Source organism: Rhinoderma darwinii, chromosome 11, assembly GCF_050947455.1.
Source record: "Rhinoderma darwinii isolate aRhiDar2 chromosome 11, aRhiDar2.hap1, whole genome shotgun sequence".
Taxonomy (NCBI): Eukaryota; Metazoa; Chordata; class Amphibia; order Anura; family Rhinodermatidae; genus Rhinoderma; species Rhinoderma darwinii.
In genome coordinates, this window is record NC_134697.1 from 40,659,589 (window position 1) to 40,803,767 (window position 144,179).

Sequence of the window (144,179 nt, forward strand, 5' to 3'; positions counted from 1 at the left end):
CGCAGGCGAAGCAGGCAGAGCAAAATCTAACTCAAAATTCCTAACTGAATTTTGAGGCAGATTTTCTGCCTGCAAAAAACTTTGTGTGAAGCCAGCCAAACAAGAGAGGCGTTGTTTACAGAAAAAAAAGTAGATACTTGGTTGTTTTTTAACCCCCATACACCTCTTCAAATGATTGAAAAAAAATGTGAATGCTGAATAGGAGTTAAAAAATATATATACCCACCTTTCAGATTCTTACCTGTCCCATCCTGATGGTTACCTGATCCCCACTTGTCTTTGTTTAAACCACTGCAGCGATGACATCAGAAAGGTCCACATGTCACTGATGCGGCCAATCATTGACTAAGCGGGCACGTGCAGAACACCACATAGTTATTGCAGTGGTGTAAACATACAGAACACTGATGATGAACCATGGAAATACCTGCATGGGAGTGGTGGGCGATCTGCAAGATGGACATTTTATTTTTTGTTATTTTGACAAATAAACCCCATGTTTGGATTTTTTTCAAACTGTTTTATCCTTGTCTATCAGACATATGGTAGAAAATCAATGTTTTGTTTTATTCAAGTTAATATTTCCAAAGTAAGTAAATAGCCCTCATACATTGACCAGTTCTTGGTTTTTGGAGCAATACAGGATAAAAAGGTTGCCCGTTTTGAATAATTCCTTTTTGTTAGAAAGTTCCTGCAACTAAAAGCTGATTACAGGGTGTCTCACCGCTGAGACCCCCAGTGGGCAGCTGTAATCTGTGAGGGAACCCTGCAACAAGTGCCATTAACCCTTTCAGGGTCAATGACCAGGTCTAAATGTAAAGTTTTGGCATACATCCTTTTACACAGTTATAACTTTTGAACTATGTTGCATAACTTAACCATTTTTTTTTAGAGTTTTTCAGCTAACTAAGACTTGTTCACATCTGCGTTGCAGGGTCCTGTCGGGACCTCTGTCACAGATCCAGCAGGGTTTACCGGAGAAAATAGCATAGCACGCTGCGCCATTGCGTCACCCATTGTGTCACCATTGTGACACCCTGACGGAACCTATTAAAGTCAATGGGTTCCGTCGGCAACCGGCGGTTTCCGTTCGTTCCGTTATTCCCTTGTTCATCTCCTCTGCTTGAGCAGAACAATGAATTGACACAACGCAGGTGTGAACATAGCCTTACCTACTATTCCTGCCTGCCTATTCTAACATTAGGGGGCAGAAGTGTCAAAAATATTTTAATATCTTTATACAGTGAAGGAAATAAGTAATTGATCCCTTGCTGATTTTGTAAGTTTGGCCACTGTCAAAGACATGAACAGTCTAGAATTTTTAGGCTAGGTTAATTTTACCAGTGAGAGATAGATTACATTTTAAAAAAAAACAGAAAATCACATTGTCAAAATTATATATATTTATTTGCATTGTTCACAGAGAAATAAGTATTTGATCCCTTTGGCAAACAAGACTTAATACTTGGTGGCAAAAACCCTTGTTGGCAAGCACAGCAGTCAGACGTTTTTTGTAGTTGATGATGAGGTTTGCACACATGTTAGATGGAATTTTGGCCCACTCCTCTTTGCAGATCATCTGTAAATCATTAAGATTTCGAGGCTGTCGCTTGGCAACTCAGATCTTCAGCTCCCTCCATAAGTTTTCGATGGGATTAAGGTCTGGAGACTGGCTAGGCCACTCCATGACCTTAATGTGCTTCTTTTTGAACCACTCCTTTGTTGCCTTGGCTGTATGTTTCGGGTCATTGTCGTGCTGGAAGACCCAGCCACGAGCCATTTTTAATGTCCTGGTGGAGGGAAGGAGGTTGTCACTCAGGATTTGACGGTACATGGCTCCATCCATTCTCCCATTGATGTGGTGAAGTAGTCCTGTGCCCTTAGCAGAGAAACACCCCCAAAACATAATGTTTCCACCTCCATGCTTGACAGTGGGGACGGTGATCTTTGGGTCATAGGCAGCTTTTCTCTTCCTCCAAACACGGCGAGTTGAGTTAATGCCAAAGAGCTCAATTTTAGTCTCATCTGACCACAGCACCTTCTCCCAATCACTCTCAGAATCATCCAGATGTTCATTTGCAAACTTCAGACGGGCCTGTACATGTGCCTTCTTGAGCAGGGGGACCTTGAGGGCACTGCAGGATTTTAATCCATTACGGCGTAATGTGTTACCAATGGTTTTCTTGGTGACTGTGGTCCCAGCTGCCTTGAGATCATTAACAAGTTCCCCCCGTGTAGTTTTCAGCTGAGCTCTCACCTTCCTCAGGATCAAGGATACCCCACGAGGTGAGATTTTGCATGGAGCCCCAGATCGATGTCGATTGACAGTCATTTTGTATGTCTTCCATTTTCTTACTATTGCACCAACAGTTGTCTCCTTCTCACCCAGCGTCTTACTTATGGTTTTGTAGCCCATTCCAGCCTTGTGCAGGTCTATGATCTTGTCCCTGACATCATTAAAAAGCTCTTTGGTCTTGCCCATGTTGTAGAGGTTAGAGTCAGACTGATTAATTGAGTCTGTGGACAGGAGTCTTTTATACAGGTGACCATTTAAGACAGCTGTATTTAATGCAGGCACCAAGTTGATTTGGAGCGTGTAACTGGTCTGGAGGAGGCTGAACTCATAATGGTTGGTAGGGGATCAAATACTTATTTCTCTGTGCACAATGCAAATAAATATACATAATTTTGACTATGTGATTTTCTGTTTTTTTTTAAATATAATCTATCTCTCCCTGGTAAAATTAACCTAGCCTAAAAATTATAGACTGTTCATGTCTTTGACAGTGGGCAAACTTACAAAATCAGCAAGGGATCAAATACTTATTTCCTTCACTGTATGTGTGAACCTTAGGGTATGTTCACACGGCCTATTTACGGACGTAATTCGGGCGTTTTTGCCCCGAATTACGTCTGAAAATAGCGCCTCAATAGCGCTGACAAACATCTGCCCATTGAAAGCAATGGGCAGACGTTTGACTGTTCACACGAGGCGTATATTTACGCGCCGCTGTCAAATGATGGCGCGTAAATAGACGCCCGCGTCAAAGAAGTGACCTGTCACTTCTTTGGCCGTAATTGGAGCCGTTATTCATTGACTTCAATGAATAGCAGCGCCAATTACGTCCGTAATTGACGCGGCGTTCAAGCGCCTGCACATGCCGTTACGGTTGAAATTACGGGGATGTTTTCAGGCTGAAACATCCCCGTAATTTCAGCCGTTACGGACGCCCTCGTGTGAACATACCCTAAAAGTGCTTAATATCTACTGCTATGGACAGGTGTCGCTGGAGCTCACAGAACTGCTTTAACAACAGCCTACAGGGGGGTGGCTGTTCTATTCTAAGCCTTCTGGTTTATGACTTTGCATTCAGCTGTTACAAAAGCAACGTGACAAAACTTGATGTCATTGTATTTCTTTACATACTAAAAAGGAGATTGGGATTCTGTATGTTACCATATGTAGAATGTATATGTGCAAGTATGAGGGTAATGCCTACTCTCATTTTCTTATAAATAAAGATGGATCCGTCCCCTGGGGGCAGAGACTGTTTGAACACTGACGCTGCATGTCACAGTCTCTTTCCGGCCGGAGTCTCTCAGATGCACCAGTGAGAGAGTATTAATTAATTTGGAACTCATAGACAAATGCAGATAATGTCCAAAGTTAACGGACAAAGTAAATTCTGCAGCGACACAAGTAATACAAAGTATATACTTCCTATATACTTTGTAAATGTGTATATATACATACACACACAATAGACTTTTATTTTGCCTTCTCTCAACTAGTCTCCAAACAAACTTTTCAGAGATCACCATGATTTGTTAATTAAGGTGATCACATGCTCAGAAGCCGATCCTATTGGTTCGACTATCACTGAGAAGGTTGCTGGGGAGCCGGGGACACTCACACCACCTGCGTCAGAGAACTCTCCTCAGCGCTATGCCGGCAGAAGCAGAGGACTGTAGACTCACGTCCTGGCTGCACAGGGCATATGCGGCTAGGACGTGAATCTACAGATTGGCGGCATGAGAGGGTTAAAGGAGAAATGAAGCATTAAATAGTTCCCGTTGAAATCAATGAGTTCGTGTAATGCATGGATGTGCTGGGTCCTCCAGAGATAGAGACGGTTTTTCTACACTAGATGAAGGTATTGAGTGGATTTTTGAGAAGCAGTGAACTGGTACAAGGTGGAATTGACAAAATAGTGGTTTGGAAAGGAGTGGCCTGGCGCAAAGAGTGGTCTGTTACACTGATTAGCGTGGGATGGTACAAAGGAAAGCACAGAATGGTTTAGTCTGGCATTGACTAGGTAGCTACTTGTATAAGGCTCTGTTCACACTGCGGTTGGGGCATACATTCAGCATAGATGTTTAAAACGTGCCACTGAACGTATGTGTTAGATGCATGCTTATACAGCTGCATACATCTGCCATTGACTCCCATTGTTAAAAAAACAAAAAGGTATACCCACGTATACCGGCCTAAAGTATGCCAAAAGGACACTGTCTTGCCATAGGTTCGGCTATTCAAGACTATGGGCACATTGGTGTAAACATAACCTAGGAAAGTTGAGTAAAGAACAGTGACGTTTGCTGGTGGTTGGTAGTTATATATTTCACATCATGGGTATACACCATAAAACTATCGTATTTGACTATACAAACGTGTACTTATTCCAGAACAGCATTAACATCTAATACTTTGAAGCCATAGTCATTCATTTCACTTTGTGTTCTATAACCTGTGTCTTATTAGTGCTAAAGGTGCCAAGCCTGGCATGTCGAGCCATGGCCCCCAATACATTCAAACTTTTTATGTACATTTCGTTTGACATATACAAAATAGAATGTGATCATTTAACTTTAGGTCTCCGTAAAGGGGAGTAGAGGATTTTGATCTGTGTATCGGAAAAATGGAGTTTCAACACTACAAAGATATATTATAAAAAAATCATCACAGAATGTTCGACCTTAAAAACAACATGGTGTTAAAATACGGACATTTACATTAAGTTATAAACATTTACAATACTGGAAAATGTTAGACATGCTTTTTGGTTACCATACATGTAGCAAAAGTCTGGTATAAACCAAAGCATTTTTTTATTATTATGTATAGGACTCTAAAATTGGACTGATTTGTCTTTTTAACTAGTATGACTGTACTTCTGGACATATACATACACATTTTACCAAAAAAAAAAATAATGCAGTTGAAAACAGCTGTACTTCCTTGAAGTGTTTGCATTTAAAATAATTAACTTTTTTTTCCATTTGTGATACTGTGATTTTTGAAGTTCCAACTTGCTTGCTGAGAATGTCACGGCTTTTGCAGGTTTTCTATTTTTGAAGCGAAGGCCTCTTGCTGAACCCTTAACTTTTCATTTATCTCAGCCTGCAGAGAGAATGAAAAAGAATTTAGGGAAAAGCTGCCCTCCGCTGTACTTTGTCTTTGTAGGTCTGACATATCCATCTAGCCTTTACATTGAGATTACACTTCACATGCCTTCCTGTTTTACAGACATTACAAAACACCAGACTGCTTTCAAGTGATAACTGTTATCATATTAGCGGACATAATAGGGATAACATTTGTAATAGGGAATATGGATTACTAGATAATATGTTATAGACAAATTTCAAAATCTGGGTAATATCCAAACATTTTTTTAATTGATTGTAAGTTTAAAATTAAGTTTTACCTCTTCTTGTATTCCTTTCATTTCTTGTTTACAGAATTAAAAAAATTGTATTTGCTCTCTCCAGAGCCTACAATCTCCTATTTTTCCATGCTCTTTGTTTTCCTTTATATGGGTCCTGTCCTGCAGATCATTTTATGCTAAAGGGAAAAATTTACACAAGTCGTTCTTGACACAGATTCTCCACCGAAATCTGCGTCAAATCCCTGTTCCATACAACGAAAACATTTTGTCTACACGTTAAAAAAAAATCTGTTGTGGAAATAAGTTGCATGCTACTTATTTTAGATGGAAACGCATAGGATAAGCGCCATTGAATCACACCGCAGTACAACCTTAGGAAATCTGCGGCTGAAATCCAAGGGTCAGCCTTGGATTTTTGCCATGGAAATACATGTAGGATTTTAAGCAAATATGTGAGCCTTAAAAAGGTGATGATTATTTTCTACTGATTCAATTGAGCAAAATGAATCAGTATAATTCCAGTTTAACTTTGCACCATGGCTATGGGCCACCTATATCGTACATAAGTACCTTGGGCTACATTTAGGGGGATGGTGTAGAATAAAAATATAAAAAACAATGCTGCTGGGGTACAATGAGCACTTTCCTGCAGTGCATTAGTAAGGGAATGGCACCTATCACACAGAAATATACTTCACTGGGGAAAAGGAGCCTACTCTACCATTCAGCGCTCCCTTGTATGGTGAAGCGGCGAACTCCAGAGGGCAAGTTGTCAGGCGGCCTGCATTAAGAACTACACGTCTGTGGAGGGAAATGGGGAATGTGTCTTATAAAAACACTAGGGATTGGTGGTGAAGGGGGGGGGGGAGTAAGACGGTAATTTAATTAAACCCTGACTGTCGACCCTACAGCTATTCCGCCGGACTTCATGGAGCAATGGTGGCGAGACTTATTATAAAGCCCCTGCCTTGGGAACCAAGAGAGATTTTTGCTGCCCCTGTTTTACACTATTGGCTTTCTAGGGAACACAGGAAATTACAGGTGGTTAACCAGGCTATAAAACTTTCTGATTAGGATAGGAAATCAACATTATGTCGGTGGAGGTCCGAGTTTTGTTTGGCGTTGCAGTGGCACTGGTGTCAGCGCTGCAGCCTCTTCATTGTTTACATCAGATTTTAGGCTGTTCATACTTGCACATGCCACAATTCTGGTATGTTGTAATTTTAGTATTGAACCATCCTAAAACCCACTGTAAACAATGAAGGGAATGCAGCGCTTGCACCAGTGCCACTGCCACTTCAAACAACTGATTGGTAGCTTGCCGAGAGTCGGAGCCCGTCGATCTACTGATGGCATATACTAAGGATAGGCCATCCCATTTTAAAGCCTGGATAACCCCTTTAAGAAATAATACATTTATGAACAATGGAGTAGGGTCTAACATTTTCAAAACACTTGTGTTGCCCCCATATAGGTAAATATTATAACGCCAGCTTGTTCTCAGACTACACAAATTAAAGTTTTGCCTAAATCCATATTCAAGCTTGCCTCGTTATATATTTTTTTTCTACGATGTTTTCGTAGCAGCATCTTAGGTGTTTTTATAATAGACTTGGAAATGGCGATCTATTTCTTTAGGACAGAGCTGTTCTGCTTTTCCTCCACATAATCTTGGCTGCCTGGATCCACAGAACAGGGATCCACAGATTACAGAACAGGGATAATAAACAGGGACGCTGGACCCACTTAAACCATAGCGCCCAGATCCAATTGCAACCATAGTAACTTCTATATTATGCCTCTGACTGGCACTACTATATTGGCTCTTTAACTGCCACTATTATGTTGGCACTGTGGCTTTAACTATTATATGGCTTCTACACCTGACATCATTATATTGCATTATGGCTGGTGCTATTATTTGGGTATATTTTGAAACTGTAAAATTTTAAATAACCTCACGATTCATTGACTATCTGGAAATATTAATATTTCTGATAGTGAGGGGGGGGGGAATTATTTCCAACAAAACACTCATTTTGTTCTGACTTAAGCCACAAATACTTTTTGGCAAGCAAAGCTGTCTGTTCTAAAGAAAACATAACTACACCCCTTAAGTTCCTATATCTAGAACAAACATAAACTAATCTAGGCTTCAGCTTCACCAAATGTCACAGTCCAGTTTACACACTTCCTTACAATAACTGTAATAAGCTCGCTTATATATCAAAGTCAGTGTTCAAACAAGCTAACAAGTATTTCATGAAATAAATCTGCTTCCTGTAGTGAGAGTACAATATATTTGTGTGCAACATAAAACCACTGTACTATTTATACTCCGTGTTTTAGATGTACTGAGAGAATAGTACATTATCTATAATCTGTTATTACATATTATAGCACTATCTTTTGTGAGGGCATGAAAAGACATGTTCAGCATTTTCTGATTATTAAACCTATTAACTAACTTGAAGTGATCACTGTCCAGTTGAGATATAACCATACCAATAGTAGGAGGAGGGTGCACAGAACCAGTTGCGTCCCCAAAAAAGGTTGGTTATTTCTATGTGGCACTTGAAGGGAGATCATAGGATGGCGCACTTGAGTAGTCCATCGTCCACAAGATAAAGAGAATTGAAGGAGAATCCATTGACCAAAAAAATAACATGTTTTGAGGCCAAATTGGCCCCTTCTTCAGATAAAAGTAACTCATAAATACATACTAAACCACAATCCAAGGAAAGCGTGGGGTTTCCTCTTTGGTGATCTTTGAATTCGTGTGTCATGCACCACCCCCTTAGGCCCCTGTACTAGTCATAATATGGTACAAACATTTTAAGAGGAGTATTCCTTTAATAGCCCCTATAAAGATTGCCAATAGATCACGACACAAAAAAAAACCAAAACATTTATAAAATTATTGAAAGTGTATGAAACAAAAAATGATAGATCATGAAGAACTCTGAAGTTCTAAAATGACTATTTGTATAGAGAACTTTATATAGTTTCAAGCATCCGGATATGAGCTAGGTGTTCCCCTGAGATGTACTTTTCAAATGCATTTTCCAAGGCTAGTCTGTATTTTACAACCATATAAACAGATCCAGATCTAATTTATTTTCCAGACCAAATTGATGTAAGTACTTGTATTTTTAGACTCTATAGCCTGCATCTGCTCTGAATTGTAAGAACATTAATACAGCAATTTCCCATGAAACGCAAACATGGACTTTTTATTTTATTTTTCTTAACTTTTTTTTAGGTAAAGAGTAACATAAATGTTCTATGACTTCTATCTAAAATGCACTTTGTGCTGTTTTTTCACAGATAATAAACCTGCAACCTACTTCATGGGCGAGTATTTCAAATTCCAACATTAACTCTATCTCTCCCATGATTGTTTGATCTGCTTATGGCTAAAACTATTTTACAATATTTGGAAAGGAATCTTACTAAACTCAAATTCCTATAATCCGACACCCAGTGATAACATAAGTCAGTGTTGTGGTATCATTCCATGTTCCATGTTTAGGCCTGTTCCATGTCAGTAACTTCCAATAATTTAGAATATTTCAGCATGTCGGCAGTCCTGAGCATGCTGGATTATCAGAATTATATTGTCAGTCTGAAAACCTGCATTCATTTTAGAGGTACAATTTTTTGGATGCCGTTGTCACTTAGGAGCGACTATAGTATGTAGCATTCATATATTACCAATTATTTATGTAACGTCAACATATTCCACATGCGATCACTTCTTTCTTTCTTGGATGCACACACATATACACAAGGCCAATAAACCGATCAGTAAGTTTTCGGAGTGTTGTATGAAAAAAAGAAAACCCAATGACATAAGAATGCAGAATATATTATAAAAATAATTCTAAAAATAATGCCAGAAAGTGAAATCTTTCCAAAAGACCACTTATTTGAGAAGACCAACCCACTTATCCAGACCGAATTTCCTGTAATAGATTTTCTGTTCTACCATACATTATGCATACTGCCCATCTTCTTTGAGAAGACTACCCCCGTAGAAAACCACTTTTCAATGCAATTTTGGGTGGTTATCTAAAAAACTTTCACTGCATATTGTATTATATGAAGAGGTGAGCAGAAGCCTAGACAGAGGTGCCGCTGTGGATATAGTGTTTTTGGACTTTGCAAAGGCATTTGACACTGTCCCTCATAGATGTCTAATGGGTAAATTAAGGACTACAGGTTTAGAAAATATAGTTTGTAATTGGATTGAGAATTGGTTCAAGGACCGTATCCAGAGAGTTGTGGTCAATGATTCCTACTCTGAATGGTCCCCGGTTATAAATGGTGACCCCAGGGTTCAGTGCTGGGACCACTATTATTCAACTTATTTATTAATGATATAGAGGATGGGATTAATAGCACTATTTATATTTTTGCAGATGACACCAAGCTATGTAATATAGTTCAGTCTATGGAAGATGTTCGTGAATTGCAAGCGGATTTAAAAAAACGGAGTGTTTGGGCATCCAGTTAGCAAATGAAGTTTAATGTAGATAAATGTAAAGTTATGCATCTGGGTACCAACAACCTGCATGCATCATATGTCCTAGGGGGAGCTACACTGGCGGATTCACTTGTTGAGAAGGATCTGGGTGTACTTGTAGATCGTAAACTAAATAACAGCATGCAATGTCAATCAGCTGCTTCAAAGGCCAGCAGGATATTGTTGTGTATTAAAAGAGGCATGGACTCGCGGGATAGGGATGTAATATTACCACTTTACAAAGCATTAGTGAGGCCACATCTAGAATATGCAGTTCAGTTCTGGGCTCCAGTTCATAGAAAGGATGCCCTGGAGTTGGAAAAAATACAAAAAGATGAGCAACGAAGCTAATAAGGGGCATGGAGAATCTAAGATATGAGGAAAGATTAAAAGAATTAAACCTATTTAGCCTTGAAAAAACACGACTAAGGGGGGACATGATTAATTTATATAAATATATTAATGGCACATACAAAAAATATGGTGAAATCCTGTTCCATGTAAAACCCCCTCAAAAAACAAGGGGGCACTCCCTCCGTCTGGAGAAAAAAAGGTTCAACCTGCAGAGGTGACAAGCCTTCTTTACTGTGAGAACTGTGAATCTATGGAATAGTCTACCACAGGATCTGGTCACAGCAGAGACAGTAGATGGCTTTAAAAAAAGGCTTACATAATTTCCTAGAACCAAAAAGTATTAGCTCCTATGTGTAGAAATTTTTACCTTCCCTTTTCCCGTCCCTTGGTTGAACTTGATGGACATGTGTCTTTTTTCAGCCGTACTAACTATGTAACTATGTATCAATTTATGCTATTCTCAATGTACAGTGAAATCTCTCCAAAAGACCACCTCATTAAGAAGACCAACCCTTTATCCAGACCGAATTTCCGGTGACAGATTCACCATATATTATACATACTGCCCATCTTCTTTGAAAAGACCACTCCCCTACAAGACCACTTTTTAATAAAATTTTGGGTGGTCGTTTCAAATAGGTTTCACTGTATTAACTAAAGTTTACCTATATACCTCCAATTGAATTAACAGAAACTTAAAGAGGCTCTGTCACCAGATTATAAGTGCCCTATCTCCTACATAATGTGATCGGCGCTGTAATGTAGATAACAACACTATTTTTTATTTTGAAAAATTAGCAATTTTGAGCAAGTTATGCACAATTTTTGATTTATGCTAATTAATAGACAACTAGACGTGTTTTTACTTTTTTTTTACCAACTGGGCGTTGTAAAGAGAAGTGTATGACGCTGACCAATCAGTGACCAATCAGCGTCATACACTTCTCTCCATATATGAGTTTTGTCCAGAATGTCACTGGTGACCATAAGCTCTCCATGCTAAAATCACCCCATATTTCAGTTTCCAGGGCCCCTATAAGTGTGACAAGAGGGTAACGGCATACTGAGGTTCGCTAGTCATTACAGAATTGACAAGTTTAAGTGGAGTTCAATTTTAAGGGATTACTTTCCATCAAGTTCAACACAAGTTAGTATGGCATTCTTACTTAAGAAGTTTGAAGAAATCACAAAGAGAACGTATACACAAGTTGTCTCATCCTGCATAATGTAAGATCTATTTTTCCATGAGTAAATGCAGGCCTATATATTTACAATTTCTGTAAAGGCCAAAGCAACAAGAAATGACATATGATATTTTATGTGAATTTGTAACAAAGTTATGTTTAGATTCTGCCATCTGTTTTATGTAGAATTTGAATATTTTAAAATGGAGTTAGGGAATAGTTATTTTTATTCTAGAAGGATATAGCATCTAAAATAACCTGAGAGAGAAAGCAGGCGAGTAAAACAGAGGATTATTGGAAATAACAGCCATATTTAATGTCATATTGCATTCCTTTACAGTTGTCTTTCTATTTCAGGAAACTATTAGAATAATGGATTCCATCCACTCACCACCTCCAAAGCTACATTAAAATAAGAACAGCTTGGAAGAGCAGATTCAAAGTACAATTTACTATACCGAACGTATTATTTTTTTAGCAAAAAGTAGAATTGAGAGATCTTGTAATTATTGCATTCTTCAGGAGCAATTAAAAAAAAAATGTGGACTAAAAGTACTGGCATCGTCATAAATTTATGTACAAAATACTAAAATACCTCCAGGGTTTAACATCCACATTGTCCTTAAATGCTCTTTGATCTCTTGAATGTTAGTCGACCACTAATGCAGCCATTATTGAGGTTGTACTCCAGCTTTCCAAAGAGGTAAGTTCACACGCAAACACAAAATACGTCTGAAAATACGGAGCTGTTTTCTCCTCAAAACAGCTCCTGATTTTCAGACATTTTTGTAACTAGTCGCGTTTATCGCAGCGTATTTTACGGACGTTTTGGAGCTGTTTTTCAATGGAGTCAATAAAAAACAGCTCCAAAAACGTCCCAAGATGTGACATACACTTCTTTGATGCGGGCGTCTTTTTACGCGTCGTCTTTTGACAGCGACGCGTAAAATTACACCTCGTGGGAACAAAACATCGTAAAACACATTGAAAGCAGTGGGCAGATGTTTGTAGGCGTAATGGAGCCGTTTTGTCAGACGTAATTCGAGGCGTAAAATGCCCGAATTACATCTGAAAACAGTGCGTGTGAACATATCCTAAGAAAGGCATATAAATCTGGATTCTTATGAATTTACATACTCCCCCATTTCCTTCTCATACTGTGCTGCCTGTATGTTGGTTTTCACTCTAGTGGAATCCTATCCTGAACCAGGAAGATCAGGATGAGCAGCATTATTGGCCCTATCCTTTAATGGAAGTACTGGGAAAATAGATTGTTTTTCTAAATAAAAAGCACTGCTGTCAGCTACATTACAGCGCCCATCTCCTTATGTAGGAGATAGGGCACTTGTAATGTGGTGACGGAGTCTTTTTAACAGGTGGTGGACAGCACAGGGAGATATCTAGTGGCAGCACCTTCACACAGAATTTGCATGGATAAAACAACTAAATTTTAACAGTAAGTAAATTACAAAGTTGATTTTATATATACAGTTAGGTCCCGAATTATTTGGTAAGTGACAGTGACACAATCTTCATGATTTGGGCTCTGCTGCCACCACATTGAATTTGAACTGAAACAACGGAGAGGCCATTGAAGTGTAGATTTTCAGGTTTAATTCAAGGGGTTGAACAAAAATATTATGTGAAATGTTTAGGAATTGCAACCATTTTTCAACACAGCCGCCTCATTTCAGGGGCTCAAAAGTGATTTGACAAATTAACATTAACATTAGTAAAAATGTTTTTTCTTAATAGTTTGTAGAGAATCCTTTGCAGGCAATGACTGCTTGTAGTCTGGAACCCATGGACATCACCAAACGCTGGGTTTCCTCCTTTATGATGCTTTGCCGGCCTTTACTGCAGCTGTCTTCAGTTGTTGCTTGTTTGTGGGTCTTTCTGCCTTAAGTTTTGTCTTAAGCAAGTGAAATGCTCGATCAGGTTGAGATCTGGTGATGGACTTGGCCATTGCAGAATATTCCACTTCTTTGCCTTATAAACTCCTGGTTTGCTTTCGCAGTATGTTTTGGGTCATTGTCCATCTATACTGTGAAGCGACGTCCAATCAACCTTGCTGCATTTGGTTGAATCTGAGCAGAAAGTAAATCCCTGAACACTCAGAATTCATCCGGCTGCTTCTGTCTTCAGTCACATCATCAACAAGCACTAGTGACCCAGTGCCTTTGGCAGCCATGCATGCCTATGCCATCACACTGCCTCCACCATGTTTTACAGAGGACGTGGTGTGCTTTGGATCATGACCCATTCCAAGCCATCTCCATACTTTTTTCCTCCCATCATTCTGATACAGGTTGATCTTAGTTTCATCTGTCCAAAGAACGCTGTTCCAGAACCGTGCGGCTCCTTTAGATGTTGTTTGGCAAAGTCTAATCTGGCCTTTCTATTTTTGAGGCTGTTTAATGGTTTGCACCTTGTAGTGAACACACTGTATTTGCTCTCATGGAGTCTTCTCTTTATGGTAGACTTAGATACTGATACACCTACTTTCAAGAGAGTGTTCTTCACTTGGGTAGATGTTGTGAAGGGGTTTTTCTTCACCATGGAAAGGATTCTGCAATCATCCACCACTGTTGTCTTCCGTGGACATCCAAGCCTTTTGGAGTTCACGAGATCAACAGAGCGCTCTTTTCTTTTTCAAGAATGTACCAAACAGTTGATTTGGCCACTACTAACATTTGTGCTATCTCTCTGATGGAATTCTTAATTTTTTTCAGCCTAATGATGATCTGTTTCACTTGCATTGAGAGCTCCTTTGACCTCATGTTGTGGGTTCACAGCAACAGCTTCCAAATGCAAATGCCACACCTGGAATCAACTCTAGACCTTTTACCTGCTTAATTGATGACGGATTAGCGAGGGAATAGCCCATGCAGTCCATTAGATAGCTTTTAAGATAATTGTCCAATTACCTTTGGTCCCTTGAAATAGAGGCATCTACATATTAAAGAGCTGTAATTCCTAAACCCCTTGCTCAAATTAGGATGTGAACACCCTCAAATTAAAGCTTGGAGTCTGCACTTTAAGCCCATATTGATTAAATAAGTGTACATTGAATATGTTTTGGTAAACAGCTAAAATGCCAAACCTTGTGTCACTGTCCAAATAATTCTGGACCTAACTGTATGTATATACATATATATATATGGATATGGCTAATGGATGATTAGAAAACACTTGAAAACCCTTGTGCAATTATGTTAGCACAGCTATAAACAGTTTTGCGGTTTAGAGGAGCTATAAAACTGACCTTCCTTTGAGCTAGTAGAGAATCTGGAGCATTACATTTGTGGGTTCGATTAAACTCTCAAAATGGCTAGAAAAAGAGAGCTTTCATGTGAAACTCGACAGTCTATTCTTGTTCTTAGAAATGAAGGCTATTCCATGCGAGAAATTGCCAAGAAACTGAAGATTTTCTACAACGGTGTGTAGTACTCCCTTCAGAGGACAGCACACACAGGCTCTAACCAGAGTAGAAAGAGAAGTGGGAGGCCCCGCTGCACAACTGAGCAACAAGACAAGTACATTAGAGTCTCTAGTTTGAGAAATAGACACCTCACAGGTCCTCAACGGGCAGCTTCATTAAATAGTACCCGCAAAACGCCAGTGTCAATGTCTACAGTGAAGATGCGACTCCGGGATGCTGGCCTTGAGGGCAGAGTGGCAAAGAAAAAGCCATATCTGAGACTGGCTAATAAAAGGAAAAGATTAATATGGGCAAAAGCACACAGACATTGGACAGAGGTAAATTGGAAAAAAGTGTTATGGACAGACGAATCGAAGTTTGAGGTGTTTGGATCACACAGAAGAACATTTGTGAGACGCAGAACAACTGAAAAGATGCTGGAAGAGTGCCTGACGCCATCTCTCAAGCATGGTGGAGGTAATGTGATGATCTGGGGTTGCTTTGGTGCTGGTAATGTGGGAGATTTGTACAAGGTAAAAGGGATTTTGAATAAGGAAGGCTATCAATCCATTTTGCAACGCCATGCCATACCCTGTGGACAGCGCTTGATTGGAGCCAATTTCATCCTACAACAGGACAATGACCCAAAGCACACCTCCAAATTATGCAAGAACTATTTAGGGAAGAAGCAGGCAGCTGGTATTCTATCTGTAATGGAGTGGCCAGCGCAGTCACCAGATCTCAACCCCATAGAGCTGTTGTGGGAGCAGCTTGACCGTATGGTACGCAAGAAGTGCCCATCAAGCCAATCCAACTTGTGGGAGGGCCTTCTGGAAGCATGGGGTGAAATTTCTCCCGATTACCTGAGCAAATTAACAGCTAGAATGCCAAAGGTCTGCAATGCTGTAATTGCTGCAAATGGAGCATTCTTTGACGAAAGCAAAGTTTGAAGGAGAAAATTATTATTTTAAATAAAGATCATTATTTCTAACCTTGTCAATGTCTTGACTATATTTTCTAGTCATTTTGCAACTCATTTGATAAATATAAGTGTGAGTTTTCATAGAAAACACAAAATTGTCTGGGTGACCCCAAACTTTTGAACGGTAGTGTATATATATATATATACACACACACACACACACACACACACACAAACACACACACATATATGTACACACATATATATACACATACACATATATATATATATATATATATATATACATACACATATATATACACATACACTTATATTTTATATATATATCTATATCTATATCAGGCATACTATTACATTAGCATAAGTTGTTTGAAAAGTTAGCGTCCATTTTAAGTGCACCGAAGATAGTAGTCACTTATTATATTATTATTATTATTATTATATAAGCCTAGTGCCTTCAAATATACAGTATTCAGATTATTTATACACGCAGAACTGGCATATCTGTCATTTACTTTGAATTTTTGTGTTATTCTGGCATTGTTAACCTTTATCACATAAAAGTCCATTCATAAAGTATTATAAAAAAGACATCTAAATTGGGGGTAATAAAGGTTCCCTGAATAATTGCACTATTTGACACACTACAATATTCTCTCTGCTGTACTGCTGTGCTGCAACTCATAGAATAATTAGGATTTAATCTGTATATTACAGGAGATTTGATTCACTTTTTCATTTATTTAAATTGTATTTTAAACATATAAAATCCCCAGTGATTACATTAGGCCTCAGTGATTGAAACGCTCACTCATAAATTGATATTTAACTTACATAAAATGTACATTTCTGTAAATTATTTTCATATAGATGTTTTTCGAGTTATATTATTGCAAAAATTGTAAACATGACTCATGACAGGAAAGAAATGGGTGTAGGAAAGGTTACATTTCAAATTAGGAAATATAAAACCCAGATTATAAATTGAAGAGACGTTGAACTAGACTGGCTTAAAAATATTATAACCAGAAAAAATGCAAAGTTACTAACAAGTGTAAGATGCATGAAAACAGGGATTGCAACATTAGCAGGTGGGGAGGTTGCAGACACTCCTGTGTCCTATAGCTTTGGGCTGGGTTCCCTCGGGTCGACCTAGAACCCACAGTGAAACCCCTGAAAAACCACACCAAATTGTGGAGCAGTTTTTCGAGTCTATATTTACCCCGGGCCGTTATCATAGCGACACGTCCCTCTGTTGTCTGTGAAGTCCGGCCTCCTCTGAGGATGCTGCAGCCCATGTGACCGATGCAGCCTGTCAGTTACATGGGATGAAACATAATCCCAGGAGGCCGGCCTGGATGAACAACAGAAGAAAGCGTCGCTATGACAATGGCCCGGGGTAAGTATAAGTTTTTTTATTAATTCAAATCTCATTCACTTTGCTGCTACTGTAAATGCTGCGGTATTTCCACACAGAATTCCGTTGAGGAAATTCTGCAACTATTACGCTACGTGGGAACCCGGCCTTAGGAAACCAAAAAGGTCTCTGCCCTATAGGAGGAGATCAGTACTATAAACGAAGCTGTTCAGCAGCACAGGGGCCCAGAAGTGTGAGGGTTTTTAAAGCAAGTATCCTACTACTCGCACCCCCTCCACTTGCTTACACTCTGCAGGGGTCTCTTGAAGATTACACAGACTCTGCATCATATCAGTCAGCCACTCACAGAGACTGTGTGAATGAGCTGTTCTGGACTACCAGGGATGTAACTATAAGCCCTTTTGCAGTCCTAAATACAATGGATATTACCAATAACCTCTTAACTACTCTAGACTATCAGGGATGTTATCCATGACTTCAGCGGAATTTAGACTATCCAGCAGTGATAACAGCAACATTATTTTTATGGTAATGATTTATTCTAAATATGAGAAGATGTAAGTTTTAGGTTTGATGGTAGAAGAGGGTCCACGCACGGTTTTTGCACAGGAAGCCTCAAAAGTTTGTGTTCGTCCATGCTATAAATATATGTCGTAGTTGGGGCGCCCTTTTACAGATTTTGCTGTGGGGAGCATTTCACCTATTAAACCAGCAAAACCTGATGGAAGGGGGGTAAAAAAATCATTTTTATGTAACCTAGAATTATCTTCCAAGTAGGCTCTGTACCTTTTAGTATTTTGTTTTTTAGTGTTCCTGCAGAGTATGCTAATGAGCATTAAAGAGTCATATCTTAGTTAGAAAAGAGTCATATCTTCATTCCTCAAACCTTTCCGAGTTTACCCCGTCTCCTTACTTTTGATTGACAGCTCTACACCTTCCCCCAGCACACAAAATCCCGCACTTGCACATCAATGTCCTGTTCTGGTGTGTGCGCACAACGGGACACCATAGCGCCGCATGCGCGGTAACTAGATTTGATGCCTGGACAAGGCAGGGAAGGGTGTCGGACCATACATGACGGGCGCATGCGTGCTATCTCAGACGAGATGTTGCCATTCAGGGCGGGCCAGTATTCGGTGGTGGGCGGGCATAAGAAGATGAACGAACGAGACTGCTGGATTATTACCATAAAAAGGCACAAAATGTTTGCAGACCGTTATTTACGCTGGGAAGAGGAGTGTAGGAGAGGGGATAATGGCAATGAACTTTTGACAGCAGCGGCCAGCCAGGGGTGAGTAGAGTTAAATAGGTGAAATGCTGGTGACCTAGGTTTCTAGGTTTCCATTAAATAGGATGTCCCCCTGAAATTATAAAAGTCACCAATAAATACAACTCAACTACTGTAAATTCAACTTGAGATTTTTTTCTTTCAAGTTGGAAATATTCTATTCATCCATTTATTTTTTGTTACATCTCATCCTGGTAAAGTAGGTTACAACAAAGAGTTCTGGATGGTAAATCTGTCTTATGTAGTGATATATCTGCAGTCACGCTGTATAACAGAATGCTATTCAGGTGTCTGGAAAGCTGAGTGACATCCCCTCTTAGAGTTACAATGATTTCAATATTGTTTGCAATCCAGCATGCCCAGAAACAACTATAGCTACAAAAAGGTAAAGAAAAATGTAATGACTTATATTTACTAGTAATTATTTTTATTTTGGTGGGACTTGTTTTTTTTTAAGAAAAGATCCTCCAGTGGGCACAGACTCTGACACAATAATTGCCACCAAATATCCAACAGTAACTATATCTTAGAGTTGATTCATAAAATACTCCCCATTGGTAATATTTCCTGCATGTTCAATGATAACAACAAAATATTGCAATTTAATTTAGAGGGAGATTCCCTTCATACAATGTTATGGGATACTGCTAGGATCTCCACAGTGCAGGGGATGGGGCTATGTTGTAAGTTCACTGTACAGTGGGTGGCCGAGAGCATCGCTGTGAAGGGAAACACTGAAATGAAGAGCTTAGCATTATTCTAAGAATCGGTGGGGGTCCCTAGCAATATGCCATCACTTACTTTGTTGGGAAAACCACTTTAAAAGTTGCACAGGTTGTATATAGATGAAGGGTGGGCTCAATGAACCCCTGTTTATATGGACATCATAGAACATTTTGTTCGAAACTTGTTCGAAACTTCTTAAAGTCAAATGATACATACCTCAACCGATGCTATGTCTTCTCTTTGAACTGGTGGCGCTAGGTATTTTGCATACATTTCACAGGGTATCCCCTCTTCAAGTGGTACTGGGAAAGGTGCTTCTGCTGGTTTAGCAATCTCCACGATTTGCTGTAGAAGAAGACAAAGCATTTAATAGACTCATTTTCTTAACTTAATATTCCGCCTCATATTCCTCCAATATTTCTCCCCCTCATAAAAAAAGTAACAACACTTAGGGCTCATGCACATGGCCATATTACCGATCACTTTTGTACTGAGCCTTAATATGGCTTCCACTGTTTTCATACAGAAGCATATGGAGGTATTTTCCGGGCAGGTATTGTACGAGTCCAATAAAAACAAAATTGTGGAATGTTCCACATTGATTCTAGGGAAGAATATCTCCGTATACACGGAGTCCGGCAGAGAAAATAACGGAAGCCATGATGCTAGCCTGAACATAAAAGTGGCTGATTCCCTGCTCACATGTGACTGTATGTCAGCCAGCGGAGGAAAAAGCAGTGCAGCACTGCAAAGCAGGTAAGTGGGCACAATAGCTGGTATTATATGGGCAACTATGACTGTAGTATGTGGGCCCTTTATCTTACAATATGTATTCACTATTGCTTGCAGGATATTTAAAATACAGCTGGTGTTATAAAAATATAAGCTATAGTGCCATAGTTTATTTTATAAATATTATGGCTGTTATTTTATGTGTTTTTTTTCTTTTCTTGCAAGTATTATGTTTGTTATTATGGGCATTATAGCTGGTATAATTACATGTCTGGTGCAATTACTTAGGAAATAATATGGCCAATATGGGCCATACATATATCTATTATATAAACACACACACACACACACATATATATATATATACAAACAAACAAACAAACAAACAAACAAACAAACACACACACACACACACACACCTTGCCCTGAATGTTTTGAATGAAAGATATATTTACAAGATATACAGCTATAACTTTTATATAAATAATGGAAATCCATTACACCTAAATCTGGTAATATAAACACACAAATATTTTTTAGTAAAAGGAATTACATTCTCAGTCAGGTTGAATAGAAAGTATGGTAATGAAAGTATGGTAATGAAAGTATGGTAATGCTTGCATTAAAACCGGAACATAATGTACTATATCAGTTGTATTAATTGTAGTTTACTAGAAACAGTGAAAATAATTGATGCCCTGAGAATTTGTGAACATCTTAATTTTCTTTTAGAGCGGCACTGGTATCTAAGAGAAAAGAAAAGAACATTTTGTCTTATAAGGCGTGAAAAAAACCCCACAAAAAGCACACACACAGTATGAAGGAAACAAAGATTCAACTTGATTCTGTGATTTATTGTGTCTCTGCAGAGTTCTTTTGATCCTTCACTATGCCCTTTGTCCTCTTCCTCAATGCAATATGTACTTTAATAGCTACAACATCAGTCTAAAGAAAAACACAGAAAAGCTGCTATTTCACTTAAAGTACTCGCTAGCAGCCAGGTTATGTTTCCTTAGTTTTGTTTGCAATTCCCGACAAGCTACAAATAATTTCTACATTTATTTGCACAATAAGAGGAGGAAAATGTCCTATCAAAATCCAAAGATTTCTTTTAGGCTTCTACTTTTAATCAAACTCCTTATAAGACAAATCATTGCTTTAATACTTTAGTAATTTATCTCTACAGATAATAATAATCTTTATTCATATAGTGCCGACATATTCCGCAGCACTTTACAATTCAGAGGGGACATGTACAGACAATATCAGACATTATATAGTGATAAAACGAATGAACAATTCACATAAGAGGAGTGAGGACCCTGCTCGCAAGAGCTTACACTCTATGAGGAAATAAAGGAGACACAAAATGTAAAAGTGTTTGTTCAGTACAATGGTCCAGCCATCTTTTATACATATGGGGTAGTAACATAAAGCTGCATGAGCTGGTCACCAGCCAGTATCTGTGTATTCCATTAGGGTGCACAGTGTGTGGGGGATACAGCTGAATTCAGGGGTCAATTTCTGATAACGAATGTAAAAGTGGGACCAAGGAAAGGGGTGAGATTAGGAAATGTTATAGGTCTGTCTAAACAGATGTTCTGTTTGTAAACTGGTGTTTTCAACTGTAATTTTTCTTTAGGGAGGAATCAATTCAGCGAACACAGGGCTTGCTAGGCAACAGGTTATACTACTCGATCTTCATGCTCCTTAGGGCATGGCCCCACGTGGCGGTTTTCTTCCGCAACTGTCCGCATCAATGCCGCAAAGAATCTGCGTTGCAGATTCTGTGGCGGATCTGCCCAAAATGTGCAGTAAATTGATGCGGATTGGCCGTTGCGTATTGAGGTGAAAGCACTTTCCCTTCTCTCTATCAGTGCAGGATAGAGAGAAGGGACAGCACTTTCCCTAGTGAAAGTAAAAGAATTTCATACTTACCGGCCGTTGTCTTGGTGACGCGTCCCTCTTTCGGCATCCAGCCCGACCTCCCTGGATGACGCGGAAGTCCATGTGACCGCTGCAGCCTGTGATTGGCTGCAGCCGTCACTTAGACTGAAACGTCTTCCTGGGAAGCCGGACTGGAGAAAGAAGCAGGGAGTTATCGGTAAGTATGAACTTCTATTTTTTTTTACAGGTTGATGTATATTGTGATCGGTAGTCACTGTCCAGGGTGCTGAAACAGTTACTGCCAATCGCTTAACTCTTTCAGCACCCTGGACAGTGACTATTTACTGACGTTGCCTAGCAACGCTCCCATAATTACGGGTGCACACACGTAGTCACCCGTAATTATGGGTGCACACACAGTCACCCGTAATTATGGGTGCACACACGTAGTCACCCGTAATTACGGGAGCCCCATTGACTTCCTCAGTCTGGCTGTAGACCTAGAAATACATAGGTCCAGCCAGAATGAAGAAATGTCATGTTAAAAAACCAATACGCATCCGCAGCACACATAACATGTACATGACATCTGCAGACTTCATTGCGGAATTTAGAATCTCCATTGAAGTCAATGGAGAACTTCTGCAATGAGTCCGCAACCAGTCCGCCACACGTCCGCAACATCCATTGTATGCTGCGGACACCAAATTCCGCACCGCAGCCTATGCTCCGCAGCGGAATTTTCCGCCTCGTCTAAACGAAGCCTACTAAAAAGAAGTGGAAGGCAATGGAGAAACGGGTCCGCTGCGGATTAACGCTGCGGAGTGTCCGCAGCGGAATTCCAGAGCAATTCCGCCACGTGGGGCTTTGCCCTTAAAGGGAACCTGTCACCAGCATTTCACCTATTGAACTTTACTTATCCCTCACTGGCAGCTGCTATAAAAAGTGAATTGCCAATATCACCTTTCCGAAACTCCTCCTCCGAATGTAAATAACGGTCTGCAAACATTTCGCACCTTTTTTCATAATAATCCGGTGTCCCGTTGTGCGCACACAACAGAAGAGGACATCAATGCACAACTGCGGGATTTTGTGTGCTGGGGGAAGGCGAGGAGCTGTCATTTAAAAGTAAGGAGGCGGGGTAAACTCGGAAAGACTAGAGGAATGAAGATTTGACTCTTTTCTAACTAACATATGACTCTTATGGTCATTAGCACACGGTGTGGGAACACTAAAAAGCTGAATACTAAAGCTACAGAGCCGACTAAGAAGACAATTATAGGTTATATAGAAATGATTTTTCACCCACTACCACCAGGTATTGCTGGTTTAATAGGTGAAATTCTGGTGACAGGTTCCCTTTAAAGGGGTTCTCCCATGATTAAATATCAAATTCTCTCTTAGACTGCACAATACAGAAAATTTTTCTATTGGAATCTATTTAAAAAATGTTCCTATGTGTAGATATTGGTGTTACATACTTCTTAGGGCACGCCCTGGTGTTCTTTTTATTTTCTCTGAGAACGTCTACTTCAAGTCAGACATCCCATATGTCTAACCCGTGCAGTTGCACAACGGGCCCTGTAGCTAAAGGGGGCCCACTGCCACCTTCAAAGAAAAAAAGTTATTTCATACGATCTACTAGATTGCATGCAAGGGATTGTGCTAATGATTCAATGGCAGTTTATTACTGGTGAACTGGCACATCGTGGAGAGACTTTCTGGATAGCCAACTTATAATTAAATTAGCAATTGGAAAGAAAAGGTCCCACATGCTGTTTTTGCACAGGAGCCCGCTGCTTTCTGTGTCCGTTCCTGGTCCACCTAATGCCGATGGACACATAGCTCAGTAGCTCAGTCCAACCATCCAACCACACAGATTCTTTTGTGCACGGGTGACACAGTGATTCCTGCTATTGGGCCAGACAAAATAATTCGGCACAGTAGAAGCGCCATCTTCTCACAAGCACTGAACACATTAGTTGGATGTTCTGGGATATATAAGAACAGGAGGGTCGCCATAACAAGTGAGGAACGTCAATATTTAGATACAGGAGAATGGTTTAAAAATATTCCAATGGAAACATGAGTTATGTTTTGTGTGATCTAACAGAGAAATGTAATATTTAATTGTGGGACAATCCTTTTCTAACCCCTTCCCGACATTTGATGTATCCATACACCAAAGTCGCGTAGGGGATGTATGGAACGGGCTCACGGAGTGAACCCGCTCCATACGATGCCGGTGTCGGCTGTTTGCTACAGCCGACACTTCAGAGTAACGAGCAGCATCGCACTCGAGCGCGATGCCGCTCATTTAACTCGTTAAATGCTGCGGTCAATAGCGACCGCAGCATTTAAATCATTAGAAAGAGGGGGGCGACCCCCTCTAACAGCTCATCACGCCCACCGTAACACAATCACGGGGGGGGGGGCGATGGTTGCTATAGCTGCCTGGGGGCTTAATGAAGGTCCCCAGGTCCGCCATCTTTGTGCACCTATTAAGCCCTGCCTCTAGCAAGGCTTAATAGATGACTGTCAGAATCATGATAGAGTATATCGTGCAAGCGATCTAACGATCGCTGGTTGAAGTCCCCTAGAGGGACTAATAAAAAAAGTAAAAATGAGTTAAATAAAGTGTTTTTTTTTGTGCAAAAAAAATATAAAAATTTCAACAAACCCCCCTTTTCCCATTTTCGCCCTAGAGCATAGTAAAAAAAATAAACATAATTGCAATCGCCACGTCCGTAAAAGTCTGAACTATTAAATGTTATCATTATTTAACCCTCACGGTGAACGCCGTAAAAAAAAAACTTCTAACCGCCAATATCTCTACTTTTTGGTCACCTAATCTTCCACAAAAAATGAAATAAAAAGTGATCAAACCGTCGCATGTACACCAAAATGGTATTATTAAAAATTACAGCTTATGCCGCAAAAAATAAGCGCTCATACCACTTAATCGACGGAAAAATAAAAAAGTTATGGGTCTCGGAATTTGGCGACACAAATTTAATTTTCTTTTTTACACATAGAAAAAACTATATATATTTGGTATTGCCATAATCATATTGGCCCACAGAATAAAGTTAACATGTTGTTTTAATTGCACAGTGAATTCCGTAAAAACGGCGCGCAAAAAACCATGGGGGAATCGCTGTTTTTTTTCATTTTCTACCCCACAAATAATTTTTTTCCTATTTCCTAGTAGATTATATGGCAAAATAAATGGTGCTATGAAAAACTACAACTCGTCCCACAAAAATCAAGCCCTCCTAGTACTATATCGACGGAAAAACATAGACATTATGGCTTTTGGAAGGTGGGGAGGAAAAAACGAAAATGAAAATCTGCGGGGAGAAGGGGTTAAGAAGTTTTCAAAGATATGATGGTATATCCCTAGGATTTGCTATCATGGCCATGGCCCCTTCGCACTTTTTACAGATACAGTGCTGCTCTCATCCAGGCACTTAGGCCGGTTTCACCACGGCGAGGCAAGAACTATAGATAGTGTCGTTGTGGTGTTTGTTTTTTTATTTTATTGTTTTAAACTATACAAAAGTATAAAAAAAAAATTATAGATTTATTTCTTTACACTTCAGTTTTGGGTGTGTAACTGCCCTGATATTGTGACACCTAAATCATCTTTAGACCTGGCAGTTCTGACCTAGCATTGGTTTCGGAAGGTCACGTGTTCTCCTTAATATATAGAGGATGGGGCACTAGCACAAAGAGCGCAGTGTATATTGCTATGGTTAAGACAGAACTGTGTCTGTGTTCTTCATGGGAAACCCAGCTGTCATTGATACAAATGAAGACTATCCTGGCATTTAAAGTTGTTGGACAGCATAATAAACTAGAATTTACATACTTGTTTTTTAGAATATTGGAAAAAGAATAGAATGAACAGCGGAAAAAATATAAAAAATAAAAAAATCACTGGTGTGGTCAAATGCAGTAAATGATGCAGCAGTTGTAAAGGATCTGCCAGGTACTACGTCTGGGTATACTCCCGGGATTAATCAGTCGACACCTGAGGCCAGACCTCTTAGACTGACACCGGCTCCCACCAACCAGGGTGGCAGGCTCAGGAGTGGGAGAGCCTATCGCGGCCTGGTCAGTCGGAGTTAGCTCCGCCCCCTGTCCATTTATACCTGCCGTGTTCTCTTCCTCAGTGCTTGTTATTCTTCTAGGATTCCTGGCCCCACTGCTGCCTTGCTCCAGCCTGCTTCTGCCGTGCTTCTGCCTTGCTTCAGTTCCGCTTATCCTGCTTCGCTTTGCCCCTGGCTTGCTTCCTGCTCCGTGCTCTCGTTGGTATACTCCACTTCATCCTTATCCTGACTGACTCATTCACCGCTCCGTTTCCTCGCGGCGTTCCGTGGGCTACCGCCCCTTCCCTTGCGTGTTCCCTGTTTGTCCTCCCTTGCACTTAGACAGCGTAGGGACCGCCGCCAAGTTGTACCCCGTCGCCTAGGGCGGGTCGTTGCAAGTAGGCAGGGACAGGGCGGTGGGTAGATTAGGGCTCACTTGTTCCCTTCACCTCCTTCCTGCCATTACAGCAGTCCATGCCAATGTGTTCACTCATACCCATGCAATGAACTTTAACAGAAATAACTATTTGCACCCAGTGAAGTTTCGGCCTCATAGAAGCAGGGTTGCCAACCTCCACTTCAGTAATTTCTGACAATGGAGCTAAAAATCACGGACAGACCAACATTTTTACGGTCACATTACAAAATTTGAGTTTGTGATAATAAAGAGCATAAGTAACACCTTTTTAAAAGTGAGAACACGAGTGGGATTGTAAAGATGAGTACAGGCACAACTCAAGTTGAATTAAAAAACAATTAAAGTAATACAATTGAAATATTAATTCTGCCCATCTTTGAACCAGGGACCTTTCATATGTAAGGCAAACATGCCAACCACTACACTACAGAGAATACGATACTCAATATTCATTGACAGTGTCATATAAACTTGCTAGCTAACTAGTACAAGTCAGTTGAGCACGCATTTTAGTAATCTCCCGCTGGCCAGAGCCAGGGAGAAAAGGTCACACACTCGCTCGGACAGTCAGTCACAGTGTTGGTTGTTGGAGTCTGCTGTGGATCAGGGATCGCCAGGTGCACACTGCACTGCTGGCTGCTGCCTCTGCTGGTACTGGAGTGGGACTCGCCAATCACAGCCCCGCTTGTAGCTTTCCCACTTAGGGAGGGAAGGCTGCAAGCGGGGCTGTAAAAGGTGAGTCCGACTCACTCCATCCCCACCAAGTCCCGCACTGGTATCGGTCTATCGTGATGTGAGGACAGGTGACAGGTCCCCACCTAACCACAGTCAGAGACAGTCTTCCCCTTGTTCTTTGCATTGCAGAAGTGCGCACGTAAATTTTGGTGCATGTGCAGTGCAAAGTTTCATTGAGGATTCGTGGAAGTGAAAAAAATCACGAACTGTGTTTTTTTCTGCCCGACATTACGGGCATTTATTTCCAAGCTAATATCATTGTATAACACCAAGTTATATTGTGAAGCCCTGTATGCACTGAATTAATGTGAGTCGCCATTGCAGCTTAGCTGGTATCAGTCTTCACCCATGTCTGAGACTGTGAACTTCAAACTTTGACAGGCATAAAATCATTGGATAATATCATTGTATGACCTAATTCTAAAGATTACCAAGATTACCATTGCACTTGTAACAGCGTCCAAGTAACCCTACTGAGCATGCCCCAACACTTATAATTGACTGTGAAAATCTACTCGACTCACAGATGTTGTTGAGATACAACCCCAGAGCCCGCCCTTCAAGACAGCTCATTGGGTACTCTGTGGCCCTGGCACGAACCATCAATTGAGCCTGCCTTTCTCGGTCATTGATTAGATTGGACTTACGAATCCAAGCTGCATTTTGTCATGTGTTGCTTTAGCCATTAAAATTCCGGATAGGATTTATTGGTCTTCCAAGGATTTAAGTAAGCTAGCTTTTTCTATCCTGCCTAGCTTACTTCTAGCATCTATTGTATATTGTTTTTGATTACAGGTGTTTGTCATGTTGGTATCGGATTGTAGACCCTTATTGTGTATTTAGAACTATGTATGAGATGTGTTTCACTGCTTGAGAAAGACTTCTCTGAAGATAAAACGTTGCTGGTTGTACACTTAATGGATTAATAAACATGGAATCTTTGTAGGAATGCTGATGCCCGAATACTTCTTTCTCAATTTTCTGGGGGTATGTGATGGAAGTGAAATGTATTAATCCTTTCTAGTCAATATGCAGCCCACCGATAAGCAGAATGGGGGGCAGCAGCCCCTTAACTGCAGTACCTGACACAGTAAAATCTATCCATATGAATGAAGTCTGTAGCGCAGTCCATTAAAGTGAACGGAGCTAAGCTATAGTACCAGGTACTGCGGCATGGAGGTTCTTGCTGTGTCAGTGCTGCAGTCAAAGGGCTGCACAAAACGGCTGTAAAATAAGGAAGGGAATACGTTTCAAGGGAAAACAGCCTCTGATTTTCAATCGTTTTTGAAACCACAAACGTTTTTTGAGGCTTTTTTTGCAGCTGTTTTTTCATTGACACAATAAAAAAACGGCTCCGAAAAGTCTCAAGAAGTGACATGCACTTATTTTTACAGGGCTTTTTTTACACGCCGTTTTTTCAAACGGCCGTGTAAAAAACGGGCACCATTGGAACAAAACGCAATTTTTCCCATTGAAATCAATGGGCAGATGTTTGGAGGCGTGCAGCTTCAGTTTTTTCAGCCGTTTTTCCATGCGTTTACGGCCTGAAAATAAGCCGTGTGAACATACCCTCAGAATGCGCCACTGCCCCTTTGTTGTGCTTATCAGTTGGGGCTTTGGGAGTGGGACCCCAACCAATCATACATTAATGGCTTATACTAAGGCATCAATGTAAAATCCTGGAAACCCTCTTTAAGGCCTCATGCACACGACCGTATTTTTGTCCACCTGTAAATACTGGCGTAAACACGGGTCCTTGGTCACACGTATTCGACCCGTATTGCACCAGTATTTACGGACCCGTGCCCGTAAATACGGGTCCGGTGTCACCCGTATTCCACCCGTATTTACGGGCACATTTTTGGCTGCAAAATTGCACTGCACTAATCGGCAGCCCTTCTCTCTATCAGTGCAGGATAGAGAGAAGGGACAGCCCTTTCCGTAATAAAAGTAAAATAAATTCATACTTACCCGGCCGTTGTCTTGGTGACGCGTCCCTCTCCTGACATCCTGTCCGACCTCCCTGGATGACGCGCAGTCCATGTGACCGCTGCAGCCAGTGATTGGCCTGTGATTGGCTGCAGCGGTCACATGGGCTGTAACGTCATCCGAGGAGGCCGGACTGGAGGAAGAAGCAGGGAGTTCTGGGTAAGTATGAACGTCTTTTTTTTTTTTTTACAGCTTTATCTATATTGTGATCCAGGGTGCTGAAACAGTTACTGTCGATCGTTTAACTCTTTCAGCACCCTGGATAGTGACTATTAACTGACGTCGCCTAGCAACGCTCCCGTAATTACGGGTGCACACACGTAGTCAATTACGGGAGCCCCATAGACTTCTATGGGCTGCCCGTGCCGTAATTACGGCCTGAAATAGGACATGTTCTATCTTTTTCAACGGCACGGGCACCTTCCCATAAGCATACGGGGAGGTACCCGTGGCCAATAGAAGTCTATGGGCCCGTAATTACGGGCCGTAATTACGGCCCGTAATTACGGGAGTTTTTACGATCCTGTGCATGGGGCCTAAGGTTTTACTTGTTTACAAATTGGCTTTAAAAGTGTAAATTAATTATCCTTTTATACTTTATTAATAATTTGCAATGTAATAAATCAATGTAAGTATTGCGTGACTTCTAAATCATAAAGATACATACTTCAATATCACACATCTGACCTGCGTATAGACTCTTCACTCTACTCCTCACATCTAAATGATTTAAGAAAGATTACATAATATATACAGACTAAGAAAATGTGTGAATTTAGTTCCTCCCGTCAGTCGCTTTCTCACTTTATTAGGAAACATATGAAATGGCAACTAGGAATTTCATTACTAAAATCCTCAAATTTATCACATGGGCTACAAGGGTCAGACATTTAAGTTATCCATCACTTTTCCTGAAGGTTTTACAATCTGAGTCTGTTATGAGACAATCTCTTAGTTTTAAAGTACTTCACATTACTTCTGTAATCCATACATTATTTTCTCCATCACCCCAACATAAATCTGTAGTAATAAACAAACCGCATGACTTTATGATATTGTCTAGAAAATCTAAAGACACTCAAAATCTAAACAAGTATTTGTATTAGCCTGAAGATAACATTGACTTATACAGCCTCTCTCTTATCATTATGAAAAATAATACAAACTATGGTTAATAATCTCGCACCCACACTCAAAATTCCCTTTGATAACATTGTGGAAAAAAAATCAGGCACATTTATTTATTACAGCACTTTAATATGCTAAAGGGAAAGTGTCACCTATATTTTTTTTCCCGTGAAACAAAGTTTTTTTTCTAATCGGTTATAATTTTTTGATTGTAGATTTTTTTTATTCTATTTTCTGTACATATTTATGGGGGCAGCCATCTTGACTAAGCTGTTGTTAACAGCATTTACAGATATGCTTTACAGTAGCCACATGGACCTTAGAAACCTGTGAATAGGAGGAGATCCATTGACTTAGGGCCCTTTCACATCAGCGTTGCTTTCCATTGAGAGGTTCCGTCTGAGCTTTCCATCGGGCGAACCCTTTAATGGAAAGGCAAACGGAAACCTTAGCTACCGTTTGCATCACCATTGATCTCAATGGTGACGGAAACTTCACTAATGGTTAACGTTTGTCACTGTTGTGAAAGGTTTCCGCTGTTTTGCCGGAATCAATAGCGCAGTGAACACAGCCTTATATGGTAGATTTTGATAGGCATGCTCTGTGACCTGCGCTAAGGTCATTGTGGATCCTGAGTTATCTATATAGAGGCGTTACCTGTCATGGTAATAGTGCCTGTGATGATAATGAGATATCTGATGCAAAGTGATCTCTACAGAACAGGAAGTCTCAGTCTATTGTGAGGCTCAGTGGCCAGAGTGAAAACGGCAAGAATTGAGACTAATTTTTTCATAAAGATAATGACAAAAAAAAATAATTCAAAAATCACCCAAAACTCTTAAAAAAAATATGTTTAACATAAAAACTTGATTTAAACAATATGTCACTTTTTTGATAACAATAAACATATTTTCCTATGAAATGTATATTACATAACACTGCATCACACCCAAAAAAACAAACAAACGAGTGAAGTGTTCACAGAGAGAGATTAATCTACCTCACCCACACTATTACTTATTTGTGGTCCAACTATGAAGATATCTGCAGGTTTCTCAATGCCTACTTTGTAAAATTTGTTGCCTGCAATGAGTGTTATCAAGAAGTACTTGGTCACCTTTGTTAATAAATACTCACTCTGTTGGTTGTAATAATAATAATCATAATAATAATCATAATAAGGCCCTGTTCAAAGTTTTTTACGCTGATTGACGTGGTAACTGCGTTGGAATCAGCGCCAAAGAACTTCCGAAACCGCCCCCCATTGATTTAAATGGGAGACGGAGGCGGTTTTTTTGGGGGTAAAAAAAGCGACATGCTCTTTCTTGCCGTCGTTCCGCCTCTGACCTCCCATTAAAATCAATGGGAAGCCGAGAAAGCGTTTTTCACAGCATTTTTTGCCCACGGAGCTCAATGTCCGTGGGCAAAAAAACCTGCAAAAATCGTGGCAAGAAATTGCAGGCAGATCAAAATCTGCCTTTTTTTCTGCCTGCAAAAAACTCTGTGTGAACAGGGCCTAATAATAATAATAAAAAATATTTAATAACAAAATAGTAAAAACAAATAACACATTTCATTTATTTGGTGCCCTGTCTCATAAACTAAGATGGCCTTGCTATTTGGCCCTGTGTATGTTGAGACATTGTTAAGTAATAGTATCCTTTTATTATTAATTTAGCTCCGAGAACTGAAAATCATGTATACACAAAATCACTCGCCAGGTGACTTCTATCAATATATCTCTGACAGTTCGACCCAACTAATGGAGTCCAGAGGGAAAGCATTCAGCCTGACAAATGGACTGTTAAACCCTCCTCTTTGGCTAATCTTAGTAACCACATATAGCCTCTGACTCCTGGGCCTGGTTAACCCTGTGATTAGCTACGATTATTTTTTTATGTGTCCCATTTGGAGTTTCTGTTTTTAGAAGCATGTGTATCTGTCCTGACAAGTAACTGCTTTTCCAGACTGAATCCAGGAAAATGAATCATTGAAACTTGAAAGCTAAATATGAAACCAATTATGGCAAATAAAAAAAAAATAAAAAAAGTTTACTGTGAATAATGTAAAAGTATAATTAGAGTTAGTGGAATAAAAATGATGTCAAAATCTATTAGTTAATATTGTTACATTGTTTTCACTGCACACTTCAGGTTTGAATGGAATAAATCATGTATTATATTTTAGTTTTATTAATGAGATGTAAGTCTGCTAGATAAATAATGTATTTGCTCTCTTTTTTCAATATCGTAGCTTTTTATTTTTTAATACTTCCCCTAGGCGGCCATATTGGAGGCACACACTTATTTCCTGTTTTGTTTGTACAGTACAGCTGGGTGTGTGTGCATTTTATGGTAGCTGCAATGAATGGGAGTCAATTGACAGAGAAAAGTCATTGGGTATTACAGTCTCCAAGAAGTGAGGGAGCACAGACTCCTACTCCAGAGAGTGACAGGCATGTCTTATCTAGGCTTCCAGCAATCTATACAGCAAAGCTGACAAGAGAGCTGCAGAAAACCGGAATTGTCAGTGTATTGAGTCTGCTCTAGTGGTCAGTGTGGAAACTAATATATTTCAGATAAAAAAAACAAAACAAAAAAACACAATGTTTCAATAACTATCTGAAAGACAACAACATATCTGTATAGGGAAGTGTCTCCATAAAGCTAGTACTGAACACATTGGGAGCTGTATATACCTGTAGCACCCCTAGTGGCAGCTGCAGGCAGCCGCTATAGCACTTTCAGTGCAAGAAGTCAATATAGTCCATTGTTGCCCCACTCCTCCCACAGACCCTTAGTAACCATGGTGTCAGGGCAAGCGGTTTACATAGCTTATCGCTGGCCCAGTCCCCTGGCCCTCACACCCAAGCACTGTAGCAGTTGTGTGGGCACATCTATGGTATGTATGCCACTTAATCAAAGCTACCTTTGAATATGCATTTACAGTAGATCTAAATTTTGCCCTCAAATACAGTGGATCTGTCAATATAATATGCTGCTTTAGTCAAAGGCAGCATATTATAAATACTGGTCCCAAAGGCTTACTCTACTGGTTTCTTTACTTTTAACAGCAAGGAAAGCGCTGGCATGTGGCAGACTTTATGTAGTTAGCAGAGTAGAAGCATATAGAGAAGAGAGGGGACACCATAGCAAAGATCAAACTTGACTCCACATTATAATCCTGGGTTGTGACACCCAGTAAGGAGGGTCTTCCCCTTATTGCCCTTTGTATGACATTGGGCCAATTCCTCACTCTCTTGTTTGCTAACAATGCAGTTCTCCTGTAGAGAGGTCCTTCATAGGTTCTCAAAAACAAAGAGAATAGGACTAACCAGGGCTGGACCAAGGGCCCCATTGCAGCTGCCTGGGCTGCCTCTACAGTACATATGACTTTGAAGCAGAGATAGGCTATGACTTTCCATAAAGCAGGGTAGGATATGGTTACATTGGGATGGATTTTAGATAATTTCTGCTTTGCATATTTTTAATTTGCTGCTATCAATTCCACTAATTAATAAACTCATACACGTTATAATTATACAATAACCAATTATAATCTTCTCAAAGTGTAATATTTTCATGAACCCAAAATATTAAATTTAACTGAAATAAGAAGCATACATTCCCAGTATTTTGTGTTGCGATATTTAGCTGTTTGCATTGCAGCAGATAATTATTCTGCCTTATGACCAAACCACATAATAAATAATGTAAGAGCAAGAAGAATTATTTCAGAAGATCAGAACAGGAAAATGGGCTGATTGATGACTGCATAATGAATGAAATCGACAGATGTGATTGCTGTAGGAAAAATTGACTTTGCATAAGTTACTCATATACTGTAAAGATTTTCTTTTCCCCTGGCACAGTCTTATCAGAAATTAGCTTTGTGTAAATTGCCAGCACTGTTCATTATATGTACATAGTGGAAAATTACTGTTATTTAAAGCATCATAAAATTAATTCTGGATTACAATTCCTCCAGCAAATACTAATGTAGGATTTAACATAATTTGTTCAGCTGAAAGAGTGGATTTGAGGTTTCTTATAGAATTAGAATTTGTACTATTATTAATTAATGATTAAAAAAACGAATTCATTAACCGCTATGAATTATTTTCCAAGAATAAAAGAATACAGTCATGATGTCACACAAAAAAAAAAAAGAAAACCGAACTATAAATATATAAATGCATCAACGAAACTATTATATATTGTAAACTGTAAAGCACATTTAAAAAGACTCTCAACTTATTTATTTTTAGAAAAATCTAATTAATAGCACAGGCTGATATGGGAAATGTTATAGTGCGAGTGCCGCTAATCTGCTTCAAACCTTTTATTCCATCAACATAATGCCAATCCAGGACTGAGCAGGACATCGAGTCATGTATCACTGTCTGGTTGCTATGGACACAATACACTAAAATTACAGCTTTTTCAATTAGGTTGTTAGGCAGCAAATTAATTGCAACCTGTTTGTCAAATTACTCTGGTCTCCAGCTCAAGGCAATTTCAGCATTGAACTAAAAGCAGAGAAGGGTCAAGGAGTCTTGGCAGGACTTAAAGGGGTTGTCCAGGTTGAGGGCCGTTTTTTTATACTGTTGACCTATCCACAGTGTAGGTCATCAGTATATGATCGGTGGAGGTCCAACACCCAGACCCTGCACCGATAAGCTGTTCCGGCTGCCGTCGGAAGCTATGCAGGGGTTGGTGACAGAAGCAGAAGGCTCCGACCACTGTAGTGGCCGTGCTGGGTTACTGCAGCTCTGCTCCTATTCACTTGAATTACTGCTGTATAATCTCCTCCATGCTGCTGAAGCTTATATATATATATATATATATATATATATGTCACGATCCAGGGGTATGTGGACCCACTAAGCCACTCCGTCGTAGCAGAGTCACAGTCTATTCAAAGTCTATAGAAAAGTTCGTAGCACAAGGGTACAAGGGTACCTGAGATAGTCCAGACAGTAGCAGAGGTTTTGGTTGGAAAGGATGGGACTTGACGTAGCAGGTTGCGCCAGACGTGGCGGATGACACAAGGAGTGGCAGATGACACCAGACATGATGTAACAGGTGACGCTAAACGTGGTGTATAACAGCAGGTGTGACAACAACACAACACGACTCCAACACTAGAAAGGCTCAGGGACAAACACAGCACCGGATACAGGATATAGGCAGCAGGGTACGGGAACACTGGGAGCAGGATACGACTAAGGGGCCATTTGCAAAACGAACATAGGTAGACAACGACAACGCTTAGCCAAGGAGTGAAAGGGAAGGGCTTTTTATAGTCCAGGGTGATTTGGGAAATAATTAATTACATATGCGCTGGCCCTTTAAGGCCGGGAACGAGCGCGCGCCCCCTCGTGGACATTACAGGACAAAGTGGCCAGATGTGCTGACGTCTCCGGGGAAGAAGACGTCGGCCAAAGGAGGAAGGTCTGCGGTCGCTGGTGTCAGCAGGTAAGGGGAGGTGGTGGTCCGCAACCGCGCCCATTACAATATGTAATAGAAAGAAATAGGGGAGCAGGATTCTCCTCTTCTGTGTGGAGTGTATAGAAGACATGATAGGCATTAGGCTTCGCCCACTAGTTCTAAGACAACTTAGAATTAGAGATAGAGCCTGCAGAAGGGAAAACTGCTAAATAATGACATATTCAAGTCTTATAATGGCCAGAAATAGCTATTCCTCATGTACACACATATGACAGCTTATTCTGAAAAGTCTCATGAAAAGTTAGGTACGCTTTAATGGTATTCAGCCAAAATAAAGTTGTACTGTGTTAGCTGGTGCCATCTGGATGGTATTAAAAAAAAGATAATTTTGTGTAAAAATGACTAGAGTATTAAAAAAATTATACCTTTGGTAGTAATTGTCATCTGGTTAACTAATAAAGGGATAATTTTTGCAATACTTTGCAAGAAAGAATTCTGATCATGTTGGAAATATTGTGATTACTGCCAAACTTTTTTCCCCACATAGAAACATTGAAGTCATGTGCAAATGTCAGGGTATGTTCACACGAGGGCGTCCGTTACGGCTGAAATTACGGGGATGTTTCAGCCTGAAAACATCCCCGTAATTTCAGCCGTACCGGCATGTGCAGGCGCTTGAACGCCGCGTCAATTACGGCCGTAATTAGCGCTGCTATTCATTGGAGTCAATGAATAACGGCTCTAATTACGGCCAAAGAAGTGACAGGTCACTTCTTTGGCGCGGGCGGCTATTTACGCGCCGTCTTTTGACAGCGGCGCGTAAATATACGCCTCGTGTGAACAGACAAACGTCTGCCCATTGCTTTCAATGGGCAGATGTTTGTCAGCGCTATTGAGGCGCTATTTTCAGACGTAATTCGGGGCAAAAACGCCCGAATTACGTCCGTAAATAGGCCGTGTGAACATACCCTCACTATTTTACAACAGTTTGGAGGCAACCTTGTGTCAATGTGGAGCCCTATTCTTAGGCCCTATTCACACGACAGGGTTTCCCAGCCGTGTGACGGCGTTTCAAAGAATGGCCGTCACACGGCCGCAGTAGGAACAATAGACCCCAAATGAGGCTATTGACATGACCGATTTTTTGACGGCCCGGGAAACTCGGCCGTCAAAAAATGGGACATGCCCTATCTTCGGCTTTTCTCCCGGCTCCCATAGAAGTCTATGGGGCTGGGTAATGCACGGCCATCACTGGAATGTGTTTCGAGTGACGGACGTGTTTTCCATCGCTCGCTCTCTCCTCCTCCCCACAGTGCGAAGTGCATGTGAGGAGGAGGGTATTTTTTTTTCTAACTGTAAAACGGACAGGGACCAAAACGGACGTTTTTATCGGCCGACACTCGGACCCTGTCGTGTGAATAGAGCCTTAAGGCCCGTTTACATGGGCCAACGATCAGGTGGAGGAGCGTTCATACACATTGTGAAAACAGGGAAGCGATCATCTGACGAACAAGCAAAAGGTCGATCGCCCGATTTAATTTTCTGCTGCCCTGAAAATCATGGTTGTTTGTAGCACTTCTCCCCGTGTAAATGGGATGTGCTGCCGACATTATATAAACTGTATGGGGATCGAACGACCGTATTAACGATTGTGCGTCCCCATACAGTTTACATTGGCCTTTAAACGAGCGATGATCGACCTGTAAGTATCGACGCTCGTTATGGGCACACATCTGCACTTGTAACTCAGCCTTTAATATTTTTTTACACACTAGTGTCTGACACCATCCAGCTATATGCTTGACACTCAATACTGGAAACATATTACCAATAATATTAGTATCATGTTTCCTACTATTTTCAATAATGGGTAAACAGACATGAAAAGATGTATTTGTTAATCAAGATATTTTGGCAAACGACACTTTATAATGCAGGTATAATGTAGTTCTAAAGATCCGTTTTAATTGCATTATTTGTTATGTTAATTCAGATTAAAATCATACACTTAAGCCAAAAAAGAGACAGTATGAGGCCATGTGTGGGACTCCAAACTTATTTTAATTCCTATTTATTAATATTAGTTTAGGATTGAATGCTTTTCTATTTGTTCTCACAATCTGTCTCTAGTACAGTTCATGTGCCAGCATGATTAAAACAGTATTTCACTGCAGGAAGTCTTATTTAAATAAAGAAAGTGCAGACAGGATCAGCATCATTTAAATTCGTGTTGTTTGCTGCCAATGTGCTGGGGTTTGGGAATAGCTCAGATAGCCAAATTAAATCAACCATTTGTGTTGCTTTTCCAGAAATTCTGCGTTACAGATTTCAATTACTTTATTTAACTCAAGCATCCATTAACAATGTAAAATACTGAAAATATGTTAAGCACATTAAAAATATTTAGCATTTTACAGATTTAAAATAAATCTGTCACCAGGACAGAGTTTCTTTAAATTAGATCACACTAAAAAAAAGGAGTTTCAAATGTGCCAACTAAGCAGACGCCTATCTCCCTCCTCCCACAATGCTAAAATGGGGTCTATAGTGGATCATGCTACATATCAAATGGGAACATGGAAGCTGCACTTCTGTCAACCACTCACCAAGAAGGATCATATGCAGTTCAGTTTAGGTGCTTGTAGGCATAGATTGTCTGGTGAGTAGGCGACATCTTAAGACATGTATAGCTTTAACCCGTTAGTGACCGGCCCATAGAGTTTTTACGTCGGTCACTAACGGGCCTTATTCTGATGCAATAGACTTTTTACGTCACTGCATCGGAATAAGTAAACAGAGCAGGGATGTTAGGGATCTGCCAGGTACTTCATCTAGCTATACTCCTGGGATTAATCAATCCACACCTGAGGCCAGACCTGTTCGACTGACACCATCTCCCACCAACCAGGGTGGCAGGCTCAGGAGTGGGAGAGCCTATCGCGGCCTGGTCTCTCGGAGTTAGCTCCGCCCCCTGCCCTTTATTACCTGCCCTGTGCTCTCCCTCAGTGCTTGTAATTCTTTTGGATTCCTGGCCCCACTGCTGCTTGCTCCAGCCTGCTTCTGCCGTGCTTCTGCCTTGCTGCAGTTCTGCTTGACCTGCTTTGCTTGCCCTGGCTTGCTCCTGTCTCCGTGCCCGCTCGGGTGTACTCACTTCGTCCTGGTCCTGACTGTTCGTTCGCCGCCCCGTTTCCTCGTGGCGTTCCGTGGCTACTGCCCCTTCCCTTGCGTGTTCCCTGTTTGTCTTCCAGTGCACTTAGCCAGCGTAGGGACCGCCGCCCAGTTGTACCTCGTCGCCTAGGGCGGGTCGTTGCAAGTAGGCAGGGACAGGGCGGTGGGTAGATTAGGGCTCACTTTCCCTTCACCTCCTTCCTGCCATTACATAATTACAAGCCCTTACCTAGTCTACCCTTTCTCCTACGCTGACGCTATCATGGACCCCCTTGAGACCCTGACCCAGCAGATGCAGGGCCTCTCCCTACAGGTCCAGGCCCTGGCCCAAAGGGTCAATCAGGGTGACGCTGCTTTAGTAGTACCCCTCACCTCACCTCTAGAACCCGACCTCAAGTTACCTGACCGGTTTTCAGGGGACCGTAAGACGTTTCTCTCCTTCCGGGAGAGTTGCAGACTGTATTTCCGCCTAAAGCCCCACTCCTCAGGTTCCGAGAACCAGCGGGTGGGTATCATCATATCCCGACTCCAGGAAGGGCCCCAAGAGTGGGCCTTCTCCTTGGCTCCTGACGCCCCTGAACTTTCCTCTGTTGATCGTTTTTTCTCTGCCCTCGGACTCATTTACGACGAGACTGACAGGACTGCTTTAGCCGAGAGTCAGCTGGTGACCTTACGTCAGGGTAGGAGACCGGTTGAGGAATACTGTTCTGATTTTAGGAAGTGGTGCGTAGCTTCTCAGTGGAACGATCCGGCCCTAAGGTGCCAGTTTAGGTTAGGATTATCTGACGCCCTGAAGGATCTGCTGGTTAGCTACCCCTCGCCTGACTCCCTTGACCAGGTTATGGCCCTAGCAGTACGACTTGACCGACGTCTCAGGGAACGTCAGCTAGAACGCTTCAGTGTGCTCCCCTCTGACTTTTCTGCGATTCCCCCCGAGGTCCCGTCTCCTCGCCCCTCCACGGAGGACTCGGAGGTACCTATGCAACTCGGGGCCTCCATGTCCCCTCGACAACGTAGGGAGTTTCGCAGAATGAATGGTCTCTGCTTCTACTGTGGGGATGACAAGCATCTACTGAACACCTGTCCCAGGCGCAAGAATAAGAAGCCGGAAAACTTCCGCGCCTAAGTGATCATCGGGGAGGTCACTTGGGCGCACAGGTATTTCCCGTTAATGTGAAACGCAATAAAATTTTGCTTCCCTTTCAGGTCTCGTTTGCTGGCCGGTCTGCCACGGGCAGTGCTTTCGTGGATTCTGGCTCATCTGCTAATATCATGTCTGTGGAATTTGCTATGTCTCTAAAGATGCCTTGTATTGATTTACCTTATCCTATCCCTGTAGTAGGAATCGACTCAACCCCCCTTGCTAATGGTTATTTTACTCAGCATACTCCTGTTTTTGAACTCCTGGTTGGCTCCATGCATTTGGAGCAGTGCTCTGTACTGGTGATGCAGGGATTATCGTCTGATCTGGTTTTAGGCCTTCCCTGGTTGCAGTTGCATAATCCCACATTTGATTGGAATACTGGGGATCTCACCAAATGGGGTAATGAATGTCTTATGTCATGTTTTTCCGTTAACTCTATTTCTCCCCGGGAGGAGGTAAACACGCTTCCTGAGTTTGTTCAGGACTTCGCCGATGTGTTTTCTAAGGAGGCCTCCGAGGTGTTGCCCCCCCATAGAGATTACGATTGCGCTATCGATTTGGTGCCTGGTGCCAAGCTTCCTAAGGGTAGGATATTTAATCTTTCATGTCCTGAACGTGAAGCGATGAGGGTATATATCCAAGAATGCCTGGCCAAGGGTTTCATTCGCCCCTCGACTTCTCCTGTAGGTGCTGGCTTCTTCTTCGTGGGGAAGAAGGATGGTGGTCTTAGGCCGTGCATTGATTATCGTAACCTGAATAAGGTCACCGTAAGGAACCAGTACCCACTTCCTTTGATTCCGGATCTTTTTAATCAGGTTCAGGGAGCCCAGTGGTTTTCTAAGTTCGATCTACGGGGGGCATATAACCTTATCCGCATCAAAGAGGGGGATGAGTGGAAAACTGCGTTCAACACACCCGAGGGTCATTTCGAATACCTGGTCATGCCCTTTGGGTTGTGTAATGCCCCTGCTGTCTTCCAGAATTTTATTAATGAAATCCTGAGAGAGTACCTGGGTAATTTTCTTGTTGTGTACCTTGATGACATACTGGTGTTTTCCAAGGACTGGTCCTCCCACGTGGAGCATGTCAGGAAGGTGCTCCAGGTCCTTCGGGAGAATAATCTGTTTGCTAAGACTGAAAAATGTGTCTTTGGGGTACAGGAGATACCATTTTTAGGGCAAATCCTCACTCCTCATGAATTCCGCATGGACCCTGCCAAGGTTCAAGCTGTGGCGGAATGGGTCCAACCTGCCTCCCTTAAGGCGTTACAGTGTTTTTTAGGGTTCGCCAACTATTACAGGAGATTTATTGCCAACTTCTCGGTCGTCGCTAAGCCTCTTACGGACCTCACCCGCAAGGGTGCCGATGTCCTCCATTGGCCCCCTGAGGCCGTCCAGGCCTTTGAGACTCTCAAGAAGTGCTTTATCTCGGCCCCCGTGCTGATTCAGCCCAACCAAGAGGAGCCATTTATTGTGGAGGTTGACGCTTCCGAGGTGGGAGTGGGGGCCGTCTTGTCCCAGGGTACCAGCTCCCTCACCCATCTCCGCCCCTGTGCTTACTTCTCTAGGAAGTTTTCGCCCACGGAGAGTAACTATGATATTGGCAACCGCGAACTTCTAGCCATTAAATGGGCTTTTGAGGAGTGGCGGCACTTCCTGGAGGGGGCCAGACACCAGGTAACGGTCCTTACGGATCACAAGAATCTGGTTTTCCTAGAATCGGCCCGGAGGCTTAATCCTAGACAAGCTCGGTGGGCACTATTCTTTACCAGATTTAATTTCTTGGTTACCTATAGGGCTGGGTCGAAGAATATTAAGGCTGACGCTCTGTCACGTAGTTTCATGGCCAATCCTCCTTCCGAGAAGGATCCCGCTTGTATTTTACCCCCTGGTATAATCGTCTCTGCCACGGATTCTGATTTAGCTTCTGATATCGCGGCTGATCAGGGTGCAGCTCCCGGGAACGTCCCTGGGGACAAACTGTTTGTTCCCCTGCAATACCGGCTGAGGGTACTCAGGGAAAACCATGACTCCGCTCTATCTGGTCATCCTGGCATCTTGGGCACCAAACACCTCATTACCAGAAACTATTGGTGGCCTGGGTTGCCTAAAGATGTTAGGGCTTACGTCGCCGCTTGTGAGGTTTGCGCTAGGTCCAAAACCCCTAGGTCCCGACCTGCGGGCCTACTACGTTCCTTGCCCATTCCCCAGAGACCTTGGACCCATATCTCCATGGATTTTATCACCGATTTGCCTCCATCTCAGGGCAAGTCGGTGGTGTGGGTGGTAGTCGACCGCTTCAGCAAGATGTGCCACTTTGTGCCCCTTAAGAAGCTACCTAACGCCAAGACGTTAGCTTCTTTGTTTGTGAAACACATCCTGCGTCTCCATGGGGCCCCAGTCAATATCGTTTCTGACAGAGGGGTACAATTTGTTTCCTTATTTTGGAGAGCTTTTTGTAAAAAGTTGGAGATTGATCTGTCCTTCTCCTCCGCCTTCCATCCCGAAACTAATGGCCAAACGGAAAGGACCAACCAATCCCTGGAACAATATTTAAGGTGTTTCATCTCTGACTGTCAATTCGATTGGGTCTCATTCCTTCCCCTTGCTGAATTTTCCCTGAATAACCGGGTCAGTAACTCGTCAGGGGTCTCCCCGTTTTTCTGTAATTTCGGGTTTAACCCAAGGTTCTCCTCCGTCTCCCCTGGTTGTTCCAATAATCCTGAGGTAGAGGAGGTTCATCGGGAACTGTGCACTGTCTGGGCCCAGGTTCAGAAGAACCTAGAGGCGTCCCAGAGCGCACAAAAGATTCAGGCGGATAGTAGACGTTCTGCTAACCCCCGGTTTGTCGTCGGGGATTTGGTCTGGTTGTCGTCCAGGAACTTGCGCCTTAAGGTCCCGTCCAGGAAGTTTGCTCCCCGATTCATTGGACCTTATAAGATCATTGAAGTCCTCAACCCTGTATCCTTCCGTCTGGAGCTCCCCCCATCCTTTCGCATACATGACGTCTTCCATGCCTCCCTCCTTAAACGCTGCTCCCCGTCCTGGTCCCCCTCGAGGATACCTCCTGTTCCCGTTCTCACCCCTGAGGGGGTGGAATTCGAGGTGGCCAAGATTATGGACAGTAGGATGGTCCAGGGCTCCCTCCAGTACCTGGTCCATTGGAAAGGATACGGGCCGGAGGAGAGGACTTGGGTACCTGCCCGTGATGTTCACGCTGGGGTATTGATCAGGAGGTTCCACCTCCTCTTCCCCACTAAACCGGGTCCCCTTAGTAAGGGTCCGGTGGCCCCTCATAAAAGGGGGAGTACTGTTAGGGATCTGCCAGGTACTTCATCTAGCTATACTCCTGGGATTAATCAATCCACACCTGAGGCCAGACCTGTTCGACTGACACCATCTCCCACCAACCAGGGTGGCAGGCTCAGGAGTGGGAGAGCCTATCGCGGCCTGGTCTCTCGGAGTTAGCTCCGCCCCCTGCCCTTTATTACCTGCCCTGTGCTCTCCCTCAGTGCTTGTAATTCTTTTGGATTCCATTCCTGGCCCCACTGCTGCTTGCTCCAGCCTGCTTCTGCCGTGCTTCTGCCTTGCTGCAGTTCTGCTTGACCTGCTTTGCTTGCCCTGGCTTGCTCCTGTCTCCGTGCCCGCTCGGGTGTACTCACTTCGTCCTGGTCCTGACTGTTCGTTCGCCGCCCCGTTTCCTCATGGCGTTCCGTGGCTACTGCCCCTTCCCTTGCGTGTTCCCTGTTTGTCTTCCAGTGCACTTAGCCAGCGTAGGGACCGCCGCCCAGTTGTACCTCGTCGCCTAGGGCGGGTCGTTGCAAGTAGGCAGGGACAGGGCGGTGGGTAGATTAGGGCTCACTTTCCCTTCACCTCCTTCCTGCCATTACAAGGGAGCTGTCAAATCTCCCTGCTCTCAGCTGCCAGAAGTAGCGGAGGGCTGGGGGCGTCCCTGTTCGACCGGGTGAGATCGATATTAGTATCGATCTCACCCGTTTAACCCCTCAGATGCGGTGCTCAATAGCGAGCACCGCATCTGAGTGGATTTGGAGAGAGGGAGGGAGCTCCCTCTCATCCCACCGACACCCGGCGATAAGATCGCCGAGTGTCTGTGTCTCCGATGACAGCCGGGGGCCTAAAAAAGGCCCCCAGGTCTGCCTGCAGTGAATGCCTGCTAGGTCATGCCGAAGACATGACCTAGCAGATGCCTGTCCGTTTTAAACGGACAGGCAGTAATACACTGCAATACAAAAGTATTGCAGTGTATTACAATAGCGATCGGAGGATCGCATATTAAAGTCCCCTAGTGGGACTAGTAAAAAAGTAAAAAAAAAAGTTTAATAAAGTTAATTTTAAAAAAATGTGAAAAAAATGAAAATTCTATAAAATTCTATAAAAAACGACAGAAAAATTGCTGTTTTCTGTGAATCCTGACTTTAAAAAAATGTGATAAAAAGTGATTAAAAAGTCGCATCTACACCAAAATGGTACCGATAAAAACTACAAGTCGTCCCGCAAAAAAAAAGCCCTCATACAATTACATCGGCAAAAAAATAAAAACGTTATGGCTCTTCAAATATGGAGACACAAAAACAAGTAATTTTGAAAAAAATGTGTTGTTACTGTGTAAAAGTAGTAAAACATACAAAAAGATACAAATGTGGTATCGTTGCAATCGCAACAACCCACTGAATAAAGTTATTGTGTTATTTATACCACACGGTAATAAATTCTATGTACCCCAAAATAGTGCTATTAAAAATTACAACTTGTCCCGCAAAAAACAAGACCTTATTTAGCTATGTCGACGCAAAAATAAAATGTGTATAGCTCTTTGAATGAGACGATGGAAAAACGAAAAAAACGGCTTGGTCATTAACGTCTAAAATAGGCTGGTCATTAAGGGGTTAAAATGTTTGAATGTTATTAAAAATTCTAATTTCTACGACTCCAATATACCACATTGCTTACACTTTCCAATGTATTTTATATGCAGTCATAATGCATATTGCTAGGAAAACGTATTCACCAGAATAGGCTACTTTCACAACTGAGCACATACACTAAGGCTCTGTGCACACTAGCTCCACTGCTAATGTTTATGACAGAGCCACAAGCCCTGTCTGACCGTTTTCAAAAGGATACCAGCAGGAATAGCGCTGCAGACTGAACTATTCTGGTCAACAGAAATATTTCCAGAAAACTGGGGGAAATATTATTTAGCACCTTCTGCAGTCCTGTCCTTGTTCCCCCGGGTGTCAACCTTTCAGTCTTTTTTAGCATTATGAATGCCTAATCATGGGCATAACTAGAAAAGGGGGCCCCATTGCATACTTTTGGTCTGTTCTGTTCCCCCCACCAGAGCAAGAACATATACCAGCTCCATGTAAAATTTAAGTCTTTCATTTAATTATCAGACCAGACAAAATTAAAGGGAATGTGTCGCTAGAAATGTTTTAATTTTTTTTTTCAGTTAAACAGTTAGTATATAAGTGACTACACATTGTTTACATTTTTACAAATTTTTCACAAGTCAGAAATTAGAATCTAATTTATAATATTTCCTAACATTTCCATGTGCTGGTCACTAGAGGGAGCAATTCCCAAAATTGGAGCATCGGCATGTGGTAAAGCAACCTCATTGCTTTATGCTGCAAATTTGAGGTAGACACACTCGCTCTAGTGTCCTCACACAATCCCCCCTCCCTTATCCTGGCTAGTGCCAGGAGGAGGAGGGGGTTGAATCTTCAAACCTCCTATACTGTGTGCAGCCATTTTCTGAGCGAATGCACAGTGTAGGAGGATTAGATACAGTGCTAAGCAGACAGTATAACACTAACATACACGAACGTAAAACACACATCACATACACAAACATAACTTACCTGCTCCTGCCGCCGCCTCCGCTCCTATTTCTTGCGCCTTCGCATATGGCTGGAAGCCGCGAACGGAAGTCGTCATCTTACTGTCTGGCCGCAGCTTCTGGTCCACATGAAAATGGCACTGGATTTTGCTCTGCCGAAGACCTTCCTTTTGGTCTGTGTGGGAGCGGCGCATGCGCCATTCCCACACAGACGGCGTACGCTATAGTGAATGGAACGGCTCCCGTTCACACTCTCTATGGGGATGTATGTGCCGTATTCCATCTCTGTATGTGTCGTTAATGGACAGATACAGAGATGAAAAAAAATGGCAGCCCCCATAGAGATGTAAAAGTGACAAAAAAGTAAAAAGTACAACACAACAACACAAATAAGTAAAATTTATTTTAATAACATACTAAAAGCAACATTATATAAAAAAAAATAATTTTGTGACACCTTCCCTTTAAGACCTCAGACCTGACCCCAATATACCAGTCATAGTGGTCTTCTTAGTCCGCTTCACTTCTGGGTGCCGGAAGATCAGGGTCACAAGCCCAAAGACAAATGCCCCCCCCCCAAAAAAAATGTTTTTATTATTATTATTGAAGACAGTATATCTATAAGAAAACTTTTAGAACACATGATAGGCTTAGCTACACTGTCTCAGCAGTACACTGTTCCTAGATATTTGATAGTGAAAATCAGTATTGTGGTGTCTGGAACCAGTATCTGTATATGCGTCAGCCCTGCCCCCAAATAATTTGTCCTGTCATAACACTAATATATATATGATCGTTTACCTCTTATAATACAATCATACACTTGCCTAATCATACCACTATACAAGGGCAAAATAATACCTCTGCACCATGACCACCAGTGGCGTAACTACCTCCGTAGCAGCCGTAGCGGCTGCTACGGGGCCCGCGGCATGAGTGGGCCCGTGTCGCCCGCCAGCACGGGCCCCCAGCATGGCCGGAGGCTTCGCTAGCAGCCGCTATGGCTGCTACAGCGCGACGCCACAGAACACGACTACGGCAGAGCAGGGAGTTATCTCCCCGCTCTGCCATTAAACAAAAGACATGTATCCCCTATCCACAGGACAGGGGATACATGTGTGATCGCTTGCAGCGATAGGGAGAATGGGGGACTGAAAGTCCCCTGAAGTTCTCCATCACAAACCTCAGACTTCCGGGGTCTGTGTCGGCAGCTCCGTAGAAATGAATGGAGCACCAGTCGCGCTTGTGCGCATGCGTGACCAGCGCTCCTTTCATTTTTATTGAGCAGCGCAGACGCCGGAAGTGAGAGGTTAGTCATGGAGAACTTGGGGGACTTTCAGTCCCCCGTTCTCCTTATCGCTGCCAGCGATCACACATGTATCCCCTATCCTGTGGAGAGGGGATACATGTCTTCTGTAGGACACACTGTAGGTCGCTTTATTTTGGGAGGGGGGATGCTGTATGGCGTTCCCTACAGGGGGGGCTGTATGGCGTTCCCTACAGGGGGGGGCTGTATGGCCTTCCCTACAAGGGGGGGGGCTGTATGGCCTTCCCTACAGGGGGGGGCTGTATGGCCTTCCCTACAGGGGGGGGGGGTTGTATGGCCTTCCCTACGGGGGGGGGAGGCTGTATGGCCTTCCCTACAAGGGGGGGGGCTGTATGGCCTTCCCTACAGGGGGGGGGCTGTATGGCCTTCCCTACAGGGGGGGGGGGGTTGTATGGCCTTCCCTACGGGGGGGGGAGGCTGTATGGCGTTCCCTACAGGGGGGGGCTGTATGGCATTCCCTACAGGGGGGCTGTATGGCGTTTCCTACAGGGGGGCTGTATGGCATTCTCTACAGGGGGGGCTGTATGGCGTTCTCTACAGGGGGGGCTGTATGGCGTTCTCTACAGGGGGGGCTGTATGGCGTTCTCTACAGGGGGGGCTGTATGGCGTTAGCTAGTTTGCTATGGGGCCCAGTCTTTCCTAGTTACGCCCCTGATGACCACATATATCTATCACAAAGACTAATACAACCAATAATATCGGCATGCAGAGCTCACATATCAGTTCTATAATGGCGCTCTACAGACTATGGTAACGCTGCGAATACAATGCGCCACAGCCTCTTCACTGTTTATAGTTCTCCTCTCTGCTCGTACTTGAACACGCTGTTACATTTGTAGCGGCTGTGCAATGTATTGCACCACTGTTCCATTCACTTTGGCCTGTGCAGTCGGCAGATACAATTGAAAGTGATACTGGGCCCCATAGGAGTAGATTTGGCTGCTTATGTGGTAGACACATAATTTGCATAAAAAATGCACAAAGCTCAATGTACGTTCATATGTTTATTCTCCCTCCACCATGTGTCCTGTCTGTAGGTAAATCCGGCTCTGCTCATATGACATGCTGTGGGATTCCTTTAAAAACGTTTGCTTTCTAGAGCATGTTACTTGGTTGCTCGATCATTGTTTACTCCAAACTGCAGCTCTCAATCTGTAGTGAAACCACAACTCCTAGCATGTACTGAAATCCAGTTAACGTTTGAAGTTTGGATATTAGGGATTGTTGAGACCTAATTTTCACATCTCTAACTTACTATTACCTTGAGTAAGGCTGGCCATACACATTCAGCCGAGAGCTATTCCTTATGACTTATGTTGTCTTCAATAGGGAGAAAGGAGAAAACCGCCAGACTCCTCTGACAGTGGCTTATTTCCTTACGAATAAAAAGATCGGGGATGTTGAAATTCAACAGCCCGATCCATCTCACACCGACACCGTCCGTCATATACTTCAGACACCGCCATACACATTAGATATGTCATCCGATCCCAACGAATATGGATTGTTTGGCCGATATACATCTAATGTGTATGGCCAGCCTAATATACACTCAAATAGTATTATGTTTACAAATAAAGGGCATGTGAGAATTAAACATTTTCAATTTTTAAATGAAGCCGGTGCTGCGATCATCTGATCACTGAGGGTCTGGATTATCTAACACCCTGTAATTACCGTGTCTAGGCATATTTTTCCCCTACGTTACCAGGCGTACATTTACCTGGTAACACATGGACACCACAGTACGCCACTCCATTGTAGTAAGTAAAGTGAGGTCTCAAGCAGGGAACCTACCATCTATGAAGTCATTGTGCCCTAACAAGGGAAATGGACAGTGGTTCTTGTCGCGAGATAACCCCTTTAACTTTCATTCCCAATTTTGAAAGCGTAATATTAATCAGATATGATATTGTTACAATATAACTAACCCTTGGCTCTACATATTATTATTTTTTTAATATAGATTTTAGTTTAAAGGTTTTGTTTTTATTTAGATTTAATATGTACAACAGCAGCATCTAGCTGGCAGAAAAAATCTAAATGTTTGGCAGATACCTAGTTAAGGCCCTATTACACGGGCCAATGATCGGGCGAACGAGCGTTCATATGAAGGCTCATCACTGATCATTGCCCTGTGTAATAACGGTAACTATCAGCCGATGAACGAGCAAACGCTCGTTTATTGGCTGAACTGCTCTTGCAAAATTAAAATCATTGTTGTCGGCAGCACATCTCCCTGTGTAATCAGGGAGATGTGCTGCCAACATAATAAAAATGTATAGGGACGAGTGATCAGAGTAAGGAGCGCTCGTCCCTATGGATATCCAATCATTGATCCATGTGATAGGAGCAAACGAGCGCTGATCAACGTCTCGTTCATCGGCGCTCATTTACACGGCCCATGTCAGGCTGTGTAATAGTACCTTTAGTCACTTCCATAGGCTCATTACAAACACTTGCAGCCTACAGATAAAACAAAGATTATCTGATATATGTAAAGACCAAAGACTTCCCTGCACCTACCCTCCTTGTCGGCCCTATGCCTAAGTCAAGCTTGGCCAAAAAAGTGACAAATATATTTACCAGATGTGATCCACCTATGTAGCAAAATGTGCAAAAGTTTGAAACCGTAAAAAGTCTGTTGATCTATTTAACTTCAGGTTCAATATGCAATAAAACCAGCAGGTGTTGTTTTCTAGTACCCAGCTTACGTCTGTGATATTTTATTAACACTATTGCTCGATTTACATTTTTATAAAACCCAACTCAGTTGAATTTCTTTTTAGAGGCATTTATTCCCGTCTAAAAACAATGACTGATATGGTAAACAACATTGTCTAAGAGCTTCATTGCATTATGGGCTTGTGAGCACATGTTTTTTTTGCTGCTTCTGTGATCAAAGAGCGATCAGTTGTACTTCTCAAGTTTCATAGCAAAAGACCATCATAATTCATAGGTCTACACTTCCATTAAGATAAATGCCCTTTACAAAATTACCTAATGAATAAATAAATCACTATTCATAAATGTATTTAATCAGTAGTGGAAAAACTCAGCAGAGAGCCCGCGCAAGAACAGTATATGGGCCCCGTGCTCTCTAATAGCTCATCATAGAGCATCCCCCCTTATGTTTCTCTAATAATCCAACACTAATTGTGAGCTATAGACAGTAGGAAGCTGCTAACCGATAAGGTGGCAGTGCAACCCCCCTTACCTACTGGGCCCCTGTACAGCGGCATGGGTTGTCCAATTGGTATGTCCACTCCGTATTTATTGTCTCTCATACATTAAATTAATGAAATGCAACAACAGGTTCCTGTTTAGAATACGCATATCTCTAGTTCAAATAACTTATTTTGCTTATCAAAAGGGAACCTGTCAGAAGGATTCTGGCCCCAAAACCACCATCAATCTGTTATCCAGTATAGTAACAGGTTAACAATGATGCCCTGGTATATTGTGTCCAATGTGCCACAGGCCGGGGTATGTCATTACAAGCCAGCTCCAACGCCCTCCGTCGCATGCACAGTGCGCAGATGAAGCGGAGGTCAGTTCACCTTACTTCACTCCACATGCGTCGGATGCCGTCGGAGCTGGCTTGTAATGCACACAGAGTTAGGGCCTGTTCACACGGAGTTTTTTGACACGTTTTTTGACGCGGAAAACGCGTCGGAAAACGCGCCAAAAACGACCCAAAATGACTCCCATTGATTTCAATGGGAGACGGAGGCGTTTTTTTACCGCGAGTAAAAAAACGCCTCGCGGCAAAAAGAAGGGACATGACCCTTCTTGATGCGGTTTCCGCGTCCAAAACCGCATTGAAAGCAATGGGGACACGTCAAAAAACACCTCGAACTAGTGAGGTGTTTTCTGACGAGTATATTGCCGAGAGTTTTGGAGGAGTTTCTTGCAGTCTCCTGCTGCTAGTCCAGCCCAGAAAGGGGCTGTCATTTCCTGTCTGCTCGTGGAGGCTGAAAAACATCGTGGACAGAACTCAGGGATACAGAAAACCGAAGTCCTGCATCCAAATACAAGTAAGTGCACTTGCTCCTATGTTCCATACATGCTATACATGTATGGAGCTGTGCATTTTTTTTTTTAGAATTTTTTTTTTAATTTTTTTTTCTGATTTTTTTTTTAGATTTTTTTTTTAGATTTTTTTTTTCTATTTTTTTATTTTTAATTTTTTAATTTTGTTATGCAGTTGTTCATGTATGTCATCTCTTTTTTATTTTTTTTTAACATTTCAGGAACAGAAATGACGACAGCAGAGGTGTACCACCGAATGGACATTGATGTTGGGAAATTGATTCAAGAAGTAAGTATACTTTTTTTTTTTTTTAATGTGGGCCTGTTCACATCAGCGTGGTTTCCGCTGAGGGGTTCCGTCGGTGCTTTCAGTCAGGGGAACCCCTCAACGGAAAGGCAAGTGTGAAGTGGTGACAGATCCGTTGCTAATTGTTTCTGTTTGTCCCCGTTGTGCAAAGGGTTCTGTCGTTTCGACTGAACCAATACCGCAGTGTAGGGAATCCCATTAGCAACGGATCCATCAGCATTGAAGTCAATGATGATGCAAACAGAAAACAATGTTTTTTTTAATGTGGGCCTGTTCACATCAGCGTGGTTTCTGCTCAGGGGTTCCGTCGGTGCTTTCAGTCAGGGGAACCCCTCAACGGAAAGGCAAGTGTGAAGTAAGTTCCGTTTGCATCACCATTCATTTCAATGGTGACAGATCCGTTGACAGAAGGCTGTCAGGCTGGGTTCACACGACCATGTTACGTCTGTAATGTACGGAACGTATTTCAGCCGGAAGACCCGGACCGAAGACAGTGCAGGGAGCCGGGCTCCTAGCATCATAGTGATGTACGACGCTAGGAGTCCCTGCCTCGCTGCAGGACAACTGTCCCGTACTGTAATCATGATTACAGTACGGGACAGTAGTTCCACGCAGAGGCAGGGACTCCTAGTGTCGTACATCACTATGATGCTAGGAGCCCGGCTCCCTGCACTGTCTTCGGTCCGGGTCTTCCGGCCGAAATACGTTCCGTACATTATGGACGTAACATGGTTGTGTGAACCCAGCCTCATGCGTGTGAAAACCTCGGCAAAAACAGCCTGAAAAACCGCCTGGAAAACCGCCTCAAAAACCACGTCAAAAACCACGTCAAAAACCACGTCAAAAACCACATCAAACATGAAAACCTCCAGGGTCAGTTTTTACAGGAGGAATTTTCCTCCTGCAAAAAACTCCGTGTGAACAGGGCCTTACAATGCAGTTATCAGAGCGGTTTCTTATAACCAGCAATGCTCCTTTGTGATCAAGACATGAACCGACAGATTTTTATCCACTGGAAGTAAACAATGAAAGTTTGCTTGGCTACAAGTGGAAAAAAACTGAAGCGAGGAACAACTTTTCATTATACAAAGAATAAGCTTTATTTGCAGAAACTGTAATACCATTTTAGGGTAACCATAGACAAGATTAGCAATGTAATGTGTGACCACCAAAAGATCGCACACTTTGGGGTCACAGTATAATTTAGATTTACTGATGGGGTTGCTTTCAGGTACCTCCTGCAATAAATACGTATTGGCTGAAAAAAAGATTCCATAAGCAGCTCAATAGATCTTCTGAAATTAGTTAGCTACTAATGTCTGATATAGTCTGATCCCACTCATAGACATAAAGACTGTTGCCCTATCCTTTATAAATCGTCATGATTGGGTGACAATACCTAAATTGTAAAAGAAAAAAAAAGACAGATAGATAGATAGATAGATAGATAGATAGATAGATAGATAGATAGATAGATAGATAGATAGATAGATAGATAGATAGATGCCAAACAATGCGGGGGAGAAGAAATGCATGAGTTAACTACCTGAAGGCTGTAGTCATTTTTAAATATAATTACACTTCTATAATGTACGGTACTTTTTGAAATATAATTTACTTATTTATTCAATTAGGACATACTCTTAGTGCAGGAAACAAAGAAGAAATGTTATTACGTTTGGAATAATCTCACTCTATTACCATTACTAATATCGTATAAACTATGTATCATCTGTTTCATTCTTCTTGAAGCCAGTTTTGCCCAGAATAAAGTGGTTTGGGGTTTGAACTCACATTAAATATTCTGACCTCATTGCTGGCAGTAGCTTTAATATGGCAAAGCCAAAGATCAAATTAAAATACAGCATATTCTACTCTTATCTTGGCTGGGAAAGAAAGAATAAATAATGTCTATTCTGCATATAAAAGTTTTCAAATATGTTTTAGTTTAAAGATGTTTTATTCTTGAACTCGAGAACATGTGTAGATAAAATAATCTGCTGAACTGTGACAGTCTGCGCAAAAATCTTTCAGCTGCAACTTGATGCCAGCTTGAGACTTCAGAGCTATTTCAATCTTTTAAGAAGCGTAAAATACAGAAAACATACTAAATATTATCTCAACACAAAGACAGTGAAAACAAATAAATATGAGATGTTCACACAACTAACAATTATATTCACAGCTGATGTTCGCTGTGGTTATGCGCTTCCACAACAAACTTTATTCATAAAAACTTTGCTCACAAAATATAGATGTATCATAGACACTGCCACTTGCGCCTCCTGCTGGTTCTCAATGTAACTGGTCTAAATTAAGCAATTATTTGAGACAGTATAATGCTTCCTCACGTTAAAATATTACATTGTCCTGGGACGATCATTGTAACTTGAAAATATTGTAACTTGAGAAATAAAAAGAAGAACATAACTAATACAGGACATACTTACATATAAAAGGCAGAAACATTTGCTGGAAGCTCGTGAATCACTTCCCATGTTAAACACAGGTGCTTCTTCAGGGTGCAGTACTTGCAACAAAGATAGATAGCAGTACAGTACATGTAGCACAGGTAAAGTGCAGTAGAGTACATGTTGTATAAGTAAAACAGTACAGTACATAAAGCACAGGTAGAATGCAGTACAGTACAAAAAAGAAGAGGTAGAAAGCAGTACAGTACATAAAGTACATGTAGAACAGGTAGATAGCAGTACATAAAGCACAGGTAGAAAGCAGTAAAGTACATGCAGAACAGGTAGATAGCAGTACATAAAGCACAGGAAGAAAGCAGTAAAGTACATGCAGAACAGGTAGATAGCAGTACATAAAGAACAGGAAGAAAGCAGTAAAGTACATGCAGAACAGGAAGATAGCAGTACAGTATATGCAGCTAGGTAGAAAACAGTACACTAATTGTAATAAAGGTAGAGGGCAGTGTAGCACAGGTAGAGTACATGTAGCACAGGTAGAGAGTAGTACACTAATTGTAACAAAGGTAGAGGGCAGCACTGTACATATAGCACAGGTGGCATACATGTGGCACAGGTACATAGCACTACGGTGCATGAAGCACAGATAAAGTGCAGCTTCAACCCCTTTCCGACATCTGCCGTGTATATATAAAGTGAAGGTCGGGTGGGGGGGGAGAGTATGGAGCGTGTTCACGGTGTATATATAAAGTGAAGGTCGGGTGGGGGGGGAGAGTATGGAGCGTGTTCACGGGCTGAGCCCGGCTCCATAGAATTAGCGTGTCAGCTGTGTGCATCCCGCATGTTTAACCCCCTTAGATGTTGTGGTCAAAAGCGACCGTGACATCTAAGCCATTAGAAACAGGGGCAGGCTCAGCAGGGTGGCGATCACTGAGTGCAGGTGGTAGGCATGGCTTGGCTTCATAGCAGACTATTAGTAGAACGATATACTGCAATACATTAGTATTGCAGTATATCATGCAAACGTTCCAATGACGGCTGGTTCGAGTCGCCTAGGGGGACTAGTAAAAAATAGTTAAATATAGTAAAATAAAAGTTTTTTAAATAAATAAAAATTTAAAGTTAAAAGAACAAAAAACAAAACAAAAAACACAGAACTTTTTCCTATTTTCATCTAAGCACAAAGCAAAAAAAAGGGAAAACTGGCATCGCCACGTCCGTAAAAGTCTGAACTATTACAATATATCACTTAACTCGCATAGTGAATGCCGTAAAAAAAGAATATATATATAAAAAACACCAGAATCGCTGTTTTTTTGTCACTTAATCTCCCTCAAAAAATGTCATAAAAAAAAAGTGATCAAAAAGTCTTATGTACCCCAAAATGGTAATTTTTTTTCCAGTCTCCCACTACAATATATGGTACAATAAATGGTGCCGTGAAAATTCACAACTTGTTCACCAAAAAACAAGCCCTCATACGGCTATATTGACAAAATAAATTATGGCTTTTGGAAGGTGGGGAGGAAAAACCGAAAGTGAAAATCCGAAAAAAGTGACGGGAAGGGGCAAAATTATATACAGGAGCTTGAAAATTATGCAAATGAAGAATGGAAAGATGTTCAAAGGCTTTAAAGTGGCAGCACATATTGTGAAGACTGACAAGAGTTGTACAGAATTGGAATCTGCAAGTTATGTTCTAGAACAGTCTTGCCAGCAATCATGTGGCAAAAGTAAAAGGAAAAATAAAGAACATTAACTTTTCTAAAAAGTTAAATAAAAGATGGAAAGTGCGTGTGTGTGTGTGTGTGTGTGTGTGTGTGTGTGTGTGTGTGTGTGTATGTGTGTGTGTAGTAATTAAGACTGCAGAAATCTTTGGTCAGGCTTGGTTGACACCCAGAAACACATTATTTCATTCAAATAATCGAAGGGTCATGTATTGCTTTTGGACATAGCAGTATGTACATAGTGGTGGGAGTTCTTCCTCTTGTTCTGCTGGAGCTCAAGCTTATAACCATTAATAAAAATGACAGAAACATCTGCTTTCTTAAAAGAGACAACCCCATCTGCTAGTACAGACCATGCCACGTCTAAGGATTGGTAATATCCATCATGTGATGTCTTTTTTGATAGAATGAACATCAGAAACATATTTAATCTGCATTGATATATTTTACCAAGAACAGATATTCCATTAAACATTTGAGAATAATACACAAAATTATCAGCAGACAGGTTTGTCGGCTCACAAAAGTAACAATAATGCTGGAAAGAGTAGTATATGGAAGAAGACAGGAATAAGCATCGAGGGAATACTTTCGAGAACACGGGAATGCTTCATGATTTGTATACCAAATGTGTATATACAGTTTGGGATTAAATAAAACCTGGCAAAGTCATATTTTAGATTCATAAACTGCATGTAAACTGAATGTTTTTGTCCATCCTGGTAACTGAACCTTCTTTCCAGCTTTCGTTATGAAGATAATTTTCATGCAAAGAGCGTGTTCTACAAAGAATCTGTTTTAGAACACCAGAGGCATAGCTAGGACCATCTATGCCCAAATAGAAAATCTATACCTGGCACCAAATACCCATCTCACCTGGCATCACAAACAGTTACTGCAAGGAACGTCTGTAGTAGTATAAACCGCAAAGTATGTGGTAGTCTGAATCCACCCCTACTGTTACATCATTGGCTAATGCTGCTTCTCTGTTTTTCTACCATGCTTTTACCCTGCAGACCTGCCTGCTCAGGTTAGCTGCTACGTATAAGCACAAGCTCACCGTGAAGTCTGTCCATGTTGACATCATATTGTATGAGCTGGCCATGCACATTTTTGCAAATAGCTACAGTTGCAAGAGGCAGTAAGTGAATGGAATTAGGGCAAGTTTTTTGGTGCTGATTTTGACGCGGAAACCGAGTCGGAATCAGTGAGGCGAGGCGGAGGCGACTTTTCCCGCGTTGGAGTTTAGCCGCTCCCGGGGAAAAAAGCGGCATATTCTTTTTTGCCATGGTTCCACCCCTGACCGCCCATTGAAATCAATGGGAGACAGACAAATCATTTTTGCCTGCAGCGCTCAATGTCCGCGGGCGAAAAACATAGCGGGTAAAGCGACAAAAAAAGTGCAGGCAGGTCAAAATCTGTCAAAGTCAGATTTTTTCTGCCTACTAAATCCTCCATGTTAACAGGGCCTTACCTTAATTTTTGCAATGATTACTAATAAAATGTGGCACAACTATAGACAAACACAATCTAACTAAACAAATAACACACAAACAGTTTTGCTGTTCATATCTTTTATTGAGCAAATTAAGTCAACATCTACAATGCTGAAAGAAAAAGTAAGTAAAACCTTAAATTTAATAACATGTAGATCCCCCTTTGAAGCAATCACCTCCACCAAATGATTCCTGTTGCTGCAAATAAGATTTTTACAATGTTGAGGAGGAATTTTAGACCTTTTCTGCCTGAAAATGTGTTTCAGATCATCAATATTTCTGGAATGCCTTGCGGCACAGCCTTTTTTAGGTTTTCATACCACAGTATCTCGATAGGGTTAAGGACCGGTCTTTGACTTGGCCATTCCAAAACACAAACCTTCTTTTTCAACCATTCTTTAGTTGATTTACTTGAGTGTTTTGGGTCATTGTCTTGTTGCATCACCCACTGTCTCTTCAGCTTGAGGTCATGACTGCTGCCCTTACATTCCCCTGTATGTTTATGCTACACCTTTGAATTTATTGTTCCCCTCAATGATCGCAAGGCATTCAGGTCCTGAGGCAGTAAATCAGCCACAAACCATGATGCTCCTTCCACCATGCTTCACAGTTTGGATGAAGTTCTAGTGTTGGTGTGTAGTGTTCTTTTTCCTCGAAACATAACTTTGTGCATTTATACTAAAAAGTTCCACTTTTGTCTCATCTGTCCATAGAACATTTTCTTCATAGGAATTATAAAACATCCAGGTGGTCTTGGGCAAACTTGAGAAGGTACGCAATGTGGTTTTTTTGGACAGCGGCTTCATTTATGGTCTACCTCAATGAACACAATTCTTGCTGAGTGTTTTTCTAATAGTAGACACATATACAGAGGTTTTTGCAGTTTGTAGAGTCTTCAGCGGGTCTTTTGCGGTTTCCCTTGGGTTCTTTCTTACCACTTTCAGGATTGCCAATTGTGCTCTTGGAGTGATCTTGACAGGGCGTCCACTCCTAGACGTAGCAACAGTCCGAATTTTCTCCATTTGTAAAAGATCTGTATAACCGTGGATTGATGTACACCCAGGTCTTTAGCAATGCTTTTGTAGACTTTTTCAACTTCATGCGTCTATATAACAGTAATCAGGTTTAGTGTGCCTTTATTTAACTCGCAAAGTACCTGTGTAACCCACTTCCAATCTCATTTTCTTAATTGAATGTGGATGTTTACTCAATGTGCTCAATAGACATATACTGTACAACTGTTTGTGTGTTATTAGTTTAGATCTATTTTTGTGTATAATTGATAACAATCAGACCACATTTATTTAGTAATCAATCCATAAATTCAGGTAATTCCAAAGGGTTCACTTACTTTTTCTTTTAACAGTATCCCTCCCACGCACATGCTTTCTCAAATTAGTAGAGAATGAACTTTTACTGTCATATAGCACTGCCAGACCCCTCTTTATCTTCTGGAATGTTGGTCTGAACCCCATACACTTTAGATTATTGGAGTGATCCTCTGAAATGTAATTGTTTGGTAGGAGTGGCTTTATAGCAATAGCTAATATTTGCAACATATACTGTATACTGAGCCAGGGGAAGCTCTGATATAACTCCTGGCAATGATATGGTATGGCAATATATAATATCAGTTGTATATATACACACACACACACACACACACACACACATGCACACAACATATCAACATTAGGTATGTAAAAAACATATAATAGATACAGGGTAAATAAATACATATACAGGGGAAATTAGACCATAGAAAAATAAGGTACATATTTCGTACAGTGTATTTCTCTTGTAATTGCATGTACAGTATCACAGTAGAGTTTAGTAAATATATATTTCTTAGACTAAACAGGTAGGTTATGTTACTACTAGGTTTCTACAACAAAAGGAGCGTAAAGGCATTTGCCCTCTGTAGGGTTAGGTAGGTAGGGTTAGCACTTCTTGGTTCTTATGACAGGTAAACTCTCCCGTGAGACCATAATGTTGAATAGTATAAAACAGTGACAACTGTATTTGAATACTGTTCATTCAAACCTACAAGTGGTGTATGGATATAAATATCTGTGGAGTAGCACTTTATGAGTCTGTAAAGGCTTGCACGGAGATGCAAATATCCAGGTAATAATCCCTAAAATGGCCATAACAACACTAGTATTTGTAAGGTGTGCGGTGAAAAGGGGTCAGACAATGCATACTGCAGTGTAGGGCACTATATAGATGTAAAAAAGGAGACACGAGAGCCAGTGGAGATCTTAACCCACATGTTACTGACATAAATATTAAAGGGGTTGTCCCAAGATTAAATGTTATCCCCTTACCACAGGATAGGTGATAACATGTTGATCGGCGGGGGTTCCAGCCATCGGACCCCCACCGAACAAGAGAATGGGGGGTCCCATTCCTCTGAATGAATGGACCGGCAGGTCGAACATGCGCACTGCCGGTATATTCACTACCTATGGGACAGCCGGAGAACTAGTCAGTCTTGTTCCATAAAATGTGTGGGAACGTCTTCCAAAGAAAGTAAAGGAAGCAAATAATGTCTTCCAAAAGAAAGTAAAACTAGCATCAAGATACATGGACATACCTGAGTGAGCTCTAGTAGTCCCATGGCACAGTGGCAGATAGCCACATTTTGGCCACTCAGCGGTTAAATTAAGACTTCAACTTAACTTTTAAAAAAAACAGATTAATACCGCAGCCCGAGATGGGGAATGACATTGTGTGACAAGCTGATTTTCCCATTCTCTGCTGTTAGCATAGTGGCAATGCAGTTTTGAGCTGAGAAACATGAGTCATGTCTCATTATCAAAACCATTGTTTCTCTTTTTGCCATATTAACCATATTTAGCAGAAAAAAAAAAAATTGGTGGAGAATCCTATTCAGTCAAACTCAATATAGTATTTACTCCAATAATATAGCTATCACTAAAGGCTATCAATGTCCACTATGGGAAGAACGGAAGTCGGCAGAGGCAGCGTAATGCATTGGGCAATGTACTGCTGGAAAACCTTGAGTCCTAGCAGTCATGTTGATGTTACTTTGGCATGCACTACCTACCAAAACTTTATTTCCAACAAAGCACAAACGTTCATGGCAACGTTAGTCTTTAATGGCAGTGGTCTCTTTTAGCAGGATAATGTGCCCTGCCTCACTGCAAAAATTTTCAGGAATGGTTTGAGGAACATGACAAAATGTTAACGTTTTTGACTTGGCCTCCAAATTTCCCAGGTCCGAATCCGATTGAGCATTTGTGTGATGTGTTCAAAAAACAAGTTCTATCCATGAAGGCTCCACCTCGCAACTTACAAGACCTAAAGGATCTGCTGCCAACATCTAAAAAGGGATTTTTGCAAACTACAATACTATACCTATCCATTATATATCTAATTTTTCAAGACATACAAACTAACAAAGGACTGTATACAATTTATTTCCATAAAAAATATTATCTATGTACTTATCAAGTTTTTAAAACAATGAATAATGAATTATTCTATTTATGTTGTGGCTGCCAGTGTTACGTCTCAGATGAGGAATTTTACAGAGACAATATTAAATGTGCTCTCTCCCCAGATTTCCATTATTCTCATTTCCAATATAGTGTTCTCATTATCATAACAGCGGACCGTCATCTATTTTTATAGTAGCCTGTTGTTTGTAAATTAAATAATCCTATTATTTTCAATGTAAAATCCTGGTGTGAGTCGGGGGTATATTTTTTCCTCACTGGAGTAGAACGTCAATAAATCCTCTTTTCTAAGTGGAGAGGTGCCCAATGTATTTCACAGCTTGCCTAAATGTTTCCAAAGTACTAAGCCAAGGTAATAAAAACAAAGCGCCCAGCTATTGCCAACAAGAATTGTTTCAATGTTTACAAATAAAAAACGGTCACAAGTAACAATGTTCCTTCTGTGTTATGACATAGTAAAAACACATAAGAAATGAAAAAAAAATTGCACAAAAAGAAAAAAAGATTGCAGTTGCTCTGCAATGAAATTAGTGAGATTATTAAACCAAAATACGCAAGGTTTGGAGGAAAAAAAAAAAAAAAAAAAAAAAAGGTCAAAGCAGAATGTTCACCTAACACAAAAATCATTAAATGACTAAAGCAGCAGAAATACTGTTAGGATATAAAAGGAACACATTATTGAATGCTTAATAAAGATAGATGTGTTCAAATTATTCAGGCTGTATATAACTCCCCCGAGAGCGGTGAAGTAATTGACTGAATTCATTTCTAAACCAATAAAGAAGTAATCTCTTGAACAAGACAGATATCAAAAGATTAAAGAAGGCCAAATATTGTGCCTGCTGTAAATTAAAAAGAGAGGTACTTTTACCAATTAAACGCTACTGCTATTATAATTCCTGTCATGTTTTAGAAAGAGTTAGGTGCCAAGGTAACGATAGGTTTGAAATATCCTTTCTTATGAGTGATTTCATTAGAGAAACAAGAGACAAAAGTGTCTGCATACTTAACCCCTGATACCTGTTGAACAAAGATCTATACGCTCTGCCGTCATACAGGACTCAAATATATGACGCATATATTTAACAAAAAGATGGAAGCTCACATGGGACATACAGTAAAACATTTCAACTTCTTTATGAAAACCATCCCGATCCGGACCAGATTTTTTTTGTGATGGATTGTCAATTCTTTAATTTTCGATGTATATTGGCCTCTTCTATGAGAGGGCCACTCTTCTAGAAGACTATTTTCACAGCAAAAACTGCGTTGTCTCAAAAAGATTTCACTGTATGCAGTATATCCAAAAGGCCAACTCAGCCAAGTCAGCGCACAGAGAACTCAATTGGTGCCTTCTTCCGCTCAAACCTAAACATGTAGATGGAACCACCACGTATTTCACTGAGCTTGCAAACCTTTAACCTATTTTTGATAACATTTGTTTTCTTAAAAAACCCTGGAAAATCTTTTAGAACATAAATATGCGCAGGTGCTAAGGGTGTTTGTTACTCTATGCAGAAAGCAAGCAGGTGGTGCTCTGAAGACCTTGATCTGAGTAGGGTTTTGAGAGATAAGCAAAGTCTCCCAAAAACATTTAATTTACACTTCAGCTTAACTTAAGAAATTGTAAAAATACAAAGGTTGACCAAATTTTCAAACATATCACGAAGTTCTTACTTTGCTAAGGCAATATTGCCATTTATAAACGGATTGCAATTTCTAGAAATTACCTCATCAGCATATCTGTAAGTCAATGTGGTTTTGATGAACCATAAATCTGATGAAAGATACATACTTAATTAACCAGGGTTTTGCACCTTTGATGTATTGATAACCTCAAGTAACCCAGATTGCGTTAACTCCTTAACGCCGAAGGACGGATATATCCGTCCTCAGCAGCTGCTAGTTCGCGCAGGAGGACGGATATATCCGTCCTGTGATAGCGCGGGTACTGAGACTGTACCCACGCGATCAGCGGCAGGAGCACGGCTGTTATACTCAGCCTGGCTCCTGCCGGAATCGAAGCGCGCGCCGATTCCGGCAGTTTAACCCATTAAATGCCGCTGTCAATAGTGACAGCGGCATTTAATGTGTTTGACAGAGGGGGGAGCTCCCTCTGTCACCCGATCGGCGCCCCCGCAAACAAATCGCGGGTCGCCGTCGGGTTTCCATGACAGCCGGGGGTCTAACAAAGACCCCCAGGTCTGCCTTCAGCATCTGCCTGTTAGGCGATGTCGGAGGCATGACCTAACAGGTTGCCTGTCAGTTTTACACTGACAGGCAATAATGCTTTGGTATACTAAGTATACCAAAGCATTATATATGCGATCGGCACATCGTATAGTGAAGTCCCCTGGTGGGACAAAAAAAAAAAATGTAAAACAGTTAAATAAAGTTTGTGAAAAAAAAATAAAAATAATTACAGTCAAAGTCAAATAAAACGACTTTTTTGGCCCAAAAAGTAGTTTTATTTAGTAAAACGGTCAAAACAAATCACACATACACATATATGGTATCCCCGCGTTCGTAACAACTTGACCAATAAAATGAACATATTAATTAAACCGCCGGATGAACGGCGTCCAAAGAAAACGCAAAAAACAACGTCAAAATTCTCTCTTTTCTCCCATTCCCCCCATAAAAAATAAAATAAAAGTTAATCTATAAGTCCTATGTACCCCAAAATAGTACTAATAAAAACTACACATTGGCCCGCAAAAATCAAGCCCACATACGGCCACATCGACGGAAAAATAAAAACGTTACGGCTCTTGGAATGCGGCGATGCAAAAACAAGTAATTTTTTTCTAAAAGGGTTTTTATTGTGCAAACGTAGGAAAAACATATAAAACCTTTACATATTTGGTATCCCCGTAATCGTGCCGACCCATAGAATAAAGTGAACATGTTATTTACGCTGCATAGTAAACGCCGTAAACTTATAACGTGAAAATCAATGCTGGAATAGCTGCTTATTTTCAATACTCTCCTAAAATAAAGTTAATAAAAGTTAATCAATATGTTATAAGCATCTAAAAATGGTACAATTACAAAACACAACTCGTCCCGCAAAAAACAAGCCCTTATACGGCTATGTCGACGGAATAAAAAAAGAGTTACGACTCTTGGAATGCGACCGTGAAAAAACAAAAAATAATCATTGGTCATTAACGTGCAAAATGGCCCGGTCATTAAGGGGTTAAAGGCAAATTGGAGTATGAATGTCATTGCCACATTTAGAATTTTTTGCGTTGATAACTTTTACAAATCTAATTAAAGTTTGTGGTCTGAGTACACAATAGATTTCATTATCTCATTATCCCACTCATTCTCTTTATATAAACATACCACCGTGGTAAAACAGAACCGCGTATTGCTCAAAGAAGACCCTGAGGTATCTATCCAGGGTGACTAAAGTTTTTCAAATTTGCGGACAGCTCCCCTCTTTCTATACACCCCTTTCTCCAGACCCAACAGCCAATTAATCTATCCATATATTCACCTGCAGTGGGGCCTGTATTATCTAACCAATGATGGGCAGTGGCATAACTACCGCTGCAGCAGCCACTAGCAGTCGCTGTAGATGCTACAGTGGTAGCAACGCCACATTCAATAGTATCTGCGTCTGAACTAGGCTACAGGCCATGTTCAGCCTGCAGCCTATCAGGCGCAGGGACAGGATCTCTTTGCAGGCCAGCTTTGTGGAGCAGTACCGTTTGTTGCGGGAACGCGGCCTAGGTGAGTATAATATTTGTTTTCAGGGCACTGTCTACAAGGGGGAGGAGGGGGCACTGTCTGCAGGGGGTGGCTGTATGGCACAATCTACAGGTGGGGCTGTATGGCACAATCTACAGGGGGGCACTATCTACAAGGGGCGGCTGTGTGTGGTACCCAGATGGGGGGAGGGGGGGCAGTCTTTCCCAGTTACACCCCGGATGTTGGGCAATTATTTTATGAGGCATATAAAGCATCCTGGCCACTACTATTTTACCAGCTTCGCTGGTTGGCAGGCCCTCAATATTAGTAAGCATACAAATGGGGAAGGAACAATAATGACCACGTAAACCCGGTTTACTGTCTCAACCACAGATCTCCAAACCTGCTCTATTTCCGAGCAAGTCCATAATATATGTGGCAAATCAGCTGGTTGGGTCTGGCATCTGGGGCAAAAAGCATCCAGGCGCACCCCAATGTCAAAGAGAAATTTAGGCATCTTAGACACTCTATGAAGTAAATAAATATGTGACAACCTGTGAGAGCTGAATTCTCAGAATGTCATGCCAACGATCCTACAATGTAAAATCTTTACTTTACTAGCGACATTGAATTGAGATGAATAAATAATGATGCAACTTAATGAGTTAAACAGCATTTATATGATAATTCCTCTTACTTTTATTAAGTTTTTAACCCCATATAGTGAAAAAAGATTTCATTTACTTACATTTTTTATGTTGTTTTTGACATTTACAACATGTGTACATGCACGGGAGTTAGTTTATATGTGTAGCTTATTGGATGCTCCTCCGTTACTGGGAACAATTTTAAAGTCTCTCTGGTTCTACAAAAAGGAGCTCTTCATCCATTATGGCTACTGAGGTCATAAGTAACCCCAAAAGAAAAAATAGCCACAACATAAAAGAAACTTATTACGTTCATACATATATTCTTTTCAGAATTAGGACTTTTACTCGAACAGTAATGCAAACAGTGTTAAGCCTATGAGTATATGATATCTAAAGTACCACTTTAGTAGATTATTTGAGATGTATTTTCCGAACCTTTACTTGAAATCACATGGTTTATATATTTTTATTTGTCAAGAAAAACCAAACATGCATAGTATGAAAAGAACTGTAATGGTATTTAGTTGCTCTTTCTTACCTCTGCTCCTATAACCATTTGTTCCCTCGGGACAGTAAACATGCATTCATAAAGCCTATAATGCTGAAATAAACTAAAACAGAAGAGCACAATGAATTACATCAATATGCAAATCCAAAAAGCAAGATTAAATATAATGTACAAACACGTATCTACATATAGACACTGTGGCTCCAAGCTTCCTGTATATGCTGCACATTTTATCAATCAGATTATCTAGAACCGATTCCACCAAACAAAAGTTGAGTTTCTGATTGTCCGATAGGGCTCAGGCATTTCAATTTACATGTAGTGCAAGCGGTCTTTTGATTCTATGATCGGAGGTACGGAGACCTTTTAGTGGGTGCAGATATACACACTAACTTCTCTTTACTAAGCCATTTTACAGATGATTTAAAGTTTCTTTTTAGTGACAGATACCCTAACTGTGTGTTCACCCATATTAGTAAAATCAACTTTTTTGCAGAAATTTTGCAAACGCGATTTGGCTGCGACATGTGAAAATACCCGAAGGATTGTTCCAATTGGTAAAATGCTGGCTGTAGTAGTTCATACTGAGAGTCAGTACTGAAGAAACCCTTGGAAGGCTTTCCCATTTCATGAAAATACATCTTAATCTTTGTTTAATGTACAGTTATACAGCTTTCTAATACTTTCGATTTTTCATTATTCCAAGATCTATGCTAGTTGTCAGCGAATAGAAAGATTCTTGTTCACATTCAGAGATTGACAAGGTGCACAGCTCATTACAAGAGAGATCTAATATACTAAATCTATGCATCTGTGTGAGGAGTACTAGGTCAGGATTGGTTTTCAGCCTCTGAATGTGAATAAGAAGGTTTACATGCCCTGCCAGCAATCAGTCATCTTGAAAATTGAAACATGAAGAAGCAAAATGTTTTGCTTACATAGAAACAAAAAACATGTATGAGCTGCGCTTAAACCCCCAGTGATAACAGTCATTCTCGGTAATCAGATTAAAGGGGTATTTTGGGCATTTATAACATATCTTGTGGTCTGCAGGTATAGGGGAGTCTCACATTTGCTGATTCAAAGTGTCCATCAAAGGCCCCTTTTCCCAATTGAAATAAATGGAGAGGTGAACGCAATAGAGACAGTGACAAGCAGAACTTTTTGGATCTGTAACTCTCATAGAGAGCCTTGTGTGAGCCACACCTTAGGGACATAGGGAAGAGCAGCCATTTCGAAACTACAAACAAATGGTCTTGGGATCCCCAATCTACCAATAGTTGAGGGTCTCAGAGGTAGGACCCGCACCTGTCTGAAATGTATGACATATAATGTGGTTATACGATAAATGTCTATGATGGGAATACCCCTCTAATGGGGTACAATAGTCCTTCTTGAGATAATTAAACACAGCAATATCAAAGATTTGTATATCACATGAGTATGATTGCGATATACGGTCTCACTTTTGTAAATTTAAAATTCTGAAAAGAAAGAATTTACCCAAAAAAATAAATATATATTTATAATTGCACTTACAGAGGTTCAAAAATAGACAGCACCCCCAGTATGAATGTGAGAAATAAAGAGCTGTTATTAGCCCTGGTACCCTGATTACCTGTGCTGCTGGACTGTGGACTTTATAATTGCACTTATAGTTATAGGTCATATTTCCTGTTCTGGAAATGACCTGAAATCCACAGGCGTTTTTTGCCACGGTTTTCACCTTTTGAATTGTAATTGGTAATGTGTCACGTACTCTCTGCCTGCGGCTCCCTCGGTTTCCAGGACATCGAGAGTTACTCGCTCGGGAGTCGCCCGGCCTGGCAGACTGAGGCAGTCTGCAGCCAATAGGAGCTCAGGAGCATCAGGCCAATCAAAGCCTGGCTGATGTTCCTGAGCTCCCGCCCTCTCCTTATTTAGTTCAGCCTGGGATAGTTGGCCTTTGTCAGTAATTAGAGTTACCTTGCCTGGTGCTTTCCCTTGTTCCAGACTTCCCTGAGCGACTGTTTACTGTGTATTTGTTCATGACATAATATCTGCAAAAAACCTGGACGAAATCCGCAACAGATAAGACAGGCTGGTGCTCTCAAATCTGCAGTGTAAAACACCATTCACATTCATTGTACTTTACTGTAGTTAGTTGCGGACTCTCAGTGCCGTGTTATGAACATTGCCTTAGGTTTGCCAGCATAAAGGTCCCCTGCACACGGCCGTGGTTACTCATTTGCGGTCCATGCTCCCATTATAAAGTATGGGAGCACAGTCCGTAAAATGAAAAAATAGGACAAGTCTTATTTTTCGTGTCCTTGGACAATAGAAATGTGGAAGGTCCTGGGCAGCCCGCCTTGTCTAATATTATGGGCGTGACTAATAGGCTGTAAGCCAGGATGGTACACTACATGCCCCCATGTGACTGACATTCTTATAAAAGCTACATTTGTGTGCAATGATAATATAAAGCGGCCACCCCCCTGATGAATAGTAGGCTTGTGAGTGGGGGTTCATCAGTATATTGCACATGTGCAACCTTCCTCCATGTAGCATGGTGGTTTGCCTGTGTCCTGCTGGGAGGTGTTGTACTTGCCCTTATGAGTAAGAATGGCCTGCTCAGTGATTTTAAATCAATATTGTTCTTTTTCAGTGATTTGTTCACTTTAAATGGGTTCTAAATGAATTACTACTTGAGTCTACCAATGTGTTAACAACTAGTACTCACACATTGTAATATTATACACAGCCCTATGAGCTCTTTCTTGCAAGAAGTCAAGGACCTGCATTATAACATCCCCTGGATTTATTAATCTACCCACTCAATTCCTCCCACCCAGAGAAATGTATCAAAGCTCAGCAAGATTTGGTGGATTTCTGTATGAGGATTCAGGATGTCTGCAGAATAGACTACTTGGCAGCCACTGTTCTTTAAGGCTTAGTTCGCACAAAGTTTTTTGGCTCTGTTGTTGATGTGGAAGCCGCACCACAAAAAGGCCGAAATCGCCTCCCATTGATTTCAATGGGAGGCAGAGGCGTTTTTTCCCACGACAGTAACAATATGCTCTTAAAGTAGCGACATGGTCTTTCTTCCCGCGTTTCCGTCTCTGACTTCACTTTGAAATCAATGGGAGGCAGTTAAAGCGTTTTTCACTGAGTTTTATGCCCGCAGCACTCAATTGCCGCGAAAAAAAGTGCAGACAGGTCAAAATCTGCCTCAAAATTCACGAAAGAATTTTGAGGCAGCTTTTTCTGCCTGCAAAAAAGTCTGCGTGAACATACCCAAACTTCTCCCATTGTTGTCTTGTATGTATTGTGCACTTTTGCAACCAATTTGATTTTATTGCTAAAATGCATCTAAATACAAAATGAAGGAACTTTGCTAATACGTATCACAAAACGATAGGATATTTTTGCCAGAACTATGTGCCTTGATGGCAATAGACTACAAACAAACCCTGTGTAGAGTCTGATCCTGCAGTCATGACTTACTTCCTGAGTGACACATGACTGCCAGATCAGACTACACACAGGGTTAGTTTGTAGTCTGTAACCAAGGAGACACTTTGGTCTGCATAGGAGCTGTAGACACAAATTAATAGGACATTTTTAATGAAGACAATTTGAAAAGTTGCTAATTTTTGTTATTTTAGATGTATTGGAGTACTAAAAAATTTTCACATGGCTTATGTGTGAATCAGAAACATACAAGGATGATTTCAAGTGAAATCAGTCTCTGAAAACCAGGCATTTTTTAAACACATTTGCGTGTTTTATGAAGTGTCTCAGTTGATACTGTACATAACATTATATTTTACCTGCATAGAACTATTTTTAGTGGCAATAGTAAATCTTGAGTCCAGCTCCTCTTCTTTCATATGCATGTCTTTGGTAACGTGCAATATGCGTTCCACATCCCTTTTTTTCTACCGCGGCTTCCGTAGTTTTCCGGTTGCCATGACACTAGGGACGCTTTGTTAGCGCCGCCTGTGTTTTAGTTCTCCCTTGGTTCTTGCGGATCCGTCACATAGATGCCCAGCAATTAATTGTGAGTCTCTGTTTATTTTATATGTCTCGGTTTCTGATGTAATCTAATAATACTGTTTTACCGCAAGCATGATCTTTATTATTATTAATAGTTTTTAAACACTTATTTTCATCGACCCAACACAGATCTCCTTTCCCGATTCTCTTCATATGCAATCATTGTTCTTAACTTTTAGAATTGATCATTAAGTCTCGTTTACAAACTTTTAAAATAGGATATAACACTCCAGAAAATGTTAAGTGTCTTTGTTTGATACACCTTGTTTCTGCTATACGTCTGACCTCATTGAGATGACCCTTTGTGACGTCATATATGATCCCTGACCTGTCTGTTTGGTGGTTTTGTCTATGTTTGATGCATCATCCTATTGTATTTAAGATGTCCCTTGTATTGTAACCACATGGCCTGAGGAAGACGCCTGTCCAGCTTCGAAACACGTAGCTTTTATTATTACCAATAAATTTATGTTATCACAATTATTTGGATTAGCAGCGCCGTTTTGTGATCCTATGCATTTTTCTCCTTATCCCATACATTCTGTGGCAACATTCCTGTTGCGAGCATTGGACCTAGCTGCAGCAATTCTTATGAGGATTTTTTTCATGCCGTTTCCACAGTTGTGCCTGTTGTACAACTTCCTAAGGTGAGCACAACACTGTTCCCTTTTTTCTCTCATCCCTCCTTGGGTAATCCGCACCATGTGGCACCGAGTTATGTTTTTTCTCTTTTAGCCTTTGCGTCCTCACGTTGGACACTAATGTATAGTACTTTGTAAAGAGTTTTTCACCTGGTACTCAATAATTTCATTTACATCATATTAGATGGAGTACTAATACAAAGGCTCTCCAGCGGTTGTGAAACTACTACTATTAGTGTGCTAATCTACTTATAAGGCCTCGTGCACACTTCCGAGACATTTTTCACGTCCGTTTGTGACGGATCCGTGTGGCCGTTTTAGCGGCCGTGTGCACTCCGTGTTTCCGTTTCCGTGCGCCGAGCATGGTACTGTCCAGGGTGCTGAAAGAGTTAATGGGCTGCACTAATCGGCGATAACTCTTTCAGCACCCTGGACAGTACCATGCTCGGCGCTCGGAAAATAAAATTTTAATGTAATTAAAAAATATATATATATAATTTCATACTTACTTTCCTCCTGTCCGGCCTCCAGCGATGACGTTTCATCCATGTCGCCGCTGCAGCCAATCACAGTCTGTAGTGGCGGTCACGCACGTCAGGATGACGTCAGAAGGCCGGCCTCCAGGGATGACGCTTCATCCCACGTGACCGCCTCTGCAGCCAATCACAGGCTGCAGCGGCCTCTGCAGCCAATCACAGGCTGCAGCGGCCTCTGAAGCCAATCACAGTCTGCCACGTCAGAAAGGAAGGCTGGACTGGAGGAAGAAGAGGGACTCGTCACCAAGACAACGACCGGGTACGTATGAACTGATATTTATTTTATTTTTAATCACCAGCCTCTTTTCTCTATCAGTGATTGATATAGACAAGTGGCTGCCGATTAGTGTAATATTTCTGTAATGTTTTTCTGCCCGCCCGGCCGTTGCTAGGCAACGGCTCCGTCACACACAGATGCCTTCCGTGTGCCTTCAGTTTTTTTGACGGCCCCATTGACTTGCATTGGCCTCACGGTCACGGAATCTCAGACCAAAGTAGGAAATGCTCTACTTTGGATCGGAACGGAGCAACGGGACCGTCAAAAAAACTGAAGTGTGCATGGCCCCATTGAAATGAATTGGTCAGTGTGTTAGCCGTCAGAAAAACGGCTAGCACCCTGAAGGAAAAAAACTGAAGTGGGCATGGGGCCTAACATGTTTCTAAAAGTCAACGTAGCTGGAAAGTAACAGCTTGCTAGCACCGTTTTATTAATTGGGCATCATATCTGCAGGCCAGGATAGTATAACCTAAAGCAGCACATAAACATACCTGATTTTAAAGTAGTTGATAATATCTTTAGCTTGGTCAACATTAAAATATGCTAATCTTCCTTCATTCTTAAGTGGACTATGTCCTATGCCTGTCAAGGATCTTGCTAGCTCTAATATGTTCTCTTCAAGTGGCATCCTTTTATCTGAAACATAGAACAGGAAAGTTTAGATCATTGGTGGTTACTCTGCCTCACATTCAGTACTTCGCTCCATCAGGGGAGCACATATAACCCTTGGTGAGACTTTGCTGGAAGCAAGGCATCCTCCTAGCTTGAAATAAAAATGAGTAATGCTATATAGCCCATATGGCCACTAAAAAAAAGCATGCTATTTCTATTATTGCATATGGAGAAAATAATTGCATGCAACTTTGTAATTACAGCAGAAAATTCATAAATTCACACACTAATCGCAAGTTGCTCGGCACGAAATGTCCATCTGAGCACTTTGGCCACACTATTAAAATTCCACATACAGATGTGCCCCCCCTTACCTTCGCTTGAATTTGGTTAAGGGCTCCAATTTCTCATGAAACCAATACAATATCTCATGAAACCAATATAATATCACAACATGCTAGCAAAACTCTTGACAGGCTACAATTTACATCAGAACCACTGGGTGGCCACACATAGACACATACAGCATAGACATTTAGTGACAGAGTATCGCAAAATCATGTTATTTTTTTCAAAACTGGTCATCTCTGCCACACATCTCAGGATATGTTGAGATAATATGTACAGTGCAACAAGAGGAGTGTGTGCTTTACAGAAGCAGCAATGACAGGGTGTCAATGCCTTATTCACTTTTTTAGGGTGGGGGAATGTCACTTCTAACCCCAAGACTAGAAAGCAGCAATGCACAGGAAGCATATCAGTTTGTCCTCTGCATTTTATATATACTCTTTGTATCTTGTCTGGTAAAAAGAGCATCAAATTGAACTGAAGGGGGACAGAACCTGTGTGTATGGTATATAGTCCCTGTGTGTATATACTTTGTGTGTATGTACTGTCCCCTATGGTATGGTCAGTGGCGTAATACTGATTATTTAGTCTATAATAAATAAAGAAATATGTAATTTCCTGATATCCTTTAGATAAAGTTGAACCCAGTATATACGGTACACATATTAGGCACGTACCTTGAACATTTTCCATTAGTAAATGTAATAGCCCCATTAAACCTCTCAACTGCTGTAAGTTAAAGCTCCTGTCTTTCCCCCAGCAGAATCCAGACACATAATAATCTACTAAGACGCCTTCCTTCAAATTCGTCTCAGGGTCTTGAACATTAAGAAACCCTTCCATCAGCCTGAAGAAGGTAAAGAAGAAACACAACATTCCAATAAAACATATTTCACTAATTTAAAATAAATTGCTATAGGAAATAAGGCATTATTACAAATTATTATCTCATACAATCCAACATCTTGAAAATAAAAATAGACGCATTCATCCCTGAAGAAACAACCTCTCCCCCAACCTGGATATTTAGTAAAACCTACATGGTTTATACCCATAAACTGTCTTAACCAAGGCACCAGTACCATTGTTAGCCAGTACCTATACTACCACTGTTTTTTCTCTGGGTAACCCATGGTATAGTGCCCGCTCCATAGTGACCCAGTAGGATAGTATCCACTCCCTGGTGCATAGACTATCTTTTGGACACAGGACATAATAGAAACCATACCTTGGTGACTGTTTAGGCTTGATCAATTATATAGCATTCAATATATAATAAATTTTATATTGTACAGTGGTTACTTACCGTTCCATACTCTCATACTGTGATGAGCTGTATTCAGCTGTCTCTGTCGGCCCCTTAGGCTTTAAGTGGAGCGTCAGAGCGCATGTGTGAGAATCGCTCCATTTGAAACTCCTCCTCACTGCAGTCATACATTGAGGAGGAACGGTGGCTCTGGACTCCATGCTCTAGTGACCGGCGGGGTCCCAGCAGTGGGTCCCCAGTGTTAATACATTTATAGACTATCCTGTGGATAGGTGATAAATGCTTTTTTGTGGGATAACCCCTTAAGGGATCTATTGCTAACATCTTGGTGCCAGAAGCCACAGGACATCTTCCGAGGTCTTGTGGAGTCCATGCCTCAAAGGATCAGAGCTCTTTCTGACGCACGAGGTGGACCAATGCAATATTAGTCAGGAGGCTTCAACATTATGGCTGATCGGTGTTTCTCTTGCACATGGGAAATTAAGGGCAAGCTCAGGAAATAAAACATTTCCAAAATGGAAATGATTAGGATATCACTACTGCTAATGGAAAGACTTTCACTAAAGATATTTCTGACCCATCACCTCTGTTACATAAGCTCTAGAGATGAGAGGCAGTAAACTGTTGCTTGAAGATGGAAGAAACTTTGAGAAAGGAGAGCAAAAGTAAGCAAACATACAGGACAAGCATGGGAGAAGCAAAATGGAGAAGGTATGTTATGTACGGAGAGACTTGAGGATGTAGTAAAAGATAAAGTAAGGAAATTATATAAGGTGTAAAGAAGAAACTTTACTATTACATGCATGTTGAATTATCACCCACTTACTGTGGGTATAACCAAGTGCCTCCTGCCACGTACTTGAAATAAATCTAGATCTGAGATCATGATAGATAGCCATCAACACTATATATGATTCCTCTCTGAATGCCAATGAGTGTTCTCTTTATACGAACATCAATAAGGTTGTCCTGATAGTAGGAGAAACTAAGGGGAGCACCAAAACGCAACCACAGATTAGTTTGCTGAAGCCATAATGGTGTTGTTACAGCAGTCTGTACTGGTAACATATCGTACAGTTGTACCGTGAACCCAGAGAGGCCAGTAGGACTAAGTTAGGGTAGATCCATCATAGTACCAGGTGGTTTTGGCAGTAACTGGTGCCCTACCAGAACGCTTGTAGCCCAAATGTCTTGTGATATTACAAGATATCAACTAAAATAAGTAATCTGTACTGAAGAATCTGAGCAAGAGATATTATAATAGGGTGATCCCTAAGTAGTCATTATGATGGTGTTTCATTAACCTCAGGTCTTGTATTACTTTGCATAATGTGAAGGTTCATTCAAGCGAAAATGTCTAAAAATACTAGAGCTATTCTCAAGTTCTCATTAGAAGAGACTGAACATCGTGAAATAGCTGATGCATGATGGTGTGTGGATGTGCGCGAGTATATACAGTATATTCTGTTATTCATTACAGCAATAATGAATGTGTATTAATTGAATTATATAGGTTGAAAAACTAATATAAATGAAGAAATGCAAAAGTAAGAAAATTACCAGATATTAAAGGGGTATGCCCAAATTAGACTTGTGTGGCATATCCTTTTGGCATATGTTTGGTCATTAAACTCTCTGGGTATATTGGCATATACTGTATGTCAAATGGGGAATTAATACAGACTATGTGACTGTGACTATCACAATACATACTCTTTGTTGTAGTAACTGGAATAGTTCAGATGTAATAAGGATGTTCAGTATTTTAATACATTGAAAGTTTTATTACACTTAAAGTTAACTTTCTAGATCTTTGGCTTTTGAAAGTTTTCTTAGCTGGGTTATAGCTGCTCTAGACACTATATAAATTATGGATTACAAACTACAAGATCATAAAACTGCAGCAGTCACTCCTCAGTTTCTGTCAGACTTCATAAATATAAGATACTTTCTTACAGATGTCACTGGTATCTGTAGTCATAGTCTGCACCCTCATATCTCCTAGCATGTTGAAAAACACATTAAAGTGGTTCTATTCTTTTTAACAAGTAGCACTCAGTCACGTAAACAACACAATTGCAAAAAGGAATATGGTCCACAAGCCACGTTTAGGGGCACACATCCATACTGTGAGCCTATAGAGTTTAGTAGATACATTTTATATACAGTATGTATGCAATCTTAGGCCTCATGCACACGACCATAGTGGTGTGCACAGCCCGTGATTTGCAGCTCGAACAGCCACGGAGTGTCACCCGCGGTCCACCCCCAAATCACGGGCCGTGCACATTCATTTCAATGAGCCTGGACCGCAAAATGCGGCCGTAATAAGACTTGTCCTATCTTTTTGCAGTCCAGGCTGCTGGGCAATGCACCGACCGTGGAAACCACCGTGCATAGGCCCATAGAAATGAATGGGACTGCAATTCACCCGCAGATTTGCGGGTGAATTGCGGCCGCAAAAACACGTTCGTGTGCATGAGGCCTTATTCTACAAAAGAAAGGGGTGCCACCAACATTTACATGAAGGGATAATAGGAAAAGGGCACATACAGGTGTAGGATTGTGGCAAAATCAACACTAGTATGTGAACATTTCTTATCAAAATGTCATATTTATTAAGAAATTCAAGAGCAATTATTCGGACCACAAAATGGGTTTTGGATGCTCTAAAACTCTTCAGCAACTCTTTACAAAAAATCTACGTGGGTTCAAGGTCAGGCTTTCCACGTCATGGAGATCATACAGTTTTTAAAGTGTCCATATTGGTAAATGGACATTATAGAGGAAGATCACCTGGTCAGGACCCCCCCTCTATTAGCCAGATAGTCGGGGTCTACAACAGTCGTACCCGCAGCATTTAGGTCATCACCTGGGTGGATTCCTATAGAGAAGAGTTTGTCCCAACTGCCTTCAGATCCAGGGCTGTCCCTCAAATTCTCCTCCACAGATTGTAATGACCAGTGCGATGTGGACACACTGGGCTACCCGACCAGTGAGAGTAGCCGCTGTCAGCGGATTACTGGATGCAGGCTGGTAGCGGATTACTGGATGCAGGCCGATAACTGGTAGCATTAGCAGACAGGATCAGGTGCATAAAGGAACCAACGCAGGATAACACGAAGTATTTTCAATATTGCTCAGGCAGGGTGTGTCCAGTGAAGCAGACTAATATATCTGGTGATTGAAAGGGATAGGCTGGGGGTGGATTTGGGTGCGCGTGCTGGCCCTATAAAATGCAGGAAGTGAACGTGTGCCCTGTGGGCAGACTCAGCAACACCAGCAGCAGAAGAAAGTGCATGTGCACGGCAGTGTGGAGATCCAGGAACTGTACAGAGTGCATCAAAAGGTATCCAAGCAGTTGTGATTGCTGGGAGAGGTAGTACGCCAACGAGTGCAGAGCGCCAGTGCTACAATGAGTGATATATAGTAAAGCTTCTAGATAGCAGGAAGACTTGTCCAGATAAGGGCTGACTAAATTTTACATTTCCCAGTCAGGATCCTGTATTGGAAACTAATTCGCAACCATTGAAATTCAATTTTAGGGTGTTTTATTTTTCTCACTTTTTAGCTGGGAATTGTTACAAAGTGATTAGGACCGAGGATGGGATTGGCAGGATTAAAGAGGCAATATGAGAAGACAAATGGTGTATCCAGGACTCTTGTAAAAAAAATAGGTTTTATTTGGTCATTTTAGCTTCAAGCTATGATTAAGAACCCTAGTGGTTTGAAACGCGTAAGCGTGGTCCCAGGATTATCATTTTAATTGTTTTGTTTTTTTTAAATGCCCAAATAAAACCAATTTGTTTTTACAAGAGTGCTGGATACACCATTTGTCTTCTCATATTGCCTTGTATACCTGCTGTCAACTCAGGACTTCTTTTGGGATATCTTCGAGCACCTTTAACATTCGCATCGTGGTCTTGACAAAACGCATGGACTAACACAGTGGAAACGCGGTGAGCAAACCTTTGCTTATTTTTTCTTCTTTTCAAATTACAGAGGACCGGTCATTCTTTTATTTATTTTTTTTAAACCACATACTTCCCCTTATTCCAGACGTCCTCTCGATTCCAGCGCTGTAACTTATATATTTTTTGGCACATCCGGTGTCCCGCTACGGCCTCTGCTCCGCTTGGCGCCTAATATGCTAATTTTAAGCAAAGGTACAGAAGAGAGGAGACCTCATCTCTCCTCAATAGGAGTTGCCTCATGCATCACTGTGACGCTGTCCGCTCTGATTGGACACTATCACAGCGAAGCACGAGGCAACGCCTACTGGGGAGAGATGAGGTCTATTCCCTTCTGTACCTTTACTCACAATTAGCATATTAGGTGCCAAGCGGAGCAGGGGCCATACCGGGACAATGGGAGGTCCTAAAAAATAAAAATTACATCACTGTAATTGGGAGGATGCCAGAAATAAAGGGAGGTATGTGGTTTAAAAAAAAACAAAAAAAAAAAAACAATGACTGGTCCTCTTTAAGGGTGAATTTAAACGCGTTAATAATGTGTACAATTCTGCTTATTGACCGATTGATCTAAAAATGGTCTAAAACCGTTGAATCAGGGCACATTATGGAAACGTGTAAAGCCACCGCTAATACTGCTTATTCTGTGGTCCTCCGTCCGTATCACTTGTAATAAGGGCCCTTTTACACTGGGCAATAACTGCTCACTCCAGATCTATCTCCAAAAATGTTATCTTCTGATGTCTCAATGGCATCTCAGAAGGTAACTAATGCAAGTACGCTTCTCTAGGCCTCTAGGAGGATTTAAATGGGAAGATTTTCGCCCAGTAACCGACACCGATTAACGGATAACAGCATGTTGATCGACGCTCGTTTGCTTTATTTAAACAGAGCAATCATTGGAATGTATGGGGACGAACGTTCACCTCCATACATTTTGCATCTTGCTGGCAGCACATCCGCTGTTTACACAGGGAGATGAGGTGCCGACAAGACACCATTTTTTGGGCTGCATAAAAGATTTGATCAGCCGGCAAATGAGCATCTGCTAGTTTATTGGCTGAGTGCTGCCCCGTTTCCACAGAGGAATGATCAGGAACGACTGCTTGTTCACCGGATCATTGGCCCGCGCAAAAGGGCTTTTATTATGGTGAATGTATTGAAATACTGTGCAAAGGCAGACATATATATGGACTGTTTTTTCTTTATTGAGCCCTGTATTTATATGTATATTGTGTTACCCTGTTTTTTTGTTCAAATTAAATATAGGCATTATTTTCACGTTCAATTGACTTTTGTGGGCAGAATACGGACCAAATACAGCCCTCAGTGGATTTTGCTGCATATTTTGAAATGGACTGTGAACAGAAACTGGATGTAAAATAATATGGTTATATAAGTTCTGTATTTGGGACTTTCCAAAAATGGAACTAATAAAAACATAAAATTTGACAGTTTCAATATCAACTATGTAATAAGTGTTTGTTTTTACCTTTGTATTTCGTCCACATCTTGCACTTCTAAAAGAGCATTTATTTGTGAAGGAGACAGGAACTCTTGTACTGAGAAATCCTCAATTTCACTACCAGGGATATCATCCTGTTCATGAAAACAAAACAACTTTGAATAAAAATCCAAAAGATAAAACCAAAAGTCAACAGTGCGTTTTTTTCTGCAGCAGCGCGGTCACACCAAACTGCAGCCTCTACACGTTGCCTTACCCTGATACAATGTACGCACTCGGTCCGATTTACTAAAACTGTCTGAGTTTTAGACAATGTAAACGTAGCTAGACACTTTTCCCTTCTTTATACCACTTCTTGGTTCACTTAGTTTATGTCCAGCTTTTTGTGGCCACCTTGTCGAGCGTGTCGAAAAAGTGACTTAACCCCTTCCTGCCGCAGCCCTTTTTCAGATTTTCATTTTCGTTTTTCCTCCCCACCTTCAAAAAGCCATAACTTCTTTATTTTTCCATCGATATACTCCTATGAGGGCTTTATTTTGCGGGACGAGTTGTAGTTTTTCGTAGCACCATTTATTCTGCCATATAATGTACTAGGAAACAGGAAAAAAATTATTTGTGGGGTAGAAAATGAAAAAAACAGCGATTCCTCCATGTTTTTTTTTACGGAATTCACCGTGCAATTAAAACAACACGTTAACTTTATTCTGTGGGTCAATACGATTACGGCGATACCAAATATATGAGGCTTGCAAAAGTCCAACTGGGCGTGTTTACAGTAAAAGTACAACTGGGCGTGTATTATGTGTGTACATCGGGGCGTTTTTACTTCTTTTACTAGCTGGGCGTTAGGAATGGGAGTGTATGATGCTGACGAATCAGCATCATCCACTTCTGTTCGTTAACACCCAGCTTCTGGCAGTGCAGACACACAGCGTGTTCTCGAGAGATCACACTGTGACGTCACTCACTTCCTGCCCCAGGTCCTGCATCGTGTCGGCCACATCGGCACCAGAGGCTACAGTTGATTCTGCAGCAGCATCAGCGTTTGCAGGTAAGTAGCTACATCGACTTACCTGCAAACGCCGATGCTGCTGCAGAATCAACTGTAGCCTCTGGTGCCGATGTGTCCTCGCTCGTCCGACACGATGCAGGACCTGGGGCAGGAAGTGAGTGACGTCACAGCGTGATCTCTCGAGAACACGCTGTGTGTCTGCACTGCCAGAAGCTGGGCGTTGTGAAGAGAAGTGGATGATGCTTCTCGTCAGAACGCCCAGCTAGTAAAAGAAGTAAACACGCCCAGATGTACGCACATAATACACGCCCAGTTGTACTTTAGAAAGCCTCATTTACATAAATACAAAAACGGTCATAACTTGGCCAAAATGCTCGTTTTTTAAAAATAAAAACGTTACTCTTATCTCCATTGCAGCGCCGATCTGCTGCAATAGGAGATAGGGGTTGCAAAATCTGGTGACAGAGCCTCTTTAAGTGGTATGAGGGCTTATGTTTTGCGGGATAAGCTGTCGTTTTTTATAATACTATGGGGTACATGCGACGTTCTGATCACTTTTTATTTCATTTTTTGTAGGAGATGCGGTGACCAAAAAATAGAGATTCTGGCGTTTACAATTTTTTACTAATGTATTGCAGTATATCGTGATTCTGACAGGCTTCTATTAAGCCCTGCCAAAGGCAGGGCTTAATAGGAGCACAAAGATGGCAGACCTGGGGGTCTTCATAAGGCCCCAAGGCAGCCATAACAACCATCGCCCCCCGCGATTGCGGCATCGGATGGAGCGGGTTCACTCCGTGAGCCCGTTCCATACTTCCCCTACCCGACTTTGGCGTATGGATACGTCAAATGTCAGGAGGGGGTTAAAGAGTCTCTCTCACCAGATTATAAGAGTCCTATCTCCGACATAATGTGATCTTGCATTCTGTCACATACACCCACATTAACTTTACCGAAGTGTCTTGAGAGTGAATAGACATCGCCTTCAGCCATGACGCAATGTCTATTTACACTCTCGACACTTTGGTAAAGTTTCTGTGGGACTTATTCACACAGCACAGCGTGATCTCGCGAGATCACGCTGTGCTGCGAGTACTGCTAAAAATGAATGGAGAGAAGTGTAGGACGCTGATTGGTCACTGATTGGTCAGTCTCATACACTCCTCTGTACAACGCCCAGTTGGTAAAAAGGTAAAACACACCCAGTTGTCTATTAAGAAACTAATTAGCATAAATCTAAAATTGACCGTTTTTCAAAATAAAAACCACTGTTATCTACATTACAGCGCCGATCAGATTGTGCAGGAGACAGAGCACTTATAATCTGGTGACAGAGCCTCTTTAAACAGTTAATAAATGTGACACAGAATGTATGCCAGAATTCTGGCGCATTTTGAATAGTAACTCTGCCCCATTATTTTTTTGAACGATCACGTATTGATTTTCCATGTAATAAACGTTTTGTATGTATATGCAATATTTTCTTGTCCAGCATAACAAGACATTCATCTCTCGATGGATCAAAACGCCTTGCTGGGCTCCAGAAATGCTATGTATCCGAGTTCCCTTTAAAAGGTTATTCCTATCTTATAAAGTGATGGAAGAAAGCTAGGATATACCATCATTTTATGATTGGTGGGGTCTGACCTCTGGGACCGCCACCAATCGTAAGAATAAATGGCCCACAGCTCTGATTTAGCACTGCATCCCCTTCTTAGTTTTCCCTTCACAGCAGCGCTCTCGGCCTTCTAGCTATGCAGAGAACTGTTAAAGGGAATCGTGCTGCAGGTCCCTGCACAGCGGGTGGCTGAGATGCCACTATGCAGGGAAAAGCAATGTTGCCTCTTCATTCTCAGGGTCCCAGAAGTCAGACCCTCACCAACCATAAAGTATGGTATATCCTAGCGATATAAGAAGGGAATATCCCTTATATCCGCAAAAAAACAAGAAACTTTACGGAACGGAAACAAACAGAAATCAACTGCAACGGAAGCATTACCATTAAAATCAATGGTAATGCAAATGGAAGCTATGGTTTCCGTTCAGCTTTCCGTTCATCGATTCCTCCGAAGAAAAGGTCGAACCGATGAACGGAAGCCTGACGCTGATGTGAACAGGTCCTAAAACTTATGATTAACCCCTTCCCGACAATTGACGTATGGCTACCTCATAGCCGGGTAGTGGAAGTATGGAATGGGCTCAAGGAATGAACCCGCTCCATACGATGCGGGTATCAGCTGTATGTTACAGCCGACGCTTCACAGTAATGAGCGGGATCACGCTCGAGCTCGATCCCGCTCGTTTAACTCGTTAAATGCCGTGGTCAATAGCGACAGCGGCATTTAAATCGTTGGAAAGAGGGGGCGACCCCCTCTAGAAGCTTATCGCGCCCCCCGCAATGCAATCGCTGGGTGGTGATGGTTGCACTGGCTGCCTGGGGGCCTAATGAAGGCCCCCAGGTCCGCCATCTTTGTGCTCCTACTACTCCTACTCCGGGAGGGCTTAATAGAGGCCTGTCAGAAAGAAGATATACTGCAATACATTAGTATTGCAGTATATTGTGCAAGCAATCTAACGATTGCTAGTTGGTCCCCTAGGGGGACTAATAAAAAAAAGTAAATATTTGTAAAATAAAGTTGTTTTTTAGTGTCAAATTTTTTTTTTTTAATTAAACGTTCGAAAAAAAACAACTTTTCCCATTTTCCCCCTAGAGAGTAAAAAAAAATTAAAAAAAATAATCATAATTGGTATCGCCGCATCCGTAAAAATCTGCACTATTACAATATATGATTATTTAACCCGCACGGTGTACGTCATAAAAATTTTTTTTGTAAACGCCAGAATAGCTCTTTTTTGGTCACCTCATCTCCCACAAAAAATTGAGTAAAAAGTGATTAAGTGATTAAAATGTCACATGTACCCCAAAATGGTATCATTAAAAACTACAGCTTATCCTGCAAAGCATAAGCCCTCATACCACTTAATCGACGGAAAAATAAAAAAAGTTATGGCTCTAAGAATTTGGCGACACAAAATAAATTTTATATAATATTATATATAATAATATATGTATTTGGTATCATCGTAATCGTATTGACCCATAGAATAAGTTAACATGTTGTTTTAATTGCACAGTGAATTCGGTAAAAACGACGCGCAAGAAACAATGGAGGAATCTCTGTTTTTTTCATTTTCTACCCCACAAATATTTTTTTTCCTGTTTCCTAGTACATTATATGGCACAATAAATGGTGCTACGAAAAACTACAACTCGTCCCACAAAAATCAAGCCCTCATAGGACTATATCGACGGAAAAATAAAAAAGTTATGGCTTTTGGAATGTGGGGAGGAAAAAACGAAAATTAAAATCTGAAAGTTGTTTACGACGTTGCATCATGTTAAAAAAACATGATGCAAATAAAAAAAAAAAATACAAAACATTCTAGTAATTACTAAATAAAAAATTCGAAACAGTAAAAATATAGAGCATGAGAATAAGCCTTGGATTGCCACACTGGCTGTGCACGTTCAGTAATAAATACATGAAATACATGGTGCACTCGTATAACAGGTGAACGTAAAGGACGAAGTTATCACCTGTATCTGGGTCACGTTCTTCTCCTGTGTCGCCATGTTTTCAGTTTAGCGTTCTGTTGCCATAGTGACCAGGAAGTGCCGCCCACGTGATCGGTCATGTGATCAGACTCCGTTCACTGCTCTGTAGAGTAGCTTCCCCGTCACTGCTCGCCGCTGCGATCCTCCTGTAATGATCTCTCCCAGGATGCACTGCACGCATCCCGCCTCACATTAGGATGAATGTTTTCAGGGAGATTTCAAAACTGCTCCAGATAACTGTGGTGCGGCCAATAAGTGTCGCATAGTTGTTGCTGCTGTATTTATTTATTTTTTTAATCAAATTTCCCCTTAAAAACAAATAAATCACATTGGGGTGGATTTACTAAACAAAATTTGTCACTATTCAGTCTCAAATCGAGCCAATGAGGTGCGCACGTGCCATGTGTTTTAGACACTTTTTACGCCTCCAGACGATTTTGTAAAATGTCTGGAAAACCGCTGTGACTAAGTGGTTTTAAAAAATGCGCCAGATTTATTAATGGTGCGCGCCATAATCTTGGCATAAAATAATAGTGTAAAGAAAGGGTATGTGCACACGACAACGCCAAATACGTCTGAAATTACGGAGCTGTTTTCAGGAGAAAACAGCTCCAGAATTTCAGAAGTTTTTACAAGTGCACGCGTTTTTCGCGGCGTCTTTTACGGACGTAATTGGAGCTGGTTTTCATTGGAGTCAATGAGAAACGGCTCCAATTACGTCCCAAGAAGTGTCCTGCACTTCTTTGACGCGGCCGTAATTTTACACGCCGTCTTTTGACAGCGACGCGTAAAATGACAGCTCGTCTGCACAGAACATCGTAAGACCCATTGCAAGCAATGGGCAGTTGTTTGCTGACGTATTGGAGCCGTCTTTTCAGGCGTAATTCGAGGCGTAAAACGCATCTATTACGTCTGAAAAGAGGTCGTGTGCACATACCCTAAGCCGACCATCAGACAGCGTAAGAAATCGGAAAGTCGTTTCTAGATAGATGCACCAAATCTATCACCACAGTCTACAATTAACACATTATTAATAAATCTGCCCCAATAAGGTCTCATTTACAGATTTGGTCAGTATTTGTTAGGGCTTCTCCACACGTAACAGAATTGCGGCGTATTTTTAGTCCGGAATTGTAGATAGAAAATACGCAGTGTAATACAGTAGCAGCAAAGTGGGTGTGATTTAACAAATGTCATTCACACGATGCGTAAAAATTCTGTCCAGAAATTCACCTGCAGTGCCTAATTTTATTTCCGCAGCATGTTAATTATTGCAGTGGAAAGTGGAGCGATTTCCTGCATTTTTAGCCATAGACATCAATAAGGCTAGAATCACACGAGCGTATGAAACCTCGGACGTGAAAAACGGCAGTTTTTCACGTCCGAAGTGCATCTGTGCTGCACCCCTGCGGAATGCGTTATCACGCATCCCCCGTAAACTAGAGTCTATGTAGGGATGCGTGAAGCGCAAATAAATAGGACATGTCTTATTTTTATCGGACCCTTCACATGGTCAGTTGAAACAACGGCCGTGTGAACGATCCCATTGAATTACATAGGTCCGTGTGACAGCCGTTGTTTTAACCCCTTCCCGACATTTGACATTTAGTATTCAGTTTGTTAGTGTTACTACACCGTATGCTAATGAGCATAAAAGAGTCAAATCTTCGCTTGAAGAGAGTCATATCATCATTCCTCAAGTCTTTCTGAGTTCTCCCCGCCTCCTTACTTTTGATTGACAGCTCCTCGCCTTCCCCCAGCACACAAAATACTGCGCTTGTGCATTGATGTGCTCTTCTGGTGTGTGCGCACAAAGGGTCACCGGATTATTAGGGTATGTGCACACGATAACTGCATTTACATCTGAAATTACGGAGCTGTTTTCAGGAGAAAACAGCTCCTGCATTTCAGACGTAATTGCTCGTACTCGTCTTTTGCGAGACGTCAATTACGGCCGTAATTTGGAGCTGTTCTTCATTGGAATCAATGAAAAACGGCTCAAATTACGCCTCAAGAAGTGCAGGACATGGGTGTCTGTGCCATAGAAATGTTCAGAAAATTATGGAACATGTCCGTTCTTTTGCATTTTGCGGGTGGCAGTCGGCGGCCGACCGTGCCCGCAATCGTGGGCCGTGATTACGGGCACGGCCGTGTGCATGGCGCCTTAGGCTCTTCATTTCTGTTTTTCTATTTTGTCATATGAACAGAAAAAAGACAATAACAGCAGCGCTGGATCCACTACATGATAAATAACTACGGCCCCCGACAGACCCCGTTGACTTTAATGGGTTCCATTGAATTTCCGTCATGGTTTCTGTCAAAGTGTAACAATATTGTTTTGGGCATTTTTGACAGGGTGTTTAATTTTTTATCATTAGTTTTCATTTCTGGGGCTTTTTATCTATATTTTATTTTGTATTTACTTATTTATGTTGTCATGTTTTTATACTTCTTTACTTAGGGTATTTTCACAGTTGCATCATTGATGTTGCGTCAGGTTTCCATTTCAACATTGGATCAGTCAGGATCTGTTGTAAAATGGATCTTTCCTATACATCATGGCTGTTTTAAAAATGGAAGCCATGACGTCAGTGTGAACATTGCCATACTTATCCCTTACTAAAACAGAGTAAAAAGGACACGGCGCCACATGTGCGAATCAATTTGTAATATAAATGAGCAAAAATTAACATAAATGCTCACCTATGAAGATGCAAATTACTGGCATGTAATTGCAATGTGAAGCTGCTGTCGATCCCAACGCAAAACTCCCATGGAGATGCCAAATAGTAATGATAAAAATAGTAAAAACGGGATTTTAAGGCGCATTTATTCTGTCGTTGGTACCTACATGGACTACAACAGCTCCTGTAGTCAGACTTTACTGTAGGAAGTTCACACCTAATAGTGATCTAACTGTTGTTGGCCATGAGATCTGGTAATGTTCTTCGTACAAAGTCCTCGCTGCTTTGGGCACAAATATACAGAATACCGATGTAAAAGGGTTAAATTAGCCTCTGTTGAGTAGATCAAATCCAACTAAAGGCGAAGATGTCATAGTGGCCTAGAGACGGCTTTTGTCCCCTGCACTAGGCAGCAATTCCTATTGTAAATGTCACTATGAACTGCATTTACATTTGCTGACTGTGCCACCGATAACAGCGCCACGATAAATGATAAACGACAGTTTTATCGTCTACCACTGAGCTTTTTTATTCAGGAACAAGGGCCAATTATTGTCGCAATATTGTAATCATAACGATAATTTGTCTTGAAGAGTCATTCCTACATTGGACATTTATGGCATATCCACATGTAATAGATCTGAGTCCCAGCAGCTATCTCCAGAACGGGGCTCACTTAACCCCTAGCGCGTCTTGTGAGGTAGTTGCCGCATCCAGAGGGGGACTAATGCAAGGTCATTGCTACAAATTTACTTACATTTGAATAGTGACTAAAATAGTGAAAACTTTTGTATAGCGGATGTGTCAAGTCTCCTATCTGTAGACAATATGTGATATAAGGAGAGACACTGAGCTCGGAGGTGCATAGTTTTCTATGATTTGATTCAGTTTGTAAAAAGCTTTTTCATTGCTGCCAGGACTCACAGAGAAAGCCTGTGAGTCCTGCTTCCTCCGCCCACACAGACTGAATGACAGCTTTTTCTCTATGCGTGTGTATACAAGAAGAGCTGTCAATCACTCTGTGGGGAGGGGGAAGAAGGACTCACATGCTTTCTCTGTGTGTCCTGGCAGCATTTAAACAGCTTTTTACATAAAAAAGAATATCTGAATAGTTGACCCAGAAGACCAGCGTCCCTATCACAAGACAGAGCTGCTAGCGAGGCCGTGCGTACTATAGAGGCAGATCATGCGGCTGCTATTGGAGAGAGGCGTCCAATCCTGGTTGTTCCCACCGCCTTTGCTATTGGGTGGCGAGGAACTAAACTAGCAAACAAAGGGATGGGGTATCAGACTGAGGGTGAGGGAAAGGAGTTGGAGAAACAAACACCAGGCTGTTCTTTCACGGATGGTAAAAACCCTGTCATGTCTAATCCCAAGTGTTTCTTTGTAGTACTCCGCCATGGGGAAACATTTTTCCCTCTGGCGGGTGATTTTTCCATTGACAGGCCAGCAGACTTACACGACAGGAAAATATGGTTTGCCATCATGTAACTCTGCTACCTATCAACTCAAAAGTCATCCACCACAGGGCCTCATTCTCAGCCTTTTGGTGTGTCCTGTAGTAGCTGCTGCTGCTGCTGTGATCAGCACGTCCTACCAGTGTACAGTCACTCACAAAATGGCGCTGCACAGTTTTAGGCAATTTGAAGACACCTCCTCCTGGCTTGTAGCCAAAAATAGGGAGGGGTGGTAAGTGTGGTCACTAGTAGAGAGCGTGTCCCTCCCACATTTACAGCAACCGTAAGTCAGGTTGCTTTGCCTGATTCACTTTGCTGTAATTATGGGACGAGCTCTCTCTGGTGGCCAACATAGGGAAATATGTCAAATAATTATTTCATTTTTATTATTTCCCCCCAAAAAACTAAAAATATATAATAAAAATAAGTAACGCTAAAAAACCAAAAATGTAATTTGCGACACATTCCCTTTAATCTTTGCTATGGGGCTCCTTTCTTCTGTGTACACCATTGCTACAAAATGCAAGCAGAAAGTGTTGTCATGGGGAAGAGACGCTCTTCTTACAGGGCGATATAAATTCTACCTCTGATAACCGCAATTCAATATTTATATATATTTTTACATTTTTAACACACCATGGGGTCTTTAATATAGCCCTTTAAATTACTAAGCAGTTATTTAAAGGTATTCTTTTTGCTGGTGTATTTCGTACCTGTTAATAAAATGATTCAGAGCCGCTGTTTTACACTGTGCACTATTGATGAGCTTCTGTTGTGATTGAGTGAACACAATTTAAATTTTATTCTAATCTTTTATTTATAAAGTGCTAACATATTCCAGTACTCTGCTCAACAGGGAGACAAAAAGATCAGAATATTGGTAGCAATAAATCATTTACATATACCGAGACAAGGAAGCAAATGTGCTTTATTATACTATCCCGTTGTGCAATCATTCAGACCTAATAAATCAATGCATATTCATGTATCTCGTACCCTTTAATATTTACTTAGTGACAATTTACTTTCTGATCAAGTGGTTCCTTTAAATCAATAGATATGTTTTCCTATATTTAACCCTAGGAACAATATCCCTGTTCAATGCTGTCTAATTATTTCTATGGCCGCCTTTTATAATGTAATTAATGTATGAAAAAACTGTTAATGATTTGTAGATTTTTACATGTAGAATGTCCGTGTTTCATTGACATCCATACTACCATCTAGAGGATATTTTGCACAATGCAAGGCAGTAATAAAGTATGCAAATATATCAGCAACGTTAAGCAATTACATTGATGTACGGGTCTACAATACTGAGCCAGTACTTTTATGAATAACTTTATATTTGTTCCAGAGAGTGTACATGACATTATTTAGTTATTGATAATAAAAATAAGATATTGGGCAATTTTGAACTAAAAAAACCAACTAATAATACCATAATGTCATGTAGACCTGCAGTCATATCAGTTAAGCTATAATCTATTTTTTACTACTATTACTATATGCTGTTTATATGAATAACTGTACCCACAAGAAGTGAATGTGAATATTCAGCACTAGTAATATTGCAAATAATAAACAATTATTTGTTTATTTATTTACCCGGTCCCCCCGAATCTATGGGCGAGCACAATCAACAGTATCAGCATCCTTAGGACGCTGATCCAGTCGAATAATATGTCAGGGCACGGGAGCCTGTGGCTCCCTGTCCCACAGTACACACATGCCACTTTAAGAATACAGCCCATGAGAGAGTGGATCTTTAGCGCAGTACAGTCATCACACCCGCTGAAGGCGACATGGATCAGGGGTTAGGTTAATATTGGATTTCTTACTTTTTTTACACTTAATTTTGGGGTACTATGGGAGGCACTACTACTAAGTGGGCATTGTTACTGTCAGGCGAAGTAAATTGGCACAATTACTTTTGGGGGACACTGTGGCATTATTACTGTCAGGGGCGCTCAATTTGCTTGAAGTAATTATTTTTATTTTTGTTATTATGTGTAGTACTAATCACTGTAGGGTCACTATGTGTGACACTAATTACTGTAGGGGGCACTATCTGTGTGGTACTAGTAATATCTGTACTATATCATTAAAACAATGGCTGTTTTGCCACCACACCGTCACTCGGCCAAACAAAACATAAATTGGCGAAATGCATCCCAGGCAGTTTTAATGATACCCCTGGGGATATAGCTTGATAATAGCCCTACTGAAACGCGTAAGGTTCAAACATACTAGTTAATAAGGTGTACATAGTATAGGAGAAAATTAGTAGGTGGAATGTGAACAGGGATAGAACATTAACCCTGAATAACCACCCCACCTGCACCGAGTACTCTTGTCAAGAGCCTGAAAAAGTCCAAACGGACGAGTAGCTCACACATTTTAATGATAAGAATCAATAGAGTTGTTTTTAATGGACTTAGACAGATTAATGCTAAATCTCTTTAAGTACCATTCAGATTAATGGGGCAGTGACAGAAATTTCTGCAACAAATCTGCAGTGGGTGAACGTGCTCCTACACTACTAAGGGCTAATAATCCTGAGCTTTCTAAATGTAGCCTATATATGTGACATGCACCCATGAGTCTCGGTGCCCATAGGTGGCACAGGGGCATATATGAACCATTTTTTATGGCTCCACCAAAATATTTGAGTGGAGATTCGTAGACTTGTTTTTTGAAACTGTAAGGAAAGTGATTACATGCAGATAAAGAGAGCTCATTCGTTTGTTTTTTTGCAGTATGATAATAGAAATAAAAAAGGAAATGGCAGTGAGGAAACAGGAAAGGGCAAACAAGAAGCAGGAGAAGTGATAGAAAAGGAAATAACATTGGAGCCAACAACTTTGTAGAGGAAACCTGGCTCACTCATGTAAGTGATAACTTGGTACAAGCCAACATTTCTTATGTAGTAAAGACAGAATCACTTGTCACCTGTTTTATGCTTACACCTGTATAAAAATTACATGAATGAGAATTCATCAAACTGCAATATATTAGGAGCAGGATTTTGCAATTGTTCTCTGTCCGAGGAGTCCGGCCTAAAAATAATTAAACTAAACAAGGATCTTGCTTTTTTTAGCTACTTGTACTTTATGGGGCAGATTTATTAAGATTGGCTTTTTATATGCCAGTCCTGGCCATCTGCTCTGCTGGTGTAAGGTGCGACAGATTAAGAAAGAGGTGCACGCCTTCTAATAAATCTGTCACATCTTTCTGCTGGTCGTGACTGCAGCCGTGCGCCATAACTGTGGCACAACCATTGCGGCCGTGCACTATTCATTTCCACCCCCAATCAGATATACAATAAAAAAAATTATACTCACATCACCATTCCTCTGAGAGAGTAATGCCTTTTTTTTGTTTGATTGCGTCCATCCCTCTTGGCCACATTTTGTATTAACTCAGAAAACCCCTTTAAGGCCAGGATCACACACGTAGTGTTGATGCAGTTTTGTGTCCAGTTTTTGTTTTTTTGCAGTTTTCTTTAACTAAAAACAGCGGTGGACAGAAAAGAAAGAGGATGTATCAGTCTTTTTTTTTTATACCATCCCTTTTTTTCGGATACACTTCTGGCTTTGGCTCAAGAGAGTGAGCCAAAGACTGCATTAAAACTGTGTATGTGATCCTGGCCTAAGGAAGGAATCACGCATGCATTTTTTTGGGGCAGTTTTTGATTCCCTTTTTTGAGCCAAACACAGGAGTGGAACCAAAAAGAAGGAAAAGTACTTATTTTGACCTTTGTGTTTGTCTTTAAAATCTGAATTAAAAACTGCCACAAAAACTGCATGTGTGATTCCAGCCTAAAATCACAAAGTACAACTCATCCAAAAGACAGGCCCTAATGCACATGTGTCAACGGAACGGTGATGAAAAAACAAAAAAAATCGCTGTTATACCTGCAAAACCACATGACTCTTAATACTGATTGTTAAAGGCCATGCGTTTTTCGTTCTTTACTGCTTAGATGACCATGTATTCAGTCCAGTTGCACACAACAGAGTGCCACTCAGGCCGTTTTTTATGGCATCCGAGTGGCACCCGGTAGTTTTCACGGACCCGTTCACTTTAGTGGGTGAAAGGGGTCCGTGAAAATTGACCCGAATCTCCGATCCGTCGAAAGATAGAACATGTCCTATCTTTCCACTGATCATGGATGGCACTTGCGCGGCACACATGGTCATGTGCATTAGGGCTTATTTTGTGTTACTGTTTTCTGTTGCTACAAGAAATTTATACCCCGTACTGCTGAGTTGTCAAACTGGAAAAAAATAACACAGAGCAACCTGTGTTGGACTTTAGTGTCCTCATCTCTTTGCACCAAAGATTGCAGTGCTCAAGACCATTTGCTGCTAATCCCTTAGACCAGGATCACACAATCCCTTAGGTCAGGATCACACACACAGTTTTGATGCAGTTTTTGTGGTAGTTTTTTGATCAGTGGTCTAAGCCAAAGCCAGAAGTGGCTCCAAAAGGAAGGAAAGATATAAAGAAAAGACCGATGCCTCTCCTTTCGCATGTGTCCATTTCTGTGTTTGGCTAAAGAAAACTGGGCCAAAAGCTGCACCAAAACTGTGTGTGTGATCCTGACCTAAAAGTATATTAAAATGTTATTTACATTTTGTAAATATTATTTCTCACTGTAATTATTGTAGTTTTTATATTATTACATTATAGCAAATAATTGCCTTTTTGTCATGGCCCAAAACATTAACTGTTTTATGTTAAAATACCCTTAGCACTAAATGTTTGGAGCTAACTGGAGAATTAGACCACAATTATATTTGTGTCAATTATAATTTCTTCTAATTGGACTTTTGGAGAAATACTCTCTTTAGCTAGTTATGGTAAGTAAAATAAACAAATTTGCTTTTTTGCAGCCTTAAATTGTAAGTGTAAGCAATTCGGTAATATGCACTGTGCTCTGTAAATCTGACTAAGGCTAGGACTACATTGCAGTAGTGGTAAAAATGCGACATTACCATGACGTGGCCTCAATGTTTCTTTAGAGAAAACAATGAGGCGGTGACTTTCTGACCACCACAAAAAAATCTGACATGGTCAGACTTTTTGTGATGGTCACAAAGTCGTGCGCCACCTTGTTTCCCATAGAGAAACATTGAGGTTGTGGTCACGGTAATGCTAAGATTTCACCATGTCGGCATGTAACAGAAGTAAATGGTGTTGTGTCTTAGCTCTATGCAAGTAAATGAGGCTGATCTGTAACTAAACAGCACAACAGTCCATGGATGAAGGTAGCGATGTGTCTGATAAACGCCAAAGGTTCCACTGTGCCCTTCCAAGAATAGACTCACACCAATGACATATGGATTAGACATCCTAGCTATATCCTTGGACTTCAGCTGATACCTAACAATATCACTAGGAGACTACAATCAGTGGTACCACACAAGATTTTTCTTGATAAATCACCATCATTCTAGAGATGGCATTAGGAGGATGGGGCTTCCTCTATCTTTTGGTAAACATATCAGATTTTTTTTTACCTCTGTGAAATCTTTTGCATACAAAAGGGGAAAGTTAACAACGTTTCTATGCCAGGCATTTTCTGGCATAGAAATGTTGCAAAGGGGCTACAAGTCGCAAAAATTGCGGCTTTTGGGTAGTTTCTCCCTCTCTAGCTGGTTTTTAAACAGACTATTACTATCACCATCTTTGGATAGACACTACATCTTGATATCCCTTATCCCATGAGGTGATAATGTTACGTCACATATCAATCCAATGTATTACATTGGACCTTAACTAACTTTTTATCTTTTTCTGTATACTCACTTAATATTAATAATAATAATAAAATAACCCACATAATACATGCCCTCATAGTTTTTCTTAGTCTGCACAATATTTCACTTGTTGAAGCAGCAATTTGGGCTTCAGAGCTGCTCTTCCAAATACAATTGGGGATGGGAAGCAGCAACCATAGTTAGAAATGTTGGAGGCTAAAGAGAACTGTCCTTAGTCACCTAGTCATCCACTCTTTTATGCTCTTTCCTCGATGGACATATCTATCAAACTAGTTGCCATAACAGCACCTTTGGGTCCCAGTATCTTAGAGGGTCAGCCTTAGTAGTTAATGATCACTGCACTTATTTGCTCATAATGTGGATCGCGGTGGAATGGGGCCTCATTCTGTGTTTTGCTATGGGGGTATAAGGTTACTTATTATGCTCTCCTCCCAATACAGTACAAGTCTGTAAATCTTGTGTATGGTACCCCCGCTGTGCTGCATCTGTACCTTTTGTACCTCCCTAGGAACATTTATCTAACAGCACCGTTGGCGATAGCAATGCAACTTTCTTTTCTTATGGTTTCTAAGTATTATAATGATGGTCACATCCTTCAAAAAAACAGCTGTCCCATATGGCTGTATCAATAAAAAATATATATATTGTTTTAATACTGCTCCCAGAGCCTGGCATAGTCCTACACAGAGCATTTATACTATCACTGGAAATACATTTGCCAATTAAATAATACTAATTTAATTGAAATTGACCGTGTAACACTTTATCTGATCAGATTTAAACATGTTACCACGAGGGTGGCTTGTAGGACTGTTAATAATTAGGACATTTGCAACCAGTTTCCCATTTTTGAAACCAGTCTTTTCAGATTAAAAACGGTATGGCATATGCAATTTTTCTGAAATAACTCCTAATCATTATCTCAATTTTCAGATAATTGCTAGCAAAAGCAATATAACTATGACTAACCACAGTTTGAAATTATACAAAATGATCTCGAAATTACAGTAGGAAATCCAAAGAAAGATTTGGCAATATAAATGTGGATTTATTTGTTAATAAATAATAGCGTAATAATGTGATGTAAGGTTAATTTAACATTTTGTAAACTAGTACAGTGAATGAAATTGACTGATTATTACAATGCAATACTCTGAAGATATACAATCCTCATATAAGAGTAAACATTTTTATTATCATTAATATTACTATCAGCACTATTCATATTTAAGAACAAAATCTCTTAAATAGTGTTTAACAAGTGATTACCGTGACATAGTATTAAATCAGATTTTTATTCTAAATATATTTTTATTGCTCCCTGAATTTTGTGTTGCATGGCCAATTAAAATGTAGAGAGCTTTATCTAAACTAGGGTTCATGTAATAATACTAATATATTGAAAACCACCCTCTATTAGACCTTTAGTCCTCACCTAAATCTAACCGACTCCCTGTGAGTGCAACTCTAGTGCTACAAGGGTGCTATATGTGAATAAAACAATCAACGAGGCCATTATTTCTGACTGCCTGGTTACCTTCAGAGATTTTAAATGGAGTCTGTTACCAAAGGTCCGTATTGAACTACCAACAGCCTATTATAGATTAGGCTAACCTGATTCTGACGTGTAGTCGACTGCGCTATTGATTTTGTCAAAATGACGGAACCCTTGCACAATGGAGACAAACGGAAACCATTGGCACTGGATCCGTCACCATTCAAATCAATGGTGATGGAAACGGAAACCTCTGGTTTCCGTTTGTGTCTGTCAGGGCTCCGTTACGACGGAAAGCTCAGACGGAACGTGTGAATGGAACCCTAGCGCAGATGTGAACGAAGCCTTAGTGGGAGTACGTTTATTGGATTGTGTTTTGCACAATTTTTTTGTTCAAAATATATAGATTACAAGGTGTCCAATCAAGTCTAAGACTTGAGGTCGAGCTCCATCTGAAAGAGCAGACATGGAGAAATCTGGTACACTCTTTATGATGACTAGGCAACTAGTGGAGCAGAAATATTTCTGGTTAGTCTCCACTGATGGAATGATTGGCATAGAGAAACATAAGAAGGTAATGCCTGCTAGATAGAAATGTTGTAATGTAAAGGGGGATCAAGGATTGGATCTAGGATAAAGAGAAGGGGGAGAAAGAAGACAAGGGTTAAGTAGGGTAGTGGGTTCGTGATAATAGGTTAGCTGATTCCATGTATGCCCTAGAAGGTCAATTTAGTAGAGTATTTTTTACCATGAGAGTAGCATCTGGTAATGACAGACATGTTCTTATCCACAAGGGCTTCACTAAAGTCTTGATCAAGTTGAATTCATAGGTGGTTTACTCCCAGATTTGTTGTCACTCAGCATCTTCAAAAACGTTCCCAAGGCACTTTGGCAATTATACCGCTTGTCTACACCAAATATCTCTTACGAATGAACCTTGTCAGGACTTCATCCCTCATGCTTCCTAGCAGTAAGCTATCTGACTAATTTGTACATTTTGATCTATAGATTACCGCATATACTCGGACCGACTACTTCTATCTACCTCTAATGGATCTAGGAACTACTTTTGTTTTCCAACCTTTTCCCTTCCTATCGTGGTTTTCTGCCTTCCCCATACGTTTAGCTTACCATGTATTAATACCATTGTACAGTTCTTATCACAATTCTATTACTTGACAGTATTTGCATGATGTATTACTATTTAAATGCTATATCACTATATGATAATTGTTGTTCTGATGAACCTCTGTTTTCTCTCTCATTTTTCAATAAAAAGATAATGGATTAAAAAAAAATATTGGATGGTCATGCAAAAAGGCTTGTAGACAGGTTTATACCAGGAGACCAATAATAACTATTCACTGTCATGTGGTTTCATTCTCAATATCTAAAGACATCTTTGCACTCTTGTAATGCTTTCAGTGACAACATAATGTGATATGAGTGGTATTTGTTCTTTTCTATCTGCCCTTCTACAACAGTCATTTTATGTTTATTGGGCACGGATTTATATACAGTTATGTTGCACGATTAGATAAATGTAACAAATACCACAGAAGTAGTAATTGAAAAATAGTTGGAGCTTTGTGTTTTGGGATAAAGCATATTGTTGACATGTTACATTATGTATTTTCTTCATGGAGCAAATATTTATTTTAGATATTGAAAAAACATTTGAGACTGGATGATGGCATTCTATCAATAAACATGATAAACCGATGCTTCAGCTAATTACCTACAGAGGGAATTTATTTGCAGTACTTGTATTGTACTGTTTCCTTCTCCATATTAAATAGCAACATCTCTTTCCTTTTTTTTGTCATTGTAGATATTGTTGCTATGGTAAAAATATGTCTCTAATTATACACTACATTTTTAGAGAGTAATTACACAAAAGAAAAGGAGATATAAATGTCTTTGAAATAATGTGTAATTCAATAATAGTCACATTCTTGTCATGATCATAATCTCTGACATTAAAGACTATGTGATGTCATCATATCTAATTTTCCCCTTTTTCCCCTATGTGGATTTGGATGCTTTTTGTATGTATAAGTATCATCCCCATAAACATTATACAAGAGCAGATATACACCGTGTTCCAAGTTATTATGCACATTGGATTTAAGTGTCATAAACATTTAATTATTAGTTTTTCAATGAAACTCATGGATGGTATTGTGTCTTAGGGCTCTTTGGATCATTGTAATCAATCTCAGACACCTGTGATAATTAGTTTTCGAGGTCTGCCCAATCAAAGGAAAACTACTTAAGAAGGACGTTCCACATTATTAAGCAGGCCACAGGTTTCAAGCAATATGGGAAAGAAAAAGGATCTCTCTGCTGCCGAAAAGCGTGAAATAGTGCAATACCTTGGACAAGGTATGAAAACATTGGATATTTCAAGAAAACTTAAGCGTGATAATTGTACTGTGAAAAGATTTGTGGCTGATTCAGAGCACAGACGGGTTCGTTCAGATAAAGGCATAATGAGGAAGGTTTCTGCCAGACAAATTAATAGGATTAGAAGAGCAGCTGCTAAAATGCCATTGCAAAGCAGCAAACAGGTATTTGAAGCCGCTGGTGCCTCTGGTGTCCCGCGAACCTCAAGGTTTAGGATCCTCCAGAGGTTTGCAAGTGTGCATAAAGCTATTATTTGGCCACCCCTAAACAATGCTCACAAGCAGAAACGGTTGCAGTGGGCTCAGAAATACATGAAAACAAATTTTCAAACCGTGTTGTTTATTGATGAGTGCCGTGCAACCCTGGATGGTCCAGATGGATGGAGTAGTGGATGGTTGGTGAATGGCCACCATGTCCCAACAAGGCTGACACGTCAGCAAGGAGGTGGCGGAGTCATGTTTTGGGCTGGAATCATAGGGATAGAGCTGGTAGGTCCCTTTAGGGTCCCTGACGGTGTGAAAATGACCTCTGCAAAGTACGTAGAGTCTATGAGTGACCACTTTCTTCCGTGGTACAAAAAGAAGAACCGTGCCTTCCGTAGCAAAATTATCTTCATGCATGACAATGCACCATCTCATGCTGCAAAGAATACCTCTGTCTCATTGGCTGCTATGGGCATAAAAGGAGAGAAACTCATGATGTGGCCCCCATGTTCCCCTGACCTCAACCCTATTGAGAACCTTTGGAGCATCCTCAAGAAAAATATCTATGAGGGTGGGAGGCAGTTCATATCAAAACAGAAGCTCTGGGAGGCTATTCTGACATCCTGCAAAGATATTCAAGCAGAAACTGTCCAAATACTCACAAATTCAATGGATGCAAGAATTGTGAAGGGGATATCAAAGAAGGGGTCCTATGTTAACATCTAACTTGGCCTGGTAAGGTTTTTTTTTGATTGAAAGAGCTTTTGATTTCTGTAAATATGACCTCCTGATGCTGCAAATTCAACAAATTACTATTTTAGTTCTCTTTACAACCTTTAAAATGTTTTGATCTCTATTGTGCATAATAATGTGAAACAGTGCATTTTGAGTTTTTTACTTCTAAAACAAAAACTGTTATCATTAGGAGATTTGTTCAATAAAATTCACATTATATTCCAACGGTTGATGGCTTGAAGATTATACTGACTGTCATTTGCATCGACTATTTAGGAAAATCAGCTCAAAATAACATTTGCATAATAATTTGGAACGCGGTATAGTGGTAATAGCCATAAAACAGCATTATTTAATGGCGCTATTACCTAAATTTGGTTATGTTTATAGCACTGCATATGTGGTTACAAACTGACCAGTTATTTTTAATTGCCATTTCTCTATTTAGTTGTGGTGGCAATTTTTGCTAAAGTGACAAAAGAAAGTGCAGCCATATTGGTTGTCACCTTAAATAATAGCTTCTCATAAACTCATAGTAAACTGTAATTTTATCAAAATGTCCAATTAACAGAAAGATAGTCAACTCTGATTAGCTGATGGTATAATAACAATATGGCTGCACTTCTTGTCGTCACGTAAGCAAAAAAGGTCACCTCTACCAAAGAGAGAAATGGAAAAGCACTAACTTCTCAAAAAAATAAAATAAACATGTTTCACATTATTTGCAGATCCCGACAGCCTGGTACGGAGGAGACAAAATCCATTCCAAGGTGGGAAAATTCTTGAAAAAGGTTGTGGGAGATCACAAGTAATACGATCATCTAAGGTGATTTTTTGTGTTTTAAATGTCTGATATTCTATTGCTGATGTGGCCAAATCTTGTCTGTTTGGTTTATATCTTGATGGGGGCTTCTACAAAGTGTTAGCTGCAACATCTACGTCTTGTCCTGTAGCTTCTGTTCCTCTGCATCCAGTCCTTGCACACCTCTAGCAAAGATTTCTTACTAAGGATAATGGTACTTTGAAGTGTGCTTCAAACCTTAGCATAGTAACAGCTGCCATGACTTGGAAATAAGGCAATACACAGAAATAATATGTAAGATGGGCCCATATAAAATAGTCGATTTTATGCAATTGAGACCTCAAATGTAATCCTATGGCAAGGGAAATAAATTTCAAGGAAAAAAAAAAAAAAAAGATACATGGTAAATTATGTATGAATTCTTTATGTAACAAAATGTACATCTTTCTAAAGCCATTATATAGTTTTACATATAAACTAATATTTCATATCAATCGAGCCAAAAATCTTTAGAGGCCTTCATGTTGTGATGCATTATCATATTGTATGTTCAAATATAAATTACATTCCTATTATTAATTGAGCTTTGGAAAGACCTGAAGCTATGCAGTAAATAATGGTCAGTTCAGAGTATACAATGTATTCCTAAAATTGATAACTCCCTTAGATTTTCCTGCATTGAGACAATGTTTTCTATTCTTTTTTATTTTTCCCAGTGTAACTTTCTTGAGATAGAAAGCTTAATTTTAAATTCATAACACTGATCTCGCATACCTTTTGAATTATTCACATTTCATATAGTTTTACTGCCTAACAAAATAGTGTTATTTGATGTTTCAGGCCAAATTGAATAGAATATTAGACGTGAAGTCTCTTTTCTCCATCATATTAGAATATGCCATATACAATCATAATCATGAAGTCACAGCTAAAATAACATTACATACAAATACACATGATAGAACAGATTATTTTGTTATAAGCCATTTATTTTGACATACATACATATTGTATAGAGCAGAGTTTCTCAGTCTTTTTCTACTTGGGCCTCACCAGCTAAATCATGGTGATGCATGGGCCTCAACATTGGTCGTAGTCCATGCGAAAATGTTTAAAGATTACCTTAATTTATCTGAAAATGTATCTCCTGATTTAAAAAAAGCACAAAAGGAGTAAGTTATGTTACTGTTAGAGATTGCTTAAACCATGGCAAGGCCTGCGTATAATATACTTCTGTCAAAATTGTCTCCTCATCTACGCCTCGCAGTTTGAGAAGCACTGGTATAAAGGGATTTAACTGCCAGTTTACATAGATATATACACAATATATATACTGTATATTGTAAGCCTGTGGCTGGGAAGTACAGGAGGGGCTGTATTTCTGACCAGGCTGTTTAAGGTGGGTGAGATGAGAGATCCAGGAAAGTTGGGTTTCTCAGTAAAGCTTAGCTTGCTAAGGCTTTAGTAAAGTCTGTTTTTTGGCCTGGATTTCTATGGAATGGCAAGTAAGATTGGTAGAAGGACTTGCCATTCCCTCTGCTCCAGTACTTGTTTTTTCCCTAGCCCAAATCTGTACAGATGACACTACTGGGCTAGTTAATGAGCCACAAAAACTCTGCAGTTAGCCTGGCAATTCATGAAGGATAGAGTAAAAAGCCTGATCCAATGAACACGGTACCTTAATAGGTAAGGAAACCTGCTGCTTGGTTAGTGCCCAGATGGGTAAGGTGTTTATTTTGTCCATACGGTGCAAGTGTCCTTTCATTCCTAGTCCCTAGCATGACTCCCCTCACATTTGTAGTCTCCAGCATTGCCGTCGATCGTTCCTGGTCCCCAGCATGGCTCCCACTCTAACTCTTGTTCGCCAGCATAGTTCCCCTCTTGTTCCCCAGCATGGCTCCCCCTCTAAATCTTTTTTTCCTCTTTATTCCCAGCATGCCCCCCTCTAGTTTCTGGTCCCCATTATGGCTCTCTCTCTCTCTCTCATTTAGCATGGTTCCCCCTCTAATTTTTATAGAGTACAGTATACCAGCATGACTTCTCTTATTCTTAGACCCATTCAGGCTCCGCTCTCTATATCCCCCCACTGCTATCTTTGACAACCCAGTAGAAGTCTGCAGGCTTACTTGCTTAGCAATCCCACTGGCTGTTCAGTGCAGCATGCTGTGCCTTTGTCTTAGCCTCCCTCCTCCTCTCTTCTTTTCTATGCTTTTTCCTTGGTGCTTCTCCTCCGGCTCTCTCTGTCCCAATGATGCGGTGTGATGCTTTTTTCCCCTGATGCGCCAAGCAAGTTTCCTCCTCCTGCCCTATCTCGTCTAATGATGCAGAGAAAATTGGTGAAAATCCGTCACAGAAAAAATTGGTCTGGATTGGGGCTCCTTTCAAAGAGCTGGTCTCCTGCTGTTTTGGCCTTTTCTGAATTCATATGAAATACCTCTGTAGATGGTTGGTTGTATTCTGCAAACAATGAATGTTGTTCGGATAGCTTATTTATTGCAGATTACCTCAACTGCATGCCCCAATTGTTTTTCCATTGATTTCATGTTATTTAAAATAGTTTTCTCCAATTATATACATAGCTGCTTCCAATACTCTAAATTTCTGCTGGATTACTTTGGTCCAAACAGTCGTTCAACTCCATTCTGCTGTGTGGCCTAATAGTAGTATTAACCAGTTCTAACTGTGTAACTGTTGAAGTATAACTATTTATAACGTGAACCCCCATGATGCAATGTTTTCTGGTAACAGGAGTATAGCAGATTTCTAAATTTACTCATCGACCAATAAAACATCATGTAAATAAAGATTTGTAAACGCAAATTATTTTAAGGGGAATATTGGAAAATGTCATTCAAGGGCAAAGGGTTTTGTTAAGCATATTTTGTTTTGGAGGAAACTTACCAGGAAAAAACTCACAGGAATACAGGGATAAGACACAATCCCTATAGGGACGTTAATAACATCATGCATATTGATTAACAGTAGACCAGATCCATCAAGCTATGTGAGCACACCTGAAAACTTCGAATTTGGAGGAATAAAGTTAACGTGTTTCTTGGTCCACCCAGTTTCTCATCTACTATACTTATTATTTGAATGTATTGCTCATTCAATGGCTTAGGCAAAATTCACACCGCGTTCGGTTTGAAATGATCCTTTTGAACATATAGACAAGTTGTAGGCAACTGTATGTCTCTACCATAGACTGCCAATCCAAAAAAAGCTATACCACACAATATACTGCATATATATATATATCTATCTACAGGGTGGGCCATTTATATGGATACACCTAAATAAAATGGGAATGGTTGGTGATATTAACTTCTCGTTTGGGGCACATTAGTATATGGGAGGGGGGAAACTTTTCAAGCTGGGTGTTGACCATGGCGGCCATTTTTAAGTCGGCCATTTTGTATCCAACTTTAGTTTTTTCAATGGGAAGAGTGTCATGTGACACATCAAACTTATCGAGAATTTTCCAAGAAAAACAATAGTGTGCTTGGTTTTAACGTTACTTTATTCTTTCATGAGTTATTTACAAGCTTCTCTTTGTTTACAGCCATTGACATGTCGCAGAGGTTAACACGTGAGGAACGGATGGAAATTGTGTTGATGTCTGGTGAACGCAGTACCCGGGTCATTGCAGCAGATTTCAATGCAAGACACCCTACGAGACCACCCATCTCCCATGCTACAGTTTGCAAACTGCTTGCCAAGTTTCGTGAAACTGGTTCAGTGTTGGATTTGCCCAAATGTGGACGCATGAAAACTGTCACTAATGAAGAAACATCAGTGGCTGTCTTAGCTTCATTCAGCAAGAGCCCACAGCGTAGCACTCGCCGCATGTCACTGGAGAGTGGCATCAGTCGAACATCCCTTTGGCGGATATTAGCTACTCACAAATGGCACCCTTACAAACTCCAGCTGCTGCAGCATCTCAACGAGGATGACCCAGATCGGCGCACTGAATTTACAGAATGGGCAAAACAAAAATTGGAACAGGACCCTCAGTTTACACAAAACATTTTGTTTAGTGATGAGGCAAACTTTTATGTGAATGGTGAAGTTAACAAACAAAACCACCGCTATTGGTCTGACACTAACCCACATTGGATAGATCCCTCCAAGACTGTTGGAACACAAAAATTGATGGTATGGTGTGGTATATGGGGTACAAAGATAGTGGGGCCATTCTTCATCAATGGAAACCTCAAGGCCACGGGATATCTGAAATTGCTACATGATGATGTGTTTCCCTCTTTATGCACTGAAGCTGGCACGTTCCCTGAGTTTTTCCAGCAAGATGGTGCACCACCACATTATGGGTGTCAGGTCCGAGCATTCCTAGATGAACAGTTTCATGGAAAGTGGAATGGTCATCGTGGGCCAGTTGAATGGCCCCCTAGGTCTCCCGATCTGACCCCCTTAGACTTTTATCTTTGGGGTCATCTGTAGGCAATTGTCTATGCTGTGAAGATACGAGATGTGCAGCAACTGAAACTATGGATACTGGAAGCCTGTGCTAGCATTTCTTCTGCGGTGTTGCTATCAGTGTGTGAAGAGTGGGAGAAGAGGGTTGCATTGACAATCCAACACAATGGGCAGCACTTTGAACACATTTTATAAGTGGTCAGAAACTTGTAAATAACTCATGAAAGAATAAAGTAACATTAAAACCAAGCACACCATTGTTTTTCTTGTGAAATTCTCGATAAGTTTGATGTGTCACATGACCCTCTTCCCATTGAAAAAACTAAAGTTAGATACAAAATGGCCGACTTCAAAATGGCCGCCATGGTCAACACCCAGCTTGAAAAGTTTCCCCCCTCCCATATACTAATGTGCCACAAACAGGAAGTTAATATCACCAAGTATTCCCATTTTATTTAGGTGTATCCATTTAAATGGCCCACCCTGTATATATATAAAGTCCATCATCCAGCAGCACCAGTCAAAGGTACAAGTGGGTGCACGTCCCAAGAGCCGGATCACGGCTCCCAATTCCTCTATAGTCGTCCAATAAGAGACAGCACTCCAAGCAGTAGTGAAAAACGGCTTTTTATTAGCCCTTGGCTAATAAAAAGCCGTTTTTCACTACTACTTGGAGTGCTGTCTCTTATTGGACGACTATCTATATATATATATATAATTTTTATTTTTTTATGTTGTATACTGTTGTAATGAAAAGTGCAGTCCACTATGTTTTCTCTTTCAAGTTGAGACTGTGGGATTCTGACATATCCCGACCAAAAGTATGCAAAAGGACACCATGGTAAATGCTTTCCCACTAAATTCTATGTTCACGTCGCCATATATGCTGACTACGCCATAAATTATGTGAATTTAGCCTAACTTCTTCTTCTGGATTTATAGTTCCTTATAAACATTATAACTTGTAAACTTTTAGCAAGATTTTTCCAGGTTGTTATACTCCAGTAAAAATCGATTTTATTATACAAAAGTATTTGTCAATTATATATGTTAAAATGGCAGCTCACGACAATCCTTACTTGTAGCGACAATCCGCTGTGCATGTTCCACCTGCACATACCTATCGCCCATATCCCTTCGAACTGGTGAAACCAAGTGGTTTGGTATTTTCTGCCATTTTAACATATATCTTTGAAAGTAATTTTATTTTATCCACTTAATAAAAGCTAAGTTTTAATTACAACAATAATCCAGTAATAAGTAATTAATAGTTGTCTTCTATATGCATCCTGTGATAGAGGATAATATAAAATGTAATGAGAAATGTGCAGTTATGAGTGTGAGTCTACACTACACAACATTCTATAGGAATATATATTTATGTGTGTGTGTATGTATATATATGTGCGTGTGCGTGTGTGTGTGTGCGTGTGTATATATATATATATATATATATATATATATATATATACCAGTAGAAAAAACGGCAGCACTCTATTTCAACGTACACATTCCAATAATGAAGGGTGCCAGCTGATAGTCCCGATCCAAAGACCATACGCATATCCAAGAAGAAAATTCAGCAGCACTCCAATGATCAAGGTGAAAAAAAAGTGAAATTTATTGCGCCAACATGGCAATGCAACGTTTCCGTCCCACCTTGGGACCTTTCTCAAGCATAGTGATACATACATATTCAGTGGTTTATATAGTGTGTATCCAATGTGTATCCAATCAGTATCGTCAGTGAGATTGACGATACTGATTGGATACACACTATATAAACCACTGAATATGTATGTATCACTATGCTTGAGAAAGGTCCCAAGGTGGGACGGAAACGTTGCATTGCCATGTTGGCACAATAAATTTCACTTTTTTTTCACCTTGATCATTGGAGTGCTGCTGAATTTTCTTCTTGGATATATATATATATATATAGTTATACATATACATTTCAGTAACAAAGGGTATTAAGCAAAAAATTAAATAAATGCAATAAAATAATGTTCTCAACAAAAGAAGGATATTTGTATGGTACCCACACAATTTTTTTTCCTAATGACATAAAATTAAATAACATATACTTAGTTTATATATATGTGTGGCATAAGTGCTCAGATGTTTAATGCATTTAAGATAAGTATATAAGCAAAAACATATGTGCATGTATCTGTGGGAGAAAATGACAAATGTATTCCCATGAGCCTTTCAGATACTGATAAACTCGTGTCCTTGAAGTAGAACATCCCTGGAAATCCAAAGTACAAGCAGCTATATAATACATTTTCTCACTGATTCATAATAAGTTAAATGGTCTACAATATCTTAACTAAATGGCCAACTGGTTGTTTTAGGATGTGATTTAGAATTTCCTCTAAACATCTCGAAATTCCTGATGCAACCACTGTTCTGCTTGACTTTGTTTTCTCTTGAGACACTGTAAGTCTGGTGATTTCTTAAGAAATATCTTTTCTAAGTAAATGCAATTCAAAACTTGGAATTTGTTATCTGGACTTTCTGCTGTAAAGAAAGAAATAGCTAACTTTTGTCACGCATGCAGGCATGATGGGAGATAATCCGTGAAGCTACTAATGTGATGTTTATGATTGATGTGTTTAGGGAATATGTAAAAAGTTATTATCTGTAAGAAGTTATTATATAGAGCATCAGGATTCTTCACTGGTAATTTACATATGGATGTAGCCATCTTTTTCTTGACTCTGATAACTTGCTGCACGTGATATCACACAACAAAAGCCATTGAAAAGTCAGTGAAAAAGTCAAGATAAAGGATCTTGTCACTGTGTATTTAAAGAGGCTCTGTCACCAGATTCTCAAATCCCTATCTCCTATTGCATGTGATCGGCGCTGCAATGCATGCTGGAAATCTCACAGAAAAGATTCAGAAGTGTCAGGATTCTGAATACACATGACATCCAGGCTGGAGGTCATGTGTATTCTTTATCAGGACACTTGTGTATGTGGCTGCACATCGTTCTAATAAGAACGTGATGCTGCTGTGTAAATGAATGGAGAGGAGTGCATGACGCTGATTGGTCACTGATTCGTCAGCATCATACACTTCTATTCACAATGCCCAGTTAGTAAAACAAGTAAACACGCCCAGTTAAAAACACAATGCATCCAGTTGGACATAGGAAAAAAAACACGCCCAGTTGTCCATTTAAAATCTCATTTGCATATATATAAAATAGCTCATAACTTGGCCAAAAATGAACGTTTTTTTTAAAAAAAAAACGTTACTGTTATCTACATTGCAGCGCCGATCACATGCAATAGGAGATAGGGATTTGAGAATCTGGTGACAGAGCCTCTTTAATGTGTTAAAAGTCAAGATAAAGACAGATACATCTGTACAGTGCACGATGTATTATAACTTCTATTTAGACAAAATAATAAAACTGACGGTTTTGAGAGGGGCATGTTTAGGGCGCTAAACCCCAGCAGTATAACCACAGGCTGGTGGTTTAGTGACCTAAAATCTAGGGAAATGTTTTCTTTAAGGGTTTATTTCAGCTAAAGCAAGTAACAGCATATCTCTAAGATATGCTATCACTTGCTCACCAGTGCAAGTCCAACCCCATGGGAACAGTTAAACTATGACCCCTTTGGCATTTTCTTGGCAAATTGCTGATCCCATCCTGGTTGTTCGTTGCACTGTGCAGGGAAAAATTTAAAGGGTGCCCATTCATTCTAGCAATAGATGATATGCTGTCACTTGCTACGGCCAAAATATCCCTTTAATATGACTTAAGGTAAGGTTTTTGGATTGTCAGGAATGCAGTTTGGCAGCTCTACAGACAAATCTGTTGAATAGAAGAGATATGCTATGATCTATTGTATACATGTTGAATATGGCAATGTTATTCATTTTATAGTATATGCATTTCTTCAATAATATTGATTTATTTTATATGTACTCCTTTTTATTTAGCTTTCTATATGAATAGTTGTTATTATTTTACAATTGCAGTGGCAGCTAAGCCAGGAGGAGTTCAAAGGCCCATATCAAATTTTAAAACATTCTTATAATTTATAAAACAGAAGAGGCCAATGAGAACCCTTACTAAGCAACTATACACTAAAGAGCAATCAACAAGGTGGATTCCATTAGTACTGGCGACCCATAATTTATCTTCATCAGGCTATTGCTGATGAATCTGCAGAATATTTAGAAATAATTTAGCCATTTATCTTCACTCAGGAGTCTTCTAGCAACATTGAGTTTATACAGAGTTTTATTTTTATTTGTGTTGTTCAGAACTTTAGTAATCTTAAGCCCAGAGTTTTTTAGAAGACACGATAGCAGTTAAACTCTGCCCACTAGCTCAGAGACAACAAAGAATAAGGCTGGGTTCACACGTGGCGGAATTTCACTTGAATTCCGCTGCGGACACTCCGCAGCGTTAATCCGCAGCGGAGCCGTTTCTCCATTGACTTCCACTTAAATTTAGAAGTGTTCGTTTAGACGATGCGTAAAATTCCGCTGCGGAGCATAGGCTGCGGAGCGGAATTTGGTGTCCGCAGCATGCTCTGTCTGTTGCGGAGCAGTGGCGGACTGGTTGCGGACTCATGGCGGAATTTCTCCATTGACTTCAATGGAGATTCTAAATTCCGCAATGAAGTCCGCAGCTGTCATGCACATGTTATGTGTGCTGCGGATGCGTCTTGCTTTTTTAACATGACATTTCTTCATTCTGGCTGGACCTATGTATTTCTAGGTCTACAGCCAGACTGAGGAAGTCAATGGGGCTCCCGGAATTACGGGAGCGTTGCTAGGAGACGTTAGTAAATAGTCACTGTCCAGGGTGCTGAAAGAGTTAAGCGATCGGCAGTAACTGTTTCTGCACCCTGGATAGTGACTACCGATCCCAATATACAGCAACCTGTAAAAAAATAGAAGTTCATACTTACCGAGAACTCCCTGCTTCTTCTGTCTCCAGTCCAGCTTCCCAGGATGACGTTTCAGTCTAAGTGACGGCTGCAGCCAATCACAGGCTGCAGCGGTCACATGGACTGCCGCGTCAAAAAATCATACCACCCATTATCTTCCCTTTTCCCTTCCCTTGGTTGAACTTGATGGACATGTGTCTTTTTTCAGCCGTACTAACTATGTAACTATGTAACTATGTAACTATGTCATCCAGGGAGGTAGGGCTGGATGCCGAAAGAGGGACGCGTCACCAAGACAACGGCCGGTAAGTATGAAATTCGTTTACTTTCACTAGGGAAAGTGCTGTCCCTTCTCTCTATCCTGCACTGATAGAGAGAAGGGAAGCACTTTTTCCGCAGTCCGCAGCAGCTAGTCCACATCAATTTACTGCACATTTTGGGCAGATCCGCAGCCGTAATCCGCAACCCGGATTAGGTGCGGCATTGATGCGGACAGTTGCGGAGGAAATCCGCCACGTGGGGGCATGCCCTAAGGGTATGTGCACACGACAACACCAAAAACGTCTGAAATTACAGAGCTGTTTTCAGAAGAAAACAGCTCCTGAATTTCAGACGTTTTTACAAGTTCACGCGTTTTTCGCGGCGTCTTTTACGGACGTAATTGGAGCTGTTCTTCATTGGAGTCAATTAAAAACGACTCCAATTACTTCCCAAGAAGAGTCCTGCACTTCTTTGAAGCGGCCGTAATTTCACGCACCGTCTTTTGACAGTGACGCGTAAAATGACAGCTCGTCTGCACAGAACATCGTAAGACCCATTGCAAGCAATGGGCAGATGTTTGCCGATGTATTGGATCCGTCTTTTCAGGCGCAATTCGAGCGGTAAAACGCCTCGATTACGCCTGAAAATTGGTCTTGTGCACATACCCTTAGAGATAGAGCCTGCAGAGGGGAAAACTGCTAAAAAATGGCACATACACAGGGTTGATTCTAGCATTTTTGCTGCCTGAGGCGAAAATTGAAAAGGCGCCCCCCCCCCCAGGCTGTGCTACATCACTAGCAGCCTCACAAAAAAAATCATACCACCCATTATCTCGCTGCAGATCATGCAATGACTACATTACTGATTAGAGGCAGAATAAGCATTTACATTAAGTGAGCCACCGGTGACGTCTCAGATTCTAGTTGTTCTTTTTCTCTTCTCTTCTCCATCCGGTCCAGACCTATATGATGACTTCTCCCGGTCACAGCCCATTTCAGCAGTTTTCTGCTCAGATGTCCTCAGCTTCTCACTTTTCAAACATTTCTGCACCTATAAACGAAGATAGAATTCTTATGGTGCCACACACTACGTCCCTAAATATAATCGCTCAATACACTCATCTCTAATTCTAATAACACTCTGTCCCTGATTATAGTTGCACCATAAACTGTGTCCCATATACACACACACAGTGCCCCCATAGAGCCCCCTGTAGATAGTGCCACCCATAGAGCCCCCTGTAGACAGTGCCCCACATAGAGCCCCCTGTAGATAGTGCCCCACATAGTACCCCCTGTAGATATTGCCCCTTGTAAATAGTGCTCCACATATAGCCCCACCGCCTGTAGATAGTGCTCCACATATAGCCCCCACCCCCTGTAGATAGCGCTCCACATATAGCCCCCACATACAGCCCTACACCCTGTAGATAGTGCTGCACGTATAGCCTCCACATGCAGCCCTACTCCCCTGTAGATAGTGATGCATATATAACCCCCCGCATACAGCCCTACCCCCTGTAGATAGTGCTGCAAATATAGCCCCCACCTTCAGCCCTACCCCTCTGTAGATAGTGCTGCATATATAGCCCTCCCACATGCAGCCCTACTCCCCTATAGATAGTGCTGCACATATTGCCCCCTACATATATCCCTACCACCCTGTAGATAGTGCTGCACATATAACCCCTCACACTTTTAGCAAGAAAAACCACAAAACTTTACATACTCACCTAAACCCGTTCCCATGCCGCCTTCTTGCAATGCAGGTCTGCTGGGGCTGAACGACACGGCGCTGAGGGGCAGGGCAAGTCATTCTGCCAGGCCAATTAGCGCCTTTCAACGTTGCGTCATTGAAAGGCGCTGATTGGCAGGCTGCCTTGCCATGTTATTCAACGTTGCAAGCAGCTCAACATCGCACCGCTTACGTCAGTGAAAGGCGCTGAATAGCGGGGCACGGAACGTGTCCCGCCATTCAGCGCTTATTAATGTAATTTCACCTGTGTCCTATAGACGCAGGTACAATTATAGTGCAGGAGGGGGTGGCGGCGGGTGGTTTCACTGGCGCCGCCACCCCATCAGAGAGGCAACAGGGCACCGCCTGAGGCGAGATGCTCATCTCGCCTTATGAACAGAAATAGTGTTATTCTTCATGTACACACATATGACAGCTTATTCTGAAAAGTCATCTCAAAGTGTAGGTAAGCTTTAGGTAACAGATAGTATCATGAAAATGCTCAAAACAGAAATAAAGGAAGCAACATTCTGAAAACATGTCGAAGGAGGGTGTTAATTAAGACATGCAGGGACTATAGCTCTTTTCCAGAGTCCTCACCCTTTTACAATAGTTTTTTACCTTTGATGTTCTCTGCGTAATAAAATATATTAAAAAAGAATGTATGTACAATAATGTATCTCACTGTTTATATGGAAGTAGCCTGAATTACAATAATTTGAATGTTGCATTCCTACCTGTGACAAGTGATCTCTGCTCAATCTTTATCTAGAGGTTTTGTATTGGGACTCATGGCTTTTTCCACATCAGAAAATAATAAAATAAAGAGCTGGATTTACCATTTTGCCGATGACTCTGGTCACCGCAGACACTGTTTTTTTGCAGCTGACACCTTCTCCAACAACATTCAGAAATACATAAGACTTGACAATACATTTTTATTAAAAAAAACAAAAACAAAAAAACAATATGATAGAATTAGTTACAAAGAGTTTTGATGCCTTGAGGAAAACCAGAATTTGCTAAATTGTATCAATCTTTACACATGCTCATCTGTTATAGACTGTAACAAATGAACTGTGGAACTGTTACTGAACAAGACATAATTACTTAGTTCAAGAATAATGGATTGTCAGCAGCCGTTTAGTGACAATACAAGTCTATTATGTTTTGTTGAACAAAATGAATTAACATTTTAGTAGGGTCGGTAAAATAATTGATTCTAGTAAAGAAAAATAATTTTACACTAGGAATTTGCTAGTGTTTAGTCCAACTCTCCTTGACAACTGTATAACTTTACTTGAAATTCTAATGTATATAACTAGGGTTGCAATGTAACTCATATTTTGGTGTATTAGGGTATGTTCACGCAGCTGATTTGTTGTAGAAACATTTGTAATTGGAAATTTGTTCCTTTCATCTAAACAGGGTTGTATCTGCAGGATGTGCGCAAATTTGTACAAAATCCATTTAAATCTTTGAAACAGTCACAGAAATGTATGCACCAAATCTGCCACTTTAGAACATACCCGCAATGTATTTTCCGTATGGTATAAGATCTGGAAGGTATAAACACGGGTTGTAACTTACCTACCCTCCGTCATTTTCAAATATACTATTACAGAATCCTGGACATTTCAGGACCCTCATCTATTAGCCAAGCGGAGTTGCTACAAAGATGGTGTCTCATTCTGGAGGACTCATGTCTGTGTTTTACATGAACAACTCAATAATTTTAATAGGAACAGTATAATACTTAATTTTCCCTTTACTGGTGCTACAGGGGAATCATGCTGCCATGTTCTCCCAATTGTGATCAACGTATTATTGGGGAACACTTGTAACAAAAAGAGATTGTCCAAAGTGAACAACCCCTTTAATCAAAATTGCTGCTCATGAATATTCATTGGGGGTGGTCTATCCCTGTCCAACCCTCCTTGAATACTTAAGCAGCTTTATCAATTTAGCAATTTTTCTACGAAAGAAATGATAGTTTTTTGCCACTTTAGTGCACTATTTTATTACCAATATGTCCTAGTAGGACTGAGTCTCCAGTTTGCACAACCAGTTTTTAAACTTAGGGTCTGACTGTGATCAGTTGTTATCACCTTGGAATGACAATATAAATGCCCATTTTCCCTGCAGCAGGGAAAAGAAAGTATTTCCCCACACCCATTGATAGCTATGGATGTTTATTAATTGCTTGGTGGTCCTCCATTGCCAATAGCCTGTATTAGCTCTTTGCTTTGGCAAATAGAGGGGCTCTTGGTTTTGGGAACGTCCTCTCTTAGTTCAACAGGGGAAAAAGGTTATCAACCCCATACAACACTTTAATGTTTACTTTTAATGTGCATATTAAGAAATGAAGGCAAACTCGCCTATGTCTCTAAAGTAATAGAATTAATTTGCACCGTCTGGACACTTAGTCATAACTGTAGTCTCTTGTAGTTTTATTTTGTGCAAACCACATCGGGAATTCTGCGCAGAAATGCAGTTATATAGCCACAGAAACCTGCTGAACTAGCAGCTATAAGGTTTTTGTTTTTTTAGTAACATAGCAATTACCACATGGATCTGTCTCATTAAAACTATTTTAACTTTTTATAAGCATCAATAAGTCATATTGTATCTGCAATTTTCATCATTAGGCTGAACACAATTATAATGTATATAGGAGCTAAATAGAAACACCAGCTAGTTCAGCTATAACCACTAGGGATGTTTTCCTAGCAGGTTATTCATCACATTTTTAACTTGGTTATTGTTTTAAGTTTTGCAGGTGCAGTTTCCAATATAATGTAATTACTTGAATAGCAAACCAGAAAGGCAATTTAATGTAATACCTGAACCACTCAGACTTTGATACTATGACTAAATAGTTGACTACAAGTAGTGATGCTGACAGAAAATTGTTTAGTTATTTTTATATAATTGCTAATGTGATTAGCAGAATTGTTAGCTTCAAGGAAAGGCAGGAAAATAAACCAATGGATATTTTTCTGAGCTTAACTCTTTCGCTGCTGTGACAGTTTTCACACTTTTTACATACACATATAACACCTTACACATTGTGAAAATGCCACCCGTCACTTTACACTCATGGGCACCTTCATGCAATTTTGCATCAAAACATAACATTGTGTAAGAAATGCATACAAATTCATGTTCATGCTTAAAGGTCTGTACCAAGCAGAGCCAGGAAACTAGAAAAAAAATCTTTGTTGGGTGGAATAGGAAAAAAACAGTGATTCCTCACTGGCATGTTAACTTTACTCTGTGGGTTAATACAATTACGGTTATACCAAATTTATAGTTATTTTTCATGTTTAAGCCTCTGGCAGGGCTTAATAGGAGCACAAAGATGGCAGTCCTGGGGGCCTTTATTAGGCCCCCAGGCTGCCATGACAACCCTTGGCACCCGCTATGGGACGTCAGAGTTGTCCACCCCCTCTTTCTAACAGCTTAGATTCCGCGGCCGCTATTGACCGCGGCATCTAAGGGGTTATTTAAGCAGGATCCCACTCGTTACAGTGAAGTGTCGGCTGTATCATACAGTATGGAGCGGGTTTGAAGTATATGTCAAATATCGGTAAGGAGTAAATGCTGGCAGCCTGCAGCTGCCACTAGAGGGAGCCGAGGAGCTAACTGTATACTATGTTATTGAGTTTAATCTTTAACCCCTTAATGACCAGGCCATTTTGCACATTAATGACCAAGGATTATTTTTTGTTTTCTCATGGTCGCATTTCAAGAGTTGTAACTTTTTTTTTACTCCGTCGACATAGCCGCATAAGGGCTTGTTTTTTGCAGGACGAGTTGTATTTTTCAATTGCACCATTTTTGGGTGCATATAATATATCGATTAACTTTCATTAACCTTATTTTAGGAGAGAATTGGAAATAAGCAGCTATTCCAGCATTGATTGTCATGTTATAAATTTACGCCGTTTACTATGCAGCATAAATAACATGTCACCTTTATTCTATCGGTCGTCACGATTACGGGGATACCAAATATGTATAGGTTTTATATGTTTTCCTATGTTTGCACATTAAAAACCCTTTTAGAAAGAAATGCCTGTTTTTGCATCGCCGAATTCCAAGAGCCGTAACTTTTTTATTTTTCCATCAATGTAGCCGTATGTGGACTTGATTTTTGCGGGCCAAGGTGTAGTTTTCATTAGTATTATTTTGGGATACATAGGACTTGTAGATAAATTTTTATTTTATTTTTTATGGGGGGAATGGGAGAAAAGAGAAAATGTTGCCGTCGTTCTTTGCAGTTTTCTTTGGACGCCGTTCATCCGGCAGTTTAATTAATGTGTTAATTTTATTGTTTGAGTCATTACGATCGCGGGGATACCATATCTGTGTTATTTGTTTTGACACTTTTACTAAATAAAACCACATTTTTTTTTAGAGAAAAGTATTTTTATTGTGGGAAAATAGTAAAACGTAAATAAAATGATGTAAATTTGGTAATCTTATTGACCCGCAGTATAAAGTTAAACTTTTTGGTTACACTGCACGGTGAACGCTGTAAAAAATAAATAAAAAACAGAGCCAGAATTGCTGTTTTCTGGTTTCCTCGCCTCCCACAAAATAGAATAAAAATTGCTAAAATATATTGCATGTACTCCAAAATTCACCAATAAAAATTACAGCTCATTCCACAAAAATCAAGTGCTCACACAGCTCCGTCAACTGAAATATAAAACGATATGACTCTCGGAACGCAATGATGCAAAATTATGGGCCAGACAAATTTTTTAGGCCCTGTAGTTTTTCACCAAAAACCCCACATCGTCATTTGCTAGACCCCACAGGTGGACCCTGTAGATGCAAAGGAGATGATGACATTTTAGGGCCTTGTGCTGCTTATATGGCTAATGAAGAAGTCAAAGATTAGGCAATGCTGGAGCGCAGATATTTTGTACAATACCCCTGATTTACCACATATCTGTGTCCCATGGTACATAAAACTGTCCGTGTAGATCGTACAGATGGCATTGTATAATGCGTACTTGCTATCCTGATGTGCAGACGGGCACATTCATTCAGTTTTAAGAGGTAATTATTAAGGTCCTAATATTTTGGAACCGGGGAGGGCCCAATCATGTCTGCCTAAAAATTGAATCATCTCCGCTGGAAGTGAAGCTGCCTTATTGTAGCAGAGCAACACTTTCTCAGCGAAATTCCCCCCCCAAAAAGTGTAAAGTGTGTTCCAGAAAGGGTATAAGAAAGGACACCATTTATAAGCGCGACACCTGCCCCAAAAACCTGGCCTGTGCGTAAAGGATTGCGTACCACAAAAATTTATTATTAATTTTATTATTAATTTACCCCATTATTACATCACCTTATTATGCCCTGATGTACTCCGCCCAGCTTACATATACCCATATGTACTCTGCACAGATTACATATGCCCCCACATTATAAGCTGAAATACCAGTAAAACACCAAACAAATCTACTACCAAGCAAAATCTGCGCTCCAAAAGCCAAATGGCGCCCCTACCGAGCCAGGCAGTGTGCCCAAATAGCAGTTCATGACCACATATGGGGTATTACTGTACTGGAGGGGTCCTGTTTAACAATTTGTGGGATGTGTGTCTCCAGTGCTACAAGCTGGACACAACACATTGGGCACTGAAAGGGCATATCTGTGGAAAAATTGAAATTTTCAATCTGCAACATCTATTGTGTACTAATTTCTGCAAAGCACTTGCGGGGTCAAAATGCTCACTATACCTCTAGATAAATTCCTTGAGGGATGTAGCTTTCAAAACGGGGTCATTTTTTGGGAGTTTCAACTGTACTGGTACAACAGCCCAATGCAACTTGGTATCTGAAATCTAATCTTGTAAGATTTCCACTCAAAAACAAATTTCATTATTTCCGTTTAAAGCCTTGTCGTGTGTACAGATAGCAGTTTATGACCAGATATTAGATATTCCCTTACTCGGGAGAAATTGCGTGTCAAATTTCGGGGGTGTTTTTTCTGCTATTTTCCATATAATAATAAAATATTTTGAGCTAAACCTACATATTATTAGAAAAAATGTAGATTATTTCTTTAACGACCTAATTCTAATAAAATCTGTAAAACACCTGCACACCTGTACCTGTGGCGTCAAAATGCTCACAACACCCCTAATTTAATTCCTTGAGGGGTATAGTCTCAAAATAGGTCACAGCTGGGGAATTTCTACTGTACTGATACCTCAAGAATCTCTACAAATACGACAGTTCTCCCAAAAAGTAATTCAGCAAAAAATGCATTCAAAAAGCAACATGGCGCAAGGAGCGTTCAGAACTTTATGAAATTAGTTTTCATTGTTGAGCAGATATATACAAGCCATAGGCCCTGTTCACACATAGTTTTTTGCAGGCGGAAAAATCTGACGGAATTTTGAGGCAGATTTTGACCTGCCTGCACATTGTTTGCAGCATTTTTCGTGACTTTTTTGGCCTCGGCCATTGAGTGCTGTGGGCAAAAAAAACGCAGCGAAAACTCCTTTCACTGCCTCCCATTGATGTCAATGAAAGGTCAGAGTTGGAAACACCCGAAGATACCTCTTCCTTTTCCCGTGAGCAGTTTCTACCGCTCGCAGGGGAAAAAAACGCCTCTGCCTCCCATTGAAATCATTGGGAGGCGTTTTCAGCCGTTTTCTGGCGCCGTTTCCGGTCAAAAAACGTGCCAAAAAAACTCTGTGTGAACTCCCCCTAAGATCACCATGTCAAGCGTCGGCATGTCAGAAGATTTTATAAAATGAAAGGCTTTACTGCGCATATTCGGCTTTATCAAAACTGCACTAAGAAGCCGGGCAAGCAGAATGAGAAAGATACTACGCATGCTCAGCCATCACATAGATGTTATACAAATTGGCCTGTGATTAGACGGCAGAGGCTCTTGAACGCTGGCACAGAAAACGCACTTCAATTACAAGGATTAAACATTAAATCTAGGGGACTACCTGTGCATGCCCGGCCACCATACCGATGAACCCCTGATAGTACCTAGAGACAATGGAAAGAGACACCCCGACATGTGGGGGAGGTGAAAGGATAAACCACACAGAATTTTTCAAAAATTGTACTTTGTAAAAATAATCGTTGGACAATATCTATTTCACACGAGAATTCCTTTTTGAATATACAAGAAAATATGCACAGGAACTTGAAATACTAAATCAGAGTGATAAAAACAGATGACTTTTGTGCTCATCATATATTTCATTCACTGTGATATGAAACAGGGACAGCTTCGACAAAGATTACAGGAAGAAGGATGCTCACCACTTCCTCGTATGCAGTCTCAAATTGGAGGTCTGATTGACATGAATCTGTCTGCTCACCTTGCTGAACTCTAATGTCTGCCTTCCTTCCACTTTATCACTGGCATTTATTATAATGATTATTACAGTAATCAGCTGCCCATCTATGTAGTTTTTCCTGTCCTAATCCACGTGACATACAGTAGGAGAAAGGCAGTTTTCTGAAATTATTTGCGTTTTTCAACGTACTGAGCAAATTGATTGACATCATATCTACTTTGGAAGCTAGAAATTTACTAGAAAGCCCCCAAAATGTCAACCAAAATATTAAAAGAATAAAAAAAAAAATAGGTACATAACTACACTCCTCAAGATTGAAATTACAACACCAGGAAGGGCAAGCCATAAGGTTATGCAAATCAAGGAAGTAGTAGGTGTCGCTAAGATCTGCAATTGATCAAATCTTCAAGCCCCTAGCTCCAATCTGTGGCATGTGGGAGAGGCATAAAAGCCAGATTGAAAGCAATGTTTTTTAGCCACATGAAACCTCAAAAATCGGATCAAGTGGTGTGAGATGATTGTGTGATGCCTCCTGTTCGTCGACGTGCCAGTTATCGCCACTTGTTGCAAACGGAGAGGGACAGAATCCTTGAACTGATAGACCTTAGTTTATCACTCCCGCAGATGGCTATATGCCTAGGTCGAGATGCCAGCACTGTTCGATGTTGCGTGTCGCGGACGTTTGGAGAACAACAACGAATGGGAATGACAGCAAGAGAAGCGTAGAGGCAAACCTCTGCACGGACGGATCTTCTGGTTGGAAGAATGGCATGTAGTGATCAATTCTGTACTGCAAGTAAAATTGGACGTCACGTACCAAAACTAGGGCGGCAACCAGTGTCGAAACAAACCATCAGAAGGTGTTTGCACGACATTGGACTACGAGCCAGACGTCCGGCTACAGGCGTTCAATTGAGCACACGCCACCGCTCTCAAAGGTTATCATAGTGCACAGCAATGGAGGATGGAATGGAGGTCTATCCTCTTCAGCGATGAGTCCCGCTTTTGTCTCAGACACAATAATAGCAGGAGATTGGTTCGGAGATCACTTTGGCAATGCCATGAAAAGTTTTTCACAAGGGAACGGCAAACCGGTCCTACTCCCGGGATTTTGGTGTGGGGTGGCATAATGTATGGTAGCAGTACCCATGTAGTCTTTATTTCAGGTACACTAACAGCTCAGTGTTACATTGATTTGATAATGGAACCAGTGGTACCGCCATTTCTCCAAAGTGGCCCAGGAACCATTTTTAAACAGGACAACACCAGGCCGCTACTGACTGTGAGCTGCCTGAGGGGGCCTAAACGTTCTACCATGGCCTGTTTGGTCCATGTTCTTTGGTGTTTTCGGTCCAAGTTCTGTGGTGTGTTCGGTCCATATTCTGTGGTGTGTTCAGTCCATGTTCTTTGGTATGTTCACTACATGTACTTTGGTGTGTTCGGTCCATGTTCTTTGGTGTTTTCGGTCCATGTTCTTTGGTGTGTTTGGTCCATGTTCTGTGGTGTGTTTAGTCCATGTTCTGTGGTGTGTTCAGTCCATGTTCTTTGGTATGTTCACTACATGTACTTTGGTGTGTTCAGTCCATGCTCTGTGTTGTTTTCGGTCTATGTTCTGTGGGGTGTTCGGTCCATGTTCTTTGGTGTGTTCGGTCCATGTTCTGTGGTGTGTTCGGTCCATGGTCTGTGGTGTGTTCAGTCCATGTTCTTTGTTACGTTCACTACATGTACTTTGGTGTGTTCAGTCCATGTTCTGTGTTGTTTTCGGTCTATGTTCTGTGGTGTGTTCAGTCCATGTTCTGTGGTGTGTTCGGTCCATGTTCTTTGGTATGTTCACTACATGTACTTTGGTGTGTTCGGTCCATGTTCTGTGTTGTTTTTGGTCTATGTTCTGTGGTGTGTTTGGTCCATGTTTTTTGGTATGTTCACTACATGTACTTTGGTATGTTCGGTCCATGTTCTTTGGTGTTTTTTGGTCCATGTTCTGAGATGTGTTCAGTCCATGAACTGTGGTGTGTCCAGTCCATGTACTGTGGTGTGTTCAGTCCTAGTTCTGTAGTGTGTTAGGTCCATGTTCTTTGGTGTGTTTGGTCCATGTTCTTTGGTGTGTTCAGTCCATGTTCTGTAGTGTGTTCAGTCCATATTCTGTGGTGTGTTCCGTCCATGTTCTGTGGTGGGTTCAGTCCATGTTCACTGGTGGGTTTAGTCCACGTTCGGTGGTCTGTTCAGTCCACGTTCTGTGATGTGTTCTGTCCACGTTCTGTGATGTGTTCAGTCCACGTTCTGTGGTGTGTACAGTCCACGTTCTGTGGTGTGTTCAGTCCACGTTCTGTGGTGTGTTCAGTCTATTTTCTGTGGTGTGTTCAGTCCATGTTCTGTGGTGTGTTCAGTCCACGTTCTGTGGTGTGTTCAGTCCACATTCTGTGGTGTGTTCAGTCCACGTTCTGTGATGTGTTCTGTCCACTTTCTGTGGTGTGTTCAGTCCACATTCTGTGGTGTGTTCAGTCCACGTTCTGTGGTGTGTTCAGTCTATTTTCTGTGGTGTGTTCAGTCCGTGTTCTGTGGTGTGTTCAGTCCACGTTCTGTGGTGTGTTCAGTCCACGTTCTGTGGTGTGTTCAGTCCACATTCTGTGGTGTGTTCAGTCCACATTTTGTGATGTGTTCAGTCCACGTTCTGTGGTGTGTTCAGTCTATTTTCTGTGGTGTGTTCAGTCCACGTTCTGTGGTGTGTTCAGTCCACATTCTGTGGTGTGTTCAGTCCACGCTCTGTGGAGTGTTCAGTCCACATTCTGCGGTGTGTTCAGTCCATGTTCTGCGGTGTGTTCAGTCCATGTTCTGCGATGTGTTCAGTCCGTGTTCTGTGGTGTGTTCATTACAGTACAGAATGTGATGGTACATTACCACACAGGTCATGGATCCTCAGTAGGGTAGGAAATTAAGGGGTGTATAAAATTGCTTGCATAAATATGATACAAGTTTTTTATTATTGAGAGACTTCGCTATTTACAAGCCAAAGAAATGGTATGCTTTGCTTTACTATGTAATGTTCCTTGTAGGCTAAAATTGTCTACACTGATTTACTGTTAAGAAATAACTAGCCTCTTTGTTAATAATGGAAAATATTAATAACTATTATTGGTCAACTGTTTTCTCTTACGTCATGTGTTTGTGTTAAATAATACTAGAACAAGAAGGACCAGAGATCACGATCCCATAAGGTAAATAAGATTGCATTGCTTACTACTAGCATTCCTTCTAAATAAGATCATTCCAATGTTAACCACCATTCAATCCCGCCGCAGCCATTTTTCATTTTAGTTTTTCCCTCCCTGCTTTTCATACATAAGCCATAACTTTTATATTTTTCCCCTCAACAAAGCCATATGCTTGTTTTTTTTGCAGGATGAGTTGTAGTTTTAACTTCACCATTTATTGTAACATACGGTATAATGTACTGAGAAACTAAAATAAATTCTTTGTGTGGTGGAATGGAAAGAAAACCAGCAATTCCTCCATTATTTTTTTAGATTTTTCTATTACAGCATTCACCGTGCAGTAAAAATGACATGTTAACTCTATTCTGGGGTCGATACAATTATGGCTATACCAAATGTATACTGTTTTTTTTATGTTTTACCACTTTTACAATATAAAAAACCATTGTTAAAAACACGTTGGTTTTGCATCGTAATCTTCCCATAACTTTTTTATTTTTCTGTCAAGATGTGTGAGGACTTATTATGTGCAGAGCAAGTTGTAGTTTTTGATAGTACAATCTGAGGGGTGAATACGACTTTTTGGTCACCTTTTATTATATTTTTTTGGGGAGGTGAGATGATCAAAAAACAGCAATTCCAATTTTTTTTTTAACGCCATTCCCCGTGCGAGATAAAAAAAATTGACATTGTAAGAGTTTGGACTTTTATGGATGTGGCGATAGCCAAATACGTTTTTTTTTGTTTGTTTACATTACTTTAGGGAAAAAATGGAAAAGGGTTTTAGAACTTTTAATATATATTTTTCCTATGTGAGTAAAAACTTTATTTAACTCATTTTGATATTACTTTTAGTCCCACTCGGGGACGTGAACAAACAATTGTTAGATCTGTGGTACAATACCCTGCAATACATATGTATTGCAGTATATTGTACTTTTACCGCTCTCGTATTCAGCCCACTGGCGAGGCTTTATAAGAGGACCAAGATGCCATACCTGGGGACCTCATTTGGCCCCTAGGCTGCCATGACGACCATTGGCACCCCACGATCGCGTTGTAAGGGGGAGGGAGATAGAATGATGGAGGCCCCCCCTTCTTTCTACCGGCTTAGATGTAGTGGTCGCCGAGTGGTTAAACATTACAGCCAACACCCGCTGCGTATGGAGCGGTCTCAGCCCGTGAGCCTTCTCTATACTCCCTCTTCCCAGCTATAACATACAGTTACGTCAAATGTCAGAAAGAGTTTAAGGGCCGGACTATTTTGGTCCTTTTCATTACCTCATTCCAAAAACCATTTAATTTCCCCATCAATGTAGCTCCTTGATACCTTGTTTTTTGTGGGGTGAGTTGTAGTTTTTATTGTCACCATTTTAAAATACATTTTGGGAGAGGGAATGGAAAAATAAGCAATTCCACCACAGGTCTTTTGCGATTTTTGTTACATCTTTTGCCTTGGGGTGTAAATAAAATAACTTTATTCTATGGGTCGTTGATTATAACGATTCCAAATACAGTGAAGGAAATAAGTATTTGATCCCTTGCTGATTTTGTAAGTTTGCCCACTGTCAAAGACATGAACAGTCTAGAATTTTTAGGCTAGGTTAATTTTACCAGTGAGAGATAGATTATATATAAAAAAAAAAAAAACAGAAAATCACATAGTCAAAATTATATATATTTATTTGCATTGTGCACAGAGAAATAAGTATTTGATCCCCTACCAACCATTAAGAGTTTAGCCTCCTCCAGACCAGTTACACGCTCCAAATCAACTTGGTGCCTGCATTAAAGACAGCTGTCTTAAATGGTCACCTGTATAAAAGACTCCTCTCCACAGACTCAATGAATCAGTCTGACTCTAACCTCTACAACATGGGCAAGACCAAAGAGCTTTCTAAGGATGTCAGGGACAAGATCATAGACCTGCACAAGGCTGGAATGGGCTACAAAACCATAAATAAGACGCTGGGTGAGAAGGAGACAACTGTTGGTGCAATAGTAAGAAAATGGAAGACATACAAAATGACTGTCAATCGACATCGATCTGGGGCTCCATGCAAAATCTCACCTCGTGGGGTATCCTTGATCCTGAGGAAGGTGAGAGCTCAGCCGAAAACTACACGGGAGGAACTTGTTAATGATCTCAAGGCAGCTGGGACCACAGCCACCAAGAAAACCATTGGAAACACATTACGCCGTAATGGATTAAAATCCTGCAGTGCCCGCAAGGTCCCCCTGCTCAAGAAGGCACATGTACAGGCCCGTCTGAAGTTTGCAAATGAACATCTGGATGATTCTGAGAGTGATTGGGAGAAGGTGCTGTGGTCAGATGAGACTAAAATTGAGCTCTTTGGCATTAACTCAACTCGCCGTGTTTGGAGGAAGAGAAAAGCTGCCTATGACCCAAAGAACACCGTCCCCACTGTCAAGCATGGAGGTGGAAACATTATGTTTTGGGGGTGTTTCTCTGCTAAGGGCACAGGACTACTTCACCACATCAATGGGAGAATGGATGGAGCCATGTACCGTCAAATCCTGAGTGACAACCTCCTTCCCTCCACCAGGACATTAAAAATGGCTCGTGGCTGGGTCTTCCAGCACGACAATGACCCGAAACATACAGCCAAGGCAACAAAAGAGTGGTTCAAAAAGAAGCACATTAAGGTCATGGAGTGGCCTAGCCAGTCTCCAGACCTTAATCCCATCGAAAACTTATGGAGGGAGCTGAAGATCTGAGTTGCCAAGCGACAGCCTCGAAATCTTAATGATTTACAGATGATCTGCAAAGAGGAGTGGGCCAAAATTCCATCTAACATGTGTGCAAACCTCATCATCAACTGCAAAAAATGTCTGACTGCTGTGCTTGCCAACAAGGGTTTTGCCACCAAGTATTAAGTCTTGTTTGCCAAAGGGATCAAATACTTATTTCTCTGTGCACAATGCAAATAAATATATACAGGGTGGGCCATATAGATACACCTAAATAAAATGGGAATGGTTGGTGATATGGGAGGGGGGAAACTTTTCAAGCTGGGTGTTGACCATGGCGGCCATTTTGAAGTTGGCCATTTTGTATCCAACTTTAGTTTTTTCAATGGGAAGAGGGTCATGTGACACATCAAACTTATCGAGAATTTCACAAGAAAAACAATGGTGTGACATTATGGGTGTCAGGTCCGAGCATTCCTAGATGAACAGTTTCCTGGAAAGTGGATTGGTCGTCGTGGGCCAGTTGAATGGCACCCTAGGTCTCCCGATCTGACCCCCTTAGACTTTTATCTTTGGGGTCATCTGAAGGCAATTGTCTATGCTGTGAAGATACGAGATGTGCAGCAACTGAAACTACGGATACTGGAAGCCTGTGCTAGCATTTCTTCTGCGGTGTTGCTATCAGTGTGTGAACAGTGGGAGAAGAGGGTTGCATTGACAATCCAACACAATGGGCAGCACTTTGAACACATTTTATAAGTGGTCAGAAACTTGTAAATAACTCATGAAAGAATAAAGTAACGTTAAAAGCAAGCACACCATTGTTTTTCTTGTGAAATTCTCGATAAGTTTGACGTGTCACATGACCCTCTTCCCATTGAAAAAACTAAAGTTGGATACAAAATGGCCGACTTCAAAATGGCCGCCATGGTCAACACCCAGCTTGAAAAGTTTCCCCCCTCCCATATACTAATGTGCCACAAACAGGAAGTTAATATCACCAACCATTCCCATTTTATTTAGGTGTATCCATATAAATGGCCCACCCTGTATAATTTTGACAATGTGATTTTCTGTTTTTTTTAAATATAATCTATCTCTCACTGGTAAAATTAGACTAGCCTAAAAATTCTAGACTGTTCATGTCTTTAACAGTCGGCAAACTTACAAAATCAGCAAGGGATCAAATACTTATTTCCTTCACTGTATGTAGAGGTTTTTATGTTTTAGTATTTTTGCACAATAAAAGCAAGTTTTTGTTAGGGATCTGCCAGGTACTACGTCTAGGTATACTCCTGGGATTAATCAATCTACACCTGAGGCCAGACTTGTTCGACTGACACCATCTCCCACCAACCAGGGTGGCAGGCTCAGGAGTGGGAGAGCCTATCGCGGCCTGGTCAGTCGGAGTTAGCTCCGCCCCCTGTCCTTTATTACCTGCTGTGTTCTCCTCCTCAGTGCTTGTAATTCTTTTGAATTCCTGGCCCTTCTGCTGCTTGCTCCAGCCTGCTTCTGCCGTGCTTCTGCCTTGCTGCTGTTCTGCTTAACCCGCTTTGGTTTGCCTCCGGCTTGCTTCCTCCTCCGTGCTCACTTGGGTATACTCCACTTCATCCTGGTCCTGACAACTCATTCACCGCTCCGTTTCCTCGCGGCGTTCCGTGGGCTACTGCCCCTTCCCTTGCGTGTTCCCTGTTTGTTCTCCCGTGCACTTAGACAGCGTAGGGACCGCCGCCCAGTTGTACCCCGTTGCCTAGGGCGGGTCGTTGCAAGTAGGCAGGGACAGGGCGGTGGGTAGATTAGGGCTCACTTTCCCTTCACCTCCTTCCTGCCATTACATAATTACAAGCCCCTTACCTAGTCTACCATTTCCCCTACGCTGACGCTATCATGGACCCCCTTGAGACCCTGACCCAGCAGATGCAGGGCCTCTCCCTACAGGTCCAGGCCCTGGCCCAGAGGGTCAACCAGGGTGACGCTGCCGTAGTAGTTCCCCTCACCTCACCTCTAGAACCCGACCTCAAGTTACCTGACCGGTTCTCAGGGGACCGTAAGACGTTTCTCTCCTTCCGGGAGAGTTGCAGACTGTATTTCCGCCTTAAACCCCACTCCTCAGGTTCCGAGAACCAGCGGGTGGGTATCATCATATCCCGACTCCAGGAAGGGCCCCAAGAGTGGGCCTTCTCCTTGGCTCCTGACGCCCCTGAACTTTCCTCTGTTGATCGCTTTTTCTCTGCCCTCGGACTCATTTACGACGAGACTGACAGGACTGCTTTAGCCGAGAGTCAGCTGGTGACCTTACGTCAGGGTAGGAGACCTGTTGAGGAATACTGTTCTGATTTTAGAAAGTGGTGCGTAGCTTCTCGGTGGAACGATCCGGCCCTAAGGTGCCAGTTTAGGTTAGGATTATCTGACGCCCTGAAGGATCTGCTGGTTAGTTACCCCTCTTCTGACTCCCTTGACCAGGTTATGGCCCTAGCAGTACGACTTGACCGACGTCTCAGGGAACGTCAGCTTGAACGCTTCAATGTGCTCCCCTCTGACTTTTCTGCGATTCCCCCCGAGGTCCCGTCTCCTCGCCCCTCCACGGAGGACTCAGAGGTACCTATGCAACTCGGGGCCTCTATGTCCCCTCGACAACGTAGGGAGTTTCGCAGAATGAATGGTCTCTGCTTCTACTGTGGGGACGACAAGCATCTTCTGAACACCTGTCCCAGGCGCAAGAATAAAAAGCCGGAAAACTTCCGCGCCTAAGTGATCATCGGGGAGGTCACTTGGGCGCACAGGTATTTCCCGTTAATGTGAAACGCAATAAAATTTTGCTTCCCTTTCAGGTCTCGTTTGCTGGCCGGTCTGCCACTGGCAGTGCCTTCGTGGATTCTGGCTTATCTGCTAATATCATGTCTGTGGAATTTGCTATGTCTCTAAAAATGCCTTTTTTTGATTTACGTTATCCTATCCCTGTAGTAGGTATCGACTCAACTCCCCTTGCTAATGGTTATTTTACTCAGCATACTCCTGTTTTTGAACTCCTGGTTGGCTCCATGCATTTGGAGCAGTGCTCTGTACTGGTGATGCAGGGATTATCGTCTGATCTGGTATTAGGTCTTCCCTGGTTGCAGCTGCATAATCCCACGTTTGATTGGAATACTGGGGATCTCACCAAATGGGGTAGTGAATGTCTTATGTCATGTCTTTCTGTTAACTCTATTTCTCCCCGGGAGGAGGTAAACACGCTTCCTGAGTTTGTTCAGGACTTCGCCGATGTGTTTTCTAAGGAGGCCTCCGAGGTGTTGCCCCCCCATAGAGATTACGATTGCGCCATCGATTTGGTGCCTGGTGCCAAGCTTCCTAAGGGTAGGATATTTAATCTTTCATGTCCTGAACGTGAAGCTATGAGGGTGTATATCCAAGAATGCCTGGCCAAGGGTTTCATTCGCCCCTCGACTTCTCCTGTAGGTGCTGGCTTCTTCTTTGTGGGGAAGAAGGATGGTGGTCTTAGGCCGTGCATTGATTATCGTAACCTGAATAAGGTCACCGTAAGGAACCAGTACCCACTTCCTTTGATTCCGGATCTTTTTAATCAGGTTCAGGGAGCCCAATGGTTTTCTAAGTTCGATCTACGGGGGGCATATAACCTTATCCGCATCAAAGAGGGGGATGAGTGGAAAACTGCGTTCAACACACCCGAGGGTCATTTCGAATACCTGGTCATGCCCTTTGGGTTATGTAATGCCCCTGCTGTCTTCCAGAATTTTATTAATGAAATCCTGAGAGATTACCTGGGTAATTTTCAAGTTGTGTACCTTGATGACATACTGGTGTTTTCCAAGGACTGGTCCTCCCACGTGGAGCATGTCAGGAAGGTGCTCCAGGTCCTTCGGGAGAATAATCTGTTTGCTAAGACTGAAAAATGTGTCTTTGGGGTACAGGAGATACCATTTTTAGGGCAAATACTCACTCCTCATGAATTCCGCATGGACCCTGCCAAGGTTCAGGCTGTGGCGGAATGGGTCCAACCTGCCTCCCTTAAGGCGTTACAGTGTTTTTTAGGGTTCGCCAACTATTACAGGAGATTTATTGCCAACTTCTCGGTCATCGCTAAGCCTCTTACGGACCTTACTCGCAAGGGTGCTGATGTCCTCCATTGGCCCCCTGAGGCCGTCCAGGCCTTTGAGACCCTCAAGAAGTGCTTTATCTCGGCCCCCGTGCTGATTCAGCCCAACCAAGAGGAGCCATTTATTGTGGAGGTTGACGCATCCGAGGTGGGAGTGGGGGCCGTCTTGTCCCAGGGTACCAGCTCCCTCACCCATCTCCGCCCCTGTGCTTACTTCTCTAGGAAGTTTTCGCCCACGGAGAGTAACTATGATATTGGCAACCGCGAACTTCTAGCCATTAAATGGGCTTTTGAAGAGTGGCGGCACTTCCTGGAGGGGGCCAGACACCAGGTAACGGTCCTTACGGATCACAAGAATCTGGTTTTCCTAGAATCGGCCCGGAGGCTTAATCCTAGACAAGCTCGGTGGGCACTATTCTTTACCAGATTTAATTTCTTGGTTACCTATAGGGCTGGGTCCAAGAATATTAAGGCTGATGCCCTGTCACGTAGTTTCATGGCCAATCCTCCTTCCGAGAAGGATCCTGCTTGTATTTTACCCCCTGGTATAATCGTTTCTGCCACGGATTCTGATTTAGCTTCTGATATCGCGGCTGATCAGGGTGCAGCTCCCGGGAACGTCCCTGGGGACAAACTGTTTGTTCCCCTGCAATACCGGCTAAGGGTACTCAGGGAAAACCATGACTCCGCTCTATCTGGTCATCCTGGCATCTTGGGCACCAAACACCTCATTACCAGAAACTATTGGTGGCCTGGGTTGCCTAAAGACGTTAGGGCTTACGTCGCCGCTTGTGAGGTTTGCGCTAGGTCCAAAACCCCTAGGTCCCGACCTGCGGGCCTACTACGTTCCTTGCTCATTCCCCAGAGACCTTGGACCCATATCTCCATGGATTTTATCACCGATTTGCCTCCATCTCAGGGCAAGTCGGTGGTGTGGGTGGTAGTAGACCGCTTCAGCAAGATGTGCCACTTTGTGCCCCTTAAGAAGCTACCTAACGCCAAGACGTTAGCTTCTTTGTTTGTGAAACACATCCTGCGTCTCCATTGGGCCCCAGTCAATATCGTTTCTGACAGAGGGGTACAATTTGTTTCCTTATTTTGGAGAGCCTTTTGTAAAAAGTTGGAGATTGATCTGTCCTTCTCCTCCGCCTTCCATCCCGAAACTAATGGCCAAACGGAGAGGACTAACCAGTCCCTGGAACAATATTTAAGGTGTTTCATCTCTGACTGTCAATTCGATTGGGTCTCATTCCTTCCCCTTGCTGAATTTTCCCTGAATAACCGGGTCAGTAACTCGTCAGGGGTCTCTCCGTTTTTCTGTAATTTCGGGTTTAACCCAAGGTTCTCCTCCGTTTCCCCTGGTTGTTCCAATAATCCTGAGGTAGAGAATGTTCATCGGGAACTGTGCACTGTCTGGGCCCAGGTTCAGAAGAACCTAGAGGCGTCCCAGAGCGCACAAAAGATTCAGGCGGATAGTAGACGTTCTGCTAACCCCCGGTTTGTCGTCGGGGATTTGGTCTGGTTGTCGTCCAGGAACTTGCGCCTTAAGGTCCCGTCCAGGAAGTTTGCTCCCCGATTTATTGGGCCTTATAAGATCATTGAAGTCCTCAACCCTGTATCCTTCCGTCTGGAGCTGCCCCCATCCTTTCGCATACATGACGTCTTCCATGCCTCCCTCCTTAAACGCTGCTCCCCGTCCTGGTCCCCCTCGAGGAAACCTCCTGTTCCCGTTCTCACCCCTGAGGGGGTGGAATTCGAGGTGGCCAAGATTATGGACAGTTGGGTGGTACAGGGCTCCCTCCAGTACCTGGTCCATTGGAGAGGGTACGGGCTGGAGGAGAGGACTTGGGTACCTGCCCGTGATGTTCACGCTGGGGTATTGATCAGGAGGTTCCACCTTCTCTTCCCTACTAAACCGGGTCCTCTTAGTAAGGGTCCGGTGGCCCCTCATAAAAGGGGGAGTACTGTTAGGGCTCTGCCAGGTACTACGTCTAGGTATACTCCTGGGATTAATCAATCCACACCTGAGGCCAGACCTGTTCGACTGACACCATCTCCCACCAACCAGGGTGGCAGGCTCAGGAGTGGGAGAGCCTATCGCGGCCTGGTCAGTCGGAGTTAGCTCCGCCCCCTGTCCTTTATTACCTGCTGTGTTCTCCTCCTCAGTGCTTGTAATTCTTTTGGATTCTTGGCCCCACTGCTGCTTGCTCCAGCCTGCTTCTGCCGTGCTTCTGCCTTGCTGCTGTTCTGCTTAACCCGCTTTGGTTTGCCTCCGGCTTGCTTCCTCCTCCGTGCTCACTTGGGTATACTCCACTTCATCCTGGTCCTGACAACTCATTCACCGCTCCGTTTCCTCGCGGCGTTCCGTGGGCTACTGCCCCTTCCCTTGCGTGTTCCCTGTTTGTTCTCCCGTGCACTTAGACAGCGTAGGGACCGCCGCCCAGTTGTACCCCGTCGCCTAGGGCGGGTCGTTGCAAGTAGGCAGGGACAGGGCGGTGGGTAGATTAGGGCTCACTTTCCCTTCACCTCCTTCCTGCCATTACAGTTTTATGGAAAAAAGTTCCTTCTTGTGTCCCTCCATTCCAAGAACCGTAACTTTTTATTTTTCCCGCGATGTAGCCAAATGATGACTTGCTTTTTGTGAGATGAGTTGTCATTTTTATTGGCCCCATTTTGAGGTGCTTATAATTTATTGACTAGCTTTTATCACTTTATTAAAGGAGTAATTGAAAAAGAAACAGCAAATCCGCCATCATTTTAATTTTTTTAATGTCATGCGATATAAATGATATCTTATCTTTATTGCATAGGTCATTACAATTGTGAAGATACATATATCTATTTTTGAACTTTATTCAACTTAATTTTGCATTCCCCCACTAGGGGACTTGAAGCTGCCGATCACACAAATAATGCTTTTGAGTACTTAGTATTTCAAAGCATTATTTTCTATCAGTGTTACATGCTTTTCACACCGCAGAACGGTGTGCCCCTGGCTGCCATGGTAACCCCTTGGCAACCCGTGATCACGTCGTGGGGCACCGATGAGCTAATAGTGGAAGGCCACTCCCTCTGTTAAAAACCTTAGATACCGTAGCCGCTATTGTCGATAGTACCTAAGGGGTTAAAGTGTTTAGATCAGCGTTATCTCTGATCTGCATACTTGAGGCAGGCAATTGTGTGTTACTGGTCGTTAAAGGGTTAATTAAGTACTGTTCATTATATTCGTTGCAAATAAGACTGGTGTCTTATGAATTTAGAGGGTATGTTCATTAGTATGTCACATCACATTAACCTTTCTCCCTACGTATTATTAGTACTATTATTAGATAAAAAGCTATGATGTTACATAAAAAGCTATGATCTCTGATCAAACACAACTCAAGCTGAAGTACTGTTAGCACAGCTGCATTACAGCACTTAGAGTCTGGGAAATTCGATTGTAAAGTTTAGAGCCCTAGGGAGTCAATATTCATCACTGTGGCAGGAATGTAATTGTGGGTTTGACCACTGAAATATTCTTTCTCCTTCTCTTTGAGTACTCTGGTTTTCTCCCACACTTCTCAAACATCCTTAGATTAATTTGCATCCAAGGCCTTAGTTAGTGTTTGCATATGTGATATAGGGAAAATGTCTTGTGTGGACCAATAAGGTCAAGGACAGATTCTATTGTGTATAGTACTGTTAAATACATTGACGCTATAAATATGGCTTTCCAATGTTTCACTACAGTGATGAAGAAATAAAGATGTATAGATAATTTCCTCTAGAGAGCAAATTCTGAAATTTGATCATGTCCATGCTCCAGTGCAGTTCCCCTCTGTCAGCTGCCGCCACTCTAAAAGTTGCGGCAGGGCTGCTGGGAACGTGGGGCGGCGCGTGCTCAGTGTGCATGGGCACTTCACTAGTATTAGATACAGTATTTTCCCAATGAGGATGCCTGGCCAATCAGAGAGTTGGCTGTACAGCCAATCAGTGTGCTAGGCGCTCTATTTGAATCTCCTGAGTTTTGGCTTCAGTGTCAGTTATTAGTTTCTCTAATCTAGTTGCTGCTTTGTATTACCCATTGTGAAGTGTACTTCCTGACCTGACTTGTTTGACCATATCACTTGGATTCTTTATCTGCTTGTCGATGCTATTGCTAACTGTACCGCGGACTACTTGACCATTCACCTGCCTTCTGTTTTCTGCATCTAAATTTCTTCTCCTGACATGTGACCCTTGGTCTGTTCCTCACCCTTCGCCTACCTTACCCTACCTTGTTTCTTTTTGGACTCATACTTGGTAAAGACTTTCTTGCTCCTGTTAACGCCTTTTTGCTTTACCTGCTCAAACTGCCAGTAGATGACTAATTTTGGAACTGCGACCTGGACATTCTTTGCAGCAAGTCCACATCTCCGTTTGGAGGTTAAAGAGTGAAAACCAGGGATCCCTTAGACTCGGCAGCCCATATTACCCAGCACCACACCATTTTTTTTTAGCTATCAGCAGGGGAGCTGATCATAACAGTTACATAGTTAGTATGGTTGAACAAAGACCTATGTCCATCAAGTTCAACCAAGGGATGGGAAAAAGGGCATGGATGAAACACATTGACATAGGAGCTGATATTTTTTCTTTCTTGGAAATTCACTAATCCATCTACTGTCCCTGCTATGACGACTCCTGCGGTCGGCTATTCCACAGATTCACAGTTCTCACAGTAAAGAAGGCTTGTCGCCTCTGCAGATTGAACCTTTTTTTTTTCCCAGACGAACTGAGTGCCCCCTTGCCTTTTGAGGGGATTTTACATGGTTTTCACTATATTTTTTGTATGTGCCATTTATATATTTATATAAGTTAATCATGTCCCCCCTAGTGGTCTCTTTTCAAGGCTAAATACATTTAATTATTTTAATCTTTCCGCATAACTTAGATTCTCCATGCTCCTTATTAGTTTAATTGCTCTTCTTTGTATTTTTTCCAATTCCATCGAGTTCTTTCTATGAACTCGAGCCCAGAACTGAACTGCATATTCTAGATGAGGCCTCACTAATGCTTTGTAAAGTGGTAATATTATATCCCTGTCCCGCGAGTCCATGCCTCTTTTAATACACGACAATATCATGCTGGCCTTTGAAGCAGCTGATTGACACTGCATGCTGTTACTTAGTTTATGATCTACAAGTATAGAGATGAGCGAACCGGGACAACCGAACCCGGTTTCGGTCCGAACTTCCGGAAAAGTTCTATTGAAGTAAGAGAAAAAACGGGATAAACGGCGCTGCTTGTAAAGGTACGGTTTATTAGAAGGATGCTACGCGTTTCGGCGCCGGACCGGCGTCTTCATCAGGCATGTCGCAGGGTTAAAAACCACATGTATATATACCAAATACCATAGGGTAAATTACAAACTGATTGGACCAGTTCAGACCAGCCTCCTGGCCAAAAACCGCCAAAAACAGCAGGTCAAAGTTCAGAAGTTGATAAAAATAAAGAGAGAAAAAAAAAAAAAAAAAAAAAGGTCAAAGTTCAGAAGTTGATACAAATAAAGAGAGAGAAAAATATAAATAAATAAATAAATAAATAAAAAAAATAATAAATAAATAAAAAAATAAAAAAATAAATAAAAAAATAAATAAAAAAGGGAAATGCAATATGCAAACATATAACAAGGAAATAACAATATATGACTAGGATGATTAGATAAAAGACATGGATCACAAATCAGAGTGAACTACCAGCTAGTTTACGATAACAGAAATAAAAATATATATAATTATAATAACCGGGTTAGAAAACGGGAAGGTACCCGTGGCTAACAGAAGTCTATGGGCCCGCTATTTCGGGTCATAATTACGACCCGTGATAACGGGTGTTTTTATGGTCGTGTGCATGAGGCCCCGTAATGACGGGTGGCTACATGTGTGCACCCGTCATTACGGCAGCGTTGCTAGGCGACGTCAGTAAGGGTATGTGCACACACACTAATTACGTCCGTAATTGACGGACGTATTTCGGCCGCAAGTACCGGACCGAACACAGTGCAGGGAGCCGGGCTCCTAGCATCATATTTATGTACGATGCTAGGAGTCCCTGCCTCTCCGTGGAACTACTGTCCCGTACTGAAAACATGATTACAGTACGGGACAGTTGTCCTGCAGAGAGGCAGGGACTCCTAGCATCGTATATAACTATGATGCTAGGAGCCCGGCTCCCTACACTGTGTTCGGTCCGGCACTTGCGGCCGAAATACGTCCGTCAATTACGGACGTAATTAGTGTGTGTGCACATACCCTAAATAGTCACTGTCCAGGGTGCTGAAAGAGTTAACTGATCGCCAGTAACTGTTTCAGTACCCTGGACAGTGACTACCGATCACAGTACCTGTAAAAAAAAAGACGTTCATACTTACCGGGAACTCCCTGCTTCCTCCAGTCCGGTCTCCTGGCCGTTGCCTTGGTGACGCGTCCCTCTCGACATCCGGCCCGACATTCCTTGATGACGATGCAGCCCATGTGAGCGCTGCAGCCAATCACAGGCTGCCGCGGCCTCTGCAGCCAATCACAGGCTGCAGAGGCCTCTGCAGCCAATCACAGGCTGCCGCGTCAGAAAAGGTCGGACTGGAGGAAGAAGAGGGACTCGTCACCAAGACAACGACCGGGTACGTATGAAATGCTTTTTATTTTATTTTTAATCAGCAGCCTCTTTTCTCTATCAGTGATTGATAGAGACAAGTGGCTGCCGATTTGTATAATGTTTTTGACCGGGTTCGGTCAAAACGGGTTCGGCCGTTATAGAGGACAGGAGTGGAGGAGATGTAACAGACTGAGCTACGTAATGGTAAGAACAGAGTTCACAGCAGCACAGAGTATTTCAGGAGAGGAGCGTGCAGATTCTGTGCTGCTGTGAACTCTGCTCTTACCATTACGTAGCTCAGTCTGTTACCTCTCCTCCACTCCTGTCCTCAATAACACGTTCACATGATTGGCAAGTCACCACCCCGCACAAGATCTGCACGCTCATCTCCTGAAATACTCTGTGCTGCTGTGAACTCTGCTCTTACCATTACGTGGTGACTTGCCAATCATGTGAAGGTGTTCTGGAGGACAGGAGTGGAGGAGAGGTAACAGACTGAGAGCTACGTAATGGTAAGAGCAGAGTTCACAGCAGCACTGAATCTGCACGCTCATCTCCTGAAATACTCTGTGCTGCCTTAAACTCTATGGACAGGTCAGGATCCTGTTTCTTTTAAATGCTGCACTGTAGCGCAGCCTTATATAGTGGATCGAGCGGGTTCCCCAGCAGCATTTAAAAGAAACCGTGTTTGTGTATGTGTGTGTTTGTGTATATATGTGTGTTTGGGTATGTGACTTTGTCTGTTTTTGTTTTTATATGTGTGTTTGTGTATATGTGTGTGTGTGTGTGTGTGTGTGTGTGTGTGTATATATATGGGTGTGTTTGTGTATATGTGTTTGTGTATATGTTTGTGTATATATGGGTGTATTTGTGTATATGTTTGTGTGTAGATGTTTGTGTGTTTTTGTATATGTGTGTGTTTGTGTATATGTGTGTATATGGGTGTGTGTTTGTGTGTATATATGGGTGTGTTTGTGTATATGTGTTTGTGTATATGTGTGTTTGGGTATGTGTGTTTTTGTTTGTATATGTGTTTGTGTATATGTGTTCGTGTGTGTGTGTGTGTGTGTGTGTATAACTGTGTGTGTGTGTTTGGATATGTGTGTTTTTGTTTGTATATGTGTGAGTTCGTGTATATGTGTGTGTGTTTGTCTGTTTATGTGTGTGTGTGTGTGTGTATATCTTGTTGTGTTTGTGTATATATGTGTGTGTCTGTGTATGGTTGTTTGTTTGTGTGTGCGTGTATATATGTGTGTAGGTGAGTAGAAGTATTGTTATTGTTCACATTGATAACTGTTTTTTTATGTTGTTGCAGATTTTGATGTACCGATTGGACTACATCTTCGATTCGTTGGACTACTGCGTAGATCTACGTTTTTTCAAATTTTAATAAAATGGTTAACGAGGGTTTTGTTGGGGATTTCTTATTTCAATAAAAAAGAATTGTCTTTGTGGTTTTTTTTAAACTTTATTAGTGCCTAGATAATGGCAGTTGGCTGATTGACAGCGTCCATTATTAAGGCGGTACTTAGTGTTAGCCGGTGCAGAGGCTAGCACTAACCGCCCATTATTACCCCGGTACCCACCACCACCAGGGGTGCCGGGAAGAGCTTAGTACGATCCAGTACCCGACCATCTGTTGTGATGGTCGGGTACTGGGGCGGCCGTAGGCTGGTATTATGAGGCTGGGAAGGGCCAAAATCAGTGGACCTTCCCACCCTTGTAATGCTAGGCTGCTGCTGCTGTGTTGTATCGGGCTGGTTATAAAAATGGGGGGACCCCCACGTCGTTTTTTTTTTTGAATTTAACAAATTTAGCAATAGACGGGTCCCCCACATTTTTAATAACCAGCCATATACAAGGCCGCAGCAGTCTGGCATTACATTGGTGGGAAGGGCCACTGGTTTTGTCCATTCCCAGGCTAATAACACTGTGTTGTATGTGGCTGGTTATGATAAATTGGGTGGAACCCCATGTCTTTTTAAAAAAAAAAAAATAAATAAATAAATAATTAAAAAAAATGACGTGGGGTCCCCCCCACTTTTATAACCAGCCAGATACAACACAGCAGCAGCAGCCTAGCATTACAAGGGTGGGAAGGTCCACTGTTTTTGGCCCTTCCCAGCCTCGTAGTACCAGCCTGCGGCCGCCCCAGAGCCCGACCATCACAACAGATGGTCGGGTACTGGATCGTACCTGGCTCTTCTCGGCACCCCTGGTGCTGGTGGGTACCGGGGTAATAATGGTGATTAGTGTTAGCCTCTGCACCGGCTAACACTAAGCCTCGCCTTAGTAATGGATGTTGTCACTCAGACAGCGGCCATTACTAAAGTGGTAGTAATAAAATTTGAAAAGAAAAAGACAAAGATATAGATAAAATATTTTATTGAAATAAAGCACCCCCAACACAACCCTCATTAACCATTTTATTGTAGAAAAAAAAAGTCATCTAAGTAGTCCTCGAAACCGACGTAGTCCAAACACCAAACCTGTAAAAAAAAATAAAAAAATAAAACATGTCGTAGGCTTAGATTCAGTTTAATGTGTGATACTGACTGTTATACCATGTATAGAAGCCTGCCGTGAAGTTGACTTAGATACAGGGCGCCAGCAGACAGTATCATACATGGCCATACATACATATATACAAACATACATACAAGCATGCACATATATACATGCAAATATACATACATGCAAACATACACACATATATACATGCAAACTATCATACATACATGCATACACACACACATGAAAACATACATACAAACAAACATGCAAAGATACATACATACATATATACAAGCATGCACAAATATACATGCAAACATAAATACATGCAAACATAATTACATACATGCACATATATATAAACATACATGCAAACATACATGCAAAAATAAAAACATGCAAACATACATACATGCACATATATACATACATACATGACAACATACATACAAACATACATGACAACATACATACATGCAAACATACATGCCAAACATACATACACACATGCAAACATATATACAAACATGCACATGTATACATACATGCCAACATACATGCACATATATACATACATACATACATGACAACATACATACATGCAAATATATACATGCAAATATACATACATACACACATGCACATATATACATACATGCCAACATACATGCACATATATACATACATACATGACAACATACATACATATATATATATATATATATATATATATATATATATATATACACACATGCAAATATACATACAAACATGCATACATACATACATGCAAACATACATTCATGCAAACACACATACATGCAAACATACATACATTCATGCAAACATACATACATACATACAAATATACATACACACATGCACATACATACATACATGACAACATACATGCAAAAATACATACATGCAAACATACACACATGCAAACATACATACATACATGCAAATATATACATGCAAATATACATACAAACATGCACATATATACATACATGCACAGATATACATACATACATACATGACAACATACATACATGCCAACATACATACATACATACATACATACATGCCAAAAAAAAAATAATAATACGTTCATACTTACTTTCCTCCTGTCCGGCCTCCAGCGATGACGTTTCATCCATGTCGCCGCTGCAGCCTGTGATTGGCTGCAGAGGCGGTCACGTGGGATGAAGCGTCATCCTGACGTGCGTGACCGCCACTACAGCCTGTGATTGGCTGCAGCGGCGAAAGGGATGAAACGTCATCGCTGGAGGCCGGACAGGAGGAAAGTAAGTACGAACGTATAATTTTTATTTTTTTATTACATTTAAATTGTATTTTCCGTGCGCCGAGCATGTACTGTCAAGGTTGCTGAAAGAGTTAGTGCAGCCCATTAACTCTATCAGCACCCCGGACAGTAGCATGCTCGGCGCACGGAAGTGACAGGTTCGGTCAGAACTAGTTCGGTCCGAACCAAACTTTTTTGTGAAATTCGGCGAACTAGCCGAACCGAACTTTTGATAAGTTCGCTCATCTCTATACAAGTACACCAAGATCCTTCTCAACAAGTGACTCCCCCAGTGTAGCTCCCCCTAGGACATATGAGGCATGCAGGTTGTTGGTACCCAGATGCATAACTTTACATTTATCTACATTAAACCTCATTTGCCAAGTGGATGCCCAAACACTTAGTGTGTTCAAATCCACTTGCAATTTACGAACAGCTTCCATAGACTGAACTATATTACATAGCTTGGTGTCATCTGCAAAGATATAAATAGTGCTATTAATTCCATCTTCTATATCATTAATAAATAAGTTGAATAACAGTGGTCCCAGTACCGAGCCCTGGGGTACACCACTTATAACCGGTGACCATTCAGAGTAGGAATCATTGACCACAACTCTCTGGATACGGTCCTTGAGCCAATTCTCAATCCAATTACAAACTATACTTTCTAAACCTATAGTCCTTAATTTACACATTAGACATTTATGACGGTCAGTGTCAAATGCCTTGCAAAGTTCAAAAACACTAAATCCACAGTGGCCCCTCTGTCTAGGCTTCTGCTCACCTCTTTATAAAAACAAATCAGGTTGGTTTGACAACTTCTGTCCTTAGTAAAACCGTGCTGGCTGTCACTTATTATACTATTTTTTGTCACATAATCCTGTATATATTCTCTCAATAGACCCTCTAATATTTTTCCCACATTGGATGTTACGCTTACTGGTCTATAATTACCCGGGGAAGACCTAGAGCCCTTTTTGAAAATAGACACCACATTTGCCATACGCCAGTCCCTTGGCACTATACCAGTCACTAGATAATCTCTGAATATTATGAGGAGGGGGACAGAAATAAATGAACTAAGTTCTTTAAGAAATTTAGGGTTTAACCTATATGGTCCCGGAGCCTTGTGTACATTTATTTTATGTTATTTAGCTTGGACCATATCTACATTGAGCCAATTAACTATATTAGTTGATGTATTAACAGCACTGGCATCGGCTACATCAGCTGCTCTTTCTTCTGTTGTATATACAGAGCGTAAGAACCCATTTAGTAACTCTGCCTTCTCTTGATCCCCCGTGACTAACTCTCCATTACCACTATTAAGGGGTCCTACATGTTCAGACTTTGCTTTTTTTTGCATTTATATACGTGAATAATTTTTTGGGATATGTTTTGCTATCCTTTGCCACCTGCCTTTCATTTTGTATTTTTGCTGATTTTACTACTCTTTTGCAGATTTTATTAAGCTCTTTGTAATTTACAAAGGCTACATTTTTCAAATGTCCTTTTTTTGTCATTTATTGCCCTTTTTACAGAAGATGTAAGCCATGTGGGGTTTAATTTTAGTCGTTTATACTTGTTACCTATAGGGATACATTTTGCACTATAATTTAAAAATCTCCCATTTATCATTTGTCCCATTATTTAACATTAGTTCTTCCCAGTCCATATCCTGAATTGCAGCCTCATCTTGGGGAAATTGGCCTTCTTAAAATTAAAGGGGTTGTCCCAAGTTGATAAATGGAGCTATAAAGCTCCCCCATGTAAAAATAAGAAGAATTCTAATTACCTGTCCGTCGTCCAGCGATGTCGTTTTCTTGATATCGTTGATTGAAGTTGCGGTCGGTCCCTCTTTGTATCCTGCTCGTTGCCTAGGTTCCCGGCCACCGCTATTTACCTTTAGCGGTGGCCGCGCATGCATAATGACATCCTCTGCGCCCTGAGCAGAGGATGTCATTTGCTCGTGAACGCGCATCTCGGCGCTTCTCGGCGCATGCGCAGAAGATGCAGTGGAAGGCACCCGTCGCAAGGAGAAGTCTGCGCTCCGCTAAAGGTAAGTGTGTATATGTTTGTGTATGTGTGGGTGTGGGTGTGTTTGTGTATATGTGTTTGTTTGTGTGTGTGTGTGTGTGTGTGTGTGTTTATGTGTGAGTGTATATATGGGTGTATTTGTGTGTATGTGTATATGTTTGTGTATATTTTTGTGTATATGTGTGTGTGTTTGTGTGGGTGTGTTTGTGTATATGTTTGTGTGTATATGTTTGTGTGTGTGTGTGTTTTTGTATGTGTGGGTTTGTGTATATATGGGTGTGTTTGTGTACATATGTTTGTGTGTATATGCTTGTGTGTATATGTGTGTGTTTGTGTATATATGGGTGTGTTTGTGCATATGTGTATAGGTTTGTGTATATGTTTGTGTGTGTTTTTGTATACGTGTGTGTTTGTGTATATATGGGTGTATTTGTGTATATATGGGCGTGTTTGTGTATATTTGGGTGTGTATATATGGGTGTGTTTGTGTATATGTTTGTGTGTGTGTGTGTTTTTGTATATGTGTGGGTTTGTGTTTGTGTATATATGGGTGTGTTTGTGTACATATGTTTGTGTGTATATGTGTATATGTTTGTGTGTGTTTGTGTATATATGGGTGTGTTTGTGCATATGTGTATAGGTTTGTGTGTATGTTTGTGTGTGTTATTGTATACGTGTTTGTGTATATATGTGTGCGTTTGTGTATATATGGGCGTGTTTGTGTATATATGGGCGTGTTTGTGTATATGTTTGTGTGTGTGTGTGTTTTTGTATATGTGTGGGTTTGTGTATATATGGGTGTGTTTGTGTACATATGTTTGTGTGTATATGTGTATATGTTTGTGTGTATATGTGTGTGTTTGTGTATATATGGGTGTGTTTGTGCATATGTGTATAGGTTTGTGTGTATGTTTGTGTGCGCAGAAGATGCAGTGGAAGGCACCCGTCGCAAGGAGAAGTCTGCGCTCCGCTAAAGGTAAGTGTGTATATGTTTGTGTATGTGTGGGTGTGGGTGTGTTTGTGTATATGTGTTTGTTTGTGTGTGTGTGTGTGTGTGTGTTTATGTGTGAGTGTATATATGGGTGTATTTGTGTGTATGTGTATATGTTTGTGTATATTTTTGTGTATATGTGTGTGTGTTTGTGTGGGTGTGTTTGTGTATATGTTTGTGTGTATATGTTTGTGTGTGTGTGTGTTTTTGTATGTGTGGGTTTGTGTATATATGGGTGTGTTTGTGTACATATGTTTGTGTGTATATGCTTGTGTGTATATGTGTGTGTTTGTGTATATATGGGTGTGTTTGTGCATATGTGTATAGGTTTGTGTATATGTTTGTGTGTGTTTTTGTATACGTGTGTGTTTGTGTATATATGGGTGTATTTGTGTATATATGGGCGTGTTTGTGTATATTTGGGTGTGTATATATGGGTGTGTTTGTGTATATGTTTGTGTGTGTGTGTGTGTTTTTGTATATGTGTGGGTTTGTGTTTGTGTATATATGGGTGTGTTTGTGTACATATGTTTGTGTGTATATGTGTATATGTTTGTGTGTGTTTGTGTATATATGGGTGTGTTTGTGCATATGTGTATAGGTTTGTGTGTATGTTTGTGTGTGTTATTGTATACGTGTTTGTGTATATATGTGTGCGTTTGTGTATATATGGGCGTGTTTGTGTATATATGGGCGTGTTTGTGTATATGTTTGTGTGTGTGTGTGTTTTTGTATATGTGTGGGTTTGTGTATATATGGGTGTGTTTGTGTACATATGTTTGTGTGTATATGTGTATATGTTTGTGTGTATATGTGTGTGTTTGTGTATATATGGGTGTGTTTGTGCATATGTGTATAGGTTTGTGTGTATGTTTGTGTGCGTTTTTGTATACGTGTTTGAGTATATATGTGTGTGTTTGTGTATATATGGGCGTGTTTGTGTATATATGGGCGTGTTTGTGTATATGTTTGTGTGTGTGTGTGTTTTTGTATATGTGTGGGTTTGTGTTTGTGTATATATGGGTGTGTTTGTGTACATATGTTTGTGTGTATATGTTTGTGTGTATATGTGTGTGTTTGTGTATATATGGGTGCGTTTGTGCATATGTGTATAGGTTTGTGTGTATGTTTGTGTGTGTTTTTGTATACGTGTGTGTTTGTGTATATGTGTGTGTTTGTGTATATATGTGTGTGTTTGTGTATATATGGGCGTGTTTGTGTATATATGGGCGTGTTTGTGTATATATGGGTGTGTTTGTGTATATGTTTGTGTGTGTGTGTGTTTGTGTATGTGTGTTTGTGTATATTTGGGTGTGTTTGTGTACGTATATTTGTGTGTACGTATGTTTGTGTGTATATGTGTGTGTGTGTGTATATGTGTGTGTGTGTGTGTGTGTGTGTATATGTGTGTGTATATATGGGTGTGTTTGTGCATATGTGTATATGTTTGTGTGTATATGTTTGTGTATTTTTGTATATGTATATTTGTGTGTATGTGTTTGTGTATAGGTTTGTGTGTATATGTGTGTTTTTGGAGTTTATGTGTGTGTGTTTGTGTATATATGGGTGTGTTTGTGCATGTGTATATGTGTAATGGCAGGAAGGGGGTGAAGGGAAGGTGAGCCTTAATCTACCCACCGCCCTGTCCCTGCCTACTTGCAACGACCCGCCCTAGGCGACGGGGTACAACTGGGCGGCGGTCCCTACGCTGACTAAGTGCACGGGAAAACAAACAGGGAACACGCAAGGGAAGGGGCAGTTGCCCACGGAACGCCGAGGAAACGGAGTGGTGAATGAGATGTCAGGACCAGGATGAAGTGGAGTATACCCAAGTGAGCACGGAGGAGGAAGCAAGCCGGAGGCAAAGCAAAGCGGGTTAAGCAGAACAGCAGCAAGGCAGAAGCACGGCAGGAGCAGGCTGGAGCAAGCAGCAGTGGGGCCAGGAATCCAAAAGAATTACAAGCACTGAGGAGGAGAACACAGCAGGTAATAAAGGACAGGGGGCGGAGCTAACTCAGACTGACCAGGCCGCGATAGGCTCTCCCACTCCTGAGCCTGCCACCCTGGTTGGTGGGAGATGGTGTCAGTCGAACAGGTCTGGCCTCAGGTGTGGATTGATTAATCCCAGGAGTATACCTAGACGTAGTACCTGGCAGATCCCTAACAATATGTTTGTGTGTTTTTGTATATGTGTGTGTTTGTGTATATGTGTGTGTTTGTGTATATATGGGTGTTTGTGTATATGTGTGTGTTTGTGTATATGTGTTTGTGTATATGTGTGTGTGTTTGTGTATATGTGTGTGTTTGTGTATATGTGTGTGTTTGTGTATATGTTTGTGTGTATATGTTTGTGTGTTTGTGTATATATGGGTGTTTGTGTACATGTGTATGTGTGTGTTTGTGTGTGTTTGTGTATATGTTTGTGTGTATGTGTTTATGTAATATATGGGTGTGTGTTTATATGTGTTTGTGTATATGTTTGTGTGTGGTTGTTTGTGTGTGTGTAGGTGAGTATAAGTATCGGTATTGTTCACATTGATAACTTTTTTTATGTTGTTGCAGATTTTGATGTACCAATTGGACTACGTCTTCGATTCGTTGGACTACTGCGTAGATCGACGTTTTTTGAAAATTGTAATAAAATGGTTAACAAGGGTTTTGTTGGGGATTTCTTATTTCAATAAAAAAAAATTGTCTTTGTGTTTTTTTTTAAAACTTTATTAGTGCCTAGATAATGGTAGTTGGCTGATTGACAGCGTCCATTATAAAGGCGGTACTTAGTGTTAGCCGGTGCAGAGGCTAGCACTAACCACCCATTATTACCCCGGTACCCACCAACACCAGGGGTGCCGGGAAGAGCTTGGTACGATCCAGTACCCGACCATCTGTT

The 144,179-nt window shown here is 41.2% G+C and overlaps 1 protein-coding gene across 2 annotated transcripts; it reads right to left on the reverse strand.

Moving 5' to 3' along the window:
* Positions 1 to 5,092: 5,092 nt before the first annotated feature.
* On the reverse strand, positions 5,093 to 111,334 carry CABCOCO1 (ciliary associated calcium binding coiled-coil 1). Of its 2 annotated transcripts, none has more exons than XM_075842642.1 (7): positions 111,280 to 111,334; positions 78,926 to 79,032; positions 72,873 to 73,042; positions 71,727 to 71,871; positions 65,777 to 65,849; positions 19,705 to 19,833; positions 5,093 to 5,401 (listed from the first exon to the last, which is right to left on the reverse strand). In XM_075842642.1, exons 1-7 carry the CDS (start codon positions 111,280 to 111,282, stop codon positions 5,327 to 5,329), a joined length of 702 nt encoding a protein of 233 aa, XP_075698757.1. In that variant the 5' UTR covers positions 111,283 to 111,334; the 3' UTR covers positions 5,093 to 5,326. The 2 variants fall into 2 exon arrangements, with proteins under 2 accessions (XP_075698757.1, XP_075698756.1); XM_075842641.1 differs by lacking the exon at positions 111,280 to 111,334 and adding an exon at positions 83,509 to 83,594.
* Positions 111,335 to 144,179: the final 32,845 nt, after the last annotated feature.

What these genes read in the sequence shown, in the direction of transcription:
- CABCOCO1 (XM_075842641.1), bottom strand. Translation starts at nt 83,544, where the DNA reads ATGGCGACACAGGAGAAGAACGTGACCCAGATACAG. An exon ending in ACTAATGGAAAATGTTCAAG is followed by an intron (nt 71,872 to 72,872) that starts GTACGTGCCTAA and finishes TCTATGTTTCAG; the next exon opens with ATAAAAGGATGCCACTTGAA. An exon ending in ATCAACTACTTTAAAATCAG is followed by an intron (nt 65,850 to 71,726) that starts GTATGTTTATGT and finishes CTTCTGTTTTAG; the next exon opens with TTTATTTCAGCATTATAGGC.